Source organism: Henckelia pumila, chromosome 4 (assembly GCF_033568475.1).
Source record: "Henckelia pumila isolate YLH828 chromosome 4, ASM3356847v2, whole genome shotgun sequence".
Taxonomy (NCBI): domain Eukaryota; kingdom Viridiplantae; phylum Streptophyta; class Magnoliopsida; order Lamiales; family Gesneriaceae; genus Henckelia; species Henckelia pumila.
Genome location: NC_133123.1, coordinates 26,462,592 through 26,591,642, shown reverse-complemented (window position 1 = coordinate 26,591,642; position 129,051 = coordinate 26,462,592). Strand labels below are relative to the sequence as shown.

The 129,051-nt window shown below is 36.4% G+C and overlaps 8 protein-coding genes and 1 long non-coding RNA gene across 24 annotated transcripts; 3 read left to right on the top strand and 6 right to left on the bottom strand.

The window, feature by feature from the left end:
• The first annotated feature begins 5,795 nt into the window (after positions 1 to 5,795).
• LOC140860714 (B3 domain-containing transcription factor FUS3) lies at positions 5,796 to 7,053 on the top strand. Its single transcript, XM_073263720.1, has 5 exons — positions 5,796 to 5,897; positions 6,057 to 6,157; positions 6,264 to 6,310; positions 6,419 to 6,495; positions 6,583 to 7,053. Exons 1-5 carry the CDS (start codon positions 5,796 to 5,798, stop codon positions 6,826 to 6,828), a joined length of 573 nt encoding a protein of 190 aa, XP_073119821.1. The 3' UTR covers positions 6,829 to 7,053.
• Positions 7,054 to 9,279: 2,226 nt separating this feature from the next.
• On the bottom strand, positions 9,280 to 12,478 carry LOC140861424 (mitochondrial phosphate carrier protein 3, mitochondrial). Its single transcript, XM_073264443.1, has 6 exons — positions 12,172 to 12,478; positions 11,400 to 11,761; positions 11,267 to 11,310; positions 9,981 to 10,195; positions 9,750 to 9,874; positions 9,280 to 9,634 (listed from the first exon to the last, which is right to left on the bottom strand). The coding sequence occupies exons 1-6, from the start codon at positions 12,406 to 12,408 to the stop codon at positions 9,571 to 9,573; spliced, it is 1,047 nt and encodes a 348-aa protein (XP_073120544.1). The 5' UTR covers positions 12,409 to 12,478; the 3' UTR covers positions 9,280 to 9,570.
• A 2,395-nt stretch (positions 12,479 to 14,873) lies between these two features.
• On the bottom strand, positions 14,874 to 17,536 carry LOC140865146 (uncharacterized). Its single transcript, XM_073269675.1, has 2 exons — positions 16,311 to 17,536; positions 14,874 to 15,782 (listed from the first exon to the last, which is right to left on the bottom strand). Exons 1-2 carry the CDS (start codon positions 16,845 to 16,847, stop codon positions 15,087 to 15,089), a joined length of 1,233 nt encoding a protein of 410 aa, XP_073125776.1. The 5' UTR covers positions 16,848 to 17,536; the 3' UTR covers positions 14,874 to 15,086.
• Positions 17,537 to 18,571: 1,035 nt separating this feature from the next.
• Positions 18,572 to 19,225, bottom strand: LOC140862517 (light-regulated protein 1, chloroplastic). Its single transcript, XM_073265546.1, has 3 exons — positions 19,067 to 19,225; positions 18,834 to 18,989; positions 18,572 to 18,756 (listed from the first exon to the last, which is right to left on the bottom strand). The coding sequence occupies exons 1-3, from the start codon at positions 19,207 to 19,209 to the stop codon at positions 18,681 to 18,683; spliced, it is 375 nt and encodes a 124-aa protein (XP_073121647.1). The 5' UTR covers positions 19,210 to 19,225; the 3' UTR covers positions 18,572 to 18,680.
• Positions 19,226 to 19,372: 147 nt separating this feature from the next.
• LOC140862516 (histone-lysine N-methyltransferase, H3 lysine-9 specific SUVH4) lies at positions 19,373 to 29,719 on the bottom strand. The gene is made up of 14 exons (XM_073265545.1): positions 29,308 to 29,719; positions 29,147 to 29,218; positions 28,990 to 29,058; positions 28,584 to 28,638; positions 28,170 to 28,300; positions 27,880 to 28,056; positions 25,910 to 26,008; positions 25,720 to 25,818; positions 23,988 to 24,037; positions 23,810 to 23,898; positions 22,485 to 22,647; positions 20,476 to 20,581; positions 19,984 to 20,394; positions 19,373 to 19,910 (listed from the first exon to the last, which is right to left on the bottom strand). The coding sequence occupies exons 1-14, from the start codon at positions 29,581 to 29,583 to the stop codon at positions 19,797 to 19,799; spliced, it is 1,911 nt and encodes a 636-aa protein (XP_073121646.1). The 5' UTR covers positions 29,584 to 29,719; the 3' UTR covers positions 19,373 to 19,796.
• A 21,658-nt stretch (positions 29,720 to 51,377) lies between these two features.
• Positions 51,378 to 59,356, top strand: LOC140860066 (uncharacterized). Of its 5 annotated transcripts, none has more exons than XM_073262831.1 (12): positions 51,378 to 51,583; positions 52,106 to 52,497; positions 52,599 to 52,735; positions 55,244 to 55,357; positions 55,459 to 55,542; positions 56,215 to 56,252; positions 56,322 to 56,382; positions 56,496 to 56,948; positions 57,033 to 57,156; positions 57,291 to 57,386; positions 57,497 to 57,583; positions 57,719 to 59,356. In XM_073262831.1, the coding sequence occupies exons 2-12, from the start codon at positions 52,180 to 52,182 to the stop codon at positions 59,054 to 59,056; spliced, it is 2,850 nt and encodes a 949-aa protein (XP_073118932.1). In that variant the 5' UTR covers positions 51,378 to 51,583; positions 52,106 to 52,179; the 3' UTR covers positions 59,057 to 59,356. The 5 variants fall into 5 exon arrangements, with proteins under 5 accessions (XP_073118932.1, XP_073118934.1, XP_073118933.1 ...); XM_073262833.1 differs by having other exon boundaries at positions 56,215 to 56,382; positions 56,496 to 56,631; positions 56,785 to 56,948; XM_073262832.1 differs by having other exon boundaries at positions 52,187 to 52,497; positions 56,215 to 56,382.
• A 2,262-nt stretch (positions 59,357 to 61,618) lies between these two features.
• LOC140865660 (uncharacterized) lies at positions 61,619 to 64,527 on the top strand. 6 transcript variants are annotated; one of them, XR_012144685.1, is made up of 5 exons: positions 61,619 to 61,768; positions 62,286 to 62,314; positions 62,408 to 62,801; positions 62,895 to 63,379; positions 63,485 to 64,527. It is a non-coding gene; the product is annotated as an uncharacterized lncRNA (long non-coding RNA). The 6 variants fall into 6 exon arrangements; XR_012144686.1 differs by lacking the exon at positions 61,619 to 61,768 and having other exon boundaries at positions 61,841 to 62,314; positions 62,408 to 62,429; positions 62,694 to 62,801; XR_012144684.1 differs by lacking the exon at positions 61,619 to 61,768 and having other exon boundaries at positions 61,841 to 62,314; positions 63,485 to 63,604; positions 63,696 to 64,527.
• Positions 64,528 to 70,080: 5,553 nt separating this feature from the next.
• On the bottom strand, positions 70,081 to 74,769 carry LOC140867291 (proline-rich receptor-like protein kinase PERK1). Of its 3 annotated transcripts, XM_073272368.1 has the most exons (9): positions 73,596 to 74,768; positions 73,234 to 73,319; positions 72,829 to 73,041; positions 72,533 to 72,741; positions 71,815 to 71,941; positions 71,202 to 71,273; positions 70,814 to 71,000; positions 70,610 to 70,733; positions 70,081 to 70,534 (listed from the first exon to the last, which is right to left on the bottom strand). In XM_073272368.1, the coding sequence occupies exons 3-9, from the start codon at positions 72,977 to 72,979 to the stop codon at positions 70,271 to 70,273; spliced, it is 1,134 nt and encodes a 377-aa protein (XP_073128469.1). In that variant the 5' UTR covers positions 72,980 to 73,041; positions 73,234 to 73,319; positions 73,596 to 74,768; the 3' UTR covers positions 70,081 to 70,270. The 3 variants fall into 3 exon arrangements, with proteins under 3 accessions (XP_073128469.1, XP_073128470.1, XP_073128468.1); XM_073272369.1 differs by lacking the exon at positions 73,234 to 73,319 and having other exon boundaries at positions 70,081 to 70,519; positions 73,596 to 74,769; XM_073272367.1 differs by lacking the exon at positions 73,234 to 73,319.
• Positions 74,770 to 74,812: 43 nt separating this feature from the next.
• LOC140867290 (transportin MOS14) lies at positions 74,813 to 110,209 on the bottom strand. 5 transcript variants are annotated; one of them, XM_073272364.1, is made up of 25 exons: positions 109,889 to 110,157; positions 107,430 to 107,473; positions 107,073 to 107,171; positions 106,759 to 106,980; positions 106,538 to 106,657; positions 106,062 to 106,145; positions 105,928 to 105,987; positions 102,013 to 102,141; positions 101,802 to 101,863; positions 101,601 to 101,657; positions 101,356 to 101,479; positions 92,785 to 92,919; positions 92,044 to 92,124; positions 91,766 to 91,879; positions 91,527 to 91,606; positions 91,179 to 91,314; positions 90,890 to 91,039; positions 89,263 to 89,348; positions 83,886 to 84,091; positions 83,382 to 83,474; positions 80,088 to 80,275; positions 79,797 to 79,908; positions 78,958 to 79,115; positions 78,461 to 78,577; positions 74,813 to 75,502 (listed from the first exon to the last, which is right to left on the bottom strand). In XM_073272364.1, exons 1-25 carry the CDS (start codon positions 110,019 to 110,021, stop codon positions 75,284 to 75,286), a joined length of 3,009 nt encoding a protein of 1,002 aa, XP_073128465.1. In that variant the 5' UTR covers positions 110,022 to 110,157; the 3' UTR covers positions 74,813 to 75,283. The 5 variants fall into 5 exon arrangements, with proteins under 5 accessions (XP_073128465.1, XP_073128463.1, XP_073128466.1 ...); XM_073272362.1 differs by lacking the exon at positions 107,430 to 107,473 and having other exon boundaries at positions 109,889 to 110,209; XM_073272365.1 differs by lacking the exon at positions 107,430 to 107,473 and having other exon boundaries at positions 79,797 to 79,863; positions 109,889 to 110,209.
• Positions 110,210 to 129,051: the final 18,842 nt, after the last annotated feature.

Genomic DNA, 129,051 nt, shown 5'->3' with positions numbered 1-129,051 from the left:
AATAATATACCAAATTATTTGCTTCCGCAAGCCTATCAATTTCTTCATTCTTCATTGCCGACAAACACAACGAAGAACGATGGGAATTGATTCGTGATTTTAATACCCAAATCTTGTTGATTTCCGAGCAGATATTTGAATAATCATCGTGCTTGTGTAAGGTAATCTTTCTGAAACCTCTTAACATTTTGAAAATGGTTTCGACGATATTGAGCAATCCGATTTACTCACGACTTATCTTGTATCTCATACCTTCCTGAAATCTCATATACAGTACTGCTAACCCAGCCTGGTTGAGTGGTTCTCGGCTGTCCATAATGGAATCCGATGAGCAATCCGATTTTGAATGTTTAAACACAGATTAAATGGGCAAAACAAACTTACCACTACACGTTGAAGGAAGCCACAATGAAATTGATGAAATTCATTCTCGTCTTCTTCTTCGAATCTCGCGGGAGGGCAAATATGAAAGCTACGTACTTGATCTATTTTCTCTTTCCTTTCAACCGTGAAGATGGGATGGGAATATTGTTGTATATTGGTAGTTGGGTCAGAGATTGGAGTTGTAAATGAGGGTATTTTGGTCATTAAATAAAATACATCTTAGTCAATCCTATTTATAAACAACACACCAAACATAATAGTATCTATAAAATCTTCTTTTATCAAACACTTATCAATCAATTTATTAGTCATTTAGTTATCTCATTCTCGTATCAAACGGGGCTTAAAAAGTCAACAATACAGGTTTAACGTATCCGACACATGTACTAATGTGTCGTACCCTTATTGACACTGCAAAAAAAAAAAAAAAAAAATTGTAGGACAACATGATTCTTTATAACCAAATCCGTATGCACATCATCATCGAATAATAATGGTATTAAATCCTTAAATTTCATATCTATGTCGATAAGCAATCCTCTCTAGTCTGACATAGCTGAAAATGGAAACACACACAGAGAGAAGTTTCTGTATTATAGTTTTGTTACTACATTTTGAACTATTTAAGTTTTTTGCTTTCTTGTTGCAGCCATGAAAAAAGTACGAATAGTTTTTCAGGAAAAAAAAAAGGAATCAAGAATTTTGCAGCAGGGTAGGCGGACAAGTACATCGGAGAGATCATTATAGCAACAACGTCCATTTCATTGTGTTCTCTAAGATCACATTTTTCCAACTCTAACATCATGAATATGTTCGCCTTCGTTCAGTCTTGGCATCTTCACCGCCACTCTTGCATGCCCTAAAGATCAAATCACAGGAAGACATGCAAGGGATCACATAGTTTCATACTCTTTGTGTGTACCGCACAACCAAGCCACTCTTGCATGCCCTAAAGTTCATTTCACAGGAAGGCATGCGAGGGATCACATAGTTTTATACTCTTTGAGTGTGCCGCACAACCAAGGAGTATCCCTAATTTCTAACCTTATCAGTTTCTTGCACCCATTCCGAAGAGACAAGAAAGAAACACATCTCATCCTGGACTACATAAATAACTGAAGAACGATAACATGCATTACCTGTAATATGTGAATGCATATATGAATATACATTGTCACACAACACAAAGGAGCCTAAAGCAAGGGTTAAGGAGCAACGAGAAGTTGAAATAAGGGTAATATTCTAGAAATTCTTTCACATTGCAAAAGCGATACAAACTATGAAATAACAATATAAATAAATATTCATTATGCACCGACGTTTAGGGTTCAACTTGGACTGCAAAAAATATTATTCTTAATAAACTTCATCGGCCCAATAAGTAATAAGCTTGCTTGGAAATTTTTGGTTGTGAAAGGAGTAGTTGAAGATAAAAAAAAATAAGTGTATACCATTAGAATGCCAATAGCGATGAATTGTAAAAGAAAATGCGAGATTTGCTTATATGGTTTACAACCTTTCAACAAGAGTGGGAATCATGCTTTGACAACACGACAATCGGATGGCTGAGCAACAGTTCCAGAATAAAATCATACAAAACTTCAACACCCTCTCCACCAGCTTTCTTATCATATAGACAGAAACATATGAACTCATTTAAGAGAAGATACCATGAGCAATTACACTAGATAACCGATAATGTTTGTCTTTTGCAGACCAGACCCACTATATAAATCATCTTAAAATTCTTGTCACTTTAATATGGAGTAATTCAAATAACAGATGGCGTTTAAGCTTGATTACTTGAGGTGACAACACCTAGTGACTCACTCAGAACAGGTTTAAAGGGACCAAATTTCAATGTTTGTTGGATAAGTAGAAATCATCTCTTTCCCAAACTAAATGTCTCCAGAGGGCAGTATAGCTTCTTTACATAGGCAATTTTGAAGTAGGAAACGCTATCACAAAGAAAAATCTGCAAGGAAATACACAACATTGACGATAAGGAAGCATCCTATGCAGGAATCTAATTATAATTATTCCACAAGAGCCTCTTGCACGCGCATTATAATAAATAATAAACTGCAATGACATGGAGAAATACCTAAGAGCATTTTATTGCAAACATTCTAAGACACAATCAAGTAAGGTCCTTGTAAATCAGGTCAAAATGAAGTAGAAAAACTAGATAACCTTTTTTTTTTTTTTTTTTTTCTATTCAGGTAGACAAAGAGAATGAAAAAACTCTGTTGGCTACAATGATCTATGTTGAGAAAGCAATAATGAATAATCGGAAAACATCAGTTACCACAAAACGGCTTAAAGTGTATCCTTATTGTCGCAATTGCTGGAAATGCGGAGGGCGGGTTGAGGTGTACGATTCCGAGTCCTGGATGGCAGAATGTTGTCCAAATCAATCTCGGCGAGGAGATCATCCTCCAAATCTGAGTCTGAATCATCACTAGAATCGGAATCCACGAGAATTTTCCCCTTGCCTTTCTCATTGATCACAATTTCCTTCCCCTTGGGTTCAACAGTTTCAGCTTCCTCATCACCGTCGTAGTCCTCATCGTCTTCTGATTCCGCCATTGTTCCATTGTTTTCTGATAGGATTTCGAGTTTTTGCCTTTTGTTGGAATCCTCTCTTTTCTTCTCTTCTTCAATTTCAATTTCTTCAGGCAGTTCGGGGTCTGTCATGGAGAGGAGAGGAGAGGAGAGCAGAGCAGAGCAGAGCAGAGCAGAGAAAACCTTGTGCTTGTGTTGTGTCGTGGGGTCTGGAGATTAGGGTTCACCCACAACACAATCCCAAAATACAATTATATTTTTATTTTTAAAAAAAAAACAAAAACAAAAACAAAAACAAAAACAAATTCTCACCAATTCATAAAGTCAGAAGACCCCATCGGACTTTCACATATATATTTCATAAAGTCAGAAGACCCCATCGGACTTTCACATATATATTCAAAATAGTATATACTGACATTTCTATGCCCAACCCAACATACCACATGACTAGTGACATTAATACGTGAATCTGTCTTACAAAAAATTAATTTTTAATTTTTAATTTTTTTTTTTATAAGACGCTCGGATCTAAACAAATTAACACAATTAATCTTGTATCTTAAATAATAATAATATATTAATATCGATACGCATGGAGAAACATCAAATATTATACTTGCTTAACAGATAAATGCAGGTAAGTGTATGAAAATTGTAGTTTTGATAACTAAAATAATTATAAAGTTAAAGATTATTGGTGTCTTAGTTTGTGTCTCGCATCGGTTGATTAAATAATCTGAAAGTCCTTTATATAGACAAGGACAACTCTCACCTCTTGAGCTAGCTTTTGAGTTGATTTAGGTCCAAGTCAATTTCTAACATGGTATCAAAACCCGGGTTCCACCGTTATGTGTTGGACGGCTCATAGTTGGCCTCACTCGTCCCATAGTTGGTCGTCACCCGTTAATATCTCCACGCTCCAGTCGTTTCATTCCTAGGCGTGAAAGGGGTGTGTTGGTGTCTTAGTTTGTGTCCCACATCGGTTGGTTAAATAACCTGGGAGTCCTTTATATAAACAAGGGCAACCCTCACCTCTTGAAAAGTTAGGTGCAAATCAATTTCTAACAAAAATTCTTACTAATTTAAAATTTTAATCACAAAATACAAAATTTACAATAAAATGTATTAAGATGCAAACTTGGTACCATGTACGTATTTTCATGGCAAAATTTTAAAAAAGAAGATTAATGTGAAAATGAATGGTGCATATATATACATATATTATATAAAAGAGCTAGCATGTGATATGAGCAACAGCCGACGTGACACCTTATACATTCATTGAGTGATTGTCACGTCAGCTGTTGCTCACGTAATTGCCCATGGTGATTGTCCATGTGATCGAAACTTTATATATATATATATATATATATATATATATGTATTAGAATATATATTGTATGTGAAAGATAATAAAAATTTGGAGTGGACATGTGGCAACAAAGCAGGTGACGGTGGTGCATGGCGGACCACCGGATTCGTTTTCTCAAAATACCGCGCGTTATATAAATTGAATGTGCATGCATGTAATTGGTAATTGGCAATTGGTATTCATGATATAATGGTAATGGTAATTGGAATCACTCCTCCCTAGCTAGCTCACTCGACTCGACTGGTTCAATTTTCAATGCCAATCTGCTAAAAAACAAAACAAAACAAAGCAAACGCCATTGATTTCCAGGCCTCAGAGCTTTTTCAACACCTGGACCATCATCTCCTCTGCAATTACACCACCTCATTTTTCCTTTCACCTAATATATCACTCATTCAAATATTACCTCATCTGCTTAATTCTATTCATCGCTAGCTCTCACTCCCACAAGCGCCCACCGGCATGAATGAGCTTTGCACAAATGTCTAAATGTGGAGGAGACAGACCTCTTACTCTTAGCTTCAATCCTCTTTTTTTTTTTGTTTCTCTCATAATTAAATTCAACGTCGTCTGATCGATCGATCGATCTTCATTCATCCACAAACATAAACAATGGCCACAAACCACGACCAGTACTACTGCATGACTAGTACTGATCATGGCAAAACTCGGGACGCCAGCAACAAGAAATGGGACCTTTTCTCTTCTCCAGGCTTCACCATACAGAGAGGACCCAGGATGCCCAGGTCCAGGCGAACAAGCCTTCATTCCCTCGCTTTTCCGCTCTCCCACGTGCCACCTCTTCATCCCCCACGTGTGAGTAACATTTTCATAAAGAGCTAGCCTCAAATTTAATTTAATTTATTAATATTCCACTCCCACTTAATTAAAACAACATGTATTAATTTTTTTTAATTTTTTTTTCCCTTCTCGCTAGCTTGTTCTGTTTTGCAACAAGATTAAGAAAAATTAATGTTGGAATTGAATTAGAAGAAGAAGAAGAAGAATAAATCATATAATTAAAAACCTCCTATTTTAATTTATTCTTGGGTAAACGTACGAAACGTGTAAGAAAAAGTTTATATATTTGGGCCAAAGAGAAGGATAAAAAATAATAATAATCTATATAATGAAGTATAGACGGAGGGAGTAACATATGTATATATCTAATTCATGATTCTGTTTTATGATGATTTATATATATATATATATCTATGTTATACAGCTAGCGAGCTAGCATTCAATTCATTATTCATTAATGGTATGGTAGAGATGAATGATAGAATATTCATTCATAAATAATATATATATATAGTCATGCCACTCCGACTTAAATTATATATACTCGATCCATATATACGTCGTTAATTAGTTTCTTAATTTATTTTACTTGGATTTAGTAGAGTCTTTTCTAGCTTGTAGCCGGCCGGGTACTTGCAACAAAATTAAAATAATTATACATACACTATATATGCTGTTTCAGGAGATTGATCTTACGAAACTTTGTTATCTTTTCAAGAAACAACTGAAAAACAGTGACGTAAGCGGCCTCAGAAGAATGGTCCTTCCAAAGGTTTGAATACCCCGCTAAGCTAGCTTCAAGACATGCATGTTTTAATTTTTCAATTTCAAAGTACTTACTGATGATGATTAGTTAAAAATCAATTAGTTGATGGGATATATATATATATATATCAAATTGATCGAATTATATATATATATATATTTTTAGAGAGATGCTGAGTCCCATCTTCCTGTGCTTGACGCCAAGGAAGGGATTCCTATCAGCATGCTTGACATGGATGGCATTCATGAGTGGTGGTTCAAGTTCAGGTTTTCTTCCGCCCTTTTTGTCTTCTTTTTATTATTTATACTCCAATCCAGCTCTACTTTTATAAAAAAGGTTTATGTTCTTCTCTCTGTATATATACATATGCAGATACTGGCCGAATAATAGTAGTAGGATGTATGTGCTTGAATCCACCGGTACGTAGTAATCATCTCTCATTTCTCTTTCTTTTTTTCTGCCACGTCTGATGCTTTGGAGCATTTAAACTTCTATGCCAACTTTTAACATATAAACACCATGATCAGGGGATTTCGTCAACACCCATGGTTTACTGTCGGGCGATTACATTCTTGTGTACCAGAACATCCAAGATCAAAGATATGTAAGTTAATGACATATAATTTTGTGTTTTAAAGCAAGAGATCAGGCTGGATACCATGATTATTATTGTTAATAAATATTGTCTTAGGTGATTGAAGCAAGGAAATCAGAAGAATACGAAGAGCATGGGATATACAATGATCTTGAGTTGAGAATCCCTGCAGTCCCAACAACCAGTTTGGATGGAAGCGAGATGTTGTTCGAGTACGACACCACCTTCTTGGATGATTCTCCTCTGGACTATGTAGGAGAATCGATCAATAACTTGGCATGCCTCGGATCACACTTGTCTTTTGAAGCGATTGACAAATATACTGCTGATGATTTCCTTTAACTCTGCAACTTTCAGTTTGTTGGCTTATTTTGGGTTTGGAGGGCGCTTTGTGGGACTGTTGACCATATATATGCATAACTACAATAAAACAGCTCCATCAACATGGTCATCCTAATGCCCTCCAGATTTTTTGCCAGACTTTAATATGTATGCATAATAAGGTATGTTGCGTACTACTTCTGGGGATATATCAGGCTTTATGTACGTGCTGAAATCTGAAGGTCATAATGAACAAAGTGAGTTATTTTCTCGGATAATCAAGTCTTCGCCTTTATATTATGGTGCCCACAAAATATGGTTATGCTTACGTTTAATTTGTTTTCTGTATTGATTCAATGTTATGAGCACTTGCAATGGATCTAGTTATGGGGCGATTCACGGGGAAATTCCAACTAGCTATCGTGTTAGCGTGTTTATGGGATTTTCGCCCTCGTCTCGCTATTTTTGAAAATTGTAGCTTGAGGCTCGTTGAAGAGAGAACCTCACGATCTCCAAACTTTTGATATGAATAAAATTTTTCCTCCTTTAATTTCATTCCCGGACTTCCAATAAATAATACAAAAATGTATTGAGAAACAAGAAATCAAAAGGATTAAAATTCCTATCTGAGCCAAAAGATTTAACTTCCTAATTGATGAGATAAACTCTTATTTTGGAACAAACCAGAATATAAAAATTATGGAAATCCTATCATTACCAAAGTAATCTAATATGCAGCCGTTTTGGTTTCTGTTGGGCCTGGGCTTCTGGAAACTATGGGCTGGAGTGGTCGTGACATTACAGAGATCCGTGATCGTCCTCAATCACGAAAGACGACAATTCAGTGGCTAAGGCGGCCACAGTTTTGGCGACTCGAGTGCCTGAAATGGCATGGATAGAGGCTCCAAATTCATTTGAATCCTCGATGTCAGTGTGCTCCTCCTCTGGAGAAGTGTCTTCCTCGACACCGTCTAGCAGAAACAATCGTTTGCACCGATGCCCTGGTGCATATATCTCATCACAATTGAAGCAGAGTCCTTTTGAGCGTCGATCATCCAACTCTATTCTACTGAGTCGTTTGATGATTGGTGTATTTTGTGGCAGGTTGCCCGCGCGACTCAAGGGCGCATATGTGCGTCATCTTTTGGGTAGTCGGTTCGAGTTGCATACAACCGTGCCAAGTTCAGCAGTAAGAGTGGTTGGTTGATGGATTTGGACTTCGATAGCAACACTCTTACGTAATCCACCAATGAACAACTGGACCTCTTGCTTTGATGTTAAAGAGCAAGAGCGGGCCAGCAACTCCTCAAAACACTCTTGATAGTCGTCCACCGATCCGGTTTGGCGGAGTTTGGCCAGTTCTCCAAATGTATCGCATCGAATCGGCGGCCCAAATCGAAGATCACATTGTTCTGCAAAGGCGTCCCATTGAAGCTCGGGCTGATCTCTCTTTAATTTGCAGAACCACATTTGTGCCTTGCCCTCTAGGTGGAAGGAAGCCAGCCCCACCTTTTCTGCTTCTTGTGTGTGTTGGTGCGCAAAGAAGTGCTCGCAGCGATTTAGCCAAGCCAAGGGGTCCGACTTCCCGTCATAACAAGGGAAATCCAACCTGGTGTATTTGGAAACGAACAGTGAGTTGTTCCGTCCTTCATTTGTGCGTGGCTTTGAAGAGTGGGATTCCTTGCGACTGTCTATGTTGTCATTAATGGTTTCTGTTTTGGATGCGTTGATTTGGAGAGACATCTCCTCAAGTCGGTTGGTCAGTTCTCGCTGTCGATGATCATTCTCTCGCTGCCGCTGTTCATTTGCGATCTTGTCTTCTTTGTACATGGCCATGAAGGCCTCCAGCTTCTTGTGAATTGCGTGCAAATCCCCCATAGCGCCTGTCTCTGATACCAAGTTGTTATGAGCACTTGCAATGGATCTAGTTATGGGGCGATTCACGGGGAAATTCCCACTAGCTATCGTGTTAGCGTGTTTATGGGATTTTTGCCCTCGTCTCGCTATTTTTGAAAATTGTAGCTTAAGGCTCGTTGAAGAGAGAACCTCACGATCTCCAAACTTTTGATATGAATAAAATCTTTCCTCCTTTATTTCATTCCCGGACTTCCAATAAATAATACAAAAATGTCTTGAGAAACAAGAAATCAAAAGGATTAAAATTCCTATCTGAGCCAAAAGATTTAATTAGATAAACTCTTATTTTGGAACAAACCAGAATATAAAAATTATGGAAATCCTATCATTACCAAAGTAATCTAATCTGCAGCCGTTTTGGTTTCTGTTGGGCCTGGGCTTCTGGAAACTATGGGCTGGAGTGGTCGTGACATTCAATGATTCCCACGCACCATAAGTAGCACTTGAGGTGGGCTACGAAAAATGCTAAAGATACCAAAGATTATCCAGAATCAGAAGCATGAGGAACGGGCGTAATGGGAAAAAACAAAAAACAAAATTCCCCACCCTAATTCATAAAAGAAAACACCAATCTTCATAACCAAAAATATATCTCCAGGAAAAACAAGTGGCCGGAATTGTATGAGACCTTGAGTGCCTCTACTCCAACAAAAATCACATTATGGTTCAAATAAATTTGGAGGGTTAAGACTTCCAAAATATCAAATTAGTCGTCCATTAAAAATATCACCCTTCTAAAAACATGATGAATACTCTCCATCTACTGCGGCTGTGTTTATTGACTGAGCCTTCCGAAACCATCCTATATCTCAAATTATGCATTCTGAATCAATTGTACAACTGACTCTACGCCTTCGCAAGTTCAGCGGAAACAGGAGCAGGAAGAGGAGCAACACCGCCAGTTGTAGGCCTGGAATTACATCAGTGAGAACCACAGATGCACAAAATCACACACAAATCAATCATGACATATCATGTGAACATAAATATGTTTTGCTGAAGAAAAGTTGACGGGTTAAACTTACAGGCCCACAAAAACTTTGAAAGCATCATAGAGACCCCACTGGGCTCCTGTGAGGGTTCCAATCATGACTATCCGAAGAGGAAGTCCTCGCGTAAAGAGACCCCAGAGTCCAAGTTTCTTCACAGCCTAGGAAAATAAGAGATAAGAGTAAGAGCAGAGTGCACATATACAAGAAAACAAAACAAAAAGGAAATGTATGATGCTAAAACAGGCTACAAGCATCAACACTGACATCACCAACAGTAGCCCCCTTGGCATTGTTGAGGAAAGAAACGAGGTTGTCAGCAGGATGTGACACGACAGCACAGAAAACACCAGCTACATAACCACCAGCAAAACTCACTCCAAGCTGCAGCGGCTTGCTGAGGTCATCTTTTGGTGTGGGAATGGCATGCTTGTAAATGAGCTCCACAATGGTCTCAAAAGATGCAAACTTCATCATAGTATCTACAAAGGAAACCAACCATTCCTAAGCTGCTATTATACAGGTATTGTTATGACAACAAAATTGGAAATATTTGAACATCTGTTCATCTCAAGAACAGAAGGACAACAAAAAAAGCTGATGTACCGATCACATACATAAAATCATGGAAGAAATGGGCAGATTACATATGAAATGAGAGGCATCTAGATAAAGAGACCGCAAAAGATTCAAAACATCTCATAGTTTAGGAAGGCAGCAACCGAAGGCCCAAAGATTTAGCAATACTTCCAACATAAATAAATTTCTGAAGGGTACCCACCCGAAATACATCACAAGGTACATCAAAATTACCTACTCAAATCAAATACAGGATGAATATCATTTTATCTGATAAAAATGCATTGATAACAATAATGATGATGAAGAAAGAACAAGGGAGCAATAATTTCATTAACATGAAGATCAATAGACCGTCACATAGTTTAAGAAGTCCAAACCCACATGTCTAAGATCTAGCAATACTTGAACATTTACAGTTTACTGAATGAAAACTTTCTGAAGGGTACCACAGATACATCACAAGGTACAGAAAATTTACCTACTCACACAAATACAGCATGAATATCGTTTTATTTTATCAAAATAAAATGATAAAAATGAAGAAAAAAAGAGCAATAATTTCATCAATATGAAGAATATATCTAGATGACGATCTTTAAGCGAAACCACAATCCTACAACCAATTAACAGGTAAGTGGTAACAACGAAATTCATGAGTGTGTAACTCGGGAAATTTTTTATTCTTTAACTGAAGAACAATCTAACAGGATTCAAGAAAATAACATGTATCCTGGTCTTTAGATCACTCTCTAATAACATTAGCAATACTTTCAGAATGAAAACAGCCACTACTTTGAACCACTCAAACAACAATATCAATTGCTACAAAGTAAAAGTTAGGCACATATAGCTCCAAAATGCAGTGGAGTCTTACATAAATAGATGTATTGATTATTGTATGGTAGTTCTGCAATTTTATTATTAAAGGAAATTAATCATATCCTAAAATCTGAATAACATGTCCAACTTACATGGAATCTGACGGCCCCATAGAGGAACCAGGCCCTTGTACAACCTGCAAGCATTGGAAAAAATTGACCCCTGCATAACCATGCACATGCCGTAAAAAGGTCAAATTCAAAAGGAAAAAACTTCAAAACATACCCAAGAGCCCCTTCAGATCTCACAAACTTGGGAAGTCCATCGGACAATCCTCTAGCAAAACCAGGTTGAGTCTGAACGCGAACCTTCACAGCTTCGAAGGGACAAAGAGCAATGTCCGCAATCACCTCCGCAGATGCAGAACCAGCAAGGTAGATTAGAGTTTTGTATTTGGATGCAATTTCTGGACCAGCCAGGTCACTATAGTACTTCTTGAAGTACTCATAGAATCCAAACTTGCAGGCACCTTGAGCACTGTACCCAAGAAGGGTAGGCACCCATCCCCTGAAGAAACCTCTCACTCCCTGCTCCTTTAGTAGGAGCCCAAAACCCGATGAGATGCTCTTGTACTTAGCAGGATCGATCTGACAGTGGAGAAAAACTGAGTTTGCACATAGCTTGAGCCTTGAATATGTGCAGATTGAAAATATCACAAAACATACACAATTTACGCCACTGAAAAGTCACCAACAGTCAAAAGGCGTTGCACTAAATATCATCCTTTCTTGTCTCCCACAGCCCAAACACGGAAATCGAATTCATTGAGATTTTTAATAATAATAAAAAAAAAAGACACCAGATATTGGTGCGGCACCAGATACAGATATAGGCATACAGCAGTTTACGTTTTCACTTTTAAAATTCAGCTAACAAGTAAACATAATCTTAAATCCAGTAACATAAGGTCGAAAACCATATAAACCTGGAATAAACAGGAAAATAGCTAAAACAAAGAGAATGAAACAACAGATCTAAAAGGAGAACAGATCTGGACCTGCATATTACACTTGACGAGGTCGAGTGGAGTGACAGCCATGTGAGTGAGACCGCAGCTGAGAATTCCGCCAGCGGTGCAGGCGGCATAGAACTGTGGAGAGTACATCTGGATCTTGCCTGGCTCGGCGGGAGCTGGAATGACGAAGTTGTTGGGGTTAGGCATCAGGGTTTTGGAGGATGAATAAAGGAAGCTGGGGATGAAAGATTGGCGGCGATCGGAGGAGGAGACAGCCATCGAATAATATGATTGGCCGACCAAAATAATCGAATTCTCTCTCTTTCAACCCAACGCCTCTTCTGTTTGCTTCAATATATATACTCACTCTCACTCTCTCACAAAATAATGATTATTGGCTTTTCTTTTCTTTTTTTTTTTTAGGAGAATGATTGTTGGCTTATTGATGCTGCTTCTTATTCCTTTTATATATTTATTTATAATAAAAATAAATAATTATATATATAATATGTTGTTGCCAATCTATTTTTATAATAATAATAATAATAATCTATATCTATAATATAAAAAACAAAAACGTATTCTAAAAATATAAAACTAGCATTTTTCCTGAATTTTAATTAGTAAAGCTATTTTATAAATTCAAACATGATATGATTTTTTTTTATTCAATGTATCATGATAATTTTTCGATATATTGAATATTTGTATATTGATATTATTATCATTATGAGTAATAAAATATTTACTCTAAAAATTTTAAAATATAAATAAAAATATGATTGTTTTATAAAAAATTTAAAATAATTTTTTCGCTATCAAACAAAATTTAAATTATTTTTTAATAGGGTAGTTATTTTGGTTATATGCTTATATATGTATACGCATCAAATATTCAAAAATAAAAAATAATATTATAAGCAATAAAATATTTAATTTAAAAATTTTAAAATATAAATAAAATATCGTTGCATTTGACAAATTTTAAAATAGTATTTTTCGTGATCAAACAAAATTTAATTTTTGATTTTAATATTGGGTTGTTTTCAAATAATGTCATTATTTTGACTACATTATAAATTTGATAAAATGAGATTTTATGATATTTTTAATGATTTGTAAATTCCAGTTGGTATTAGAAAGTCGAACATATAAAAAGTTTCGTATCACATGTATATACAGTAGATATATTATAATGGTTTTTCATTATCATAATATTTTGGTTTGTTTATTAAATTTTATATACTTTGCATATTAATTTTTAAGAACATTTTATATTAGCAGTATGAAATTTAGTGTAACCTCGTCTTATCAAATTGTTGAACAGTCTATATTACATTATCATTTTTCATATTTTATTTTTATATCTTTCTATTTCAATTTTAAAAATTAACAAATTTTATTTTAACATTTAAAAAATTTCTCCTTTGTTTCTTTATAGAATACAAGTATTGCATGAGTCAAAGTTATAATTATTGGATAAAAAATACCTTAGAAAAATAAACAAAATTTATAATATTTGAAATAAGATTTAATTTTTTATTTTATTTTTTTTGCAACAAATCAAAACAAAAAATCTGCATTTTTTTTAGATTTTAGTAATTAATATGCAGAAAAAAAAATCCAAAAGAAAGAAGATTCATCAAAATATAATGATTTTTCTCATGAATATGTGTACACAATTAAAATAAATAAATAGTTAAAAGCAGTATGAAAAAAATTATATAAAAAAATCTACACAGTCGTGACTATATACCATATTAAAAAATAAAATATTAAAAAGGAATTTAAAAAAAACATATTTTCATGATTTTTTTATTCAATATGACATGGTGAGTTTTTGTTACATTGAATATTTGTATATTGAATTATTGATATTATTATTATTATTATTATTATTATTATTATTATTATTATTATTATTATTATTATTATTATTATTATTATTATGTATTTTTAATTAAAACGTTGTGCAAATATTTATTCCAACAAAAATATTATTTTTTGATGAGAGAGCTAATCATTATCTCATGTATGACTTATTTTGAAGAGCATGATGTTTTGTCACGATCAGTTATATTAAGAGTTACGAATCACAAGTGTCTGAAAAATGTTGAATATTAGGAATCTCAAAACTTCGATATATACAAGAGTTACGAATCACAAGTGTCTGAAAAATGTTGAATATTAGAAATTTTAAAACTTCGATATGTGGTATAGCAATTAGAAAAAAAAAATTCAACAAGTGTAGTAGTATGAAGTTTTTCATTATTTTTAAATTATTTAATTTTTTTTTTCTAAATTTACAGTCTATAATCAAATTTAGGTTGCATTTGGATTGATTCGAAATCCATTATGATTAACTCAATTATAGTGTAAATAAATATAAAGATGTATATTTTGTCAAAAAAATATAAAGATGATTATGAATTTTTTTAAAAAAGTTATCTAAAATAAATTTAAATCCATGGATTTCAAATCTTTTTATCCAAACTCAACCTTCTACATCGGAAGGGTGGAATACTAGTAATAATAATAAATCTCCAATGTTGCTCCATTTTTCAGGTCCTGCCGCTCGTGCACATCCCTCGAATTAACATGTGCATGAGCCAATGGCCTCTGACTCATGTGAAATAGATGGGGTCAACCCTTTTGTAAATAATAATAAATCTCAGCTCAAATAGTACTCATCCATCCAAAACATAAATGAACATTGTATTGTTATCGAAGAAGAGCAAATGGTCTATGCACGAGCTGTGTTTGTTGCTAAGGGGTCAGTCAGTCCATTGAGTTTTTAAAAACCTAGGCAGACAGATTGATACCTCAATAATAGAAACGAATATTAAAAGCAGAAAAGGAAAGCTACAAATCATATTTATGTGACTATGCGAAAGAATCAAGACTCAAACAACTGGCTTATAACTAAAGATCAATGCTGGAAACATATACGGATGGAATCAAAGAAGCCTAAGATGCGAAGTATCGTTCAATCTCTTTATCTGCCAACCCAGTTTCCATGAATGTTGCAGCACCGTGACCGAAGAGTCATCTATGCAAATCTTATCCATCGTTACTGGACTACACCCAAGCACCCCCATCACCAGACATTTGATTGGAATCGAGTGACTGAAAATCCCAATACAAGAATATCTCGTGCTAGTGCTAGTGCTAGTGCTAGTGCTAGTGCTCCTCACATGACTTAGGTCACCCACGAGCCCTCCTTGATTAATGGGGGGTTCTCTTGGGGACATCTCATCATCAGCCTCGTGATCTCCACTGGAACTCACAATTTGAAGCCTGCTTTTACCAGATTTCTTCCTTGGGAACCCCACTTGACGAAGGTGCCTGTGCTGAAGTGATTCCCAATGTGCTGGATCGTGGTTGTCGATATTGTGATCTGGTTGGGAGAAATCAGATCCAAATTTGTAGTCCGGAAATGACATGATCCTACCATTTAGGAACTGAACCATCCGGAATTCTACTTGTCTCAACGATTCTCCCGAGGGTGCTGAAAAATCAGGCTGAGTTCTCTCCATCAAGCTCACCATTTCAGGTGTGAAAATTTCTGACTTTTGGCATCCTTCCCAGTGGCCTTGACTCATCTCCACAAGTGCATCAGCGAGCTGTATCTGTTCCTCTGAGAAATTCAACTCCTGCATATATTATTTTGTTCACCGATTAATATGCTTGATTAACAAAAATTTAGTGACCTGAATCAAGAAGCAATGGTTGGTTGCAGTTTGAGCATTAAGTGAGTTAACGTTACTGTAAAACCCAAAAGCATTTATTTCACCCACTAAACAGGGACTTGGTAAATTGGCGATCCAACATTACATTGCCATGATAAGAAACAATCTTTATGTCTTTGAACAAATTGTAGACAACAAAAAGCACAATGACGAGGAATAGATGTTCTAATGTCCTCCCTCTATTATTGCAAGAAAGATTGCATCAGTTGTTCCTAGAAACATGTCTTTTAGTGCACGCACAGTCGTAGACTCATGAATACCATTTCACAGTGGCCAAACCATTAAAAAGATCCAGAAAATACAGCTAATTAACACTTGGAATAGCTCAGCCTGAGATATTTTCCTAGGTGGGGTAATAATATCTGGTGATAGAAAACAGTGGTTACAAAGATTTCTCCAAGAAAACAAAGATCCCAGGAAAGCAATTGGTACCTGGCAAACGGATAGCGCCGTGGCACGCACCCGATCCAGAGGGGAGGTATAAACGGCATTGAATCTAACTCCTTGGGATTTCAAAAATACGGCGAGAGCTCTGGCCTGGCGTTTGCCGTTGGGGGTGAGGGCGGCATCAGGGCATCTCCCGGCGACCAAATCGGGCCTCAAAGTCATGTGGCACTCGCCATGGCAGATGAAATAGACGTCGGTGGCGAGATCGGAGCGGTGGAAGTTAGGGAGGCGAGGAGCGAGGACATTGTAAGGGTCCCAAACCTTGATGGAAGGAGCAATACGAGGAGTGTTGTGAGTGGAGAGCTGAGGGGAAAGAGGGGAGGCGGAGGCGTGGAAGGGGAGAATTTCAGGCTCCTGTTGAAGGATTTTCTTGACAAGAGCTTCGTGGTCGATGGGTATTCTTCTTGATATTCTCGAGTCTGAGTCGTTTTCTTCTTCTTCTTCTTCTTCTTCTTCTTCTTCTTCATCTTCAGAGGGCAATTGATGTAGGTGGGGAGGAGGAGTAGACTGCGATGAGCCCATGTGCTGCTGCTTCTTGATTGTAATTGTTCCATTCACCTTTCATGACAAAACGAGACAAGCTGGATGGATCTCCCCTCCCCTCATTTCCTACACACCCGACCCGAATTCCCCATACCTACCCATATATTATTGCCTTCTCTTTTTTTCTTTTTTATTATTATGTTGTCTGCCGTAGAGGTAGAGGTAGAGTATACATATCTATTTTTTACTAGTTACAACAAATTACACCAGACCAATTTTCTAATCATCAATTTATCATTCAACAGATCAACTATAATATCCGACTTTTAGCTCAAAGCTATTAGGCTTTTGAAAATGTAGCACTGATTGGATTTTGTGATTACATGCTAAACTTTTTATTTTATTGGCTCATCTATAGGGCATACACCAACACATACTTCACAACCACTGCATTTATCAAATTCAAAGTGTATTCAACTTCAAAAACGTTATGAGTTGATCGATTTTTCATTTGAGACAAGATAATCATGAAACCTTGATCAATATACTTGGCAGATTGTAGCATATGTTGAGCAGATTCAATCAAATGTTTGGTTGCAATTTTGTGTATTGATACTACATCAATCAAATTATTGAATTAAAATTTCAATATTATCTTTTATATAATTTTTTTTATATTCATCAACTACAATATTGTAATTTATCATCTTATCTAGGGGTGTTCACGGTTTGGTTAACCGTCCGAACCGAGCCGAAACAGAAAATTCGGTTTGTAATTTTTTTTCGCCCGGTTCACCGAACCGAACTGAAAATCGATTTTTTGAATTTTTTTAATTGTTTTTTAATATCTTAATTCAATTTTTATTTGTTTTTATTTATAAATAAAATAAAATAAATAAAAATTCGGTTAAACCAAAAACCGAACCGTGAAATTCGGTTCGATACGGTCCGAATGAACACCCTAAATCTTATCTTATCAAACCAAATATTTACTAGTTTATCGGTGCACGCATTACATGCTTATATAATATTTTTTTAATTATTTGATTTATGTTCAAATATGATTATAATTATAAAAATCACCGAAAGACTAAACTACCATGTCGAAATTAAAAAAACAAAACAAAACAAAAATGTATTATCTAAGGATAATTTTGAAAAAAAAAAAATAGTGTCTAATAGAGTGATTCTTTATATACAGTATAGATACATTGAATATTATTCCACGTTATACTCCAATAATCATAACAATACTTATTTATAAAATCTCATCAACTCAACTAAAAAGGACTCCATATGTAGATATTGTTCTTTCTTCGTCTTCGCCCGTTGCGTTAGGGGATTGAATTTAAAATCTTCCACCGAGTATCATGTTCATCAATGTGTTTATAATATGTTGATCTTTTAATTTTCAAATATCATGATAATATGTGATTAACTCATCGCTGATGTTACTACGTACTATCCAACCACAGCAAACAAACAAGTACAACCACCACCACCTCTTCTCAATTCATCAACCACCAATCATCTGTTTTACTGAACATGGATTAAATCTTACTCGTAACAAAAGTTTGTCTTGAACACGTCATAAGAGCCAGAGCAATTGGAATCAGTGCTGCTGGATTTTTCTGGGATTCATGGAATATAAAATTGGTTGTTTCGATTCAAAATCAACTTGATTATCGACCCAGGTAAGTGTGTGTGGATGGAGTGGTAGTTGAGTGAGAGATAAAAATGGACGAACCCGCAGATTCTTTGGGTGGTCTAACAAGAAACTTGTATATATTTACCCGTACAGCTAAAGAGAGAGGATACAAGAAAGAGCCATATGTATAAAAAGATGTACACCATCCAAAACTAGTAGATAAGTCAGCAGATGCCCATCTGGTAAGCAGGCTCGCAGAATTCTCCCCCAAGAACATCACAAGCCTCACCTAGCAGCACCCTGTAATCGTAAAAAATGCATCAGTACATGTATGTATACATAAACTTTAAATGGACGATAGACGTTAATCTTATTACGTCTTCGGATCAGTGGTGTAATCAAGATACTCCCTATCAACTGCCTCGCGACCAATATTATGCGGCGTTTTGGTTGCTTCCAGTTTGATTTCTGGATATACGTCCACAACACAGGTATCTCCACCAATTGTTTCGCAGGCTTCCGCAGGAAAGACCCTTCATATTATGCAAGAAAGATTTGAAGAGACAACAAACAAACAAACAAACAAACAAACAAAAGTTAATAATCTTACGAGATCGGAGAGCTGTAGTTGACCGCCAGAGCATTCAATGGTTTGATCGACGCAAAGAGTGTTGGCTTGGGGAAGTGATTGGGGGTTTGCATTCTAGGAACAGGGAAAGGTGACGATAGGGTTAAAGCTGCTGCTTGCTGCATTTTCGTTGCTTGAATGAACAGCTTAACTGGGTCTCCAATTTATAATCAAGAAGATATTTTTGGATAAGAAGAGAGTGGCTGTGTGAAACACAATACACATCACTCAATTGCCCCACCACTACTAGATATTTTATCTTCTATCTTGTTATCATCGAGCAATCCAAAAGCTATGGCGGCGACGTATTCTCTTTCTTAGTGACTAGATGTACGTATTCACACGAAATGAACTCTTGGGATGGAAGAGAATAAAATTGGAAAGGAAAATAACAATGAACAAAATGTGCACGATGGGAGAAAAATTGTAAACAAAAGTGTTTAAAAATTATATCAATTGAGGTTTCAAAAACAGGCAACATAATCTCTTGGGAGAAGGGTAATAGTGGGTAGTCACCATGTTGAAGAATGTTGTCGCACAACAGATCACCTAATTTCCCAATAGGTGCGATTAGTAATTAATTGATGGCGAGGTGCAAAGAAGTTTTAGCACAATAATTGCAATTCGAATGCCAGGAAAAAAATATCATCATTACAAAGTTACAAAAAAATAGGCAGTGGTTGAATAATAATGATAATGATAATAATATTGATTAATAGAGGCGCTTCCTGCAGTCTTGTGCGCCACAGAAGCATGGCATCTGCCTTATCTTCCCGTCCGGACCCATCACGCTATCAATTCCATACCCATAATCATAGGCAAGTTCCTGTTATCATATGGTACTGATATCATATCTGTCACATAATAACGGCAAGGAAAAGAAGAGACATTACAATCACCTTAAGCGGTGGTATATTGTCTGCAGCAATGAGCATGAGCCTCGCAAGTTTGATATCATGGTGACAGCTCAACACACACTGAATAAACAAATTGGGTTGGCAACTATGATTGATAAACCTAGCCACATTACCAGTCTTTCCGGCATCTATGCAGAATGGCACACTTTCTGATGCCTCTTCACCGAGCTTCTTCAGGTACCACGGCAAACACACATCCCTCAGTCGACTCTCTCTTCCATTCAGTCCAATCATCGTCTGCAAGCAATCTATGTCAATAACATAACTGTTGTCACCGGCAGGGTCTAAATCATCAGTTCTCCTCACGAGCCCAATATATTCACACACTGCAGACCCTGAAGGTATGTAGTCCCAACATCTCACACCCCACCCCTTCTTTGGGGTACGAAACACCTGTCAATGATTCATTACCACCATCATTCCTTCCATCTAGCAGAACATCATTATCATTACAAAATATACTGTTGTACGGACCTCCAGACGAAACTTAAGCCCATTCTGAGAGGTTTTGTTGACACACATGGGTCCGCAACCACAGTTTGGACCACATTCGAATACCACTGCCTTTGGTTCAACTAGTCTGGCAAATCAAATGAAATGACATGGTCAAACGTGCAAGTGTCGCCTTATAAAATATGCCTCTTTTATTAATAATACATGGTTGGTCCTTTCTGAGTTGCCAGATGCATAAATTTCATTGTTTGATATCATCAAAGTAAAAAATCACTGAAGCATCCAAGAAGTAGTTCATCAATAGGATTGATTGGTAGACTTGAGGAATTACTACTAGAATACAGTAAAAAACTGCATTTGTGGGATTGATATAAAAACAAATCAAAAGAGGCATTTTATTGAGGAACTATATCAGAAAATTCATAACTGTTTCACTTTTTCCAACTTTATCTGACGATAGACGTCAAACTTACTCAGTCCATACTCAGTAAGTGCCAAATAGTAAAAGAACTAAAAATAAAGTGAAAACCAATACAAACCCAAAACTGTAAAACCATAACAGATTATAAAACGTCCTACATGATTTCAAAAAAATCAAAAGATACTCACAATAGCAAATCAAAGTAAAGGAAAAACAAAATGAATTAGCTTTTCCTTCAATCAGGGTATAAGTATAACTGAACCTGACCTGACGGGAAAAGTACCGTTTTAGTCCTTAATACTTTCACATCAAAATGTTTTTGGTCCTTCAACATTTCAAAGCAACACTTTTAGTTCTTAAACTTTACAAAAACACTTTTAGTCCTTAAACTTTACAAATTGCAACACAATTAGTACTTAAAGTTTTTTTTATGGTTAATATATTTTTAGGGACTAATTTATTATATTTTTAAATTATAGGGACCTAAATAAATATTAAAAAACATGAAAAATAAAGATCATAAATAATCACATATCTACAACATAAACATTTTTTTTTGAGTAACATATTTATTCTTTTTTATAATGTCATTATATATAAATAAAATTTATTACGGTTTTTTTATTTAAACAAAAAATATCTACTTTAGAATCTGGAGTTTTTGAATAAAATTAATCGAATATGTTTTTAAAATTAAAATATCCTATAAATATTTTAATAAGCACATTTCTTAATGTGTTTTCTAATAATTTTTTTAAATAAAATTTATTCAATATCTTTGATACTAAATAACTGATTTGATATTCTTAATGTGTTTTCTAATAATTTTTTTAAATAAAATTTATTCAATATCATTGATACTAAATAACTGATTTGATATCAAATCTGATTAATTATTTACTATTTTTATGTTTATCTTTTCACAATATTTTATTATTAATTTTATTCATTTTTAATCCTTAAAATTTAATAATATCATAAATTAGTCCTCACAAATATATTTATTTAACTATAAAATAAATGACAAGGACTAATTTTGTTACAATTTTTAAAGTTTAAGGACTAAAAGTGTTGTGTTGAAATGTTTAGGGACCAAAAGTGTTTTGATATGAAAGTATGAGAACTAAAATGTATTTTTCCCGAACCTGACCGACACTGGATTCCCATGGTACCCCACATAGAAATCAAACAGAAGAGAGGGGGGGGGGGGGGGGGGGTTAAGATCTCAACTCAACAAATAACAGATCTAATCCACAAAATATCACACAAGGGGTACAATATTGCAGCATGGATCGACACTTCATTGTTATGAAAGGTCCATAGGTAAATGGGAGCATACCAACAGGGGCGGACCCAACAAACGGGGCAAGGAGAGGCAAAGATCAACAGGGGCGGGCCCAATAAAAAATAAATAAATAAATTCCGTGTGCAATTTTTCGAAGATCAAGTGTGACCCCTTGAATTCCATTAAATCAAGCCCGCTCTAAGAAAACATCAACAATCAGGCTTTTACTCCACTAAGTGGAATCTGCTAAAATATATATTAAACAGCAAACAAAATCTTCTGGAACTGAATTCTTAGAAAGAATATTTGGATTTAACTTGTTACCTTCCACCGTCACGGTGTACATATGGAAAATCCCCTCCGTTGAGTTTTGCACACGCACAGCTTCTAGGATCCATACAGGTTCCTCGACAATTGCATCCTATGGAAGCAATTGCTGGGAAGCTGATGTTTTTGGAAAATTTCATAGCTTTCGTATAGACAAAATCTAATTTTCCAAAAACAAAAAATAAGTGCTGAACTAAAGAGGGTGACATAAAATAGAGAGGATGTATTTTGTACAAATAGTTTAAAGTAAGAAAGAACTTGAAACAACTTAGATGCAATCCAATTCATAGATCATGCATGTATAACTACTATTACATTTTTAAGATTTAACACAAAAATTAGCTAGGCCACCGAGAGAAACCATAAATAACAAGTTCCATGATTCTGGTCCTAAGGATTAGCTACACTCAAATGGCAGGGGGTAAAAAAATCAATATAATTTTACATCTTACAAAGTTCGATCATAAATTCTTAGTCCACAAACAAAAAACCAAAGACCTAAAAATCTTGATATTCGCACTTAATTCTGAATATGATCACCATTCTTTACGATCATCTTTACTCTCTAACTACTCTTAACATGAAAACATGAAAATATGAAAAAATATGAACTGAAAAGTTGAACTTAAAAAGGTCGTGAAGAAAAAGAGATCAAAATGTTACACCTAATCCTAGAGAGCAACAAACATTCTCCATAACCAAGCTCACATGTGGATACACCACCATCAACCAGAAAACAAACAATCACTTGAGGATCAATTTGTTCACATGAACTATTATTTAATAGTATTGATATATAATATAAAATACATTGATTAAGATTTGATTCTCCAATAAGATGTTGAGGTTAATATATAGACTATAACGCGAGGAGAGAAACAATATTGAGTAGGAGTTACATGGTTTGGGGAGGACACCTATATTCTAAGACTGATACCCAAAGTAACAAAACCCTAACAAGCAAAACTCTTATAATCATCTTTTATGGTTGAATACAATCATCATCTTCTCATTCATGCCATAAAAATTCCTATTTATAAACACTATGGTGCAAAAATCTTTCGAAGTAAATAAAATAAAGTTATATCAAAAATTTTTCAAAACATTGAGACATTAAATTTGATTTATGAATATCAGATCTAACAATGTTTATTGGATAAGAAGTAAATAGAGGAACCCCACTGAAGAACTAGGTAAACTAGTGGTACAAACACAATTTGAAACTAGAAGTCTAGAACGTCAAATAATCTGCAAGAAACTTTACTCCATCCAACATTTGTCCACTTAAACAGCCAAATTTAACAGTTTATCTCAATTCTCACCCGGTGGTGAAATGGGAGGTTCATCTACCAAATTGGTAACTAGAATGGGAATATCCTCTAAGCCTTCGGTAATGTCATCACACACCAACCTTCACTTAGAAAAAAGTAACACATTACAAATAGGCATGAGAATACAAAAGATGGACAGTAAGAAATGGTAAGTTTACGAAAACTATACCCTCGTATTTCCGACAATGATTTCGGAATACGACCCCGAGTAAAATAGACCTGAAAAAACATGAGATATTGAGAATAATGATAACAAAGATGATCACATACAAATCTCACAAACTTAAGGGTATCTATTGCAATAAGACATACTAAAAGCTCACTACAACTCAGACAAACCAATACATATTGCCAAAGGTGTACAGGAATAAAACGAAAATATAATAATAATTACCAAAAGCACGAAAACCCAAAATAATTGCCAGAAGCACGAAAATTCAAAACTTAAAACCGCATGACTTGATGTTGGTTACTATACTACATGGTGAACAAAACCAAGCAAGCTTTTCCACTATCTACCATGATTTTCCCTTTGTGTGTACTTATGTGTGTTTATTGGATGTGTCCCTATTTATCATGATTAAGCATGATATGCATAATCTAAATGTAATTGAGGATTAATGGGAGATAGAGCACAATAAAGTTCATATGGCCGATTCCACTTAGAGGGATAAAGGTTGCATGTTGTTGATGTCGTATTGAATTAAACAGAATGGAGTTCAATCTGGACTCTGGTAATGTACCTTCTTATAAAAACAAAATTTCGAAAAAAAAAAAGGAAATGCTGGAAAATTTGTAGTAGTTTAAGTTGTTTAAACGGTACCCAAATCACAATGTTCATTGCAGTTTTGAAATGCATGCGTCAAATTCAACAGTTTCAATGTCTACAAAACCAAAACTACCCAAACAAAACCCATGCACACCCATAGGTATGGCCAGATCACTGTATGCCAGCCTGTGTTGCACGGATACGGGTACGGGTATCGTATCGGATACGACACGAATTCGGCGATACGGCAAATTTTGAAAATATAAGACACGATACGGCTAGGATACGATAATTATTAAAATATATATAAATATTATATATAAATTTAGTATTAAAAATAAAATTGTAGAGATAGAAAACCATATTTAATAATCTTTCCAGAAACTGGCTGAGCAGGAAAGAACAGAAACTGACTATTAATTATTTAATTTAGGGCTTTTAAGCCCAATTCATTTTTATTTATTTATTAATTAGTCCTCAGAAATTTAATTTTTTTCAATTTAACCAGTAAAAATTTTAATAATTTGCAATTTTGCCAAAAACGTATCCGGAAACATGTCCTTGCCGTATCCTAGCCGTGTCCATGCCGTATCCTAGCCGTGTCCAAAACGTATCCGACTGGTCAAACATAAAAAAGTCAACGACACGGATTTTGCCGTATCCAACACGCGTATCGGCGTGTCGTGTCCGTATCCGTGTCCGATACTTCGGAAAAAAAAAATTTGCAGTATCCGTGCTACACAGATGCCAGCATACCTTTACACCTCCTTAGAGGTTCTCAACTCGATTATCATCTCAAAGATTTAGAAATTCATGTTCTAAGTGAAATTAAAGTTAAAACTCCAAACAAAACCCATGCACACCCATAGGTATGGCCAGATCACTGTATGCCAGCATACCATTACACCTTAGAGGTTCTCAACTCAATTATCATCTCAAACATTTAGAAATTCATGTTCTAAGTGAAATTAAATTTAAAACTTTCAAAGTCACTAGAGAAGTCTGACAACTAATCTAATTTTCTCATTTTTCAAATCAAATTATTGTTTGCATAAATACAGAACATACAACCACACATAAATATAGGTAGCTTCTCAACTTTCTATAATGTACAAGCAAGTCTAAAAGATACCTGATTTGTTGTCAAAGGTGGTTGTCCATCAAGCCGCTTCAATCGAAATTTATAGACAGTGAATCCAGAAACACCCTTTTCAGCCCAATAATCATTAACCTAAATTAAGAGAACACGCATCAGAAGCTTATTAGAGTATGCGATGAAAGAGAAAAGTAAAGTAAACAATCGAATCCAGGAATATAATCACCATATACAAGCCATCGTATGTATAAACCTTCCCTACGTAGCTGTTGGTACATTTATGTCCTCGAACCACTCTAACGGGCAAGTTGTTATGCATACAGTTCTGCAGAAGACAATGATTGGAAATTGGCATTTGGTAATTTCACAAATTCCAGTTAAACATACAAAAATCGAGTCTTCCCAAAGTTATTTACTCAGATCAAGATATTGCAAACAAAATATGAGTTAGGCATAAGCCCAAACCCAAAAATCCAGCCTTCTAGCAGCGGACTCCCGTCAAGATTACTAACCACTCCATTATTTGCTGAACAATGTGGACATAACATTGCGCCATTGCCCACACCTTGAGTAGTCAAGGCCCATTCCGGACAACTTTTATTCATCATTCGACGGACACATCTTAATCCAACATGTAATATAAACATGTGCCACATTATGACACCAACCTGGTTGTAGCTATTTTTGGGGTCACTCATTCCGTTGTGTCAACCCTCAACAAATGCTACAGAGTTAGGACATAAACCCAACCCAAGAAAAGAGCCCAAATCTAAAAGACTGGGCCTTCTAGATAGGATAGTCTCAAGCTAAATAGTCACCACAACATTTTATTGTGGGGCTGAAGTGGGACGCATTACTATGCCAAACCAAAGTAATAGCACGAAGCAAGTTGCATCTATCTCAGAGACTACTATATTTAGCTTTCTGAAGACGTTTAGTAGCCAGATTTATAAATAATTCATGGACTACACAAGTTAATTGATCACCAATCAGTACACAACGAATAAACAGATTGAACTGAACCACTTACATAGGAAAACAAACTCATTTGTAGGGGGTGTATATGAGTTTAAAAGTCAACAGGTATTCAATCTAAACATTATAAACCCTGTGGAAATTTATTGGTATCCAAAATAAACTTTCATGGAGTGTTAAAAAGTCATGTGGTAGTCAAATTCGACTTTTAAAAACTCTACATAAGTTTAAAAGTATTTAATTTTTCTATGGACGTGTAATGACTCCATGAAAGTACAAAGTCATTAATGTACACACATAAAAGCATAGATTAGAATAATGCAATGTTCAAAATTATCTTTGGTTGAACCCAAAGACTTGTATGAAATTCTAATTAATTTATCTCCCTCTCCTCTCTCCTTCAAATTATGCCTCAACACATATCTCTCTTCCTCTCTTCAAATGACATTCTATATACAAATCTTTCTTTTCCTCTTCATTTTTTGCTGATTTGTAGAAACATTTTCTAAATTGCTGGTTGACTAACTTTTACAATTTAAATTGAAAGCAAAATTTGAAAAACCATTGATTTCGAATTTTTTGAATTTTTGGTAGTTGGAATTTTTGAAATAGATTTTATTACTTTATCTATTTATACCATTAATTGAAGCATTAAATATAATAAAGATATCCCAAAAACCTACAGCATCGTATAATTTTTAAACAATTGAACACTACACCACAAAAATGATTTAATAATAATACTAATAATAATAACCAACACGGCTACAGATTTTTTTAAAAAAATTTAATATTTCATGATTTCATCATATAAATTGATAAAAAGAACTTGTTAAAATATATTGAATATTATTCTCTTTATTTTATAACTTCTAATATTGAAATTCTATTGGGTCTAATTAAGCAATCAACAATGCTAAAAATTCAACTCTACCCAGAATGATATAATAATGTTCTACTTCTAGTGAACATCAATATCATTAAACATGCCAAATGGTAGTCTTGAGCACCATTACACTATAAACAATGCTAAAATTTCATGTCTACCAAAAATGAAAAATGAGATCATAATGATTAAATAACAGTAGTCTGAAAGTGTACAAAAGGTAAGTGCTTTGTTTCCAACATCTAAAGGAGGAAAGAAAACAAAAATTTTAGTTGGAATATGATTCGTGAAAACAAACATAGCATTTCGTAAAACATGAGGACATAAATACTTGCCTTGAGTCCCGAATTCCCTCGTTTCATTTCCTGGTCCCTGATTTGACGCTTATCACCGAGCAAATTGTTTCCCCCCTGACCGGTATACACAATTTCCTCACAATTGTCTAAATCATCCTCATACTGGCCAGACAAGACTATGGACACAGTAATTGGAAAATTATTACCGGTCAAACCCTGTAAAAACCAAATGGAAAGAAAATGAAAAGAGAACCATAAAATCTTCACTTGCTAATAATGTAAAGAATACACAAGGATATATGTGAAACTAAATTAGATATATAATTTACCAAGTCTTTTCCTGATTTGCAAGCTGCACCACCAGTTCGACCAATATAGTCAATTCCATTCAGCCAATGTTGGTGAAATCCCACCACAACCATTTCCGCACGTGAAAAAAATTGATGTCCGACATCAATACCTACACCATCATGAATGGATAAAAAATCCCAAGGAGCTGAGAACAAATTCGAAAGACCATCCCAAGAAAATAAGTTGATTCGATTATACTGCATTAGTCATTAACAAGTAATCTTTTAAAGGACCAAGTACACATTAAACGGATTTCAAAATTCTAAGTCACATATATATGAGTAACTAATCTAGACACGTTGAAATTTCCATTACGAGATTTCGCTGATTGTTTAGAGCTAGTTAGAGTTAGAAATTAGTAGGATACAAGCCCACAATTTAAAGTTACTAACCTGGAATTGGACCAACTCTCTTCTCGGTGTTTAAAGTGGCATGGATCCTCATCATCTGATAATTCAATAGCCATGGTTTTTTAATAGAGCATAAAGAGGAAGCATATGAGAGAACAGCAAAGCAGAAAACTATGACTCAAAACAATTCCATACAAGTCAGGGTGAGAGTACTAGACAAGGATTATCTATAACATGTAGCTACACATAACACCTTTCACTTTCATTTTCTAGAGTGACTAGAGACTATTTTTTATGATGTTGATGTGGTTATGCATTTTACATATAACAGTTGTTCATAACGATTAGAACAATTAACCTCCCCCTTCATAGATTGTTTCATTCGCTACACACGGAACAGGGGTGCTATCGCATCCAATTCAGGATATGAAAATTACAAATGACATGCCTCGGAAATGGCCTTTAAATCAGGACGCTTGGCAGGTTTTTTAGAGTAGTCTTCAGCAATATTCTCTGCCTGTACATGTTTAGCATCATAAGTTAAAAAATTCATTCATTAAGCAGTTAATTAAATATTCAAGATATATATTATTTTATATATAAACCTTGGATTGCGAAACTCTTTTTGCGCTTCCCTTCTCCTCAGCTTCTTGCCTCGCACACCTCTTCTCTTCTTCCTATAATTTGAATGTAAATACGAGAAAATACAAGAATCTCATAGCAGAATGAGTGAGAGTTTGAGGTAGTGTAATAAGAAGTGATTTGCCTGGATGCATTGCAAGTAGAGTTTATTGAAAGTCCGCAGAGTTTCGGTGACCATCGAGTAGGCGCTCTTTTCGACAGCGGTGGAGTCGGCGATGACATTGAGAACCACATCGGCAGGGTCTGGCATTTCGACCTTTCTTTTCTTAGGGATCTTGCTCATTTTGTTCGGTGGAGATTCCACCTTTTCAACGACTCGCGCAATGGTTTTTCTCAAAGGATACCTTCTGGAACTGGCAGAGGCTGGGTCGGAAAGTTCATCGTTGCAGAGGAGCACCATGGGGGCGGAGCGGAGCGGAGCGGAGCGGAGGGAACCGGAGAGTCGTTTGAAATTTCTGAAGCTTCTAGATTTGTCACTCTCTCTCCCACTCTGTTGTATTGTTATATAAATATAAATAAATAAATGCTTTGCTATCTTTCCATCAACAAATAAATGAATGCTTTGCCTTCCCTTCTTTCTCGGGAGTGATTATCTATTCCTCTTACAAATACAAACATAAATCTTGACCTAATTTTTCGTAATAACAATATTATTTTGTCACAAATCGTATTGTCTCCCAAAAATATATTTTTTATTATTTAATAAAAGGATAGCCAAATAATTTTCCTTAAATTTAACACATATTTTCTTTAATTTATATCTCAAATGACTAATATGTCCCCATTTTTCTTTAATAGCATTATCTTATTTTATATTTATCTTATTTTTCAAATTACGTTATCCGTTTTTATTAAATTATTCAAATACATTTTTACAAATTCTCTTTATTTTTTAACAACTCACATGTTTTTTTCTTTATTATAATTTTTTACGTTTTTTCTCAGATAATTAAATTGTCGAGCACGTGAAAATTAGGTGTCATTGTTGCTCAATTTTTATTTTTATTTTTTTACGAAAGTCATTGTTGCTCAATTATTGATGAATGAGATGTTATTTTGAATTTATTCGGTTAAATTTCCTTAAAATCAAGTAAAAACAAATGTCGATCAAATACCAAAAATAATAATAATAATTTACATATCAAAATCACGGCCATACTTTAAATATGAGTCAATTATGAATAAATCCCCAAACTCAAACCTTTCTTTCTCCCAACTCCCTCTCTTAAAGATTCTTTCTTTGCACTCCCTAAGGACCACAAAACTTGATTATTTTAATATTTAATTTTTGTACTCAATATGGGTTATTTTGTGCTTAAATCTGAAGGTTTTATACTTATATCTAAAGATCTATGTGCTTATATCTCATGTTTTAATGCTTATTTTGGAACAAAAAATTATGTGCAAAAAATGGTATCAGAGCTTTAGGTTAAATATTCAGACTTAATATTATTCGTTAACTCATACTTTTCTTTGTTGAGGAGAAGATTTTTTTACAAAATATGACTTCAAACGAAGATTTGAATCAAGAGGATTTTATTTATATGAAATCCTATAAACAAGTTAATCTGTTCACAATAGATTACTTACGACAGAAAGATGATTTCTAACTCTCAATTTTTAGAAATTACCCCAGATTCTTCTAAACTCTCCGGAGATCTTAGAGAAATTCAAAAGACGGTACAATATTACAGCAATCAGCTGTATGAAATACCTCGGCAGATTGAAGGAATCCTTAAGAAACAAGAAGAAATTCTTGTAACCCTAAAGGATCTTCAAACTAAAATCACAAATCTAGAACAAACTTCAGGTTCTAGAAAAGGAAATACAGGAGGAAGGTTACCACTCTCGTTTGGTACCGAACCGTTGTTACATCAGAAAGGTAAAACCAAAATGGTTCAAAAACCTTTAACTAATGATGAAAGGATGATTAATCTTATAAAAGCAGTATCAGAGAAAAACACTAGCTGATGACTACATTAGAGAGATTAAATCTCGAGGATCTACAAGATCTCGCGGATTCTTTTGCGAATCTCAAAGTAGTAGATCTAAAAATGAACTCCCCTGAGGGTGAACAACCCATAGGGAATCCCCCAAGATATGCGGTTAAAACAGAAGAACCACATAGTGAGTTTCAGGTTGGAAAAAATTCACATCCAGCAGGAACCAGATCAAGAAGGAGTAAAATCTCACTCCATCAAACTCCTTACGGAAAAACTGTTTTAGATCCAATACATCCTTACGGGGTTATGTTAAACTTTGATGTTTTGGACTTCAAAAATAGAGAAGATCTTATAGATGATTGGACGTCAGCTATGAGAATTGCAGCAGGGACATTAGATCTCAATAAAGAAGGATTCATTAAACTTCTAGAAATGAGTCTAATGGGATCTGTCAAGATTGCTTGGGATATGACTATGCCAGATACGAAGAAATCAATCTTAGCAGGAGAATCCCTCAGCGAAATTGGAGAAAAAATGGCCACCCTATTTAAAGCACAATTCATAGGGGTAGACTATTTCAACAATCAAGATACAGAGAAAAAGAGAAGATATACTCAAGCTCTGTATAGCCTCGAGTTACATGATATCTGTTTAGTTGATGAATACATTATGTTATTCACTAAATACAGATGGAATTCAGGAGTCAAGGAAAATGTAGCTATTCAGCTATTTTTCGCAAAAATGCCAAGTCCCTGGAGAGAAATGCTGATTAAAGAATACGTTTCAGGTCATCTTGACACTTTGGCAAGACGCGCGTCCTTTTTGAAAGGAAAATTGGCAGAATGGTGTCATATGGCAGCATTACATAAGAACTACAAGAAAATAAGGGGTATAAATAAACGTACACCTTTATGTTGTAAAGATAATGATCTTCCAACGATCATTGGAAACAGATCACAGGGATTTAAAAGGAAGAAATTTAGAAGTAATCCCTACAATAAAAGAATGAGAAGTTCTTGAAAACCAAGAACATTTTGGGTCCAAACAAAAGGCCAGATCTTATAGGTCAGGAAGAAGAAGTGGACCTACAAGAACATCCCCAGTAACAAGCTCATCACAAAGCAGGGGAAGAACACTGTAGTAACCCAGATACTATTTTAAGATAATAATATGTTAAACATGATTAAGGGTTGGTATTTAATCAATTTCGGAGTGTTATTGGACTTCAGAAGTAAAATTTGGGCTTTTTAATTTTGGGCCGGATAGTAAGCTCCGATCCTGGATAGTAAGCTCCGATCGAAACGGAAGCTCCGATCCTGGAACGGAAGTTCCGATCCCCAGCTGCCAGAAATGATCGATGACTCAGTCGCGAGTTTTGACAAGTGTCGATCATAGAGCAGATCGGAAGCTCCGATTGTAGATCGGAAGTTCCGATCCTGGCGTGGCAGACATGCACGCAATGAGCTGGATCGGAAGCTCCGATCCCGAAATCGGAAGTTCCGATCCTGGCCGATAAATTTGCCTATAAATAGGGCTTCTCAGATTCATTTCTGAATTACGAATTCCCGAGTTTCCTTCTTCAGTTATATAGTGTGAGATATACACTTGAGGGCCCTATTGGTTATACTAGAGGTTCTGGAATAACCAAGGTGTGGTTATAGTCATCCGGGACTAGCGACTCCAAAGGGCTAACTACGGACGAAGGTATGGTTCGGGAATCTATTTAAGTTTTGGGAGTACTTATTAGCTTAGTTAAGGCTTATAGAATTTATGTAGTGATACGGTGAACTTTTGAATATAGGCTTGGAACCTAGGATCCTATTATACTTGAACTAGCCTAGAGGTACGTACACATTGACTGAGATTGCCAGCGAGTATACATGTTTATATGTTGCATTTATTTGGCATTACTATATGGCATGATGTATGATTTACCATTTTCTATACTCATATGTCATGTGCATATACACGTTGAGCCTATTCCTTGTTATACCTGATTATAGAGCCGCTCATCTCTATACTCGATAGTCTGTCACTGAGGGTACCGCGACGGCGGGGGCATTTATGTCTGTCTACTCTGGTGTACTAGACGAGTGTGGTTGCACCCAGAGGTTGATCCGTGCGGTGGCAGCACTCATATGGTGCCGGTTCTGAGCATGACTTTTCAGATGATCTTTTACCAGACATCATGTTGCATGCATTATATACATATGTTTACTCATGTCTATGTACTGAGCGTAGCGCTCACGTCCTAGTTGTTATCTTGGACACCCTATTCCATGGGGCAGGTCGCAGGATGGACGGAGCTGGTAGTTCAAGGCAGGACTAGAGAGCAGGAGCCTTGAAGATTTTATTATACAGCAGGATTCGATATAGCTGTATAATGTTTACTGTTTAAGATTTCGATTTGGTTGTATCACTACAGATTTAAGTCTGGATTATGTTACTAAGCTGATATGTATATTATGGTTTTGTTTCCGCATGTCTTACTCTGTTAAGTTATTTTGCTGTATTAAGTTTAATGCATGCTATTAGTTGCCAGTTAGCTATTAGTTGCCAGTTAGTAGGTGATACCATGTAGGGTCACTACATTTTTGGTATCAGAGCATGCATAGATTTTGGGATTGGTACTTGGGATTTAGTTTAGTCTTGAGTAATTCTTGCGCATTTGGGATTTTAATGTGCAATTCTTTTCAGGATATGGCTGACGAGAGTCATGGTAGTGTTGGCCAGGGAGGTGGTCATCATCATCGTCACCATCATCATCAGGATGATCAACATCGTCCTCATGAGGGTCGACGTCGCTATACTATTAATAAGTTTATGCAGGTAGGACCGAAACCCTTAGTGGGAGGCGAGAATCCTGAACAAGCTAGAAGCTGGATGTCTAAACTTGAGAGCACGTTCCGAGCTTTCGAGTGTACTGAGGAGCAGAAACTGGAAGTTCTAGAATTCGTTCTAGAGGATAGAGCACGTTTTTGGTGGGATGCCAAGGTTGCTCAGGCACGTACTGAGAGAGGACATGTGACTTGGGGGGATTTTTGTCGGGAGTTTCAGAAATTATATTTCCTCCGGCTGTTCGCCAAGCACGATCTATGGAGTTGCTTACTTTGAGGCAAGGATCAATGACTATTGATCAGTATCAACAGCGATTTCTTGATCTGCTACCTTTCAGTCCCCATATTAATGCGAGTGATGCGTCGAAGTATGATATCTTTCTGCAAGGCCTGAACCAAGATATCTACTCTCAGGTTGTCGTCTGTGATGACCCGGTGTCTTATAAGACTTTGGTGAACCGTTGCCGTCTTGTGGAGACCAGCAACAGGCGTGGACAGTTGATGATGCCAGCACAGCCTAGTGGATTTGTTGAGCCTCGAGCTCAATCTGTTGTGCCATCTGTACCTACGTCTTCTTCTACTCCTACTACTTCGTCTGGTTCTCGTGGTTCACGAGGTACATTCCGCTTTGGGAAGAAGAAGAAGAAGGAGGAGTTTTGTAGCCATTGTGGTGGGAAGCATCCTGCAGCTTCATGTCGGAGAGCTACTGGGGCGTGTTATATTTGTGGTCAGTAGGGACATCTGCGGAGAGATTGTCCTCATCGTATGGGTTCTGCTAGTGGATCGGGATCCCAGGTTGGATCTCAGGCTTCTACTTTTCCACGTCAGCATCCAGCACCACAGAGTTCTTCTGGTTTTCGTCCCCAGACTCAAGGGCAGGTGTTTGATCTGTCTCAGGAGCAGGCTACTGAGGGAAGCGATCGCATGTTGGCAGGTAACTTCTTGTTATGTGGTATTCCTGCACTTGTATTAATTGATACTGGAGCATCGCATTCCTTTATTTCTAGTCGCTTCGTTAAGAGACATAGATTACCTTACGTATCATTAGATATGGATTTAGTTGTATCTACTCCGTTGGAGCAGGAGGTAGTAACTAAGCGTCTAGTGATGGGTTGCCTTCTGGAATTTGAGGGTAATGTGTTATCGACTAATTTGATGATATTAGCGATGACGGATTTTGATTGTATTTTGGGAATAGATATGCTGACTTTGTATCACGCTACTGTGGATTGTTATCAGCATCTGGTACAGTTTTATCCCGTTGAGGGTGATAGCTGGTACTTTTATGGTGAGGGTGCGCGACCTCCGATGCCACTTGTTTCGGCTCTGAAGGCATGTCATGTCTTGGAGTCAGGTGGGGAGGGCTATCTCATCTATGCGGTTGATATGTCTGCGAGTAGTCCAGGTATTGATCAGCTACCGATTGTCAGTGAGTTTCCTGACGTATTCCCTGATGAGATTCCTGGTTTTCCTCCGGTTCGAGAGGTTGAATTTGGTATTGATCTAGTACCAGGAACTACGCCTATATCCCGAGCACCTTATCGTCTGGCACCGTCAGAGATGAGGGAATTGAAACAGCAGTTGCAAGATCTGCTTGATAAGGGATATATTCGTCTGAGTGTTTCTCCGTGGGGAGCACCTGTTTTGTTTGTCAAGAAGAAGGATGGATCGATGCGATTATATATTGATTACAGATAGTTGAATCGTGTCACCATCAAGAATAAGTATCCTTTGCCGCGGATTGATGATCTGTTCGATCAACTACAGGGTACTTCTGTTTATTCGAAGATAGATCTGAGATCTGGATACCATCAGATGAGGATACGAGACTCAAATATATCTACGACTGCTTTCAGGACCAGATACGGGCATTATGAATTTCTGGTGATGCCATTCGGTTTGACAAATGCACCGGCAGTCTTTATGAATCTGATGAATCAGGTATTTCGAGATTATCTGGATAGATTTGCCATCGTCTTCATAGATGATATTCTTGTCTATTCTCATGACAAGGATGAGCATGCACAGCATTTGAGGATTGTTCTACAGACGTTACGAGATAAGCAGCTATATGCAAAATTGAGCAAGTGTGAATTCTGGCTTGATCGGGTAGTATTTCTCGGTCATGTGATTTCTAGTGAAGGGATATCTGTTGATCCTAGTAAGATAGAGGCAGTGCTGAACTGGTCTCGTCCGACAACGGTTGCTGAGATTCGTAGTTTCTTGGGTCTAGCGGGATATTACCGTCGGTTCATCGAGAATTTTTCACAGTTGGCCAGGCCTTTGACTCAGCTTACTCGGAAAGATGTTACCTTTATTTGGTCCTCGGATTGTGAGGAGTCGTTTCACGAGCTGCGTAGACGTCTTACTACTGCACCTGTGCTAGCTCTACCTTCTGGATCAGGAGGTTATGTTGTTTATACTGATGCCTCTGGTCAGGGGTTAGGATGTGTGTTGACACAGCATGGACATGTTATTGCCTATGCTTCTCGACAGTTGAAGACGCATGAGAATAACTATCCAGTGCATGATCTCGAGTTAGCCGCCATTGTATTTGCGCTCAAGATTTGGAGACATTATCTTTATGGCGAGAAATTTGAGATATTTACGGATCACAAGAGTTTGAAGTATTTATTCACTCAGGCAGAGTTGAATATGCGACAGAGACGCTGGATGGATCTCCTGAAGGATTATGATTGTGAAATCAAATATCATCCAGGTTCTGCTAATCTTACTGCTGATGCCTTGAGTCGGCAGGTGAGACTATCTGCACTTCAGACTAATGAAATATCTCATATGATTCAAGAGTGCTGTTCATTGAGTTTTACGCTCAAGCACAAGAAAGGGAGGAATGAGATTCGTTTGTATACTATTTTATCTGAGCCAGTATTGTATTCTCGGATCAGAGATGCTCAGATATCTGATGTTAAGACTCAGCGATTGGCACGTCTAGCCAATGGAGTTAATACATCTGAATTCCATTTTCAGGCAGATGGTTTATTGTGCCTATCCAATAGAGTGGTTGTACCTAATGTTGCGGAGCTCAGGAATGATATTCTATCTCAAGCACACAGGAGTCGATTATCAGTTCATCCTGGAAGTATGAAAATGTATAAGGACTTGCGAACTAGATTCTGGTGAAAGGGAATGAAGCGAATTGTTTATCAGTTTGTTTCGAGATGTTTGGTTTGTCAACAGGTCAAGCCTGAACATCGACGACCAGGTGGATTACTGCAGAATCTTGAGATTCCCGAATGGAAGTGGGAGCACGTGACTATGGATTTTGTTACCCACTTGCCTATGACTTCACGTCAGTGTGATGCTATCTGGGTTGTCGTTGACCATTTGACAAAATCAGCACATTTCATTCCTTATAACCGGGAGTATTCTTATGATCGCATGACACGCTTATATATCCAGGAGATTGTGCGATTACATGGGATTCCAGTGAGTATTGTCAGTGATAGAGATCCGCGATTTACTTCACGTTTTTTGGGGTAGTTTTCAGCAAGCGTTGGGTACCACTCTGAGTTTGAGCACGGCGTATCATCCGGAGACTGACGGGCAGTCAGAGCGCACTATTCGTACGCTGGAGGATATGCTACGTTCTTCTGTCATGGACTTTGGTTTATCTTGGCAGGATCAGTTACCTTTGATTGAATTTGCCTACAATAACAGTTATCATCGTAGTATTGATATGGCACCTTTCGAGGCATTGTATGGTCGACGGTGTCGTACTCTGTTATTCTGGGATGAAGTCGGGGAACGGCAAGTCGAGGGTCCTGAATTGGTGCAGCAGATTGTAGACAAGGTAGATTTGATCAAGCATAGGATCAAAGTTGCTCAAGATAGACAAGCCAGTTATGCGAATATTCGCCGCAGGCCACTTCAGTTTGAGCCTGGTGAATATGTTTTTCTGCGAGTATCACCTTTCAGGAAGGTAATGAGATTCGGTGTGAAAGGCAAGTTGTCTCCTCGTTACATTGGGCCTTTTCAGATACTGGAGAAGATCGGTGATGTTGCTTATCGTTTGGCTTTACCGCCATCTCTTTCCAGTATACACAATGTTTTTCATGTGTCGTTGCTTCGACAGTACATAGCTGATGAATCTCATGTGATTCAGTCTACTGATATTCAGCTAGAGCCAGATCTGTCTTTTTTTGAACGACCAATCTGTATCCTAGACAGGAAGGAGAAAGTTCTTCGAAACAAGACTATACCACTTGTGATGGTACAGTGGCAGCGCCGAGGCGTTGAAGAAGCAACTTGGGAAACAGAGTCGTATGCGAGCAGAATATCCTCAGTTGTTTGCTTTGTATTTTTGATTACCATGTAAGATGTAATTACCGTTGTTGTAATAAGACATGGTTTGATGTTCATATTGTTATCTTTATTGTCTTTAGATGTTATTTCGCGGACGAAATATCTAAAGGTGGGGAGAATGTAGTAACCCAGATACTATTTTAAGATAATAATATGTTAAACATGATTAAGGGTTGGTATTTAATCAATTTCGGAGTGTTATTGGACTTCAGAAGTAAAATTTGGGCTTTTTAATTTTGGGCCGGATAGTAAGCTCCGATCCTGGATAGTAAGCTCCGATCGGAACGGAAGCTCCGATCCTGGAACGGAAGTTCCGATCCCCAGCTGCCAGAAATGATCGATGACTCAGTCGCGAGTTTTGACAAGTGTCGATCATAGAGCAGATCGGAAGCTCCGATCGTAGATCGGAAGTTCCGATCCTGGCGTGGCAGACATGCACGCAATGAGCTGGATCGGAAGCTCCGATCCCGAAATCGGAAGTTCCGATCCTGGCCGATAAATTTGCCTATAAATAGGGCTTCTCAGATTCATTTCTGAATTACGAATTCCCGAGTTTCCTTCTTCAGTTATATAGTGTGAGATATACACTTGAGGGCCCTATCGTTATAATAGAGGTTCTGGAATAACCAAGGTGTGGTTATGGTCATCCGGGACTAGCGACTCCAAAGGGCTAACTACGGACGAATGTATGGTTCGGGAATCTATTTAAGTTTTGGGAGTACTTATTAGCTTAGTTAAGGCTTATAGAATTTATGTAGTGATACGGTGAACTTTTGAATATAGGCTTGGAACCTAGGATCCTATTATACTTGAACTAGCCTAGAGGTACGTACACATTGACTGAGATTGCCAGCGAGTATACATGTTTATATGTTGCATTTATTTGGCATTACTATATGGCATGATGTATGATTTACCGTTTTCTATACTCATATGTCATGTGCATATACACGTTGAGCCTATTCCTTGTTATACCTGATTATAGAGCCGCTCATCTTTATACTCGATAGTCTGTCACTGAGGGTACTGCGACGGCGGGGGCATTTATGTCTGTCTACTCTGGTGTACTAGACGAGTGTGGTTGCACCCAGAGGTTGATCCGTGCGGTGGCAGCACTCATATGGTGCCGGTTCTGAGCATGACTTTTCAGATGATCTTTTACCAGACATCATGTTGCATGCATTATATACATATGTTTACTCATGTCTATGTACTGAGCGTAACGCTCACGTCCTAGTTGTTATCTTGGACACCCTATTCCATGGGGCAGGTCGCAGGATGGACGGAGCTGGTAGTTCAAGGCAGGACTAGATAGCAGGAGCCTTGAAGATTTTATTATACAGCAGGATTCGATATAGCTGTATAATGTTTACTGTTTAAGATTTCGATTTGGTTGTATCACTACAGATTTAAGTCTGGATTATGTTACTAAGCTGATATGTATATTATGGTTTTGTTTCCGCATGTCTTACTCTGTTAAGTTATTTTGCTGTATTAAGTTTAATGCATGCTATTAGTTGCCAGTTAGCTATTAGTTTCCAGTTAGTAGGTGATACCATGTAGGGTCACTACAAACACCATCAAAAAGAACTTTCAGAAGAACTCATACAAGAGCAAGTGAAAGTTTCAAGGATTGCAACTGCTGGACATGTGGAGCAAGAGGACATATATCTACAAATTTTCCAGAAAACGAGAAAAAAGGAGTTATACTCTTTGAAGCAACACCAGATATGGATGATGCGATCTTCTTTCAAGATCTAGTCCAAGTATATCAATTTGAGGATATCCACTCAGATGAAAGCATATATGAAGAAGAGATATTGTTTAGTCAAGAAGATTCTGATGATGGATCAGAATCAGAATCAGAATAAAGAAAAAGTGTTTCGGCATGAAACACATGAAAGTTTGGTTGGATTCTTTAGCCAAACCACGATATCTCATAATATGGTCCAAAGGATTATGAGAGAAAATCCAACGTTACAAAAGCACCAGGGATTTTTGGCAGGACAAGTAGAAAGAGTCTTAGGCAACCTAGGGCTTAGACAAAAAAGACATAATTTGATTTACAAAGTATCCAGAAGGGAAATGGCAATCCCCATGGAGTTAACAAGTAATCAAATAGAGATGCAGTTAATTCCTTTTGAAGAAATAAGAGAGGAATTGCAAAAGTTGAAAGGTGAGGTAGCAAGAACGATGTCTTGGATTCATATTGGAGCAATCCAAATAATGATCAAGGCAACTTTTAAAGAAGGAATAGATTCACCCATAGATATCGTAGTATGCGATAAAAGAATGGGGAATATTCAAGATGTTGTCCTGGGTACTATCTCAGGAAATCTTTGTGCAGAAAAAATTGTAGGAGTTATCTATCCAAGAATAGCATACAATTTAGCTGACAGGAACTTTAGTCGAGCCTTGACGTTGCATCAAAACTTCAAGGAAAAGAGACTAATGAAGGAAGGTAATAGACCATATTCTATTACATATCAAATTTCATATGCTCTTTCTAATACTCATCATTCTGAATTATTTATTAGAAATGAGTTCATTGAAATTCCAGAGATCTTTGGGAAAGTTGCTCATGCAATATACCCAGAAAAAATCGAGTTTCCTTTAATTCAGGAAACAGACATTCAAATCCAAGACAGACCTGTTCTATACAGAGACCTTAAAACAGAACCTCGAAGGTTATCTTTTCAAGGAAACCGAATGACAAGTAGGAGATGGGACAAATCTCCTATTCAAAAAATTCCACCAGAAGAAAAAGAGTTTTCTATAATAGGAAAACTTAGATCTCCAGAAGGATGGAAAGAAGTGAAAATAGTATTCGATATTACAAGTCATCGGAACCAGTTCCCTTGTAACTCGATTTACTATTTGGAACAACATGAAAAAGAAACTTACCAAGGATTGATAAATATTGGAGAATTGGAAGTTCAAATATGTGGAATTCCAGGAAAAAAAGTGGATCAACTCATTCTTGGCCTAGAGTTTCTGGAGGACCATAAACCATGAAAACGCCTTGAAAAAGGAATAAAGTTCATGGAAAAAGAAAAGACTTGGAGGATTCAATAAGAATTCTACGAAATGGAAAACCAAGAGAATTGGATAAGGGACAATCCCTTAATCAGATTCGAGAACTCTGTTTACAAACAGAGGAAGAAGCAGCTGTTGAAATTAGTAAGTCATGAACATGATTTACTAGATTGCATTGAAGAGGTAGAAAGGAGTAACCATACTCTAACTTCTGAAGTCTTAGGAAGACTAAAGGTGAATAGTCTTAATCGAATTACTGAGTTACAACACAGTCTGTTAAAAATGACAGGGCCATTTAGTAACCCCTTTAAAAAATGACAACAAGTCCTTTCTCCATATACATTCCGATAGGGATGTTGTATGAACAATATAAGGCTGAATACTTTGAAGCTTATATTGATTCGGGAGCAGAAATTTGTACAGCAAAAAGATGAGTCTTTCCTGAAAAATGTGAAGAAGATTTGCCAAAAATTGCTGGGCGAGATTTCTCTCGAAGAATTTTAATTCTTTGCAAAGGAATAAAACAAGCAGAGATCCTTATAGAAGGAGCAAGTCAGACACCTTGGTACAAGGTAAAGACACCACCAATCTATTTCCATGATACAAGAGCTGATATCCTGTTAGGAAATAACTTCTTACAAATGTTTAAGAAGTACACACAAGACAATGAGTCAAGAAGACTTATGTTCACTACAATTTGTGATCATAAAATTATCGTTCAAAGACTCAAAGTTGCTTTTTATCGACAATTGCCGATAATATTTCGCAGCCAGCATGGTGATAAGGGACAACTTTTTCACCCAAAAATGAAAGATCCAAGAAGGTTTAGAGAAACCATGTTGAAAATAACAACAGAACAAGAACTCCAAACAGAGGATATGGAGCTTCTCAAGGTAACTCTAAATCATAGGGATATAGAGTTAGAAAATAAGGTATCCCTTGAAGATGTCAAAAAAGGCTAAAAAAAAGTTATAATGAGCATCCTTTGGCATGGTGGGATAGAAATCAACTCAAAACCAGTCTTACTCTAAAGGAAGACAAAGAGTATGAATTCGTCAGATATAAGCCTATCCCGATGAACATAACAGATCAAAGGGATATGAGAATGATTATCAAGGAACATTTGGACCTTGGTCTAATCAAAGAAGGAGTTTCACCATATAGTAGCCCAGGTTTTCTGGTCAGAAATCATGGTGAAATAAAAAGAGGAAAACCCAGGTTAGTTATTAACTACCAAGGTATTAATAAAATCATAGAGTTTGACGGGTACTTCATACCTAGTAGAAAACATCTAATTAGCTGTGTACGAAATGCTAGAGTGTTCTCAAAATTTGATTGTAAGTCTGGATTCTACCAGATAAGAATGGAAGAAGGCAGTAAGAAATTTACAGCCTTCTCTACTCCACAAGGACACTATATTTGGGAAGTTATGCCTATGGGATTGGCTAATGCACCCCAGATATTTCAAAGAAAGATGGATAACCTTTTTAAAGATTATTTCAACTTTATGTTTGTTTATATTGATGATATTCTTATAGCATCAAAAAAATATAGACGAATACGTTAAACACTTAGAGATTTTCTCTAAAATTTGTAAACAAGAAGAACTGTTGTTATCTGAAAAGAAAGCAGTCATAGCAACAAGAAAAATTGAATTCCTCGGTATTGAGATTGATGAAACTGGAATAATTCTACAACCCCATATTGTGGAAAAGGTAAAGAATTTTCCAGATAAACTCAAAGATGTAAAACAACTCCAGAGTTTTCTTGGAGTAGTTAATTTTGCAGGGATGTTCATTAACAATCTAGCAATGTACAGAAATGTGTTCAGTCCTTTGTTAAAAAGGGATGCTAGGTTTATATGGACCGATGACCATACTAAAGGGGTAAACCAATTAAAAGAGATATGTAAGAATCTCCCAAAAATGGCTATACCCGTAGATGAAGATGATCTGGTATTATTTACGGATGCCAGCGATGATTGGTGGGCGGCAGTCCTTACCTCCAGATGGGGAAATACCATGCAGATACTGTAGCGGTCTTTTTCAGAATCTGAGGCCATTAGATGACATATCAACGAGAAAGAATTTTATGCGGTTAAAAGGGCTTTTGAAAAATAGCCATTATTTTTACTTGCTAAAAAATTCAATCTGAAGGTTGATAATACCCAGGTAAAAGCTTTCCTAAAGAATAAGATTGAATCTAAACCTGAGAAAGCTAGGTTATTAAGATGGCAAGCATTATGTCAAAATTATATTTTTGATATTGTTATTATTAAATCTCATGAAAATATTCTTGCAGATTTTTTAACAAGAGATGAAAGGCAGTGACGTGGATTCCATCCTGAAAATGTAGAGGCATCTCAGGGAACACCTTGGGTTGCTTCAAAACGAGTTCAACCAGTTAGCCATTAATGCTGAAATGGTCGGCAGGTTACAACAAGCTGATCGGATCAAAGTATCTAATCGAATTACAGGATGTATGCAAGCTCAAACACAACTATGGGCTGCTATTCAAGGGCCAATTGTGAAGGCTATAGAGAAACCATTGGTTTCTCATAAACAAGATATACTAAAGCCATTGGTTTTACAAGAACAAAAAATACAACCACCGGTTGTGAAACAAGATGTTGAGGAATCTAAAACTCAAGAAACAAGAGCTAATCTATCATCAACCTTTGATGATCTGGATGAAGCAACAATTGATGAGGATAACTCATCAAGTCAACCCTCCGCCTCTGGGGTAAAAGAGGAAGAGATCAATCTTAGGCCCAACACTGACAAGGGCAAATCTAAGATTGATACTAATCCATCTATTATTTATCCATTCCAGGTTTATCAACAGAAGTGGGAGAAATTGAATACAAGGAATGAAATCAACCCGAACACTTGCAGGGTTGATGTTGCAGGAATATATCCAAGGGTTTGGCTAAAAAACAATGTCAATCCTAAAGATGTAAAACTCTGGTATGAATTTGGGGCTTTGGCCTCAGTTTATACAACGTCACCAAGCTTTCTGGAGATATCACAGTTACCAAAATGGATTCAGGAAGCAGTCCAAGAAACATGGGCAAATAATGATCATTTGTCCAGAGGAGATGTGCTTGAGTTATATTTTTTCAGTGCAGCTCCAGAACCAACAGTGAAAGGATCACACGAACCCTTTCATTTTATCAAGCTGAGGAGACCTGATATAAACAGTCATAAATTTATTAAGGATCCTAAAACTGAAGAAATACCTTTGGTGTCTACTTTCGGGGAAAATGAGATCTCAACCAGAAGGGCATGAGGTATTTGGGTCTGTCTTACTGAGATGGACAAAGTCAAGTTTCCATTCAAATTTTATCAGAATTCTGTGAACGGATCATTTCTGTTGAACACAATGACAGGAAAAACTACAGCATTTGTGGAAGAACTCTTCAAAAAGAAGAGAAATCTTTTGTGGAACAACAAGCTGCCGGGGAGTAAAGAAACTCGCCGAAAATTTTGTAACATGGCTCATATTGGACGATGGTCAGAGAATATCTGCCCAGAATGCCCAAATCAGAAGGAGCCAGAATTTGAAAAAACCTTTAGACCCCGAACGGATCGAAAGGATTTTTTCGAGACAAGCAAAGGTGGACAAGGACCACCAAAGATGCGTTTTCACAGGGGTCTACTTCAAAAGCAAAAGATGCTCCGACAACAATAAAACAGACATGTGAGGAGAATAAAGCCAAAAAAAAGTGGCAGGCAAGTGATTCCTCCACTAGTAAAAGATTCCATCAATAATGGCATAAAAAATTCAAGACAGCTGCCTCCTCCACTAGTAAAAGATTCCATCAATAATGACATAAAGAAATACAAGACAACTGTAAGATTCCCTGAAATTTCTGGGTGAAACGAGTGGAACTACAGCTATAAATACAGGCATTTGAGGAAGCTGAAGATATCGATCATTCCCTTCAGTTTTCTTACGAATAAAATTGTTGTAATATTTCTCTTTCTATTGTAATAAGTTTTCGCTTATGTATTTCAAGAACGAGGCTACTATGAGTAGCTAAACAAGTTGTCTTCTCCTCTTCAAAGAAGTTGATTTATGTAATAATATCATGCCTGAATAATTTTTCTAAAGTCTCTTGTTCTTTCATGTTCATATTTTATAATTAAATTTATATACCATACACCTTAAGGTAGAAAACGAATTAAAGCTGTGCTGGGTGTCGTTGAAGGAGCTTGTGCAGAAACTATCTGTTGCGACTGCGTGGTTGAGTGTGAGGAGCACTTCGTAAAACTCGGCAGGTATGACCCGACGACATTATGGTCAAAGAGGTATTTAAATTTGATTTACTTTACGGAAGCATGTTGGACCCTAATCTAAAGTATATAGGCTGGAAACTTTGCGCAACCAATAGTTCTTCACGACATGAACTGGTTCTATAGGTAAAACAACGCCAAAGTATAAAAGATTAGTTGAATACTTGTTTAATCAAAATTGGGGACCACTAGGGAGTGCAAACTAAAAAATTTGAATGTAGGGAGTTAGGAAAAATTTATGTTTAGGTTTAGGGATTTTAAAATAATTACCTCTTTAAATATTCTGTTGATTCCAGTTGTTTGGGGAATTTTTAAACATGAAATATAATATTTGTTTTTAAACAAAGATTGATGTTATCATACCCTTCCTTAAATAATAAAGTTTTGATTTATCTTTAAAAAAATCAAAAACAATATTTTTTTTTACTGTCAACTACAGTACTTAAGTTTTTTTATTAAAGATGAATTCAAAAAAATTGTTTTTTATTAAAGAAAACAATAAAAACTTAATTTTTTATATCTTTACAAAATCGCCACAAATTTTTTTATCATATTTTAAATATATATAAAATAATAACTAAAATGTTATAAAATAAATTAAAAACTAACCAAATAATATTGCAAATAAAAAAAAAATTAATCTATCAAAAATCTTACATAGATGACCTAGGTACAAGAAATTATGGCATATGGAAAGTACTATATATAAGGAATTAATATGATCACAATTTCTACCATATCTTAAGTATTTGGTACGAGGTTTCAAAAAAAAAAAAGTATTTGATACGATTTTCTCCGATCACTCAAATTTATAACATCCATAATATTGTAACACTCTCCATTGTATGTCATTCGACGGATCTGTCTCGTTAAAACCTTGGTACGAAAAACTCAATGAAATAAAAACCTTGCAAAGGAAAAAAAGTATAACATCTCGTTCGTGGCTTTGTCTATGCTAGCACATGGGCACTGTCCATGTGCTAGATCCAAGGGCCATTTTTTTTCATTTGAGATGATCTCTTTTAAAATAATATCATATCAAATGCTAAAAAAAATGGACCGTTGGATCTCATTTGGGCGCTACCCCAATGGGGTAGCATAGACAAGACCCTCGTTGTTGCTCAACAGTCTCGTTAAAAACCTTTTCATAAAAACTCACGTGGAAAAATCATGGACGAGGGAAAAAAATTGTTGTTTGGATTAACCCCTATGTTACGAGCATCGTTAGAAATCTCTTAGCCGTCGCATTCCGGTCTAGTACAAAGTGGACAATGATTTTGTGAGAAGATCGGTCAGATAATCACTTTAGCAAATCTGTTGAATTTTAATATCACATTTATTCTGCAAAGCATGAATGAAAAAAAAAATTTGAGGAATATATGCTTCGTACGCACGGTTCTAGGGGAGCCACCCTAAGTGATAAGTCATAGGCATCTCCTTTGGTGGGGCATCATACAAAACATCCTTTTATTTTTTTCGATTTAAAATTTTGGATGAATCTCTCAATTATTTTGTTAAAAATTTAGAATTGTTGCCAATTTTTATACTTTTGTTCCTTCTCTTTTCTTAGGTTAAAAAAATGTTTTTTTCGTTAAATTGTTCTGCTCGGGTGAGCTAAGTTACTCGAATTAGGTCAATTTGTCGTTTTTCAATTGAACGTAATTTTTCTTTTATGTTTGTGTTGTGGTTTGTATTTTTTTTTTTTTATTATTTGGTTTCTGAAGTTTGATCTCCTGATTTCTAGAATCTTGTAATCGGTCACATTTTCTATTGGAAAACATATGGTACCTAAGTTCTATTACGATGATTTATTTGACAAGTTTTCACAACAAAAAAGCGTGTAAAGTATGAATATTTTGTTATTAGATTTAGTTATAAATTTCATTTCTTATTATTTAATTATCAGCTTGTATGTAATATTTTTATTTAATAAAACATTATATAGAACAATCCCCTAACAATTAGCCTAGGGCCTCCAAATTTCTAGAGAGGTATAGTGACCCGCACCGTGATCACCTACTAATCAAGAGCTTATGCATGCAATTAACTTAATAAAATATAATCATAGTAAACCAGCGAAAACTTAAATAATTTAAACAACCCAAGAGAAAGAGATATGAAATTATTATACAACTATATCGAAAGATTATATCAACAACTCAAACAAAATACTTAAAAATCTCACTAGAACATATATCCACCACTGCTGCCATTCTGCAACTACAGTCTCCCTGAGCTTCATGCTGCATCAAGTCTGAGACCTGCCTCATGGATATACATGTCAGAACGGGCCGAAGGGGAGGGCCAGCTCGCAACACGCCATTAGGCGGGGCGGGGGCGGGGGCGGGCTGGGAATTTCTCAACCCAGCCCAACCCACTCTGGACCGCGGGTCAGGCGGGCCAACCCACAAAAATATTAAAAAAAATAAAAAAATTTCAAAAACTAAATTATTATTTAATATTGAAAAAATATATATTAATAATGTTACACAATAAAAAATATAAAATGTCATAATTAAATAAAGCATATAAATTTTTTATGTTAAATGTTATATTTTGAATAAAAAATACATTTTTAAATAACATTAATAATATCAATATATATTTAATCATAAAAAAATAATAATGTAAGATATTAATAATATTACAAATATTAGTTTTAAAATTTTAAAATCACATTTTTAATAATAAGTGTTTTAATGCCTAAAATTTTTTTTTTTAAAAAAACTTTTAAAAAAAATCTTGCGGGCTGGCTCGCCGGCTCGCCCCGCCTCAACCCGCGGTTCGTTTGGGTTGGCCCGTTTAGGCCCGCTTCCAAACGGGCCTGTAAAACGGTAACCCAACCCGCCAATTTTTCATGGTGGGGCGGGCTGGCCTGGCGGGCACAACCCATTTTGACGACTCTACCCATGGAATAGGGTGTCTAAAACAGTACGAGGACGTGAACATAAAACGCTCATCACAAAAATATGAGTATACAAATACTATATGAGCATGAATGCAATGGTATGCGTTACCAAGATTCAAGGTCAAGAATCTCTTATCAATAACATGCTTGAGCTCTAGTATATAGCACTCTGAACCGTCGCACAAGAAGGTGGTCAAATATCCGACAGTGGAATTGTAATGACCCAACCCGGAATCACTAACTAATCATAGAGTAAGCATGCAATTAACTTACAGTACGATAATTAAAATAAACAGCAGAAACTAGAACTAAAATATAAAATCACCTGCAGAACAATCGGGTCAAAATCGAATAATATAATACAACCCCATCGAAGTTCATAATTCTAAAATCCAAACATCAACTTGATACAAGGAAAAAATAAAACCCACGGAACCACTGCAGCTCACCGACTGCTACCTCCGGGTCCGTCCAACCTAAGTCTTGCCCCATAGAATAGGGTGTCCAACACAAAACACTAAGGCCGTGAGCATAAAACGCTCAGTAAAGAAGTACGAATATACATATACCATGCGTGCACATGCAATATGAAGGGTGGTACTGGAAAACCTATCCAGAAGACTGCTCAATCAAGGTGTCATGGTATGTAGCACGCTGGACCGTCGTATCAGAAAGTGGCTCCCATACCATATAGGCTATGCAAATCAAGACATAAAACTCAACATATACATGCATGCCGCATAATATCAATGCACATAATAGTGACACAGAAAACATGCAATCATAATAAATGTATATTCAACTTGATATCTCGGATAATATGTTCGTAACTTAATCTCGGAATAAGAGCAAACTAGCAAATCATGCTCTTTAGTCCAAGCCTATAATCACATAGACACTATATCACTTATAGTGCTATAAAAGCCTTAATTAGACTAATAGCTACTCACACAAATTAATCGGAGTTTAGATTTATGAAGGTTTTTCAATTATATTAACAAACCTAGATGAGTTCATTCGAAAAATATTTTATGTTTGAAAAAAAATGTATATTTAAAACATATTGTCATCATTAATATTTATTTCATTTTGATTTTTGTTAACAAATATTTATTTATTTTCACTAAGTATACTTTAAATTTTTAAAATTAAACTTTCACATTTTAATTATATATATACACGACTTTTTATTATGTATTTAAATTTTAAAAAATAATATTAATATGGTATGTGTGAATTCTTATAAAATATTTTTATTTAGTTAAACAATATTTTTATAAATATAACTGATAAAAAAAATCATTTAGTCAAAAGTAATGCTAGAATGAGGGGATAATTCCCAATTTGGTCCCACATTTTAGACCTTATTCCTGATTTGGTCCTCCATTCTTACATCGACCTAATTTAGTCCCTCGGCTTAGCAGGTCATTCCGTTCGTTTTGACGTTTAATTAAACGGATGGACCAATTGCGGAAAAACGACGAAAATCGAAGGACTAAATTGAGTCGATGTAAGAACGGAGGACCAAATCAGGAACGAGGTCTAAAACAAGGGATCAAATTGGGAATTATCCCTAAAAATATTATAAATAGTTTTTTCTCGACACTACTAAAAAAATAAATATTTAATCATTTATAAAAATTTTACGCAAAAATCTAATTATTAGAATATAATATAATGTTTTCGATTAAATTTAAGGACTAGTCATATTTGATATAATTTTTTCTAACATCATTAATGAGATTGACATTAAAAAATTATAATTTAAAACATAGAAACTAAAAAATAAAGATAAACGGTATCTTAACACATCAGTTTTTTTATCATTGATTTTCTTCGTGTAAAATCCAACTACTTGAAAAAAATATTGGGTCTGCCCTTATATGATGGCAAAACATTTGTGTAAGTATAATAAATAAATAAAAAAAAAACAAAGAGAAGAAATATTGAATCAAAGTTAGACTTGATATATCATTTTGAATGACGGCAAAACATTTGTGTAGGTATAATAAAGAAAAAAACAAAGAGAAGAAGCATTGAATCAAAGTTAGAATTGATATATCATTTGTCCCGAATTTGACTCCTTTGATATAATTATGCATATGAGGATTTGCTGTCTTGCCATCTTTATTGCTTCTAATAATGGTATCGTTCTTATTTCCATGAGAGATGCCCTCATCATGCTCTAATTGTGGAGCTGATTGTGTTTGAAAGTTGATAATTAGCACATTGAACAAATTTTCACCTACATATTAGCTTCATGCCTCACCCGTCGTATTACACAGCCCATCTCCATCATTGCTGTCTATATAGGCTATAATTGACGCAACTTTTTTTACTTTATTCATCCTACAGATCCTAACTCCGTACTACACATCCTAGTAATTCGGCACACCTTCAGACCCTTAGCACACTTACCATGACTCACCTCAACTTCCCGCCTTAGTGGACCGATCCACCGACTTGGAGATGAGCTAGACCATGCTAGATAGACTCGAGTAGGGCTCAAACATGTAATGATCACACTTGTACGATATCAAATATGATTAAACTAAAATTGATAAAATATTATAGATATATTAGTTGAAAATGATAGATGAAGCTTTATTAATAAAAAAAATTATAAAAAAGATTCTTAATTTTTTCAAGTTTCATATATGACATTGGTGATCGTCAATTCGCCAAGGTATAAAAATCATAAATCGAGGATTGATTTAAGGATAGTTCGAATTGACGAAGCACATAAGATATTGACAAATGACAAAAAAAATTTGCTCGGTCAGCATTTTATCTATCTACTTATATATATAAATAAAAATATAAAAAAATAAAATTATGGGCCGTGGCGAAAGGATAGATCCTTGAACCGGCAACACACACACACGTTTACATTGGACGTGTATTAGGCGCTTGAGTCCTCTGACTCTCCTCTCCCGCTTCGCCAATCGGATAACATACTCTTCTTTCCCGGCCCTTGTTTCTTCGCTGCGCACGCCAAGTTATCATTTTCCCGCGGCGTCGGGCTCCCTTTTTCTCTCTGTCGTTCACTACGTTTCAGGTATTCCGACCATCTTTCTAGGGTTTATTTCATGTTCTCAATTGACCGTGCGTCTGCCTTGTTAATTTTTCATCTTTTCTTTGCCAATTGTCTTTTGGATTCAATTAATTGTGGTTTGCCTTTTGCTGTTGGGGTTTCTGTATATCTCTGATTTCCCATTTTGTTTGCGATTTTTTGCTCTCCCGTTTTCTTCGTCGTCAAATGTCATTCTAACTCAGTCGCTTGTCTGTTCACTATTTAACTTCGCAATAATCAGGTGGCTGGGCGTTGAATGCTGCCTCATCCCATCTCTTTTTCTGAAGAATGGTTGAGTTTCATAACGCATGGTTTCGACTATATTTGCTGAACTTTTTCAGAATCACAAATGTTATATAAGGACGCTTATGGGACAAATATAGTTAACTTGGTTGAATTTTGGTGTTTTCAAGGAACAAAGTTATCGCTCTGAGTTTGTATATTTTAATCGGGGTGCATGCTTAACTGTTGATGTGATTATTTTTGTTATGGTTTTTCATGTTGAAGGTTTAGATTTGCTTGCTGAGGGCAAAATAGCCAATGTTCCATTGGGGACTCTTGTGATATATCTTTTTTGGAATATGACAGCCAATCAGCGGAAAAAAAAGGTGAATGCTGCCAGTTTGGTTGGCTGCAAATCTTATGAACAATATATGGTAAAAAGGAAGAAGTTGAAACCACCGCAGCCAGCCCTGAATATGGCACCTACTATCTCTCTAGAGTGGGATAACAAGAAGAAGAGTGTTGTCTCAAAGAGGGATCAGATTGGTATTTCTCAGAGGCACTGGATTCCATTTATTGAGCCTGGGCCTCACAGCCATAATATATTGGCTGATGTTTTTTCTGTTCCTCAGGAGATATTTGAACTAGAAAACTTATCTGGGGTTCTGTCTTATGAGGTAACTATGGATACATGGTTCCAGAAGTAACACCCCCCTCTCTCTTTTTTTCCCCTTTTCTGTAGGAGTTTTTTCTGTTCAATGAATCTCGTTATGTATAGGTATGGCAGAGTTTGTTGTCCGAAAATGAAAGAAGTCTTCTATCTCAATTTCTACCCCAAGAAGCTGAGCCTGATGGTCTTGTTCAAGAATTGCTCGCTGGGGATAATTTCCATTTCAGAAATCCTTTCCTCATATGGCAAGTCTTAATATGAATTCTTTTCCTTTATTCTATCTTTGTTTCTGTACAATTTGTTGAACAACTCTCGGCCTCTCTATCAAATTGATTTTCTTATTTTGTTTTGATAGAATTTAACACTTTTCCGGGTATAATATTTTTTGGTTTTGTGTTTGTATCTTGTTTAATTAGTCTCATTTATTTTTTCTTAAACTTATTTGGTGGTATCCTTTCATCAGCTATTCCGCTGTCATGGTTTGAACCTACTTTTGTGAGGCCTTAAAGTTGTGTCTCTTGGTTTCATTTAATTCGAAGAAAACATCTTATCCGGTGAGGGGTGAGTCCAATCCAAGAAATTGTTGCATTTTGTCAAACTTACAATGAGTCAGGGAATGCATCAAAAGTACATTGTGCATAGTTGTTAAAATCCCTCGATGTGTGTGCCTATGCTCGAATTTAAGTGAGGCTCAGCTCTTGCTCCCCGACACATGCCAAAACTTAGTTTTTTGATGAAGTGTGCATCGTAAGTCTGTAAAACCAAAGTCTCAGCCTTGGTGTATGCTAAACGTTTCAGGTGTTTTTAATTACGTGTTAATTGTATGGATAGTAAATTAGGTGTAACACGAGATAATAATACATCTTGTTCATAGATTCATGAATATTTATTTATTGTTATTCAACAGTTTTTAAGGTGTGATGAATTAGTCTTCAAATGATAAGCTTTACAGTGTTACCCCTCAGGGTATTTCACTTTAATAATGTATGTGCCACACCTTGTTTGTTGAGCCTAGGCTTATGATACCAATGCGCCTTAATATACATCGCATTTCTTATAACTGTGATATTATATCTTATGAGGATCTGCTAGTGTATTTAATATGTTTAGCACATTACTCGTGGCTTTTTTTTATTCGTTGTTTTCCCAATGCTCTCAGCATTACATGGATGCTTCCCTTTGCTTATCATTGAGTGAATTCTGAATTCTCTTTTTCCTAATTCAAGGGGTATTACTTTTCATGAGTTGATCGTTATATTTTCGTACAAATCAATTGGTGTCACTAAGTCGGACCACTAAGAGCCTCAACCTTTAGATATACTATAGAGTGTCACAAAGTCGGACCACAAAGAGCCTCATCCTTTATCTATAGTATAAATAGATAGTATGGATACCGATAATAGCCCTAGTTCAGTTACGTAATACTAATTCTATTGCGATTAAGTTTCTAGTTTTTATGCTATTAGGCAGTTTAAAAAATAATTTACAAAATACATCAGGGAATTAAAAATAGAAAAATTATTAAACCGTGTTGCATCAATCTTCAACTCTTTGAAGGAAACTTATCCTGGAGTTTTGCCGTGCAAAGATAGAAAGTACTAAAAGATGCTTGAGGCCTTGGAACTATTGGAGATGTTCACGCACTTGTAAATCAATTTTATAAGCATTATCTGAATCTTCTTGAGAACTTGGAAATTACCAGTTTTTTGTCCTTGAGCTCGCTGTAAGTGTGACTAGAGATTTGTTCTTCAGGAAATGTACAATTACCTCCCTCAGTAAAAATCCTTTCATGAGTCACGACTAAGCTTGTCTGCATCCAACTTGTACAGAGAGTTAGCCTCCTTGAGATTTTTCCGCTCTTCATTGTGAATCTGTTGTATGCATTACAAAATTTACAAAATCCTCCGTATCATAATTAATGAGGAAGACAAATCAAATCCGTAGTATGCTTTGGAACACTAGTATGGGCAACTTCAAAAGATGTTTTTTTGGTAGGGTGTTTGTCACATTGTTTAAGGTGGATTAAATCTATGGAAGGGTAGCGGTCCATTGCTCTGGTTTGTCACCACTAGGTAGTATCATGTTGTCAACAGTATGATTGGGCACTTCGATTTGTCTGTATTATTGTTCTTCAAGGAATGTCGAGCAACTCCACAATGTCCTTCAAAAGTGATTTAGGAATTCTACATCCATATTAGAAGTTAGGGAATGTTGAACACCATGTAGATGCACAATTTCTTGGAAAAATAAATGAGCTAGAGTTGCATGCGGAGCTTTATAGCAGCGCAGAAATCCTGGTTCCTTTTTTTTTCAGCTGTGAAGGCTACTAGACCTGTAATATTGGTGAATTCCAATTTATCTTTCTTAGTAACCAAATTGCAGTTGGATAGTTGGGACCGTGACATTAATGCGATTTTCTTTTTGAACCACTAAAAGATTAAGGTATTATCACAATTTGTACAAATGACATCAACATCGTAGTGCGACAGTTTTCCAAATATGATATGGCAGTCGTCTATATCCGCCACATTGTACAAAATCTCATCTTTGTAATTTCTTAAGTAACAAACAAACTCCACAAATTTTCTAGCTCTTGAACTTCATGTCCTTCTTAATCCATGTGATTTTGTGAGAGAGGGATGCTCTTCATATCTGAAGAGAATCGATGTATCCAATTTGAATGGCTTGGATGTGTTTGTCAGTTCCTTGAATAAGTTTTAACTGTCCAGTGATTTTCAGTTTTGTTGCCGCAGGGGTGCTTCTCTCTGTTTTGGAGAGCTCCATCCTGATAATGTTCTTCACGAGGAGCAGTCCCTCAAAGCTTGCAAGAAGGCCTACTACTCACATTTACGAAAGTATCATAACGAGTATGGAGTTTTGTCAACTCTTTACAGTTCTGTTTGATGAATGGCTTGGATTTGTTTTTACTTTAAGTTGTTTGTCTCATGATGTGTCCTTCGTTTGCCAGCATGATTGGGAATCTGCAACTGTGGAAGGAAAAATGGGCGGGTTGTATGGATCCTGAAGTGGATATTGTGCATAAAGTATGGAGGTTGTTCTCTTCCTATGCCTGTGTTTTCATGATTGTCACATTCTATTTGCAAACTAAATAACCCGACTTGGGCGTTGTGTGTCTGGTTCTGTGTTTTAGTATGCTTGTTGGGTCATTGAATCTTTGGGCTTTTCCACTATTCTCTTGGCATAATTTGGAAGTAATTGAGGTCAATAAATATATTTGGAATCATATTACTTTGATAGTAAAAGTCTTTATGATGGTGTCACTTTGGAATTGTTTATTGACGCTTGGAAGTGTTATACTTATTCTTGTTATGTGACTTTAAATTCTTGTGGCATTTGGATTCCTGTACCGTAAGCTGTTGCCGGCTCTGAACCTGGCTGAGTTTTTGTATGCACCTAAATTTCTAAACATAGTTTATCCTGTACATGTTTGTTTTAAAGATGGCCCCTGCTTCCAAATAGCTATGCTATTTACGTGTAACTTTTATAGAATTTTTTTCCACATATTACGCTATAGCCTTCCTTTGTCTTTTTAAGTCAGAAAAAACGGCATCTTAATTTTAAATTAGCAAAATTACCTCGTTATTAATGCATGTGATTTTTTTAATATTAATTTTTTGTATACGAGACATTATACTTGATCATGTTGCCTTGTTTCTTTTCCTGAGGTAGGCTTTTCTGATTCTGAAATAAATGTTATGAGCAGGACTAGGAATTATGCTGAGAAAAATGTGCCTCTATCAGGTACTGGAATATATGATGCTGAAGAGAACCTTGTTGCGACACCTGACTCTTGTTCTTGGGCTAATTCAGAGAAAGAGTATGGCAGTGATAACCAGAATCGGGAAATGGTGCATGGGGATTTTGAAAGAAGGTTATTCATTTTTACTTCCTCCAACTTACCTTTGTGCCCCCTACTCTGCAACCCCACACGAAAGATTTAAGCAGATCTTGTTATCTGATTCTTTCATCTAATCAAATGCACAGAAAAGTCTGCTTGAACAAACCAGGTGATTGTGAGTTCAGTCTGCAAGAGGTGGCTGCAGTATCTAGACAAGGAGGAAAGCTACACAAACACAATATCCAGCATGAAGATGGAGCCAAATACATGTCTTATGTCAAGGTGGTTTGGTGCAACTTTAGTTTTTTGGTGAAAAATTTTGGCAGCCTTTCTTGGTTGGCATTGCACAATAGCATTATACTCTCCTGTCTCATTTTTGGTGCCTTTTTAAATATCATTAACGATTATGAGGAAGTTTTACTTGAGGTTTCTCAGGTTAGCAAGCAACAGCATGAACGAGTTAAAAGTAGCATGAAACATGCTGGCATTAGCATTCAGCCCAGGTCTCTGAATAATGTTTTGGGTACCATCGACACACTTAATGTGCAACCATTTGAGAAATTCGAGGAGGAAGAAGAGAAGAAGTTGCATGATTACTGGTTTGTTATTGATGTTATTTTGTTTTTGAGCTTAAAATTTAACTTCTTTAACATCCTCTTTGCATGACGATATTCTCGTTACAGGCTAAAGTTGGTAAAACATGACATCCCTGATGGTTTCGTGTACTGGAGAAAGAGTCGATTGTCGAGGCAGCAGTTAATACAGTTGCTATGTGAAGAGATGGGAAAAAAAGTAAAGCCTGAGGAGGTTTGTTGTCTTTTTTTTCCTTACTGGAAAATTTTGACTGTGATGGGATGGACCGTTCATCTATTCAAATACCTCCTTTTACAAAATTCAGAAAACATCCAGTACTGCATTTTTTTCTCGATACATTTTTGTAGGTTACTCTGGATAGGAACAGAGAAGGTTCTCCTAATAAGCTAATGGAGCCCTCAGATGATAGCAACTATGAATTTCTCCCTGCAATTACTATTGAGGTTTATTAGCTTCGTTCTTTTCTTATTTTTTATGATTTTCCTGTTGCCGACTCTTTTGAAAGTGTAGTTTTTTGTTCAATGAAACCTTTAGTTCATATTTTTATGGTCAGGTTGTGGAGAAAGATCAATATGATGACATGCTTTCAGAGCAGAGGGATAATGAGCTGGCAATCGATGAAGTTGTAACAGTACAGCAGGTTGATTTGGCTGCTTTTCTGTTTCTGTGTTGGTCCGAATATCAGCTTTTGGAAATAGATATACTAAGTTATGTGGCAGTTGGATGAACTTTTCATGCAGTGTTCACTTTTTTTTGTTTCTTGTGTGACGATCAGGCTGAAAAGATTAGAAAGATGGATTATGTACTTGAGGAGCAAGTGCAGGATACAGTTAAGATCAAGCATGGTGATATGCTTGATCATGTTTGCATTAAGAATCACCATCAGCAGCAGGTTGCTTCAATGGATAAAAGCTCTATGCATAGTGCTAAGTTGATAGAATCATGCGACCCTGTTGTTCCTCAGGATAGGCATCAACAGCAAAATGGTTCAGTTAATGGCAATCTTCAGATCAAATCCCCGGAGATGGAATCCCTTGTCAACAGTGCTAGTGCAGAAATAGATGATACTCCGTCTTTTTCAACGTACACGGGAAATGTAAGCCGTGCAAATATTCCCGTCGACCAGCGGGTTCCTCCTACATCTGCGAGCGATGTTTGGCCAACAGGTGATGCTCGTGGTTCTTACTTTCAATCTGCTGCCTATTCTTCTTCTCAAGAGTTGAAGCTTGGGAGAGCACAGTTAATACAGGAGCAATCATTGCGAATACTTGATATGGAAACAGACAGGCAAGATAAAGATGCTGGGAAGGATATGCTTCCCAGGCGATCTGACCATACGTCATTCTTCAATTCCTACTCTAACCAAGATCAAAGTGAATCACTCTCGTTCTTCAAGGGCCATAATAGTTTATCATACCATCACGAGCAAAAGCACTTGGGTGTAGATTTCCAGCGTGCTAATGATCTGATGGACGCAGGTCAATTTGATGGGCATTTGACGGAACAAGTTCACCCATCACTTCATTTGTATCCAAAGCCGAAGAGATTGAATGATTTTTACATGCATCAGACCCTTCAGGACAGTATGTATTCTGATGGAAGTCGGTTTAACATGCCAAGGCAGGAGCAGGTTCCGGTCAATATTCATGATTGGGCCGCTGTTAACTCGGTAAGCATGACAGCTACTTCTCAACCTCACTTGAACAGTGTAGAGGTGAATCAGAACTGGTATTCAGGTGAGAGTGGTGCCCAAGATGTCTGGGCTCCCTATGAAAGTGGTGTCCATAGCTTTAGCGGTGGACGTAATTCAGATCAAAGCCTATTCAGTGTACTTACTGAATGTAATGAACTACGACCTGCTGCCAATTATGTTCCAATGAGCTCATCGGAGAGATTCATCCAGGCTGGAAATTTCAGTGGGATGGGTGAGGGAATTCCACCGAGCAGCCTGGCACAAGAAGCACCTAATGCATTTAACTACTTGAGTGGTCACGAGGCAGGCACTGCTGGTGTTAAAATCAGTAGCTTGGGGTGGATGGGAATCCCACAGCAGAATCCTGGGATACATGAGTCGTCCATGGGTAAACCTTTTTTAAGGTCTTGGAATCAGTAAGGAGTAAGGACCTTGTTTGTTCGGTGCAAACGTTAATCAGGAGAGAGTTTCTGAAATATATAATAGCACACACAAGTTGTTCAGTTCAGCGCACCTGGATTTTGTTTTCTTTTTTCTTTTTTCTTTTTTCTTTTTTCCCTAGTTCTATCATTGAAGTTGAAGCTGCCCTAACGTGGCGCAGAGTACACACGTAGAGCCAGTCTGATGCCATGATGCATGTATGTATGTACATATCTATACTTCTAATTAAGAATGGAGTGAGTGCCAGCCATTGAATGAATAAGTACATTGGTCAACAAAGTATGTCCTTTTTGTCAGATATTGCATTGTTTTATTTCCTAAATAAATACGTTGAAAGTCTATTTATTATTTATATAAAAATGATAAAGAAAAATTGTAAACATCTTACAACAACTACTTTACAATCATATCCATGTCCTATATCAAAGTCTTGGGTATATATATCGAAAATCCAACACGTAGCTTAATGCTAAAGAATAATCTACCAATATTCACATCAGCAGCTCCTTCAAATGTCCACTTTCCTGGCTGTCCAAATCTGAGAAAGCCAAAGTTCTAGTCTTTGTGATCTTCTTCTAAGTTCTTCAAAAGGATTTCTTGAACCACTCGAAAACACATCTGAAAGTTTGTCACATTATGCTTCATTCCCAATCATTCACGAACTTGAGACCATACCAAATGGCTGAACTGACGCTAGAAGAAAAAAAGATGATCTAAGCTGTCCAAGCCTGTGTTACACAGGCTGCAACCCTTATCTAGAACATCGTAGTCGATCATTGGTGGGAAGATGACCACGAGCACCAATCCAAAGTGTGAAACCATGTATGGAAGTAAATAAGATCTCCAAACAACTGTGGAACAAGGGACAGCCGGCATGCAAGGTGCACGGTTGGAGCCCATCAAGTACCAAGACTTTAGAGAGCAGTGATTTATTCCAACTCCGTAAATCACGTAAACCAATACCACCTTCTTCTTTAGGACAAAACATAGAAGGCTAAGAAACTGGAGGATGATTAGAACTCCAAACAAAAGATTTGCAGAGGCTAGAAATGATGCCATCCACGAGGATGTCAAAATCCGAAGATCTGAGTCGCTCAGCCGCTAGAGGAATCGAATGAGAATTATCCCTTACAGAACCAATGATACCTAAGAGGGATGAGTGTGTAGAGTGTGAAGATACTAGATTTAAGGTCGAACAAGACAGATCCAAGCAAACCAACTCTTCATATAGTTATCTCAGGGCTAATTGCACCGAGTCTCTCTATGCAAACGCAAAATAATGTTAACAAAATAGATCTGTCTAAGATTTGATGGCAGAAGTTCATCAGGAGGTAATTCAATTGAGCACCGGAAGGTCTCTTGGGCCATGAGATTGCCATGGACCTTAACAGAGTTGAATCACGGATAAAATTTAATTTATATTTGACGGCATCATAATCCCTTGATGGACGAAGAGACACATTAGTTTTTAGTATGTAGCACATATTAGCTGAAAAAGAGACTACGCAGAAAGATGAATAGGTGAGCATGAGCTAATTAAGGGCCATGTATGTAGGTACGTAGTCAAACTCTACTATTTCCATAATATATGCGACAAACGCCACATTTTCTTCCATAAATATGTCATCAGAATCCACAAGGATAACAATTACAACAACCTGAAAAGATGATCCCAACGATTCATAGGTTTTGATGCCAGTGATGCCTCACATTTCCTCTACATACTATCACATTCCCCATGATCATGCCTATTAAATAGATATCATGCTTTGTAGCTAGAGACTAAAAACATTGTTAAGGTGTCAATCTAATTCGATTTAATCGACTCAGCCAAATTCGAAGAACAGCCCAGAGAATTCCCAGACACAAATCACAGAGATTTCTCAATCAAGAAGATTAACAAATTCAATACAGAAAACAGAAAACTTAAAGCATAAGAACCAAGAACACCATTTACGTGGTTCAGCTATAATCAGCCTACATACACGGGAGATCGCCACTTCTTATTAATGAACAATCCAAGATTTGTTACACTTCACCAATCGAATAACAAAGAAAATAAGATTGATACAGATTTACAGAATTACAGATTGAGCTTTCAACCCCTCAATCACAGCTGCAATCTTGCTTCTTTCTTTCCTTCGATTCCCAGTGAGTGTTACCCTTGTTGATCTTCAAGTTTCTGGAAAATTGATTCTTTATCGTCTCTCGATCGCTTTCCCTGATCTCAGCTTGTATACGTTGTATCCCCCAAAGAAGAAAACTGAATCCGTTATAAGGCATACTCCCAACTCCACAACGGCTAGCACATTGATGGGCTTCCCTTTAATAACAAACCATGTTTAGGCCCAAAGAATTAAATCATAGCCAGTGACTTACTATGATTTAATTCTTGCATTAGGCCCGACAATATTATTTCCCTCCCGAGGCCCATACATAATCAGCTGGTTTGAAAGACACACCTCTACAAACATTATTATTTAAAAAAAAAACGAAAAGAAAATGATTTTTTGTTGACAACCTCAGCACAATACCACAGGCCCTTTTTCCAACAGAACATCGAATATCAATTCCCAAATCAGCTCCAGTCCCCCACAGAACAGAAGGAAGTAAGAAGACCACGATTGCCCCGAGAGGAACTTCACGTGTTACATTTTCCAGCATAACGACCTGTTCATTAGTTCAAATAAGGTGAGAATACTCTCTCTTTTTTTTTTTTTTTTTATAATTATTTTGAGTTATGTTCAAATCCTTTTGGAAGAAGTACAAACTCACTCCTTCCCTACTCCAACACATTTTGGATGATTGGGCATAATTCACTCGTATGATGTCCAAAGCGAGTTGCTTTTTTCATATTGATTAAACATTTTTTTATAAAATTCTATCCTCATTTATTTTATATATATATATATATATATATATAAATAAGGGAGTTTGAATTGTGAAATACTTTATTTACCCTTTCAAACTAAAGGTTAAGTAAACTAAAGGTTACATTCCTCTGATTCCTCGCATACCCTTCAAATACACGGTCCTCATTTCCTTTTTAATATTTGCTCTTCTTTAACTTCTTCATAACACGTTAATCATTATTGCCCATAAATACAAGGTCTCATTTACTGCATTCAGTTTCTTTCATCATCAATTCTTTGTGTTTAACTGATTATGTTGCTGCCATCGTTATTCTGCTTCTCATGCCACGGAGTAGGAGCTCGGCTGCGATCTCGGGTTTGCAAGGTTTGTTTTCCTTCCTTCCATCCGTGTCCTTCTTCATGTAATTTTTTTTTCTTTCGATGATTGATTTACAAGATGCTTTTTTTATTTTCGCAGCGCGGTTTCTAAATCTTCCCACGTTGGTGTTTCTCTTTCCTCCGCTTTGAATGGTTATATATTGTTATTAATACTTTATTTACCCCTTCAAATGAATTGTGAAATACTTTATTTACCCTTTCAAACTAAAGGTTAAGTAAACTAAATGTTACATTCCTCTGATTCCTCGCATACCCTTCAAATACACGGTCCTCATTTCCTTCTTAATATTTGCTCTTCTTTAACTTCTTCATAACACGTTAATCATTATTGCCCATTAATACAAGGTCTCATTTACTGCATTCAGTTTCTTTCATCGTCAATTCTTTGTGTTTAACCGATTATGTTGCTGCCATCGTTATTCTGCTTCTCATGCCACGGAGTAGGAGCTCGGCTGCGATCTCGGGTTTGCAAGGTTTGTTTTCCTTCCTTCCATCCGTGCCCTTTTTCATGTAATTTTTTTTTCTTTCGATGATTGATTTACAAGGTGCTTTTTTTATTTTCGCAGCGCGGTTTCTAAATTTTCACACGTTGGTGTTTCTCTTTCCTCCGCTTTGAATGGTTATATATTGTTATTTGCACATACATAGGATTTATCCAGTCTTTTAGTGATATATTTTCATGCCACAGCGCAATTTTTGGAAAGTATGGGCAAAACTTGTGATGCATACGATCTCTCTAGATTGCCAAATTCGTCTGCAAAATCTATGTCTGTTGTCACCTGATTGTAGAGAAATAACAGATGAGTTGTCCATTTCAATTTCTCCAGATGACTTGGTGGCACATCTTCAACTTAATGATAGCCAGCGCTTGGCATACAATATGATTATTGAATGTCTGGGAACGAGAAATGGTGCTGTCTTTTTATAAATGGTCTAGGTGAGACAGGCAAAACATTTCTGTACCATTCTTTGCTTGCAACCATTAGATCCCAAGGTCTTATTGCTTTGGCAACAGCTACTTCTGGTGTCGCGGCTTCAATTTTACCTGGAGGTCGAACAACGCACTTGAGATTCAAAATCCCTATAGATTTACATGCAAATAGTTACTGCTCAATTTCTGAGCAAAGTTGTTTGACTAAATTGTTGCGGCGTGCAGCTGTTATTATTTGGGATGAGGCACTTATGTGCAAGCGGTTTGCTATCGAGGCAGTGGACCGCACTTTGCAGGACCTTCTTGGAAACAAAAATCCATTTGGTGGGAAAGTGGTTGTGTTAGGTGGAGTTTTCAGGCAAATTCTACCTGTTATACCCAAGGCTACTATGCATCAAACTATAGATAGTTGTCTGATTAAATCTCATTTGTACAGATGCATGAAGAGGAATTGAACGAACTGATGACAATGGAAACATCAAACTCCCAGCAGAGATGCTTATTAAGTTCAGCGACAATGATACCGAAGAATCTGAACGTAAGCTGCTCGATTATGTATACCAAGATCTAGGAAAGAATTATCACTCATCAACCTATATGACAGAAAGAACAATTTTTTTGACAAAAAATGTTCATGTCGACAAACTGAATGATGATATTGTGTCATTGTTTCCTGGAAATTCAAGAGTTTACTTGAGCTTTGATGAGGCGATTGACGACACGCAAAATTCATATCCTTAGGAATTTTTAATCATCTTGGCCCCTAATGGATTGCCTCCCAATCGTTTGGTTTTGAAGAAACATTGCCCAGTTATGCTGTTACGGAACCTCGACCCATCGGATGGTTTATGTAATGGTACGAGGATGATTTGTAAAGATTTTACAGATAATGTCATTCACGTAGAAATCGCTGTTGGGCATCACACAGGGAAAAAATTTTTTATTCTTCGTTTACCTTTATCTCCGGCTGAGAATGAAGGCTACCCATTTCGGTTCAAGCGGAAGCAGTTTCCCATCAGGTTGTGTTTTGCAATGACCATTAAAAAATCGCAAGGCCAGACAATCCCGATAATTGGAGAGTATTTACCCGATCCCGTCTTCTCCCATGGGCAACTCTATGTTGCTATGTCCAGAGGTGTTTCCATGAAAATTTATTAGATTTTTAATTAAGCCTGATGTTAGCAATAATTATGACACTTCGCTTACCAAAAATCTTCGTTTGATCTTATCAAGTTCATCAAAGTGCACATTTGACATTTCAACTTCAATATAATTCTGCTATTTTCGTTAGAGCATCTGTACGTGGTTGAATTTTATTTTTCTTAAAAACAAAACTAACAGGTAACTTATTACGAATACATCTAATTCACTTAAAAATTTAAAATGTTTTAATATTTTCTAATGTTTTTGAAATAAATATTTGAAAATATAATTTCCTAAAAAAATATCTCTTCTCTTTGTCTTTTATATTTTATTGAACTTCCATTATTAAATACTCATTGAAATTATGGTTACTTTTTAACTTCAAAATATATAATTAAATTTAAAAAAAAAAATTACCGTCGTAAATATTTTCAAATTAAACGATTTCTTTTCAAAAAATGATGTCGTAAATATATCATATATATCTAATTTTTCAATAACAAGAACTATGAAAATAACTTTTAAACTTCAAAGATACGATGATAATTAAAAAATAACTGTTGGTCTATATTAATCTTCTTTGTTTTATTTCTTTCGACAAAATATATTGAAACATATATGATTTTGAAATTATGAATTTCATGTCTTTTCAAACATTGTGAATGTGAGTTTTCTCTATATTTTTTAACTCAAACTTCATTTTTCATTTAATCTTTACCACAACTAATATATGACATTATATATCTTATCTGTATAACTGTATTTTTGCCTTAAATATTTCCAAGTTGACCAATTTATTTATTTTTTATTACTTTGATATTTGCTCAGAACTTGAGAATACATAGCAATTTTCCAATAACAAGGATTATGAAGATAACTTTTAAATTTCAAAATATATTATGACAATCTAAAATAATCGTTGTATAAAGATTTTTTTTTTAAATTTGAAAACTCTTAGTATGTGCATATAGTTTTAAACTTTTTACATTAATAATATTTTACAATAATTGATGAAAAAATATTTTTATATTACAATTCATTTATTTTAAAAAAACATTAAATTTACATTCAATTACTTTAAAAAAATCTTTTATCAAAGTTTTCGTCCAAGACATAATTTTGCTAACGCATGAATGAATAATTTTTAAAAAGTAACCCGCAGTTTGTTACATGAGAAATTATGAGTACATCTTATTCTGGACTAAGCGTTGTAAAATATTTACACCAATATATTTACAAAGGCCTTGACAAAATAAGTATTCATTTGTCAACCCATGATTCTCACTCATTTATAGATGAAATACGGAAATTTGAGGATGCTCGCTGGGTGTTTCCTCCAGATGCTTTGTAGAGAATTTTAAAAAATGGCTGTCCAAATATTTTGAAATTAATATATTTTACTTTTTTATTACTTTACTGCTCATAGCTTCAGCACATATAACGAATTTTTCAGTAACAATGACTTTGAATATAACTTTTTTAATTTCAAAAGATCATATAACAATTCAAAAATAATCGTTAGTCTAAAGAAATACAAATTCATATATTATTTCTTTTTTTAACTTCTTTCCGACAATATATATGAGGACAAATATGATTTTGAAATTATGAATTGTGCTTTTTTTTTGAACAATGCATATGTCAATTTTCTTTATCTTTCTCAACTCATACTTCATTTTCGATTCCAACTCGCCAAAACTAATACATGGTTCCACTATCTTTTTCGTATAACTGTATTTAAATATTACACTCCAATTTTTTATTTAATGAAATCATTTAAATTACACTCAAATTTTTTTTGAAAAAAAAAATAATATTTCACACGAGAATACTAATATAACTTTATACCTTCAAAATATATCAAGTTTATCGAATAATTAATTAACAATCTTTTTTTTTTATTATCAAAAGCTTAAGTTTTCATCTAGAACATTACTTTATTGACACATGCATAAATAATTTTTTTTAAAAAAGTAATACATAATTTGTTACATGACAAATTAAGCATACATATTAATAACTTTAAAAATTTAAAATATTTTAATATTTGCTAATGTTTTTTAAATAAATATCTGAAAATATACTTTTCTAAAAAATTACCGTATTTTTATTTGTCTTTTATATTTTATTCACTTTCCATCAGTGAATACTTATTGAAGTTATTGTTACGTTTTAACTTCAAAATATATCATTAAAATTTTAAAAAAAATTACTCGTATATATTTCATAATTAAACTATTTTTTTTTTCAAAAATTGATGTAGTAAATATATTATATATATCTAATTTTTCAATAACAAGGACTATGAAAATAACTTTTAAACTTCAAAAGATTACTATGATAATTAAAAAATAACTGTTGGTCTAAAGAAATTCAAATTAGTATATTATCTTCTTAGTTTTAATTCTTTCGACAAAATATATTGAAACAAATATGATTTTGAAAGTATGAATTCCACGTCTTTTCAAACATTGTGCATGTGAATTTTCTCTATATTTTTCAACTCAAACATCATTTTTCATTTAATCTTTACCAAAACTAATATATGGTTACGTTATCTTATTATCCATAAAACTGTATTTTTATCTTAAATATTTCCAAGTTGACCTATTTCTTTTGTTTATTACTTTGATATTTGCTCATAGCTTGAGAATACATAGCTATTTTTTCAATATTAAGGATTATGAATATAATTTTTTAATTTAAAAAGATATGATGACAATCTAAAATAGTCGTTGCATAAAGAATTTTTTTTAATTTGAATACTCTTAGTATGTGCATATAGTTTTTAAATTTTTTACATTATTAATATTTTACAATGATTGATGAAAAAATATTTTTATATCACAATTACTTTTTTAAAAATAAAACATTAAATTTACACTTAATTACTTTTTAAAAAAATCTTTTATCAAAGTTTTCGTCCAAGACATAACTTTACTGACGCATGAATGAATAATTTTAAAAAAATAACACATAGTTTGTTACACTACAAATTACAAGTACATCTTATTCGCCTAAAAATTTAAGATATTTTAATATTTTCTAATATTTTTGAAATAAATATCTTAAAATATAATTTCCTGAAAAAAAAACCACTTCTTTTTTTCTTATATATTTTATTGAGCTTCCATTAGTAATAAATACACATTGAACTTATGGTTACTTTTATCTTCAAAATATAAAATTATTTGCATCAAATACCCCTGTGAAATATTAAAATATGCACACTTCTACCCTATGAAATGTTAATAGACATCTTCAACCCTAAACTTTTATAAAATTAGCTCAGTCACCCCTTCAGATTAGTTATTATTGCGTACGCACCCCTCATGCGACTTGACAAAAATTTTGATATGTTTTTTTGCACCAAATACCTTTGTAAAATATTAAAAATGCATATTTAACTCTTTGAGAGTAATGAGGACAAATATGTTTATAGAATCTACAAATTGCGCGTTCTCTATATTTCTCAACTCAAACTTGATTTAGCATTTCATCTTTGAAATACTCAAATGTGGTTTCACTATGAATAACAATATTTTTTTTATTTTACTCCAATTTTTTTATTTAAATATATCATTACATTTACCTCAAATTCTTTTTTTAAAAAAAACCATTTCATACAAAATTAAGAACAAAACTTTATAACTTCTAAATATATTAGGTACATTTAAAATTATATGTTGTTATAAAGCATTTCAAAATGATATATACATATATTTTGTACTTTCAAACTCTTAGCGTCAGCATACTATTTTCATTGGAACATCTGTGGTAGTGTTTTCTCTACAAAGACACAAAATACACATGATTGCAATATATCATGTGACACGTGATTATTCCCAACTATTCCTTACTCTTGCTGAGTTTTTTTGTGTGCTCCATCTCATTAATTAGGGACATGTCAATGTTAAAACAATCATGAATACTAAGTTTAGTCCATTTTTCGACCCTCCATCATCAAAAAAAATTTCCTCTTCGTTTGTTAATTTCTCTGTTTAACGATTATACTTTTCCTAATTAAATAATATCTACACGAGTGACATTTTGTCCTTTACCATTGTTACGCAACAAAATTTCGGAAATTACCTTTCTAATCAATTTATGTTTAGCCGGCAATTGCGCTCCTTCGAAAAAAGAAAAATACGGCGGGAGTCATTGGTTCAAATTCAATAGTAGGTAGGACTTATTAGATACCGAAGTAAATGGTATCTAATAAGTTTTTTGACCCACCCTCCCTAAATATTGATTTTGTATTTCATTTTTTAATTCCGTTGTATCAAAATTGGATTCTGCTTGATTGGATTCACTCGACTTTGTTTTATGATGCCTGCAATAATTGCTACACGACTGCCATAAAAACAACTAATGGAATGTCTTGTCCAAACTGTACAGATATACCAACTGAGATCATTCCGAGGTTTATTATTAATTCTACTTCCAAATTATTTTTCATAAATCGTTATATCCACAAATGATGATACACTTATTTAATGCATTCTCAGGTATAAACCTAATGTTTTGATTGAAGATGGAACTGGGGTTGCAAGAGTGACTATGTTTGGTAAAACTGTCACATTATTCATTGGTATTCCTGTTGAAAAATACATACAAAATTGTGATCAGGTAAGATCAACAAATTAGTGATCATTAGGAAACTAAAATATTTCTTTCATCTCATATCATTTACAACTATATGATCTAATATAATAAATCTCACATGTATTGCAGCAAAATAGTGACATTATCAGCTATCACAAAGAAATCCACAAGTTTCTGCTCAAGTTAGACCACAATGTGAAAAATTATGAAGACAAGGTTTCGATAATTGTTGAGAGCATCCAAAAACCACATTCTAAAAAAAAAGAGATCATTGAACAAAGGAAAGACAAAGTATGCTGACAATGTAAGACCAAACATATCCGCATCCACATTTTCAAAGACAAAGATTCCCAAGGAAAGCGAAACACATCACACTACAATGAACTTACAAGATGACTAGATTCTTGGAGAATATACAAAACGCATCAAGACACGTGCTGCACATAACAAAAAAAAAACAATGTTTCAAAAAGGGGGAAAAATAGAAACGTTGTCAGATTATCCTATCAACATTTGATTAACTGCTTTTATAACCGACTTTGTTTCGCTATTTTACGATTACTACCTCGTTTTTTGCACTAAATTAGACATTTAATCGAGTAATTATTTTATTGTCAAATATATTAGTTACAAGTTTTTCCTTTTATGACATTCACAAGAATAGATTATTCTGCTCCATCAATTTACAACATATTTTCGAATCTTTTGCTTTAACAATAAAACATAAAATAATATTTTCACAAAAAATAAATATATGTGTGTTCTACATAATCATTATGCATTTTCACGTGCAACGCACGTGCCACTTACCTAGTTAAATATAAATATTTGACTATATATTTAGGACATATGAAAAAACAAATATAACCTATATATTTGGATCATCTGTATCACGATTATAGCGTTTAGGAATCATGTTAACTAAAAACTTTAAGTCGTTAACCAGAGTCTCACACATGCACATGATAACATCGGAAAGAAAATGTCACAATCCATTGCAAGCTAATCCACTTTCACCATAAAACAAAAAAGACAAATATGTCTGCAGTCTGCACAAAGATTCTTAAACACAATTACGGGTAAAGAATTAAATTTTTAAAAAATTACATTTGTTTTTATACATTTATCAAACACGGGATCAGCTCTTGCTCTTGGTGTTACACAACACACACACACACACACACACACAAATAAACAATATGGTAATATCGCAAAGCATGACGGAAAAAAAACAAGCAGAAATTTTGTTTATATATAAATATACTATTTGGAAGCCCTAAAGAGCTGGCTCCCGAGGGTGACAACAGGGGTCCCTTCCCCCATGATTGTTGTCAGGCTCATTTCTTTCTCAAGAATTCGATCAAGTTCTGTGACCACATAGCTCATTGCAGGACGCCTCTCACTAGAAGGATTCACACAGTTCACTATCAAATTTATGAACTCTTCCGCTCCTTCCGTCGTAAAGCTATTTCCCAATCGATGATCAATCATGGTCGATATGGTTCCACAATCCTGATGATTTTGCACCTGCCAAATAAATAACATATCGTTCCTTGCATAACTAAGATATCATTTTTTTAAGAAAATCCAAAAGAAACACACCCATTCGACCATGACATCCGAAGTTAGCAAGTCCCTGGCCTCCTGCCCACTCAATAACTCCAAAAGAAAAACCCCAAAACTGTAAACATCACTTTTCTCAGAAAATCGACCGAACTCCTTAACCCTGTACAAGTAAATTAAATTATGGCTAATTACTTACTGCGGCATTATACAAAAAAAAATCACTAAATGCAAGTGCATTACTCAGGAGCAAGGAAAATCTCATCAGATGCGACTTCAGATGATGGGCCTGCACTATCAATTCGTCCAAGAAAATTGAGTAACCCAGCATCTGCTACTTTAGCAACGAAATTCTCATCCACAAGTACATTAAGTGTTTTGAAATCCTTGTGTATTAATCTAGGACTGAGAGAGTGGAGATGAGCTAAACCTGCATACGGTTTTAAATGATGTGTGAGGTGCACGTTCTAAAGCATTAACGTGCAATGCTACAGAGACCAATTAAAGTTTTATAGAACCTTGCCCAAATATTTGTTGGTGCTCATCATTGATATCAATACATTTCTATAGTAAAACAAATTATAAGCTACAAGGAAAGCCAAAAATGCTCACTGATTTTGCAGAGGATCACCTTTAGCTGCCCCCAGAGCTATTGATAGCCTGTGCTTGAACTCAAGCTTCTCCTGCGAAACCTGGCCAGCACCTGTGAAAGAAGAGATGAGGAATCCAAGATACAAAACAAATTGTGTGGTAAAGAAGTAAAAGCAATCAGATAAGGGAAACGAAAGAGCACAGCTGAATAAATGAATGGAGAAAGAAAAGCAAGAGGATACAAGTTTCTGAAAGTATCAAGGGAATAAAATAGTTGAAAGGAAATCAGGAAAGATAACGAAAAAATGGTGGGATTTAAAATAAAATAGCAAGCAAAGCAGCAGCGCAGTCAGGGTTCAATCAAGCAAATAGCTAATACCAAGGAGAAACAATGACGAAGTATGAAAAAGTAAAAAAAAAGATGACCAGAGGACACGAAAATGATAATAATAAACGGATGGATGGACCAAATGACGGCGAATGATTTTATGGTTATTCGCAGAGACACGAACTCTGTGTAGAAAAAGTAGCTGGATTATTAAAGTTAAATTTACTTGCACATTTATATGTGTGCGGACACCCCAATACTTAGAGAAAGGGGGAGGGGGGAGGTGGAAGGGGGATGGGGGAGGTGGGAGGATGAGGTTAATTACCGTACAGGTGAATAGATACACTTCCATTGGGTATGTACTCATAGATAAGAATCTGTAGATTACTTTCCTGGCAATAGCCCAACAAAGTGACAAGATTTCGGTGTTGAATAGATGCTAGATATCGGACCTGATAAGAAAATGAATCCCATACTTAAATCATCAACGGATGGAATCTCAGAAAAATGTCTTAGTAATGAATGGAATTTTTATGTATGACGCAAGAAATCCAGCTTAAAAAAATACATATGTCAGTAATAGAGTTTTGATATGTTGTTCAACAAGCTACCAACAGTATGTATGTTTGTGTGTCTATATGTATGTATAATTCTGGGAATAAGCGTTATTGTTTTCAAAGAAGGGAAAATGCTAAAACTGCAACAAAAGGACATATATAAAATAATATTGAAAGAAAAATCACAAAAATCTTGATGAAGATCAAGGTGAGAAAATAATAAAACTCTCGGATAATCACCAATGTTTTGAAAATGAGTAAGATAATTTGAAATCTTAAATTTATGAACAGCATTTTCACCAATATGAGGTGGGAAGAAAGTAAAAGGATCTCTCATATCAACTACATGGCAATCCGAAAGCCAAAAGAAGTGAAAAAGGCTGAGAATCTCGAAAATAAGATTCCTCTTCCAGGTTGTATATTAAGCATGTCTATTAAATGTATAGCACTGAATTAATTCACACTATTTGAAAATAAAAAAGATACCTCATCAATGAACTCCTGAGTAGGGCGTCCAGGTCGTCTTTTTATTGCAACAAGCATTCCATCATGGAGCAAGCCTTTATAAACCTCCCCAAATTTGCCTTGTCCTATCAAACTTTTGTCACTGAAGTTTCTTGTTGCCAATAACAATTCCTCAATCTCGAAGCGCCTAGCATCTCGCAAAGTGAATTCAATTCCAGTAGCTCTTCCAACTGTATGGCATTTAGGATTTTATTGTCTGATCATTTATAATGAACCTGAAATTGCCTTGAACAGAGGGATCAGAATGCAAAAGTTACCTTGAACAGATGGATCAGAAGAACCTGTCTCAGACGTTCTTGAAATGCCACTACCATGTAACAAGCAGTACCACAAAATTATTAGCAGTATTCCCACCAATGCCACGGCTCCTGCAGCGCCTCCTAAAATTGCTGCAAGAGTCCTTGACATTTAATCTGGGATCCAGCTCAGTGTTGGGCGGTTTTATTGAGATTATAATCTGTTCATGGAACCTGAAATTAAGATATACATATAAAAGATTTAAGATAAAGAATTCTAATCCGGAGATAATGTGAATCAGGTTGCACTGAGGCAATCAGAAGGTTTTCTTTGCTTCTGGTCGGGGTTTTACCTAGATACAATTGCAAGAATATAGACAATCAAGGAATGCATGTACTAGAATAAGAAGGAAGATGATATTATACCTTCATAACATCAGGCAGGCAGAGATGGTAGGGCATCATTATCATCTCTCTCTCTTTTAAACGATTGTTTAAAAGATAAGAAGAGGCTGTAAAACGGATTAACTAGGCCGTTTAAATTAAACATAAGGAAACTACCCAGAAGCATAGAGTACTCCCAATATTATTTATGCAAATCAAGTCAAGATTGTTGACTAACGATCGTGGTAATGGGAATGGAAACAAGATTAGGCGTTCAGAAATGAAATGGCAAGCAAAGCAGCAGCAGAATCAGCGTTCAGTCAACCAAGTAAGCTATATTGAGGAGAAACAACCAGCAAGTAGGAAGAAGTAAAAAAAGACCAGAGGATGTGGGAAACCCATACCTGGTTTTGCAGAGGAAAGATCCCTTGGAACCCAGTTCAGTTGTAAGTAAACGGCGAAAGAGAGACAGTTTTCAGATCAGGAGAGATCATACACATTCCCATCCACATTGTATTTGCCGGTCCAAGAAAAGATCAGACCAGCTTGAAAAATTAATAATAAACTCACGGATGGTGATTAAATCATGAATCTTGAAACGCAATATGATTGGAACATTGAAGCATGGTTCGAGTCGTGAATGACTGACAAGTTCAAGAAGGTTATGTAATAAAATCACGGTCGTGGCATAATTAGAGTTGGATTAAGAAAGAGACAGCGGGCGGACACGGAAAGCGACCTGCCGCCGACAAGACAGCAAACTTCACCAAACCACTCACAAACGAAATAGAGGTAGAAGAAGGTTATTATAAGCTGTGCTTCGCTGTGTTGCTTTTTTATTAGTTTTTGGGTTGTAAAGTAGTATTGGGCAGTACCGCAGTAGAAGAAGAAGATTATGAAGAATTGTCTGTTACTGCCAACTTGCCTTGATGATTCCCGCACTTGCTTGCTTGTTTCCAGCAAAGAAATGTAAAAGTTTAATCTTGCCATTCAGGTGTGTAGAAAATGTAGATTTTGTATTAAACAACCAACCACTTCGTATAAACTGCGGTATGTTGATCTCATTGTGATAAACAAAAGCGTGATAGATTTATTACATCGGAGTTTAAAATAAAATAATAATAAAAAAGGTATTGGAAGAAAAGAGTCGAAATAAAGAGAGAACTTTCTTTGATTTCATATAGAAGCGTCTGATTTAACTATGTATATGCCAAAATTGACAGTATAAATAAATAATAAAAAATGTATATACAGTAAAATTGCTCGTACTCATTCATATTTCTTACTTGATTGCTGGTAATAAGCATGCTGCAGTTGGTTTGGCTTATTTCTTGTCCAATATCGAAGTCATCTGATTCTCGTTTGTACCACAGATTCTCGCTCTATTAATAATGCTCCCAGTTGCTAAGTGTTTAATCATTATTATATTCTTTATCAATTATTATGGTTATCAATAATAGCACGAAGCATAATTATTTCATAATTTGGCCAGTCCGACTGCACATCGTTTTTTTCAATAATATACCAAGAATAGACTGGGGACAGCCTCTCTCTCTCTCTCTCTTTTTCTGTGTGTGTGTGTGTGTGTGTGTGTGTGTGTGTGTATATATATATATATATATATATATATATAAATATATATATATTAATTTAGTTTAATTAACCAGATCCCATTCTGAATCTCTTCCAATATCATTATTCTTCAACTCTACTTCTCCCTTCTCTACATTAACACAACGTGTCTTGCATATCTTTCTCCATTTACCAACAGTCAATCCACGTTCTAGCATGTCATCCATATTTTCCACGTTAAAGATCCTTGACACTCAACTTCCTATCTGTATTTCCGTCCTTGTTTAGTGTACACACTGACCATATCATAATACAAAATTGGTGAACTTGGGCTACAACCGTGATTATTTACAAAGCTGCGCAAGCTTTTAGCCAGTTTGCGGTGAGGCTCACCCTCAATAAATTGACCCAGGCTGAGAGATTGCAGCTCCACCAGACCTAGCATAAATCAAACCTGATGGCAGAAGCCCAGTCATGCTGCTGATTAAATGCAGTGCTTGGTGTCAAATAAGTAAAAATATCAAGTCAAATTTGGAATATGACGATGATTATCAGCGAATTCTCGTATCAATCGCTTTAAAAGTCTGCCTCCTTTCCCTTGCATGTGCCCATGACTAATTTCTCCACTTCGTCTACTCACAAGATAATCTGATGCCGCAGCCTGGAAGGCCTTCATCCAAATCGGAAGCAAAGATTCAAGTTCACCCTGTTTCAGGTACTCAGCCGGCACCGTCTGCAACTAAAATGCCAAAACGGATCAAAACTAGCAACTAAAATGCCAAAACGGATCAAAACTAGCAACAAAAAATGCAACTGGTTCTAAACTACTAGCAACATCTTAAAATGGTTCAAAATGAGCAACAAAAAAGTCATTTACGAAAAGAACGATGAAAACAACCCCCCTATGATGATTACCAAATTCCATGGAATCATCAATCAGAAATGACCAAGGATGTCGGGGATGCTGTGCATGACACATACTCAGACTGGAGAACTCCTCTCAAATCTATGACTCATTACTAAGTTGCGGAGGTTTTATCAAAGACCAAGAGAGAAGAGGATGACACAGGGTAACCACGATATACCAATCTTAGCCTACTGCTGAAGAGCTCGTGTGTACAATCCCAATGATCCAGTGTACCCCTAGCTCTAGTAATGATGACATTATATTGTGTCACCGTAGATTAAAATATATTCCTATTTTCTACACTCCCCCAGGGACACGTGTCGAGAAAGGAAGATATGAGCATCTTTGGTAAGCTCATGTATCTCACACAAGAACTAATATTACACTTGTCGGTTTATGCACCCAAATTTTAAGGAACATATGGATTCAGTCTATAGAATACCGAGATACCAAAAAACTCGCCTGGAAAAGGCTTATTATTTAAGAAAAGTGCTCAGAGAAACATTGAGATTAATATATGCAGACTGGGCAGGCTAAATTTGGTCTGAAAATCTACTGCAGGTTGTCCTATTATTCTCAGCTGGAGAGGTAAGAAACAAACTGTAGTAGTGCGATGCAAGAAGGCAAAGCTAATGGAGAGTGTGGTTAAAATTGGTACTTGAGGAGTTAAAGATGGAATCGATGGTTCCAAATTCCAATGAGACTTTTTTGTGATAATAAAGGCGATCATTATTGTGAACAACCAGTACAACATGATCACACAAAACACATTAAAATCGATAGACATTTCATCAAGGAAATGCTGGAAAGTGGAATTTTCTGTATGTCGTTCATCACATGAGAGCACCAAATTGTTAATGCGTTAACCAAAAAGTCACTTTAAAAAAAAGTTTGAAGACTTCACTAACAAGTTGAGTGCATTAAATATCTATGCAACAACTTTAAGGGGAACATATATCTATATCTATATCTATTATAAAACTATGAATGATGGACAAAGTTTTTGCTTTGTGTATTTACTATATTGCCCAAAAAATATGAATTATATGTATTAATTGCATCGGCTTTGGGTGAAAAAATGGTGTAAAATTTAGGGTCAAATTTGGGATATTGAATTTGTGAAAAATCAATGTGTTTCTTTTTCATTTAATTGGTGCATTTATTTTTTGACCCATTGAATGCAACATGTTGATTGATGTTCATCGTATTCTTAAAATTTATTCTAAAGAAAACATGAGAAAAAATTATAGATGTAAAATATTTCTACCATCTATTTTTTACAATAATTTATTGCTGAATTTTCTAATCATTCTTATTTTATTAGTTATGAGTATTATTGATGATTATTTTTCGTCTTGAAAAATGTAAAAGTACAAGATAAATTAAGAGATAAAAAAACTCTAATAATTGTGTTTTTGGTTTTATAATCATTCTTATTTTATTAGTTATGAGTATTATTGATGATTATTTTTCGTCTTGAAAAATGTAAAAGTACAAGATAAATTAAGAGATAAAAAAACTCTAATAATTGTGTTCTTGGTTTTATAAACATCATATTACATTCTAAAAAAAACATGAGAAGAAAATTATAGACGTAAAATATTTCTACCATCTATTTTTTTAAAATAACTTATTGCTGAATTTTCAAATCATTCGTATTGTTATTAGTAATATTGGTGGTTATTTTTGGTCATGAAAAATGTAGAATTAAAAGATAAATTTATTGGTGATTATTTTTTGTCTTGAAAAATGTAGAATTACAAGATAAATTTATTGGTGATTATTTTTTGTCTTGAAAAATATAGAAGTACAACATAAATTAAGAGACAAAAAAAACTCTTATAATTGTGCTCTTGGTTTTATAAACATCATATTGCATTTATAAAATTAACCCTATAATTGTAATATAAATGCAATCAATGAATAAATTATTTCGATATACTTTCTTTATCGTTGTGAAAATTATTCACCGCATTCCGCACTACCACAATAAAAATAACTAATCATTTAAAACTTTAAGAAATATTTAGACATCTACAAATGTTGTCTTTAAGATAATATAAAGAGCATAACAATATATGTTATTAAGAATGAGTTTCACAATTTATTATCTATTACCTATCTAAAAGTATGAATCTATTACCTATCTAAAAGTATGAATAATCTATTATTACCAATCTAAAATATGAATAAAAAGGAAAATTTTTACAATTGTGAATCTACAACTTTGCCTTTTTACTCTACACAAATTTATGTAAAAATAAAAACATATAAGGATATAAATGTAAAAGTTAAATATTGGCTAAGACATAAAAGTAATATATTATATTACTTATCTATACCAATTATAAAAGTGTAAACCAAAGTCAAAATTTTTCATTGCGTATTTTTAACTTTGTCCTTGGTTAGTACACACTTGATATACTTTTGTAAAATCAATTATCATGATAAGGTTAAAATTGACAATGTGTGCATATTAGATAAGATTTCAGTTTCCAAAAAGATTGAAAAACCAAAATACTTTAGTTTTTATTTTCTTGTAGATAAAGTGAACATATTTTTTCCACAAAAATTTATTTGGGCCCTCCAACGTACTGGAGAAAGTCCCATTAACTAAAACACCTTGACTCAGCTAGCAACTTGAATGAGAACATTGCAACTAAGAAAGAATTCAATGAGGAAAGTATTTAAGTTGATTGACATGCATACTACATTCTCAAAGCAGTTTCAAAACTTTATCCAGCACACCAAAAATACAGCAACACAATGTTAGAGAGAGAGAAAACTAACGGCAGAGTGTAGCCATCCCTGAAAATATTTCCAGTGAAGAATTGAATTCCACTTTGTTCTTTCACTTAAACTGCACATTGCTGCAAATTGCTGGAGGATTGTTGTTGATTTATGAACCTGCAACAAGTTGAACACACAAAATCGGCCCAACACATTATATAATTTCTCAGTTCAGCCATATCTTTTCAGAGAATTAAGCTGTAAGTTGTGGGCATCCTAAACATGCTTTGGTGACAACAGTGGTGCCTCAAAACAAAAAGGCATCGGAATGAAAGCTACGGTTTTTATGATACATGCAAGATAGCCTACTTGTTAACGTAGCAAAGTTGCTAATAAGGTCCACGGTTTTCTCTAGATGTTCTAGTGACACATAATAATCAATTTGAATCTAGTATTATCGATATGAACAAGAGATCACGAGAGTTTAGGTGGGTAACTCTAAACAATGAACCCAGAACCGCACGTATCAACATCAAGATTTAGGATGTCGTGTTTACCCTTGACATTGCAGAAACACCAAGTAGAGCATACACCAGATTTGAGACGAGACTCTCTCCATTGATTGATATGACCCTTACCACCATATCTTGCACGGATCTTTCTGGCTCAAGAGCCATAGGTTCCAGCAAATACATAAGTCCAACCTCCAAGAAGCCTAAAATGCTCACAAATAAGTTAGGGATTTAGTATACAATAGCATAATAGCATCATTTAAGTCAATTTATGTAAAGCCAAAGAACACGAGGACGATAAAGTTCAATAAATGAATTTTGGGGGTCTGGCGCCTTCACTTTGGCACATTATGAGAATGGAATTGCTCTTATCCCAGAACCATATATTTGAAGGATTGAGCTGCTGAAAATGATCCACAATGAATCTACTAAACTTAAAGGTACGACCCAATGTATACATAGAGTGGAAAAAAATTAGAGTAAACGGGTTTTTACATAGAAGACAGTGATGGTTGCAGCTTCTGATCTATCTTGAGTCTTGACTGAGGGTACAGGTACTTTTTATGGCTTTCTTCAGTCAAGACACCACGAAGAAACAAAAGAAACATAATTAGACACTATTGCCTTGACGCACGTGTTGCATGCTTATACGGTCTTTTACTTTTTGAAATATTTTTTGGAGCTTAATCATTTTTTTTATTAATTTGATTTATATTAAAATCAAGGTAATATCATTAATCATATTTACAAAAATTGACTAGGAACCATACTGCAATTTGATGAGGGGCCAAATCGCAATATCCATACAATCCACCAATTTGGCTGGTCTCCTATGCCCGGTCTAAACTAGTAATTTAGATAAGATAGAAAAAATGAGGCCTTACAGGATATGTATGACATTGCTGATAGTGCTGCACCACGATGCACAGCTGTACAACATATTCCAGCCTTCTGCAATGACATCTCAAAAAGAGAACCAGAGGCAATTAAGACTTCCTGAAATGCACATTAAAGTTCGCATAAGTCGTTCACACACAGATTAAATGGGAAAAGCGGTAAGTAGGAAATTTTTTTACAAATTCTACACATGTCTAGTGCAGCAGGACATGGAAAATGATTGTTATGTGGCAGTGATTGATGATAGAAAACATCCAGGGAGCAGGATGAAATGCCACCTTCGGACAGCAACGCAGAAACGAAGATGCGAAATTTGCGTAAGCTTCAACCAGATCAGGCTCTTGATCACATATGTATGAAGAAGTAAAAGCCATTATTGACGTTGAACCAGTAAATCTTTCAAAAGTACGAACGAACAAGGGTCCATATTCTTCCTTACTGCCAAATTCTTCAACAACAGCAGCAGCTGAAAAACAATAAAAATGATGTGTGTGTGTGTGTGAGAGAGAGAGAGAGAGAGAGAGAGAGAGAGAGAGAGAAAGAGAGAGAGAGAGAGCAATAGATGACTAAGAAAGGCGATTGAAACAAAGGCAGTTGGCAATATCCTACAAGACCATGTATGGGGTAGGAACTAAATGCTCCAACAGCTAAAACAATGAAGAAATATTAATTAAACAGCGAGAAGCCTGTAATACTTCTACGACAGATTAAGCACCATTTCTATTTTACTATATACAGAAAGAGAACAAAAAACTGACACTTAATTTTATAAGTGCTGTACATGGAGAATCAAGAAAGCATAACTCAACATTATATATTTTATTACTTTCTCGAACGAGTTGAGATACAAGGGCTGTAATCATACATACTGTCTCCTTCAGTGTCCTTAAATTTTAGGAAACAGATAGTAGAAAATAATAGAAGATAATAACATATCCTTATTCTCTAAATATTTAGATCCTATTTGTATATACTCGCCCTCAAGTTGATGAATAGATGTTTATCATGCACAACGTTGTAGTAAAATCTTCAAACTTGGTTTTAAAAAAACCCTTTGTCAATGCATTGGCTATTTGTTGTTCAGATGTGATGAACGACATTCACATGATCCCACTTTAGTTTGTTTGTTTGTTTGTTTTTTTTTAATGAAATGCCTGTCAACCTCAATATGTTTGTGCGATCATATTGTAATACTAATTGCCGATTTACATCAAAGAACAGTCTCATTGGAACTTCCAAGTTCACCTGTACCTCTTCAAGCACTATCTCTTGCCGCAAACACACCTCATTAGTTACAACCCTCTGTTCCACCTGAGCACCCGCTTCAAGCTGCTAAACTAGAATTTTTTACATCTCTAAAACAATATCCTGGGGTAGAATTTCTAATCCAAACTTTTATTCAGTCCTATTAGGAAGATGTACACCTTCTCATTCTCCATTCTTTCCAAGTATTTTATGTTGCCATTTCTACATTCCGATTATCCTCGTAACATAGATCCCATTTTTGCCACGAGAGCCATCTTATTGTAGCATTCGATGACTTCCGCTTCTTGTTTAAAATGCCACAATTTGGCTTTCGTCTCAAATTTGATACGAATTTTCAAATTAGGATATGTATCGTGAACCACATCCTACACATCTTTGGTGGTGCTAAGACAAAGGAAAGTCTTTCCAAGGGCTCCATTGAGCTAACAAGCCACGTTGTACCAAGGAGTTTTCTGACTTCCCTATTGTCCAAGCATGGCCATTTTCTGTTGGCTCCTTGGTTTTTACAATTAGGCGAGTCTTCCCTTCCTATTGATAACTAGTTTAGTCAATTAGGCCTATTCAAGTAATATTTACCTTTCAATAGATGGATAGAAGTATTCTTGAGCACATTAGGGTAGTCCGAGTAAACGTGGTATGTATTCATGCGTACTTTCCTGATGAAGGATGCCACACTATGATTTGAAGAGGACTCAACCATTTGCGATGAAAGGAAATATGATCCATTGAAGATTATCTCTATTTGAGCCAATAATTATGAAGCCCGGAAAAGACGGTGAACATACACTTAGCCCAAGAAAAGAGTGAAAAAATCCCAAAGAGAAAAGTGAATAATGCTTGTGACGTTTGGATTACAAAACCTAAGTACCGAACAACCCTTGCAACTTTTGAGTTACAAACCCCAAGGAACAGAGATTGCTAGCAATATCTACGTTCAATGGTGTACAATTCATGTCAGGGTTGTTGATAACTTCTTTTTTTGATAGAAGAAGATATTATATTAGATTATAAACAATTATTAATTACAAAAAGAGGACCGGCAGTCCGCACACTAGGTAACTATTACTCGGGAAATATCAACAAAATATATAACTCCAATCCCTTGATAAATTTGAAAGCGAAAATTCCCTAAACTCGATATGCTTCCTAATCCATGTTGATTACAAGGTCCTAAGGGACGAACAATACCTAGGTTCTCAAAGCCTAGACTCTGATACAATGTGCAAAGACCTCAAAAAGCATATGAAATAGAGTAAAAAAACTCTACTTTTCGGATTATATTTATACACACTTAGACTCCTTAGGTACCGTTTGGTTACATATATTATTAACCTATGTATAACTTATTTTATCCAATCTCATGTTCTTTATGTCATATTATTTATCTATCTACTAATTATTTATCTGACATCAATCAAATCATTAATTATTTATCTTACATCAATCAAATCATTGAATTTAAATTACTTTATTACCATTTATAAATAATATTATTCATATTTTATTAATTTTTAAAAGGATAAAATGAAAATTTATCATTTTATCTAAAATTTAATCAATCAAATCAATATAATCTATCAATTAAAACAAATACTATATTAACTATCATTTCTTATTTATTTTTTTTATTACAATATATTACTTATCTCTATATTATTTATCTTATCATCCAAACCAAACAGTACCTTAAAGTGATAATTATCCATCCGTTTAATTTTAGATAGCAAATAATACAACATAATATTAAATTCCCTAAATATTAGCATCTACCAATTAATCTACTAGGACATCATAATCTTGTGAGCAAATAGTTTTAAATTTCTAATTAGCTATAAAACAAAATTACCAAATGTGTACACCATTATAGAAATAATTCATGTAAAAAATAAGGAAAATGGTGCATAATAAATAAAAAAAGAAAAAGAAACAGTTCTAGGTTCATAAAAGCTATATACTTAAAAATGAGCACAACCTAAAATTGTTACCAACAGTTCTAGGTTCATAAAAGCTATATACTTAAAAATGAGCACAACCTAAAATTGTTACCAACTTTCAGCTTAAACCAGGCTTAAAACATCTTAACAAATTAATTTGAGTATATTATTTTCTTCCTAGGTGATACTTGCCAAAGTTGGACATGGAAATCTGATTCAAGACACTATATTAGCACCAAGGAATTTTCAACAAAATAACTTAATCTCCACAGAATTCAGTCAGCTGAACACATATTTCAAAGAAGAAAAAAATGTTTCATTGATTCCATTTTGATAATTGAAAACACCAAGACAATTACTGTAAAATTGCACCTGTTCTCAAGTAGCATTCATGACCTTGGAATGACATGAAATTTGTTGATAAACAATCAAGGACCTTTGGCAAAAGTGCCACAAAGTGTTGACCTGCGAAGAACCAAGTCTTGGGTGATCAAGCAAGCAATAGTACGGTCAGATGGCAGATTATGAAGTGAGTAAAACACAAGCAAGGAAAATGAAGGGCTGCCTGGTATGAAATGGCTCTCCAAGGAAAAACAGAGCCATTAACTACTAAAGGCAATGAAAAGCGAGGATATTTGAGGGATCGAAAACCTCAATCTTTCCCTCCAATATTTTATTTTCTATTTTCTTAAAAAAACTATCTTTTCATATTCTATACATCAGTACATTTCTATCTTAAACACAAAAAGTTGCAAATAGGAATTTCATGATGCATGTAGTGCAATAGGAAATCAATTGTGGACTAGGATTTCCTAAGCAATGATCATCATGAGGTTGAGAGTCACAAAAGGCTTTTAGTTTGACACCTGGTTCTACCAGGATAAATCATGGAACCTGATGCCTGAATTGCAAGTGCAAGGGCCCTGCAGGCAGCTGCAGACAAACTCGCATTCTCAATGTGTTCTGACACAAAGATCTTCTCAAGCATCGGCCAGAACACTTCAAGTAAAGCAACGAGAGAACCATCTGGACCAAGATCAGTAGATAACCGTGTTCCAAGATGTTTAAATACAGTTCCAATCCTGTGTAAAAATGATTAAGGTAAGAGGAACATAACATATTCCAAAATCTCTACAAGGACTCAACACAACTCCAGGCAACAAAACAAGGTCGTGAAACCCCAAAACAGAAGCACAACAAACAACAAAAATGAACTAGTAGCGGACGGCGCCAATCACGAAATTGTAACGAATGAGTGGAATATCTAACCAGAGTAGTTGACCCATATTGAGGAACCCAACAAGTCTCCAAATTATTGCGGCAATTTTTGAAGTTTAATTGTGATCAGTCCACATTTGATGCGCTGCTCTAGTGTTTTTCGTCATCTTTCTTACAGATACTAGATCTAAAGGGTACCTTTGCAGTTCCCCCTTCACTAGTGGCATTAACATGGCCCTATAGCATTAGAACGATATCTACTTGTTGGAAATCCATCAATCAATGGTTTTCCAATCTGGTTGCAATCCTGGAGATATTATCGGATCTTTTCCTTTGTATTTTTAGATGGTAAATATTGTAAATAGAGTAGTAGAAATCTGTCACATATTCGACCTTAATTTGTTACCTTTTATATTGTACATGTTAAGAACATCAAATGCTGGATAATTCAAGTTCCTCTCCAAATCAAACCCAGTTTGTCCTGTTACACCAGTAAAGTTGGTTGCCATAAGAATTTGGACAACTCAGGGCCTTGATAAAAGATTTGGACGCATGTTGAATGGAGGACACTGTCATTTGTGTGAGGCAATCTTGGAACATCAGAAAAACTTATAGTTCCACCACTTTTCAAGAAAACATCGAGTGCTCGGGCTAATAACCACAAAGAATCATAGGCATACAGAGCATAGGAATTAAACTTTGAGGAACGTTCTGACCAGTCCAATCTGTTCACTGAGTATTTGGGCCAGCCTTAATTCCATACAGTGTTCGTTGCAATTTTTGGTCCTTTACAGTCAATTTTTTCTGCAGCTATGAGCGAAGTTACATCCATTAAGAAGTCCACTCCTGCCGCTACGATTCCAATTAAAAAATCTGAGCCACAATTTGTCAGACTCACGACCATCCGATTAAACGGCGACAACTTCCTCCGTTGGTCCCAATCTGTCCGGATCTCTCTGTGGGCAAGGAAAAATCAGGTATATCACAGCTGTTGATGATCCATTATATACCACTTGAGATGCTGAAAATTCTATGGTTATGACACGACTGGTCAATTCCATGGAAGAAGATATAAGCTCCAATCACGTGTTATTCCACTGCAAAAGAATTGTGGGACAACCTGATTTTGATGTATTCTAATTTGGGCAACCAATCTCAAGTTTCTGAATTGACTCAGAAATTAGGTGAGATCTGTCAGAGAGCTGATCCAGTAACCAAACACTTCAATTCATTGAAGAGACTGTGACAAGATCTCGACCTTTTCAACACTTAGAAGTGGAAATCTGTTGATGATTGCAACCACCACAAAAATTGGTGGAGGACTGAATCTACAAGTTTCTTGCGGGTCTCAATGTTGAGTTTGATGAAGTTTGAGGAAGAATTATTGGCAGATCTCCTCTCCCATCCATTAGTGAAGTTTTTTCGAAAGTGGGAAGGGAAGAAAGCCGAAGGAACGTCATGCTTGGAAAAAAGAACACGGATGAAACAACTGAATTTCTGGATTTGTTGGCGATAGTACAGCCTACAAGGCTACAAATTATCAACCCCAAACAGATGAGAAGGCACGAATTTATTTCGATGCTTGCAACAAGCCCTACCACACAAGTGAGACATGTTGGAAAATCCATGGAAAACCTGTCAATTGGAAAAGTCGAAAGCAAAGGGAGCATAATAAGCGCGGACCTCCTGATGGTGTGTTAATTGTGTCCCACATCGGTTGAGTAAATATCCTCAGAGTTTAATATATAGACAAAGACAAAACTCCTTCATTGAGCTAGCTTTTGGGGGTCGAGTTAGGTCCAAGTCAATTTCATAACATAGTATCAGAGCTCAGGTTCCATTGGACTGCCCATAGTTGGGTTACCCATCCTATAGTTGGGCCACCCGATAATGTCTACACGCTCCAGTAAAGAGGTCTCTGGAGCCCAGTAAAAAGGTCTCTCATGTAGGGGGAGGAAAAGTACTGCAACTTGATTCTGAGCTTCAGGTTTGTAACAAAAAGAAATTTCATTCACGGAGTAAAGACTTGACTATCAATCCTGCAAAACAACAATATGAAAATCCGAGCTATGGCACCAAAAATTCAGGTAAGCCTACTTCAACTCCAATTCCAGATTTGACTCCCTCTATTGTACCCAACACTTGACAATTATTTCTGATCTTGATGTTCCTATAACAATTATAAAAGGTGTTCGAAGTTGCACTGAATATCCTATTTCTAACTCTCTGTCCTATCATTGACTCTCAAAAAACCATAAAGTGTTTACATCTAGGATTTCACATTTGTTTGTCCCGAGGAATATACAGGAAGCACTAGATGATCCGAATTGGAGATATGCAGTCATGGAGGAGATGAACGCTCTAAGGAAAAGTGGTACCCGGAAGATAGTTGATCAATGAAGAGGCAAGAAGGTAGTCAAATGTAAATGGCTCTTTACGACAAAATGCAAGACTAATGGGAGCATTGAGAAGTACAAGGCTAGACTGGTGGCTGAAGGGTACTTGGACTTATGGAATTGACTACCAGGAGACATTTGCCCCCATTGCTAAAATAAAGTCTGAGCCTTGGGCTAAAGGGTACTCAGACTCATGGAATTGACCACCAGGAGACATTTGCCCCCATTGCTAAATAAAGTCTAAGCCTTGAAATGAATTTAAATTGGCCTTTCCATCAACTTGATGTTAAAAATGTGTTTCTCAATGGCGATCTTGAGGAGGAGGTATTTATGAACTTTAAATAAGTCCTTGTATGGACACAAACAGTCACCAAGAGCGTGGTTTGAACGCTTTGGAAAGACAATTATTAGTTATGGCTTTGTGCAGAGTCAAGCAGATCACACTATATTTTATAAACATTCAAGACACGATAAAGTTGCGGTCTTGATATTTTATGTTGAAGACATAATCATAACTAGTGATGATAAAACATAATTAGTAGATCTCAAGTTAAGACTTTTTTTTTTGATAAGAAACGTAAGATATTATATAAATAATATAAGATTGATTACAAAGGTGAACCAGTGGTCCACAGCTAATACTAATCTAAGACGAGAAAACAAACTACTTCAATACTAAACTCCAATCTCTATACAAATCTGAAATCATAAACGATCGGAATTCTGATAAATTATGTAACCAAGCTGCTACTGATAACTTAACCCTGTCCCAAACTTCTCCAACCGAAACTTCTTTATCCTCGAAGATCCTGCTATTCCTTTCCAACCAAACTGACCAACAAACGCAATGAGTTATAGCTGCCCACAGAAATCTGCCCTTGCTACCCAGGGAGTCCCCCAAATCTGCCTTGAACAGATCCCTGGTGGACTTTGGTGTCACCCACGACAATCCTAACTCCTTAACTCCTCAAGTTAAGACTTGCTAACAAGTTCCAAATAAAGGATTTGAGAGTTCTTAAATATTTCCTTGGAATGGAGTTTGCAAGATCCAAAGAAGATATATTTGTTAATCAAATAAAATATGCACTTGATCTTCTTGGAGAAACATGTTTACTAGCTGTAAGATGGTTGAGACCCCAATTGATCCTAATTTGAAGTTACAAGATGCCAAGGCCGAAGAATTTATAATAGAAAACAATATCAAAGATTTGTGGGGAAGTTAATTTATTTAACTCACACACGTGTTGCTGTTAGTATGGTGATTCAATTCATGCACTCACCAGGAAGAGAACATTTTGAGGCTGTCTGAAGGATTCTAAAATATTTGAAAGAGACTTCAGGGAGAGGGCTGATATTCAAGAAATATGGACATCTTCAAGTTGAAATTTACATAGATGCAGATTGGAAAGAAAGTGTTATAGATAGGAGATCTACATCTGATTACTGTTCATTTGTTGGTGGAAAATTGTAACATGGCGGAGTAAAAAACAAAATGTGGTAGCTAGATGTAGTGTTGAAGCGGAATTCAGAGCTATTGCACATGGAATTTGCGAGGCACTGTGGATAAAAAGAATTCTTGAAGAATTGAAGATTTCTCTCTCATTCAGCTCCTATTAAGGTCTATTGTGACAATAAAGCTGCTATTTCTATAGCTCATAATCCAGTACTACATGATTGGACAATGCATATAGAAGTAGATACGCATAACATCAAGGACAAACTCAATGCTGGAATAATAAGTGTCGTATCTTACAATAAGAAGCAATTTGTTATCTTCAAACCAGCTTGAGGGGGAGTGTTGGAAATCCATCAATCAACGGTTTTCCAATCTAGTTTCAATCTTGGAGATATTATAGGATCTTTTCCTTTGTATTTTTAGATAGTGAGTACCGTAAATATAGTAGTAGAAATCTGTCAAATATTCAACCTTAATTTGTTACCTTTTATATGTAATTGCTCTTAATACAAAAGCCCCTTTTGACTCATTCACAGAAATAAGAGAGCATTTTTTCTCCTCGTGTATTTTCCAAAACTATTCATTTTAAATAACTTCCTTTATTTGCACCAATAGAATGAGATCTTACAGTCAGTTTTTTTTTTTGGAAAGTGGAAACATCATTCCCTTAAGGATTCAACTCGTTTTAGTAGTTCTCTTTATTTATGCGGACATAATGAACCCCATTCCAGAAAAGCAGCAACAAAGTACTGTCCAAAAGTAGAAACAATACTTATTCAACAAATTCAGCACGTTATGCTTTACATGCTTATTGCCGTGAAAGCCCACCAGTTTCTTCCTCCACACAACACCCAGAACAGTGAAGGAATACCATACTGATTCAACCATACTTTTACAATAAAAATACAACCTGTATCACGTCTCAACTGAATTATTCTTTTATGAGGTAAGTATAAGTATTGCACCATAAGGACTGAACTATCTTGGATGACTCCACAGATGACAAAAAGCACACAAAGTCAGTCCAGCTCTTTCCCCGACAAAATAGTCCCCAACCAAAAACTTATACATTCCAAATATTGAAATCACCACCACACAATAACTCATAAGGTAAGCATATACAACCTTCATATAAAGCCATTCAATGCAAACCCAAGAACACTATAAACAAAGGAGATCAAACCTATATAGTCCTCTTCTGGCAGAGCTGATTAATTCAGTATAAGTAGATGGATTTTTCCTCGAGAACGATCCATGGCCTTCATCAATCTGAATCAAATTTAAATTGTTCAGAAAATTTATATTTACGAGCATTGTAAAAAAAAAATGAGAATCACTAAACGAGAATAATTCAGTCAAAGTAACAAAATTTCTTATATTCTCTACCATCCCTCACTCCCCCGTTTTATTCCTTCCTGTTCTCTTGTGTAACTAACCACTGCCCTTAATTTTCCAAGTGAACCCTGGGTCATCTCTCTTAAAATTTGTAGATTGGGCCTTTCTCTGGGGCTGGAGGTTATTCCAACCGTTCATGGACCTGGCTTGGATCCTAACTCTTTTTCTGTAACAATAGCTCCCCCCTCAACTTAAGCCTTGTCCCAATTGCTAAATTCTAGAAATTTCATGACAATTTCACTCTCATCTTCCCAGGCGGCTTCTTCTTTAGGTGAATCTCCAACTGAATCATAACTTGGTTGAATTCTGTCCAAAGTGGCCAATAAAAGTCAAATTTCTATCACTTATTATCTATTTTGGAACTCCATCATTAAATGCCATATTTTAACATCAAAGCCCTCAGATTTGGATAGCCCTGTAATGAAATCCATTGCAATATCTTCTTGAACCGCATTTGGAGTGGAAGGGGCTATAATAATCCACCAGCAATATTGCTTGGAATTTATGGCTCTGAAATTACACACATTGTGCCACAAAACCTGTATTTATCATGTTTCATCCCCTTCCAACATAAGCTTGAAGCGAAACATCTCCGTTTACAAAAAGTCCCTAACTGTCCACCCATCACAGTACAATGGTATTCTAGCAACCGAAACAAATAGCCATCACCTGTGTCTAGTAATTACCTAGGTTCACCCTCAGTCTTTTGCACATCCCCTGGGCAGATCCACGGTGACCATCCCCAAACACATCTTGAATTCTAAAGTCTCACTAATAGGTAAATTCAACCTCTGTGTTGATAAGAAATTATGGCTTCGTAGACTGAGCTTTTATCTTGGGCTCCTGGAGTTATCCCAACAGTTCCTGGAACTGGGCTCCAACTCTTTTTCTTTAACATATTGTGTGACAAACCCTCCGCAGTCGGCTGGGTTTCAACCATTTTTAATTACTGATTTTTAATTCTGTCATTTCCTTTCTTGTGCAGAGATTTTGAGCCACCATGAGACTTTGATATCAGGAAAAAAGAATATATGAGCAGATTGAAATCTCATTTATCATGCCAACTCATCAATGCAACAAATCCCAATTAAATCGATAGGAAAAGAATAAAAATCACAGCTAGAATTTCCATGCAAAACAAAAACCGAATAATTGATACTCATAAAATTTACATCAATTCATGAGTTAGCTAAACCCACCAGTAAACATGGGAGACAAATAAGAAAATCGAAAGACACCTAAAATGTTTGAGATATAATTCTATCAACGCTCAGTTGTTGAGAAAATAGATAGCAAAAGTTGTAAAACTAATTGCCTATGAAGTTCCAGGGGCTCCTGATATATGCCCAGAAAGAAAATTACAAGATCTCAATTAAAAAAAAAAAAAAAAAAAAACTCGAAAACAACAGGCTTACAAGTTTTCCAACAGCTAAATGAAAAGGAGAAACCAATTTAGCCAATAAATTATTCATCAGCTTCTTGTCAGGGACAGAACAAAATATCAGTGCAACAGCACTCACTACTTCATCCTCGTCCTCCAAAGGCAATTGCTTCTCTTCCAATCCCTATTGCCCATATTGCGTGAACAGTTAGGACAAAAAAAAGTCACATACGCGGCGGCTCACATGAGAGGGGTCGGGCAAAGACAACCTTAATATGGATAAGGTAATTCCATTGGGTGCGTTATATATTAAGTAAACTAACCTCTGTTATCCAAATTAAGAGGTCCAAATTGGAAGGTTCACACATCATGACAGTCGCTTCTTCACAGAATTTGCGCAAAGCATAAACACAAGCACTTGAACAAAATGATTGTGAAATTCCAGTAGCAAGAAACGATCTGAAATTAGCAAGTAAACCAGAGATATTTTGTGAACGCAAAGCCAAATGAATAATGGCAAATCAAAGCCAATGTTGTGATAATGCATATTGAAATCATTAATTTTCTTCTGTATAAGAATACTCTATTTCTCGAAAACAGGCTTACTTCTACAACCATGTAGGACAAAATTCTATATTTCTGCGGAATAGAGCAGGAAAGGAATAGCTTACATCAATAATCTGCTGTTTGTTTGAGATGCCGTGAACCACTTGGCATAAGAACCAATAACATCTGCAAGTGATTTGTATATCTACAAAAGAAAGCATTAAAGGGAAACAGTAGTAAGACGATAAATTATGCCATTAATGTTGCCTTTAAAATTGCCTCAAGAAGAGTTGATATTTAATTCTTTCCAGTCACTTATCTCAGACATTCATAAACAATATCAAAACAAGAATAGAAAGCATACAAGGAACATCAATCCCTTGAGGTCAGCAGATGTCTTGTTAGACAAAATCGTCACTAACTGCACGATAACGGACGTATCAAAATGCTGTCCCTCATTAAGAACAACCTCAGAAACCTGAAAGTAAAAGATTAAAAAAAGAGCTCATTAAATTTGGACAGGAAAACATTAGAGCGGAAGAACTTAAAAGAAACAGAAACATCTGGTCGCGCAAAACCAGGTAGGAGGTGCTTAGAGAAGAATAAACAATGAAATCTGAAAAGAACAACGAAAGCACTCACCACATTGAGGATGAATAACTTGGTTTCTACCTCTTTCCAAGAAATATACAAGCTCGGAGGTCTCAAACTTCCAGAAAAGATCTATATATCATGTTTCAAGGAAAGGCATAAGATATAAACATGAGTAGAAAAGCTAACTGTAAAGTGAATGTGAATTAGGCCCTAAACTTAGGCGGTCAGTTTGCTTCATACTCAGGATAAAGAAAAGAGCATATGTTTTCAGATATGATTTGATTTCCGGCATAGCATCTTACAAAGTAAGCGTGATATTGCTACAATTTTCAACAAATTTAACAAACCACAAACAAGAGAAAATAGCTGACAAAGAAAAATAAAATAGAAATGTTGTAAATATTGCACCGAGAGAAAATGAAAGAGAAGAACTGAAATCTTTATTTTCTCATATATCAAACCATACTCAATACACGGTTAAATAGAAGAAAGAGTATAAGGTCAAAGCTCACAAAATAAGCAAATATCCTAATCCTAATAATTACCTTCCTAAATTTACTGTAAACAAATAAAATCCTAACATATTTAATCAAATCAAATCAGGCCTAATATATCGGCACTCCCCCTCAAGTTGGTGCAAATATGTTCATCATGAACAACTTGCTAATTTGTGTTTCAAAGAGTTGTCTTGAAAGACCCTTTGTCAAAACATCTTCAACTTGTAGCGTGGTTGGAACAAACGGAGTACTATTGGATACAAATATTTCAGAATGAATCATCCAACATCACCTTCTCAATAAATGAAGCAGATCCCAAAAGCTGAAAAATTTCGGCCAAAAGTTCCACCAGGTTCATCCTCAATTGCTCAAGGCCATTTGGCAGTGTAAGGGTACTTCCGTAGTCATTATATGTGGAGTCATCAACCTAGATAACAACATGAATCAATTTTCTGAAAAAGGAAAGTAAAGGTCTAAATGAAATACATGCATGGTATAGTTGGTGTGATGGCCCATAACATTTTTCTGACAATGGTATCAATAGTTTGTCCAATGATGATCATTTTCATCATTTCGCTCATAGTCCATGTTTTTTGTTTTTCTCCATGCATGGCTTGCTAATTTTTCTGACAATGCTAATTTTTCTGAGTACATGCAGGGTAAAGGAAATTGTGACAAGCTAAGTAGACATTAAGATGGTATAGCTAAAAAATATTCAGAACTAAAGCATTCAGCATAAAGACACAACATAATAGATTTCAAAGTTGAAATATTATTTCAGGACAGCATGTAGTGCACAATAAATGCCAATAAAAGCATGGTTGTACACAATTCAACGAACTTTCGGAAAACAAACAAGGAACCAAGAATGCAGGGGAAGCTGATTTCCCCGTGCCTGTTACGGGCCCAAATATGTCTAGAGGTTCTAAGATACTAGGCCTAACCAAATCAAGCCCATTAATAGAAACGTTTATTCTAGAAACAATAACTTGAGGAAGGGGAAAGAGTATTATAAAGGGAAGAAGTACATTTGAGGGAAAGCATTCTGTTAATTTGTTTGAAGGTTAATACTAGCGTTTGCTAGGGACTAGCGTGAGGTAGGGTTGTACAGAGACATTTCTCTGGGAGTTCCTTTTATCTCATCTAAATACATTCAGCTTATATTCTATTTCTATCTCTTTGTCCAATTCTTGTGTGGTTGTAACAATTGGTCCGACCTGCCGGATCTTAGTCGGAAAGGAAACGGCAACCACAATTTGAGTAGAGTGTCAAAGATGAAACTGCCGATTTCAGATGTGGAGCTGGAAAAACAACTCACAAAAGCTGGGAAAGCTCTTCATCGGCCTCCATCCTCGGACAAACTCCTCCGTCTCCTTGATCGAGCTGAGAAGCTTCTATCGAAAGTCGAGCAGTCACCGTGTAAGTTTATGCTATCTGTTCTTTCACCACTAATGGATGTATTGGGGATGACAGAATTCCTCAAGCATTCTGATGTTGATGTAAAGGTAGGAGCAGCTTCTTGCATTAGTGAGATTATTAGAATTATGGCACCGGAGGCTCCTTACGATGATGACAAAATGAAAGAGGTTTTCTATTTGATAGTATCGGCTTTTGAGGATTTCATGGGCATTGCTAGCAGATCTAATTTCAAAAGGGTAACCATTCTCGAAACCATGGCTAAGGTAAGGTACCGTCTGATCATGTTGGATTTAGAAATGGCTGAGACGATTATTGAGATGCTTCAATACTTCCTTAGATCTATAAATGTTCATCATTCAGAAATTATTTTTAAGGCAATGGAGACAGTGATGACTCCTTTTTGAAGAAAGTGAGGATAAGGATATAACGTTAGTTTTACCCACCATTATGGCTGCCATGAAAAGGAGTAATGAAGGGGTTCTGTCAAATGCAAGAAAATTGGTAGAGAAGGTTGTCCAGAACTGTGCAGAGAAACTTAAACCTTATTTACCCCAAGCACTGAAAACGATAGAGCAAGATGGAGTTGAGGAGCTAGAAGAGTTTTCAGATTGTCTTGGGAATCTGAAACTTTCTGGAGGAGGGAATCCATTGGAGTACGAAGAGCAAGATCAGATGGGATGGATGCTAAAGATCGAACGTTACCCAAAAGCCATGGAGTTAATCGGACGATGGGCGAAAAGCGGTGGAACCATACGAGTATTGTGCGTTGTGGCTGCAGAGAGGGAGACTAGAAGACGTCCGCACCATCTGGTTTGAAGTTTTGTGGGACCAATTGGATTGGACTGGGCAACACGCAGAAAATTATGAATTTCAGGCCTTTGGGAAGGAAGTTTGGGCTGATCAGGAGTGGGCTAGGGTTGAAGAAGGTTATTTGGGCTTTATCATCCATTGGGCCCAAATAAGTGTCGCAGGACCCAAATCAATGCGCGTTGCATTATCCGCCACGATCCACAAGTCACGGGAAAGAAAAACTTGTTGGAAGCCATGGCGATGAGATCCATCGGAGAGGGATGGCCGGATGGTCGCTAGTGGCCGGTCATGGTGTTGGCGACATGAGTGGTTGTCAAGATTCCCCTCAAAGAGGGAGAAAAGCGATTGAAGGAGTGGTTGAAAAAACATCCCATAAATACCACATCGGAAGAAGTAAGGGTTAAAAGAATATTCCTTCTCAACCTTTGGCTCAAGAGGGATTTCCTGACTCTAAGGAGGATTCGGTAAGCATTCCTTCCAACCCTTATATTCATTTGCTTTCTTCCTTTCCTTCTTCTTTCCTGGGGGTGGGCAGGGAGGGCGTAGGGGAGGATCCAACCTCACTGGTGAATTCTAAGCCGGATGATCAGTTAGAGAATCTTGTTATCGGTGATGGGATCAGCCTACTTCCGCAGGGGGATAAGGAGGTAATCGGTGTTTTGGGATGCATAGTTGTTATCAACGACTGCCTTACTCGTTTGGAGGTCAGCAGAGTGTATTTAGACTCGGATGGTTCAGAGCACTTGGATAACGCGAGATTCAATACCTCAGGGGCATACTCAGCAGCTAGAATTCCGGATGGGAATGAGATAAGTTTGGGTGTCGGAGTGGTATTATGAAGATTCTATCTTGGAACATCAGAGGAGGAGGGTCCAGCAGGAGGAGGAGTTTGATTCGAATGATTCTTCGTAGGGAGAAACCTGATTTAGTGATCTTTCAAGAAACTAAGCAAGCCAGGGTGGACAGGAAATTCATAGCTAGTTTGTGGAAATCGAGATTCGTAGAATGGTTGGAGTTGCCTGCATTTGGTAGATCAGGGGGAATTTTAATGGCTTGGGATTCTAAGTCGGTGACAGTGACGGATAATTTGATTGGAGAATTCTCAGTTTCGATTAAGGTAGATAAGGGCAGTAGTTTGGAGTGGTGGTTCTCGGCGGTGTACGGTCCATGCTCTCCTAAGGATCGCCAAAACTTCTGGGATGAGTTAGCAGGTTTGAAGGTTATATGTGGTCCTAATTGGTGCGTAGGAAGGGACTTTAACGTGGTGAGATCTTTGAGTGAAAAATTGAACAGTAGTACTTTGACCAGAAGCATGAGAAGTTTTGACTCTTTAATCACAGAGTTAGAATTGTGAGATCCTCGCTTTTGAACGGTAATTTCACTTGGTCCAGCATGCGAGCATCCCCTATTTGTTGTAGGTTGGATAGATTTCTTTTCTCTGGAGGATGGAGAGATTTGTTCAAGTTTAGTAGACAGACGATTTTGCCAAGATTAACTTCGGATCATAACCCCTTGATTCTGGACACAACTCAGGGGGAGTGGGGCCCAACGCCTTTCAGGTTCGAAAACATGTGGTTAAAACACAAGAATTTCAGAGACGAATTCTCTAAGTGGTGGGCGAATTCACAGATGCGGGGTTGGGAGGGATACAAATTTATGAGAAAGCTGAAGGTCATAAAATCGGACATTAGAAAGTGGAATTCAGAGAGGTTCGGGAACCTTGATGCGAGGAAAAAGGAGCTGGAGAATAAGATTCTTGAGTTGGACGTTCAGGAGAGTGAGGGTCGGTGGGTAGAAAGCATGGTGCTTGAGAGAAGGGCTATTAGAAGCGAGCTAGAAGAGATAGTATGCAGAAACGCTCAAAAAGAGCAACAGAAAGCAAATGTTAAGTGGTTGAAGGAGGGGGATTGTAATACGAAATTCTTCCACGCGTTACTTAGCCAAAGAAGGAGTAGATCGAGGATTGAGAAGTTGGAAATGGAAGACGGGAGTTTTTGCACGGACAGCGAGCTTATTAAGGCGCAATTGATTGAATTTTACCGTAAGCTTTTCAGCAAATCGGGCAGTCGGGCCTTTGGCATAGAAGGTGTGGAATGGAGTCCTATTGGCCGTGACGAAATGGTTCAGCTTGAGCTTCCTTTTTCGGAGAATGAAATCAAAAAAGCAGTGTTTGAGTGTGACGGATCCAAATCTCTGGGAGCTGATGGGTTTTCGTTACAAGTTTACCAGGAGTGTTAGCACGTCATTAAAGGGGATTTGGTGAAGGTTTTTGCGGAATTTTATGAAAAAGGGATTATTAACGGAGTGACTAACGAAACATATATTTGTTTGATTCCGAAAAAGAAAGATTGATTGCGTATTAAGGATTTTAGGCCTATTAGTTTGGTTACCAGCTTGTACAAGATTTTGGCTAAAGTTTTGGCCTCGCGTTTGAAGAAAGTAATAGGTACTACGATTGCGGATTCGCAAAGAGCTTTCATTGAAGGACGACAGATCCTCGATTGTAGCCTCATAGCCAATGAGATGGTAGAAGATTTTAGATTGAAGAAGAAGAAAGGTTGGGTATTCAAGGCAGATTTTGAGAAAGCTTACGATAACGTGGATTTCCGATTTTTGGACTTTGTTCTCATGAAGAAGGGCTTCGGAGACAGATGGAGGAGATGGATCAGGGGCTGTCTCGACAATGTTAGTTACTCGATTATAATTAATGGCAGGCCGTGTGGAAAAATCAAAGGTGAAAAGGGTGAAAAGGGTTGAGGCAGGGTGACTCTTTATCTCCTTTCCTTTTTAATTTGGTGGCGGATGTTTTGGCTAGGTTGGTGGATAAGGCTAAGTCCATGAACTTTATTCAAGGGTGGGTCATAGGAAAAGATAGTGTAGAGGTTTCTCATTTACAATTTGCAGACGACTCTATATTTTTTGTGAAGGATGAAGATCACTTGAGATTTTTGAAAGACGTTCTTAATACTTTTTGTGACATGTCAGGGCTAAAGATCAATTTAGAAAAGAGTTAGCGAAAAGGGCTTGAGGCAGGGTGACTCTTTATCTCCTTTCCTTTTTAATTTGGTGGCGGATGTTTTGGCTAGGTTGGTGGATAAGGCTAAGTCCATGAACTTTATTCAAGGGTCATAGGAAAAGATAGTGTAGAGGTTTCTCATTTACAATTTGCAGACGACTCTATATTTTTTGTGAAGGATGAAGATCACTTGAGATTTTTGAAGGACGTTCTGAATACTTTTTGTGACATGTCTTTTGGGAACCGGTGTTATTTAGGATGTCAAAAAGTTAGCGAGTTGGAAGAAATTTTTCCTTTCGAGAGGGGGTAGACTTACGCTGATCTCGGCAGTTATGAACGCCATTCCGTTGTATTATTTGTCGCTTTTCAGAATACCTAGGGGAGTGGTGGCGTCCATGGAGAAGTTGATGAGGAATTTTTTGTGGGACGGGCCGGATGGGGATAAGCACTGTCATTGGGCAGCTTGGGATAAGGTTATCATTCCAAAGAATAGGGGAGGTTTGGGGATTGGAAATATCGGTTTGCGGAACAAGGCCTTGTTGGGCAAATGGTGGTGGCGTTTCTCTAAGGAGGGGAACACGTTGTGAAGGAGAATTGTTATTAGTAAATACGGCATGCAAGAGAACGGCTGAGACGCGGGTTTGGCCAGGAATAACACGTTTCGTAGCCCTTGGAAGTTCATCTCTAGGATTTATCCGGCTTTTTTACAATCAGTGAGGTTTGTGGTCAAGAGGGGAGATAGAGTTAGATTTTGGGAGGATTCTTGGGTGGGGATCAGCTCTTTTAAAACTCTTTTCCCGGTGCTGTTCCGAATTTCTAAAGCTCATAATAAGCCTATCTCACACTTCATTTCTAGAGAAGCTTCTTCACCCATTAATTCGTCCTCTTGGAATTTGCATTTTCGTCGCGATCTCAGAGATGAGGAGATGGGTGACCTAATCAATTTGTTGGAAGTTTTGGGCAGGGTTAGTCTTAGGGAGGGAGGAGAGGATATTAGGTGTTGGATATGGGATGTCTCAGGTGAGTTTTCAGTGAAATCTTTCTTTCATTCTTTTTTTCCGGAATCTCGGTTCCCAAAATTTGATCTTCTCCAATCGATATGGAAAGCTCCGATTCCTTCAAAGGTTAAGGTGTTCTCTTGGGCCGCAATTCTGGGAAGGATACCGACCTGTGATTCGATCCAAAAGAGGTTCCCAAAATGTTTTCTTAATCCGAATTGGTGTGTGCTTTGCAAGCAAGAGGGTGAGAGTCAGGATCATATGTTGGTACATTGTCCATTCGCATCATCCTTATGGTGGTTAGCGTTGAAGGATTTGGGATTGTCATGGGTGACTCCGAAGACTACGAAGGATTTGTTCGCAGCAGATTTGGGGAGCTATCTGGGCAAAAGGGGGAGAATTCTTTGGGCAGCCATAACTCATTGCACTTGCTGGTTCGTTTGGCTAGAAAGAAATAGGAGGATTTTTGAGGAAGAAGAGGCTTCGAGGGAAGAGATTTGGGATAGGATTAAGTTGAGAGTTGCATCTTGGTTACATAATTCATCTCTCTTCGAATCGTTTTCAGTTTCAGAGTTGTATAGGGATTGGAGTTTGGTTCTCATGTAGTACTTTCCTAGATCTTGTATAGTGATTTTGTGGACCACTGGTCCACCTTCCTATGTAACTATTACTAAGTCTTAATATTATATATGTTTATATCAAAAAAAAAAAGAATATGGGGGTTCGAATTCAAACTTTTAGAGCTTACGATGCACAATGTGGAGAGGCTGACAAGTGCGAGAGTCATTACGCAGGCAGACGGTGTTATAAGGTTGCTGGAGATTGCATCTGCTAGTCTGCAGTTTGCATGCGTGGTTGGAGATCTACTAATTTCAGCGGTTCTTGATGCTGCGAAAGATATATGCAGCAAATATTCTGGACAATTGTACAACATTAAAGCTGCTTCAAGGAACACAGGATTTGAGAACGAGAGGTATGTCTTTCCGGGGGTATTGATGGATGGGGAAAAGGAATGGGCACCATTGGAGAAAACACTATACTGCTCAACATCATCGTTTGTTGCTGCTGTTTCTCGCTTTCATGGAATCGTGGCTTCTCTTCAGTCCTCGAATATTATGAAACTATTTGATAAGCTTGTTGGAGCCCTTGTATTGGTGTTGGCGCTCAGCGTTCTCAACCATGATTATATTCCTAAACTGGTTTTGACGAAAAGAGGGTTGGGCATGGATGGAAGAATCGTGGTTGAAGTATGGGATGGTGATGGGTATCAAATATTGATGGGTGAGAAAGGTCATGGTTCAGAGATAGGAGTAGTATCATGGGTGAACATTGTAGCCAGGTGCGTGTGTGGGATAAAAGGGGTGGCTCTTGTGCTGGTAGTTGCTTGCAGCCATGAGGTGATGGCAGATTGGGTATACTTAGAGAATGACTTGACGAGTTAATATGGACTTGAACAGAAATCGGATCGAAGGATCAAGCAACGATTGATAATGGCGGAAGAGATTGGCATTTATTTGATGAAGCCGCTGAAGCTATGTGATTTATCTGGTAGTGTAATTTTCTTGGAAACACTGTTGGGAAAGAACATGACTCTCAATTCTCATTTGAAATTGCAAAAATTTAACAAGGCAGTCAACTTTTCTGCTATAATTAATGCTTGGACTGAAGATTGTCCTCTTGATTTTGAGATCATTGTATTCGACGTTGGTTGGAAGGATGACGAATTCGTAGAAGATCAAGTTGTGGCTACACAATTACGTTCTGTGGGGGGAGATGGAAGGGGTCTGTTTGCTTTTATCGTTGTGACCGGGGTGCTTGAAGCCAAACATCCTTTGGAATTTTTTTATTTTGGTAACGAGTTCTTCGATCTTGGTTTTGAGTTAATTGTCTTCGATGTTGGCTGGAGCCTGGGGAAAGCAGAATCATCAAGTTCAAGACTCAGCCTTGAGGACAAGGCTGATTTGAAGAGGGCGGTATTGTTACGGGCCCAAATATGGCTAGAGGTTCTAAGATACCGGGCCTAACCAAATCAAGCCCATTAATAAAAACGTTTATTCTAAAAACAATAACTTGAGGAAGGGGAAATAGTAGCGTTTGCTAGGGACTAGCGTGAGCTAGGGTTGTATAGAGACATTTCTCCGGGAGTTCCTTTTATCTCGTCTAAATACATTCAGCTTATTTTCTATTTCTATCTCTTTGTCCAATTCTTGTGTGGTTGTAACAATGCCAACAGTAAATTTCTTCTGAGAGGTTGTCTCTCAGCAAAGAAGTACTGTTGAATTATCTAAGACTGCAGGCCCACAATGAATTCATAAATCTCTTTGACTACAGGACAATGAATAACAAAAAATTATCAGTAATTGGAAACGAAATATTGACTCTGTGGTATTAGTCTATTAGAATATTTATTTCTTGTGTGTCCCCATCAGGAGCGTTTTGAGATCATCATTAATAAGATTTCCAGATGGATTAGAGGAGGAAAAAAACTCAGAATCAGTTTGCATATAAAAGGCAGTAAATAGCTAATAAATGAGAGTACCAAAACAAACCAAGAAAATATATTACTGTTCTAATAAACATAGAAATTAATCGAGTGAAAGCAATGATAGAGAAGACAAACCTGAGCACGCAGCAAAAGAGTATCGAATAATGCTGAGAAAAGAGGAACAGAATATTTCTCTAAATTCTGATAGTTTCCAGCACTATCCACCTTGAGCCCAATAATGTAGCTGGCAAGGCTACTCCTGGTACATAAAATTGTACCAAGTCCGAGTTATATAATTTTAAGGCATCACATCATCAAGCAAAAACTTAAGTTCCGATTTATTTTGTGTAACAGAGAGCACACAGAATTAAAGAAGATACCAAAACTGCAAAGTTGAGTCTGCGATCTCCCAGTCTTCACTTGGAAATGCCACACAACTATCAGCATTAAAAAAATGCTCAATAAATTTCAAAATCAAGCCCAATAAGGACTTCAAAATATTTATCCACTCTGAATAGGCATTCATGTAATGAAACATTCTCCCACTGGACTTCCATTAAAAACACCACATGAAATCTGACCTTAAGAGAGCATCAGCCATCACAAGTGCTTCGGTGGTAGCTCTCACAATTAAAAATGGTGCCTAGAAAGCAATTGAGAGGTTATCAGGATAAAAAAAATATGTAAAAGGGACTGATTTGCTTGGTTTCAAAATGGAAAAGGTGTTAAATTATAAGAAAATAACTGAAAGTGTACAATTAATAAATTCTCAATATAAATTTAGACTCTTACAGCTTGACCAATTTCTGACATCAAGCATGCAAGTCCTCCTATCACTTTCTCATCACCACTTTTAAGAGCAGGAAGTAGAAGTGATTCCTTAAAAAATCCAATTCGATGCAGTAAAAACTCCGGAATCCCCTAAAAAATTAAAATAATTGAAGTTAGTTATGCTCGAAAGATGTTGAGTTGGGAATCAGCTCCAAATCTGAATCAGAACGTTAAAAAAACGTGTTTGAGCAAAAACAGTTTTAAGTTAGAGGTAATTAAGGTAGTGTTTGGAAATGCTTTTACAAAAAGTGATTATAAACTTTTTTTTACAAAATTTTGATTTAAAAGGTAGTATTTGGAAATGCTTTTAAAAAAGTGATCATGAACTTTTTTTTACAAAATTTTGATTTAAACATTTCCAAACACTACCTAAGTGTTGCAATAATGTGGGTGATAGGATTCCACTTGTCAGTTCAGCACAGTTCAAACTCCGCACACCCTTTCCAACCAAACCGATCAACATAAACAGTTAACACCTATATCCTAAAAAAATTCTACCCCTCCTCCCCAAGCCCCGCCAAAGATCCGCTACAAATAAATCCCAAGTTCATCTCAGAAGTACCCAAACCAAATTCATCTCCTCCAAAGCTTTAGACCAAAGATCGTACGTAAATGGGCAATGAAAAAGTAAGTGATCCTGAGTCTCCACCTATCGTCGGCATAGCACACGCCAACTTGGACATAGAGAATATAAAGGGTTTTTCGTTTGCATCAAATCGCAGAAATTGTTGAATATTTTATTTTTTAGTAATTAGTAATTAGTAACCAGATTCTCAATCTTGTATCATGGGTATATTATCAAGTTAAATTAGGAGTATATTATTTTCCATAAACTCGCAGTAATTTCAAACTTATAAATTAGGAGGTACTCTTCATTCTTGAATCAAGAAGAATAATATTTTTCTCAGTAAACACTTTCTTTCTATATTTTCCTTCTATATTTTCCACAAGGTATCAGAAGAACTAGGCAAACCCTAGCCATGATCTCGTTCGGCGGTATGGCGCCTTCCGGTGATGATCCGCCGCCCAACCCCACCGCGTCACCTTTTCCCGACGCCATACCTTTCTCCTCCATCACGTGCCATGAATTAACAGGCCACAACTATCTCCAATGGTCTCAGTCCATCAAGATGTTCATCTGCGGCAAGGGAAAGGAGGATTATCTCTCAGGTGCCTCGAAGTGTCCAGCTGCCGGTGACGAAAAAATAAAGATTTGGAATGCTAAGAACAACATGATCATGTCATGGCTCATTAATTCTATGACACCTGAGATCGGTGAGGTTTTTTTACTCTACATTACGGCCAAGGAAATCTGGGACGCTGTTCGTGATACGTATTCATCTAATGAGAATACGTCCAAGTTATTTCGCATCGAGGGCCTGCTCTATGGTCTGCGTCAAGGCGATGACAGTGTCACCGCTTATTTATCGCTCTCACGCCTGTGGCAGCAACTGGATTTATTCGAGTCTCATGCCTGGAGATGTTCCCTGACGAAGCTATCTTCCGCTCTATCTTGAAAACAAAGCGAGTTTTCCTATTTCTATTGGGCTTGAAACAATCTCTCGATGATGTGCACGGCCGTATTTTGGGGACCAAGCCACTACCTGGCCTTCGAGATGCGCCATGAAGAAAGTAGGCGCCAATTGACGTTGGGCTCTCTTGGTTCGTCCCCTTCTGTCGATGGGTCTGCCCTTGCCTCTCAAAGACCCTCTCTCAATACTAGCACATGCCCTACTGCCCAGCCGCCGCCGTCCTCTGTCTCACTAGGGGATAACCACACCTGCAATGATCGACCACGGTGTCCAAACTCCAAAGTGTAAGCAGCCGAATCACAGCCTCGAAACTTGCTGGCGCATCCACGTGAAGATGCTGGTGAGATATCTATTCAATATCCTAACTTTAGCCTTGTTGACAAGGCTACTATGGAGAGCGAGGGCATTGTTAGGGGCCCGGAACACCACACCAAGCCCAGTATCAAATTTGTATATTCTAGAAGGCCCAAGAGGCGTAATTAGAAGGAGATGGAGGAAGAGAATCGGTTGTTCTGTTCATTCTTGTTAATTGTGGTTGTACTAGCTCTGACAGGGATTACGGAGATATCTCCGGGAATAAACTGTCAATTCTATTTATATATTTCATCTTGTTGATCGGTCTTTACTCATAATACTTCTGTCTGTTGCTTTTCGTGTTATTTGAATCCAAAGAACCAGCTAACAGTATTTGTTCCATTTTCAAAAAGACTACACGCACAAAGTGTCTATTAGAATTAGATCAACGTAATTTTAGATTTTTAAATGAAAGTTTAATTTTTCAAATGCCATATATATTCATGAGAAGACTTTTTACATTAAGAAATTTGTTGTACAACTACAAACATGAAAACGGTATTGCAGAATTGTTGTGTAAACACTTGATTATATGGATGAATTATCAATGACAAAATACTTAATGATTGAACCCGTCGATAGAAACTTACAAGAAATAACTGAAATTCTAAAATCATTTTTTTAAATAAGAAACGGCTATTGAAATTAATATTCATAGTTACAAAAAAATGGGCAAGAACTCCGCTGCAGACAAAAAGGTAAACAAAAGCCTTATCACATCAACAACAAATAAACCTTCAATCCCTCAAATATCTGAGATCGAAAAGCTTCTAAACTCTAAGTGGACTACAAAAATCATTTGGTTGGAAAACTTACACGATGTAACTGGAATTCAAACCTCATGTAAGTTTTACCGGTTGTTCTAAAAGCAAACATTCAGGAGATGATTAATACGAGTTGAATGAAATTATATTCATGCTAATAGATGCATCATTTAATTTTATCTAAAAACATGAGAGTGAAGTTTGAATTAAGGTGATTAGAACAAACATTTTATCAAATTACTTTTGTATTAGAAGATCATTAACATATGATTGCTATGATTGCAATATTTATTTTTGTTTGATGTTATGATTGAGAAATTTATAGTGTAACCTAAATCAATAGCTCGAAACTCAAGACAACAAGATAATAATATACAAGGAGATGATAATAACAAATACAATATTTAGTTATAACAGTATTTAAATTGTTCAACTTCTTGCAATCTTGTTTTGGTTGGAAAAATGGTAACCAGTATTATGTCATACTTGTCTTATGATTATCTATTTTATTTGTTTTCAGTTGTTTTGGTTGAAACCAGTATGACGTATTAGAACTACTATTTTGGTCATCATCTCATCAAGAGATGCAAAAACGTGTGCCAGAAGACTGTTCAACTGAAACACAAGGTGACTCCAATTAAATAACCATCTATGTTTATATAAGAATGTCTTCTATATGAAACTCAAGTCATTTTCCAAGTGATAATAATAATAAGAAAGAAATACTTTAGTAATAAAGAAAAGTCACAAATTTACTAAAATAGTTTCTTAGGTTATTTAAGGCTAAATGAGAGAGAGATTATCTATCAAAGTTAATAGGGCATTGTTATAACATTTAATTTGCGTCACAATGTCAGACAACCATGGATCTCATAATTAGTATGTAGTATACATTATTAGATCATGCATTAGAATTTAGTAATATATTTTTAACTCCTATTCCTTTACAGAATTAAAATTAAATATAGTCATCTCTTAAATCCCTCTAGCATCAGCATCACTAGATCAACACAAAAAGTGAGGTACTTTCAACCTTGGTTTCATATAGAGGGAATGATTACACATCTGAATCGACTTTCTTTATCCTTACATTGCAGCCTTGATAAGGTCACATGTAGCATTGAAGCATTATGTAAGTAAATAAGATGGATCGCACTAGGACTAAGAAATTTAACAAGTCAAACGAATGATTAGAAAAGGGATCTAAATTTAGCCCATGATTGTACCTCATGTCGACTCACAAGCTCAACAAGAACCTCAATAGCTAGATCAAATGACGATGCAACCTATAAAATCAGAAAAATAAAGTCATGGAACAGCTTCAAAACCATGATATACAATTTGAAGTAGAAGACATTACCTGCAAGGAACTAAAGACAAAGTTAAAAAGCGAGTTAGCAGGCAATGAGCTTGGAAGAATCTCTAGAAAGCACCCAGCTCGTACCTAAGCACATGGTAGTGGAGTGGAAAAGGATAGTAAAAATATTTCCACAGGACAAGTATGCATTAACCAGACCACAAAACATAGAAGGATTCATGAGACTTGCATATCGAAGAACCAAACGCTAATAATGATACATGATCATCCATAAATGTTTAAAGTTTAGCAGATAAGTTATAATTTATACGTGTAAAATTTCTTAGAACCTACGTCACTTAACAGCTGTGATCTTAGATAGGCTACAGAGAAACTTAGCTTCGGTAAACCAAAGCATACTTGGCAAGCAATCATTCCTTCCTCTTATAGATAAAGTCTAGAAACTGAATGTTGCAATACGCTACATGGTTACCCATGGTGACAAAAATGCCTTTCAAAATTTTATACCATCCTCTTACCCAACTTAACAAGCAGCGCAATATCTTCCTTTTACTATCACCGTTTTGAACATGGCTAACAAAGCCCTCCTCAGATTGCTGTATTAAAAACTCCAGTACCAAAGGAGCATGTGCAAGAAGCTGCACCAGCAGAAGCAAACCATATGTGAGGAGAGAACCCAACAATGAGCATAAGCTAAAATTAGTAAAGATTAGAAGTTGCATTGATCAAAATGGAAAACCTCTTGCCCATACTCATATCGCTGAGCTGAAGTCATACTACTATCACCATTTTGATCCTCGATAATTTCTGGCAAGACTGTCAGAACTTCTAGGGCAGCAGGACTTCCATTATGCTGGCTCTGTAGATTCTGCAGACAGTACCAAAGATTCCCAATCGGTTGTCCGTGCTCTGCTGCATGAAGCACAAGCGTAGAGAGGGCAAGACAAATTTGTGTTAAGAGCTGCTTAAAAAAAAATAAGAACTTCAGCGAATACTGTTAGTGCACACCAAGAGGAACTGAACCAATTCAACGAAGCAAATACAAAATGACACCTGAGGAGGGCCTGAACTAAATCTTTTAGCAGCTAAGAGGAGAGCACTCAGCAGAGCATCCTTTGCTCCTGACTGGAGGCTCTGCCCTTCATTACAAATCTGCAAGGAGATAAAGAGGTTAGATAATTGCCCCTTCACCCCAAAATATAGTCAGAACACAGAAAGGCATGACATAACGTCATGTGGGTCAACTGGATTGATAATCGATGGCTATAACAGAATCAGTAAAAGTTATGGGAATGGTGTTATGAGCCCGGGTATACAGTTGGAAAAACAGATAGCGTTGGAATTTGGATCAAGCAAAGTGATTGATGGTGCAGGTTGATAAGTTGGACTCTGAAGAAAAGATTGTTGTACCAAAATAAATCGCCACAGCAATTTGAGAGGGCTCCCTTCAATACCTGAAGCACACAAGTCATCAAGAATCCAAATGAAGCCGGTATAGAGAAGAATTACGTTTGCAGATGAACTATGGTGTGAGAAACAGGAACAGCAGAAAGAGAGAACACAACAGCCGCCAGATATTGAAATGTATTTGCATGAATGTTCTTTGTTTCGATGACAAATAAAAGATAATAACTAGAAAGAGTGGACCAAAGGTCCACAAAAACAAAAAAAACAAAAAAAAAAAGAGAAAAACCGGAGTCAACTTAGCATAAAATAAAACTCCAATCCTTATACAAATCTGGAACCGAACGTCTTTGAAATCCAAAACGGGACTGTAAATTTTATCTTATCCCAGCATTCAGAACCAGTTCTTCCCCCATTTTTCAATCCATAAAAACAATATCAGCTGGCAGTTTGTATCCTTACACTTCGATTGTCCAGAGCCTATCAGTTATTCAGTTCAACTGGATACATATCAATAATCTACTTATTCATAAGTATCATTTACCTACGAAGGTAGGTAATCACTTTAAAAAGTGTTTGAGGGACTTCCCACACAGACTTAAAATTTACCAGAATATTTAATACTCTATGTCTTTATTTTGAGGTTTAAGCCAGCAATCAAACTTTCCGCCGTTAATGAACTTGTATGCTTTACCCTCCTCTATAAAGATCACTTTTGTCTTCATCAAGGAGAGGTTGAGTCATTAGCGGCCAGCCAAGGTAGTCAGAGCTTGCACCAAATTATGGTATCATGTCTCCGATGACCTGATCCCCATCCTCGTCTACTTCTGCAACCATCTCATCCAACACCTTTATTGCCGAATCCACCCACACCACCAACTATACCGATCAAACAATTAATGACTGCTAAATACAGCTCGACACAGAGAAAATCTCTATATTGGTGATTATACCTAGTTATTTTGTAAATTCAAATGCCCACAGGTCTTTTTCCAGCTCCTGTGGCATCATTACTTGATCGATTACTGCCTTACGTGTTAAGGGGCCTCATCTCGTTCTTGGAGTCGAGTAGTTGGAAGAGTTGGGTAGGTACATAACAACTACAATGAAGAGACCACAAGGTGATAGCCTTTGAATTTGATGGTGTTATACAGGGTGATCAAAGGAGAGTCACAAGGAACAGTATCTCAATAATCCTTTACCGGTGTAACCTTATCATTGGACATGTGGCCAACAGCTAACTTTCCTATTCCAAGTCCTGATGAATTATAGGATGAATAAGCCAAGTTTTTCGCAGAGCTGCTTCCTGGTAACATCAAATATAAGTCACCTTTGCGCGATTCAGAAAACTTCCCTCGCACATTTTCAAACGGTATCACAGATTACTCTTCATACCTGATGCTCTCACTAATGCCCCCATCCGCGTTCCAGCCGCCACAAACCAAAATTTTAAAACCTTATCTTCATAATTTTCTTTTTTATGATGTCCTCGTTCGCAACACCAATTTTCTCAATCACCAGAGCCTTCAGCCAGAACAAAAAAAAACTTTCTGCTAATGAGTTTAATATTAAGCTGTCCAAATTTATTTTCAGCTCAACACCATTGAGTATCAGGATCACTTTGTAACTACAATGGGGTACGAGCCAATCCGAAAAATTGAAGTTATTGCCAAGTAAACTAATTGGGATTCGAATTTCATGTAACTGATCGGCCAAATCCAGCTTGGCAACAGATATCATGTCACGAAGTCATGAAAAACCTACTATAATGGATTATTTGAGGAAGTGGCAAGCATTGTCAGAAATTTTTGGCTCCGTGCCAGATTTTGGATTTTTCAGGTTAAGTAAAACTGGGAGAACGCTGAATGATTGGAAGTACCTCTCAAATATTGGCTATGGCAGCATGAATCGCCTAATGCAGAGAGACAGCATATGGCTTGAGAAGCATGAACAGTGAGGAAAGCGAATATGTCATATCATGTGAAGCAAGTGAAAATGGCAGGTTGCTTAACTTCTATGAACTCCTTGTTAAAGAATATTTGTGTAGTAGGTCATTTGTCTAAGTCCTGGTGTTTTAATTAGTGAGTTTGAGTATGTTGTTTTCTGGATTTTAGGTAATCATCTAGTGGGTCAACATGGTTGTAGTGAAATATAGACGTGGTATTTGAAGTTATGGTTTCTTGTAGTTTCAGGCCTATTTATGGACGATCTTCTCAGAATAGCAAAGCAGATTTGCTCTTCTTTTGTTTGTTTTAGTTTTCTATATTCTACCATTTGTAAGGCTGCTGGTAGCTTCTCATGGATAAATGATCATCCAACAGATGTTTCAATTTTACGATATGATAAGAAAGAAAATGAAAAATCGCTACAAGTGAAACATTGAACTTACTCCTAGGTGAAAAAAACAGCCTTCAAGTAAATTATCGAATACAATATAACTAGGGTTAAGTTCAAGATGGTAAAACCTTTCGCTTCAGAATCTGGGCGGCGAAAAACTGGACTTCGTAGTCGGAAATGAATGGATGATGAAGATCTGAGGTGAGGAAGGAGGCGGCGATTTCCCAAGCAGCATCGGTCTGCTGAAATTGAATGAGCCATTGATTTGCAGCGAAGCGGTTACTCGATTGGGTGTCGTGGTTGAGGACGTGGATGGCATGGGCTACCTTAACATGGAGTTGTTCCATACAACCAGCCAGACAGACCACTCCCCTCTTTGTTTCTGCTTTGGAGGAGCTCCACCAATCTCTGTTGATAATCGTATCTGATGGTTATCACACTTCCAGGTGTTGACATCCTATCTGCTGCCGCTCACATTGTATATACTTTATAGAATCCATTGGTATGCAAAATATTGGTTTTAGGAATTGTATAATTAATATATAGATAAGTAATATAATGTAATGAAAAATAAATATGAATGATAGTTAAAATAGTATTGGATTTGATTGATAGATTATGATTTATTTGATTTGATTGATTAAATTTTATATAAAAATGTTAGATTACTATTTTGTCCTTTTAACAATAAATAAAATAAAAATTATATTATTTATAAGGGATAATATAGTAATTTGAATTCAATGATTTGATTGTTATGAGATAAATAATTAATGATTTGATTGATGTAAAATAAATAGTTAATATATGGATAAATAATATGATGAGAAGAACGTGAGATGTGATGGGATTAATTATACATATATTAGTAATATGGTGAACAGAACGGTGCCTTAGTGTTTTAAAAGTTAAAGGATATTCATCTTTGATTTTTAAAATCTCCACAAAAGTATAGTCAATTGATTTTTAATAACTCCATGAAAATTATTGACATACAAATATTAATGCTTAAGAAATAACTATAATTTATAAAAAAAAATGTCTTTGGTCTAACCCAAAAAATTTGGATGGATTTTTAAAATTAAAACTCATAATTTCTCTCTCTTTCTCACAGTGTCGTCACTCTTCTCTATCTCACTCTCTCATATTCAAAAGACACATATATATATATATATTGTTTATTTATTTATCTTCATGTATTTTTTCGTTCTTTTCTTAAACTTTTTGGGATAGTTTAAAATCAAAATAAAAAATATTATTCAAAAATTTAAAAATTTTGAACTATTTTGTGCTTTTTAATTTATGATTTATACCAATAATTATAATATTTAATGATAATAATATATGATTCAAAAAATTATAACATCATTTAATTCAAAATTTTGAATAGTCGGATAACAGACATGATAAAAAATAAAAATTGACAAATAGATTTTTATGATATAATTGATAAAATAATTTATAAGTTATCATATGTTTTTTTAAAAAAAATTAACTTTACACAATCGCAAATTTTTTAGTTTTTAATTTTGTTACATTAATATACATATACACATTTAAAATAAATGAAATTTATTTTCATCAATAAATTTAAAAAATTCAAATAAAGTTATTATTTATGTCAAATAATTATTACTTCAAAGAAAAAAATGAAAAATAATAAGATATATTAAAGATACAAATTCTTGTAATAGTATGAAAAGTTTACAAATCTCTATAAAAGTTATGAGACCTCGGTTCTAAACAACTAATTTTGGATTAAACAATAATTAAGCATACAAGATCCAAGATTAAAAGCATAAAAGAAATTTTTTTTTAAAATAAACAGTTCCTCGCTCGATCGGTAGAACCCAACCGATCGAGCGAGCAAAAATTTTAAACTTACTGCCCGGAAGAAAAATCCAGCGCCGCTCGATCGATAAGATTCAACCGATCGAGCGGGCAAGCTTTTGCAGAAACAGAAACTTTGCCACAAGTCCATCGCTCGATCGGTCAATCTCTACCGATCGAGCGAAGACAGCTCTGAGCAGAAAAACAGCAGAAATTCACCAAAACTCAAGTCCAAAACATTCAATACATACAAAGGTACATATTACATGCAACGACAACATTCAACCCACGATATTTGAATATTAGAAACTACAAACGTCAACCAAGTTCGAGTTCTAAACATGCTTCAAAATATAAACTAGATTGACTTGCTAATTCGACTTTTAAACCGAGTCCCACTTCTATCTCTCACTCTTGATGCTAACCAGGTCTTCACTGACTTGATCATGCCCCATCTGTTGCCAAGTACACATACAAAACAAATCAACAGCCGGATAACATCGGTGAGAATGATATTCCCAGTAAAAGCAACATAACATGCAATAACAAGTAATATATCAATAACATGATATCAAGACAACATATTCAATGTTAAGACGAATGGAATGCATGTCTTTAAAATCGGGATATCAACTCTGATAAACAAGGGATTGCTGCTATGCTTTTGGGATCCCGAGGATGAGATCACGTAACGACTCACCGACTCTCTCAATCGAGGTGGTGTCACGTATCCCAATCCCCTAGACTTTGGTGCGACTATAAGAAGTATGCTGACACTAGTGAACTTCTACAACCTGGGCCACTCGCAGTATAGCCCCCAAAACGTCTAAACAAAAAAGGTCGTTCTGCCCGCTGAAATCAAAGGTTTGGCTCAAGATGAGCGCATAAGAAAACATAAAGCATTAAGCCATATAACACAAGCTCAAACAACAAAATACAAGTCCCACATTCTGAACAAGTATTGATGCAAGTATGTGATTTTAAGAAAAACTCAAGAACCAACTGTCTCGAGTGTGCTATCCCGCTAAACGATGACTGCTTGTACCTTTCGATACGAATAGCTCCAACTCTGGATAAACTACAATAAAAGGGTATATTAAAAAATTATACAACCTAACAACAACGAACGAACGCTCAAGGTAAACTCTTTACCGCTCTTCATCCAACTCTTCGACGATCGACTTCTGCTATCCATGGGCTCGACAAAATTCAAACGAATCTGTGCATAGGCAAAAGATGATCAACAACGACAAACAAACCCATTTGCCAAAGTTCTACGATTCAAACGGTTCAAAATCCCAAAACTAAAACCGGCGGCATAAAGACTATAAACTGATCAAACCAAAAACGCAGACAGCAGTATAGCATTGCAAACAACTCAAACCAATGCTAAAACATCAACCACAAAACAAATCCAACACATCTCAAAATCTCTATTTTCGAAATAGGCTTCCAAAAATCATAACAATTCCGAACGACGCTCTATTTCAAAACCGACTGAGAATAATCGATAAGAACTATCTCAAGAACGACATAACTGAAACTCAATCGATTCTAAAAACATCCAAAAATAGAAGTATAATTGATCGGAGAAAAACTTACTATAGAACAAAGCTCTCGCTGTCGTTATCGCTAATCTGCCTTCAAAAATAAATTCTAACGGACGGATCGAGCAAAAACCGAAATCACAAAGCTTGGAGAAGCTTGGAGGCGTCTCTAATGGAGGAATCGGCCAAGGGGAGGAAGATAGAATGGACAAGACAAGTCAAAGCCCTTTAAATATCTAATAAACTTGATATTTGCATTTTAGTCTCCGAAAAATTCAAATTTTGCAAAATAAACCCTGATAAAAAAATAAATCGGCTCTTGAACTCTGTAATATCCTATTATCTCAAATAAACTCAATTAAGATAAATTTGGGGCGTTACAAAAGTCCTGCGAAAAGTCTACAAATAATCCATGGAAATTTTTTTGTAAATCCGTGAGATTCATAAAAGTCAATAAAAAAATCCATCAACTCCACAAAAGTCTATCGTTTTAAAAAGTCAATAAAAGTCATTAAAACTCTGGATTGAATACACCCTTATAAATCTTTTGTTGATCCCTCATTTTCAGCTTTACTTCAGTTTCATCCTTGACTTTTTGGATTACACCTATAGTCACAAATTTCTCACTTTTATATTAAAAATATGATTTTTCATTGCAATTTAGATTGTATAGACCCATATCACAAGCGACATATTTCATAATACAAAAACCCGTGTAAAAAAGTATTTTTGATCATATAAACAAGTATTTTTTCGTGATATTATCTTACAATAAATCTACTATCATCAATAATGGGTGTTGTGATTAATTATCACTCCTATTTTGTGAGATGCAATACTCTCCAAACAATTTTTACGACCTAATGGTTATCGATGGACCCAAAAAAAATCCAAACAAACAAGAGATGGAGATAGATTACTCAGCAATCCAACCTTTATCGTGTCTACCAAACACAATACATGTAAATAATCAAGGTTGAAGAGTTTAACTGATAAGATTTTGTCATATAGATAGTTGATAAGTGTGTTTAGTATGCATTTTTTGTGTCAATTTATATTTATTTCGCATGCATTTATTTTATTTTCGTGAGTTTTGTTAGTATTTTATTTTATGTGCATGTATTTTACTCTCCTGGATGAATTTTGTTGGAAATTGGAGTTTTGAAGAAGCAACTGTGCGGACAAGGCACGCGCGCGAGGGCTCCTCCTCGCCCGTGCGCCGTGTAACAATCCAGAGAGTCTTCAAAGAAAAGGTGCACGCGGGCGAGTTTATACCCCGAGCGTGCAGAAGGAATAGACAAAGACGCCTGAAGGGAAGTCGCGCGCGCGCGCGCGTGTTAGGGAATGTGTTATGGTCAAAAATTATAGGTCAACGAGGATTCCAATTGGTGCGGACACTATAAATATAAGTTGGATGATATTTTTGAGATTTTTTTGTCTTTTTGAGTACGCACGAAGCTTACGGCGGCTGCTGAACAATTCTTCAGTTTTTCTTCTACTCTAGTACTTTTTATTTTATGATTTTTAAACTTGGTTTAATTAATTATGTTTATTAGTGAGTAGTAGTTTTTCTTCGATCAAGGCCACGTGATTGGACCAGACAATTTATGTAGAAAACTTGATTTGTTTATTTGAGATTTTCAGACTTGATTTGATTTTATTGATTGTTGAATTTATATTTGTCTTGTGAATTTCTTGGCCAGTTATTTACTTGCATGTTAATTGATTCCAATTCGACAGAGGAGGTTTCGATTTTGATCACTTCAATAATCAACATAGTGTAAAACTGACTAGAAATAGAATTCGGTTTCATTATGCGGTTTGGGTGTAAACTGAATTTTCGCAGTTATTCTTGCATTCAAATTTGATTAGAATTACTAAAGATTAATCCGTCAAATTTGAATAGGTTTGATTGTTCTAGAAATAGTCCTTTGAACAAATTAGAAATATTCCCGTGAATTAAGATTAAGTCTAATATCTTAGATCGACTGCTTGTTACATGAATTGTCTGGTACCTACGTGTGTCCTTGATCGAACTTTTTCCATATTTGAATTAAACCAAATTTCTGCTGCGTTTTAATTAATTTAATTGTATTTGCAATTTTAATTATTATTTTAAAATCTAAATCACCTTTATTCATTGGTCTAGATTAAATATGAATAAATATATTTTGGTATTCATTTTTATACAGTCCCTATGGGTTCGACATCTGGACCTTTGTCCACTATATTATAACTTGACCTGGTACGCTTGCCAGTTGATTTTTTATCATACCGATTTAGCCGGTCAAGTTTTTGGCGCCGTTGCCGGGGACTGTTTGATATCAGAATTTTTATTTTGCTTGAGATTAGACATTATTTATTTTCTTAAATTCTGACTATAATTTCTTGGTGATTTTCAGGTATCTTTTGTTGTGCATGCATAGCATTCAATCTCGGGAATTACTACCACTTGATTTGGAGATCGAACGCACGCTTAGCAGGATCCGAAAAGCCAAGAAATCTATCAATCTTGAATTAGAGTCAGAATCTGAATCCGAAGTAGAGATTACGGACAACCGTACTGTTTGGGATATGATTAGGCCGCCAGTTGAAGGTTATGGATCTAGCATAGTTCGCCCAGCTGTTGAGGCGAACAATTTTGAGCTGAAACCCTCTACTATTCAGCTGATCCAACTGCAAGCTAGATTTGGGGGCACATCTGTGGAAGACCCCTATGCTCATCTGGAGCGATTCTTGTCGATCTGCGACACGTTCAAAGTTAATGGGGGTAACATCTGATGCAGTGCGACTGCGGTTATTCCCATTCTCTCTTCAAGGAGAAGCTGTTGAGTTGCTAGATGATTTGCCTACTGGTTCGATCACTACATGGGACCAACTTGTTCATACTTTTGTGAACAAGTATTTTCCTCCCACGAAGATGACAAAACTATTTTCTAACATCATCTCATTTAGGCAGAAGGAAACTGAATCTCTACATGCGGCTTGGACCCGATTCAAAAAGATGTTGAGGATGTGTCCTCAACATAATCTTACTCAGAGCCAGCAGACTCAGTCCTTCTACAATGGGGCGGATCAATCTGTTCGATCCATGTTGGACGTTGCTGCTAACGGAAGCCTATTCAGGAAGACACCGGCGGAGGCATGGGAAATCATTGGAAATATGGCTGAAAGCAACATTAGATGGTCAGATGCTAAAAAGGAGAAAAAGGCTGGAGTCCTAGAAGTCGATGCATTGACAACACTGAATGCCAAAATTGATGCTCTTACTCATCAGATGGCAGTTATGCAGACAACTTCAGCCAATCAAGTGCAAACTCAACAGTCCGAGGAACAGCAAGTGTTTGAGGTTGATTCGGCGAATTTCATGGGAAATCAAGGGAGACAACCATACAATCCCTACAACAATACTTACAATCCTGGCTGGAAGAATCATCCAAACTTCTCGTGGAAAGCTGCAGATCCCACAGCCAACATATCAAAGCCGGTCGAGAAGAAGCCTTCTTTTGAAGAAATCATTTCTTTGTGTTGAAATGATATTTCAGAAGTATCCGACATCGGATCAGATGTGATTGGAAATACACAGAGAATATAAATATGAATCTGTACGAAATGAGAACAGAGAAGAAGAAGCAGAGTTAGTAAATGAATGATAGATATAGCTTTTGAAGTTGTTACTGATTTGTCAACAATAAAGTTATTTTTGAATTAACATCATTCGATTCAGAATAGAGAACGAGCAGTATATGAATTACAGATTCAGAATATGAATATTGAATACAGAAATGAAAGCTATGAAGAGAATGACGATGTAGATTTGATATATGTTCGGAATAGAACATAGAATGATATAGAAAAACTGAATTTCACTGAATGAGATGTTAGACAGAATTGATGATTTCATTGAAATATTTATTCTTTCTAGTTCGATATGATGGATCAGATTTGTTCCACATATCTAGTATAAGGAAATGTCAGTTAGATTCTTCCTATGTACTTTAATCAAATGAGATAGATATTGAAAAGATTCTGATTTAAGTCAATTATTTGACAGATCCTTGATTGGGGAAAAAGACAACTCCGAAAGATTTATTTTCAGTTAATTGAATTACAATAGAAGAATTACAGAATTGATGTAGAAGAGAAAAATAATCTGATAAGAGATGAAGAGATGAGATACGAAGATCAGAGTTATATGATTGAAATGAGAATCACTTCAGATAATCATTCAGTCTATCAGTTTTGATACTCCGAATGAATACGATTTCGAGGACGAAATTATTCCTTAGAGGGGAGGAATTGTAAGACACGAAAATATTAAGTTATTAATTATGGAATTTGAGAATTAAATTCCGTATTTTGGGCACATATGGATTTGAGAAGTTATGGAAATTAGAGATTTAATTTCCGAGCCGAAAATATTTAATTTGAGAATTTATGGATTTTGAGAATTAAATTTCGGGAATTATTAAATTAAAAGAATAAATATTCGATTTGAATATTTATGGAATTTAAGATTAAATTCCAAGTTTTGGGAATTAATATGATTTAATTCGAAAGTGAAACACAATCAAGGGTTGATTTGAAAATATCGAAGTTGCAAGGGTTAAAGTGTAAAAGGCCGGGATTATTTAATTTAATCCGAACTTATTTAATTTTAATCCGAGTATATTTAATTTGGGAATATTTAGAGTTTTGATTTAAATTCTAATATTCTTAAATTATTTAGGATTGAAATTGAATTAAAAAGAGGGCCGAGGACTGAATTGCAATTTATGAAGTTTTAGGGACTAAATTGTAATTTATGCAATACATATCCGATTTTAATTGAATTATCAGCATGTCAACGTGTAAAAGGCATATGGAATTGAGAAATTCTGAACAGAAAAGCCGAGACCCTCTATTTTCTTTTGCTTTCCGATTTCAAAACCCCGTAACTTTTGATCCTATCGTCTGATTCCGATTCCGATTCCGAAAATAGTTATGGAATCCTTGCGACGAGGACTTCCATTTGATGTAAGTCTTGAATTATTTCGGCATTTTTTGAAGATCAAAATCTGGTAGATATCAGAAATTGATGTTGTGTATGTGTTCTTCGACGTTTATACATTTCGATATCGAAACCGAATCAACGAACGACTATCGTTTGTGTTGTTATGATTTTCAGCTTGTAGTTCGATGATTATAGCTGTTGATATGAGGATTATGATTAGGGGTGCAAACGAACCGAACCTGTTCGTGAGCTTTACGAGCCCGCTTGATAAATATTTGATTCGTATTCGAGCTTATCGAACTCGAGCCGAATTCGAACATGTTCGAACTTTTTTTCGAGCCGAGCTCGAGCTGAAATTACTCTGTTCGATAGTTCGCGAATAGTTCGCGAATCTTAATATTTAATTAATATAATATAATTATATAATAATATATATAAATTTCGAGCTTTCGAACCATAATATCCGAATTGTTCACGAATAGGTTCGAATATTTCGAACCGAACACGAACTCGAACTTCATTTCGAGCCGAACTCGAGCCAAAATATTTGAAATTATCGAACTTCGAATCGAGCTCGAACTTGAATATACTCTTATTGAGCCGAATTCGAAACTTAAAATTTTACCATTATTCGGCTCGATTCGGTTCGTTTGCACCCCTAATTATGATGATGTTTTGATGATTTGAATATGTAGTAACCCGCATTTCTAATTAGTGATTAATGAGTAATTAATCACGTGATCATGTCTAGATTAAGTAAAACATGATTAAGTAAGTTCCTCTTGGGATAACGGACTTCAGAAATGGATTCAGAACACTCGAATTAGTTGAATTGGTTCAGCAAGTTCGGACGCTCCGAACTGGAGTTCGGAGGATCCGAAGAGGATCGGAGGCTCCGTCGGTGGGATCGGAGGACCCGAACAGGGTAGGGCTTACGTCATCAACTAAGTCAGCAAGGTGATGTCATGGATGACATCACTGATGGGACTTCGAAGGACCCGAAGTAAAGATCGGACGGTCCGATCGTGTTCGGACGATCCGAAGTCATGATCGAAGGATCCGAACCAGTTCGGAGGGCCCGAAGTCGAGTTCGGACGGCCCGAACGTCGTCTATAAATAGAGGAGCCGAGGCTCATTTGTGACTCACACATTTCCTCTCTTCTCTCTCAATTCCTAAGCCTTCTAACTCAGATCTAGGGAGATCTAGGCATCCTACGGGGAATCCGAAAGTGGCTTACTGATCTAGACGTCGTCGCGGAGCTACGAACTAGTTTTGAGGCTATCGTCAGCAAAGGACTAACGACGGACGCAGGTATAGCTTTGGCATCCTAAAAATATTTAGGAGTATGCAATAGCTTAATTAAGGCTTTTAGAGCTTAATTGTTGATACATGGATATTTGCATTGTAGTAGCTAGTAGACTGGACTAGTAGGCTTGGAGTCTAGACCAGCAGAGCTAGGTTTGACCAGCAGTGTTAGAGGTACGTAAGTACTAACCGAGATAGCCGGCATGATATATTTGCTTATATGTTGCATGAGTATGTGCTATATGTTTTATCATGTTTTAGCATGTTTTACCGTCTTAGCACATACATAATTTTACGTGTGACTGCATCCGGAGAGATGTGAGTCATTGACAGTCTCCATAGGGAACGATGATCTCATTTTGGACTCGAGTCAGGTATGACAGTTTTATTATGGGACTTGTATTCTGTTTTGGATTCGGGTCAGGATGGGGTTGGCTCAGCCCTAATATGGAATATACGAGTACCCCGCAGAGTAGCTCTCTAGCCGGTACTGTATATTCTCAGCGCCATGAGCAAGTGTTTTCACTTGAGTTTTAAATCATCTGTGTGCGCATATTTGTATTTATATCATTGCTTCTTATTGAGCGTTCTAGCTCACGCCCCTGTGTTTGGGTATTGTGTACCTTGTGGCGGGGCAGGTTTGAGGCTGGACGGTCCAGGCGGCTCTCAGCAGGATTGAGCTTGGGGAGTGCGAGGTTATAGAGGGTAGGGATTTATTTACCCTGAACCTTCGATTTGGTTGTATAACAGTATTTATACACTTGTGATAGCGTCGGTTGTATTCTGTCGATTGGATTTGTTGTATTTTTATTATCCGCACTTTACGCTTAAAGCTTTTATAGCGTGCGCTTTTACTATAACTCTGATTAGGTAGTGGATCCGGGTTGGGTCACTACATTTTTGGTATCAGAGAGACGCATTGCACTGGGAATTTTGTAAAGCGGATTAAGTAATTATCTGTTCTTATGTAACAGATGGCAGATTATGACGAGAGTCACGGTAGCGTAGACGGCGGTCGTTGGGGCGATCCGGATGATCGTAGATGGCGGGGACAGCCCGAGAGCGCAGGCGAGTGAGCATGCGTAGATTTAAGGAAGTTAGCCCGAGTCCTTTGACGGGTGGTGAGACAGCTGAAGAGGCAGAGGATTGGATGGAGAGGATGGAGCAGTGCTTCCAGGAGTTCCGTTGCACGACTGAGGATAGGATGGAGATTCTTGCCTTTTTGCTTGAGGGCAGAGCAAGGAAGTGGTGGAGATCTACTTTCACACCGTTCATAGCAGCTAGAGGTGCAGCTACTTGGGTCAAGTTCCGTACTGTTTATCAGAGATTTTATTTTCCTCCAGCTCTTCTCAGGCGAAGCCAGTGAGTTGTTGAGTTTGCGACAGGGGATGATGACGATCGAGGAGTACCAGCAGAAGTTCTTTGATCTGCTACCCTTTTGTCCTCATATTGCTGATAGTTCTATGGCGAAGTTTGATCATTTCCTTCAGGGTTTGAACTCTGACATTCATCGTATGGTTGCTGTGGGCGGCGATGGGACTTACGAGGATTTGGTGGACCGTTGTCGCCAGGCCGAGGATAGTATTCGGAGGAACATGGGACTTTACTCTTCTTCTTCCAGGCCAGCAAGCTCTAGTCCTTTGGGTCCGAGAGGACAGTCCTTCAAGAAGCCAGGAGGTACTTCTTCTTCTTCCTCTGGATCTGGTGAAGTGCATCGTTTTGGTGGACAGAGACCGAACCGATGTACTCAGTGCCGACGCAGACATCCTTCATGGCAGTGTGGTCGATCGACCACTGCATGTTCCCAGTGTGGCCAGGAGGGTCACATGAAGAGAGATTGCCCTATGCTGATTGGGGCAGCGAGAGGTTCCGGAGGTTCTCAGGCATCTGTTCAGCCACCTCAGTACCAGCAGCCACCTTTCCAGTAGCAGTATTTGCAGCAGCGCTAGCATCCGCAGCAGTCTCAGAGACAGCCTACTCAGACTCCTTCTCGGGGTCATTCTTCGTTGAGGCCACGTACCCAGGGTCAGGTCTTTGCGCTTAACCAGGAGCAGGCAGAGGCTGACAGCGATCGGATGATTGCAGGTATCTGTAGTTTATGTGGTTTTTCTGCATATGTTTTGATTGATACCGGTGCATTGCATTCTTTTGTCTCAGCACGTTTTGCTAAGAAGTATAGATTGCCGTTTATTCCTTTAGACGTGTTGCTAGTGGTTTCTACTCCTATGGGGAGCGAGGTTTTCGCCAAGCGTCTAGTTGTGGGTTGTGTTTTGGATTTTGAGGGACATCAGCTTAGTCCTAACCTAATGATTCTAGCGATGGAGGATTTTGATTGCATCATTGGGATATATCTATTGACTACCTACCGAGAGATAGTGGATTGCTATAAGAGGTTTGTTCAGTTTCGTCCAAAGGATGACGAGTCATGGTATTTCTATGGAGAGGGAGCGCGACCCCCGATGCCAGTGGTTTCAGCTCTGATGGCCCGGCGTGCTTTAGAGTCTGGCGGGGAAGGCTACCTTATCTATGCCATTGACGCATCCTTAGGAGAGCCAGATATCCGAGAGATATCAGTTGTTCATGACTTTCCAGATATGTTTCCGGAGGAGATTCCAGGTTTGCCACCAGTAAGGGAGATTGAGTTTGGCATTGAGTTAGTGCCAGGGACTGCACCGATTTCCAGAACTCCTTACCGATTGGCACCGTCAGAAATGAAAGAGCTGCAGAAGCAATTGCAAGATCTTCTTGATAAGGGTTATATTCGACCTAGTGTTTCGCCATGGGGAGCCCCAGTACTGTTTGTCAAGAAGAAGGATGGTTCGATGCGGTTATGTATTGACTACCGTCAGTTGAATCAGGTGACAGTGAAGAATAAGTATCCTCTTCCGTGGATAGATGATCTCTTTGATCAGTTGCAGGGTACTTCTGTCTATTCGAAGATTGATCTTCGGTCTGGGTATCATCAGTTGCGAGTTCGACAGGAGGATGTTCCTAAGACAGCATTTCGTACGCGGTATGGACACTATGAGTTTCTAGTAATGCCGTTTGGTTTGACGAATGCTCCAGCTGTTTTTATGGATCTGATGAACAGAGTTTTCCGCGACTTTCTGGATAAGTTCGTGGTGGTGTTCATCGATGACATTCTGGTGTATTCTCGCAGCATGGATGAGCATGCCTACCATCTCTATACTGTACTGCAGGTCTTGAGGGAAAGACAGTTGTACGCGAAGCTGAGTAAGTGTGACTTCTGGATTGACCGAGTTGTGTTCCTTGGTCATGTCATTTCTCAGGAGGGCGTATCTGTTGATCCTAGCAAGACAGAGGCTATTTTGAATTGGTCACGACCGACTACAGCTTCTGAGATTCGTAGTTTCCTTGGTTTAGCAGGATACTATCGTCGTTTTGTGGAGAATTTCTCTCAGATAGCTAAGCCTTTGACTCAGTTGACGAAGAAAGACGTTTCTTTCGTTTGGTCTGATGCTTGTGAAGACAGTTTTCGTGAGTTGAGACGTCGTATGACGACAGCTCCAGTTCTTGCTTTACCGTCTGGATCAGGTGGTTTTGTAGTCTTTACTGATGCTTCTCTCCAGGGTTTGGGGTGTGTTTTGACTCAGAATGGCCACGTGATCGCTTATGCTTCCAGACATCTGAAGAATCATGAGGAGAACTATCCCGTACATGCACTACAAGAAAAAAGGTTATAGACAACACTTAAAAGACAACGCTTTTTACAAAAAGCGTTGTTGTTTTTAAATAGACAACGCTTTTAGTGAAAAGTGTTGTCTATATTTTTTTTAATTTAATATAGACAACGCTTATGTTCTCAAAGACAACGCTTTTTGAAAAGCGTTGTCAATGAGCGTTTTTTTATCTATATACAACCACGCTTTTTGAAAAATGTTGTCTATGAGCGTTTTTTTGTTATATACAACAACACTTTTTAAAAAGTGTTGCGGATAATATTTTTTTAAATAATTAAAACTACGCTTTTAACAAGCGTTGTGGCTAACCCCCAATTAACCCTAAAACCAACCTATAGCCTCATTCTTCCTCCCAGCTGCAATGCTGCCGCGAGATCTCGCTGATGAGCTCACCCTCTTCGACGCCAAAAAAGACAAGCGCAGCGGGATGCTCGACCTCCAGCATGCCGCTGCTTTCCTTCCACGCACAAAGATACGCGCCTCCATTGACTACTCTGTCACTGCGGACTCCGAACTCTGCATCACCACCAGCGCACCGGGAGAAAGAAGGCTCAATCTACTGCAGAGAATGGGTCTTGTTCGGTGATTTTATTTTACCATTTTCATTTTTCCCATGATTATCCATATTTGACTTTGATATCAAGCTATTGCCTTGCGATTTGAGTCACGATTTAGGCCAAAATGCTTCGATTTTTTTGTTCTTTGATTTCTCATCTGCTCTTTCTCAAAATTTTAAGCCATTCTCGGAGGTAGAATCCACAGATTTGCTTTGTCCCTGTTTCGATTTTTGCAGTTGGCGATGTCTAGAAGCTCCGATGAGCTGTGGTACCTGGAAGGTTTTCATTAACAAAAATGTAGGTGCTACGACCAGTTGCTTGCTTGTTTTCGGTTATCATGCTTTGCTCTTCGGCGGCGTTGGTTGGTGCGCAGAGATCTAGATGGCAAACTCTCAATGGTGTGGGATCCCTGTTGTGCGTTTTTTGTTCTTGGCATATTTTAAGATATGTATATTATTTATTTTGTTTCTTGCTTCAAGATCATATTCCGTGGTGAATTTATTGCCATGGGATAGGAACCATGACAGTGCATCATCCATGCTCATCAATGCTGCAGACTTGATGGGAAAATTTCCGTATTTGCACACACCCATCGCGGGTCAAGTGGTGTGAATTTTGAAAGTTTTTGTGTGGTATTTCAGTTCCATTTGATCTTTGTAACTTCATCCTTTGAAGAGTAATAAATCGTAGATTCGTGTGTATTAGATATATTATGTATGAAATATGATGTCACATTGAAACAATAGTGTTTTTTTTTTGTTGTGATACTTATGAGCAATCACACCAGTATGCATTAATGAAGGTGCATTATTATGCATATGTGTGAATAGAGCAATTGAAACTTGTTTGGCAGGAGCACTAGGAGTTGGGGTTCATTGGATTGCTAGTCAGTCTGGAGAGAGATTTGAACCCATAATCCTCAAATTCTCAGTTTTTCTCTTAGGTACATTTACCTTTTACAGATAACACATATACATGGATATCAAAATAAATTTGTTAGGAGGACTCAACTGATTACAATCACACGTTTTTGGACTTCATAGATCAGGATCCTGTTGCCTATATGTGATCGGTGTTTTCATATTCAGTTATATTTAATTGTTCTTACTAACCTTGTATGGATGCCGCAAGGTTTAAAAGATTGAGTTCCAAAATTATGGTCAGTTATATCATTTGGTACAATGGCAGACGATTGTTCCTTCATGTATTGTTGATTGGTGAAACTTTTGCAGGGATTGAAGATGTGAACACTGCGTGCTGTGGATTAGGCAAATATGGTGGCGTGAGCGGATGCATCTCCATAGACATGGCCTGCCAATGGGCTTCAACTCATATCTCGTGGGACTTATACAACCCGACAACCACCATCAACTCGTTGATAGTTGATTCAGCCTGGTCCGGCCATCCATTATCTGCCATTAGCCGCCCCATTACAGTCCAAGAACTCATCTCAAACGGTGAAAAACCTTAAAACTCTGTACTTGATAGGTGTCTTTTTTTATTTGAAAAAAAATAGTGTGAGTAGAAAAGTGCTAATTTCATATGACATGTTGAAGATAGATAATCATAATGTAAACCAAATTTGCCTTTTGGAAACATTATTGAAGCCTTGAATGAGGCATATAATCAAAGCATAAAAATTGTACGGTAACAGTAGACAGAACATGAAGAGAATATAGATAAATGATAGGTGAAGAAATCGGTCACCATGAATACATTCCGCGTTTAAAATTTAGAAGAAATATTTTAATAAAAGTATTACTAGTCCGACAAGGAAATGTAGTTTTGGACCTCCGTTATTCTTATTTCCAGGAGCTGAGTTTCCTGGCGAAGGGCCTTTCGCAGGTGTAGGAACTGATACAGGTTCACCAAAAGCTACACAAAATAATAATAATGTGTGGATATATATCTGAAATTAATATCCAGGATGTACATATCCATGTTGTCAAGTTTCAGGAAATATATTTTAAAAAAATAAGCATCTAAAATCACTTTAATGAAGTAATAGAGTTGGGCACTAGGAGTTTTGAACTCTTGAACTTCTGGCTCAGTTCAATGTTAAATATCACTTATCTTAGAAGATTTGAGCTTATAGGAGGAAGCTGAACGATAGTTTAATATTTTAACAGTTACCTTACTTCAAAAACCTGTGACATTCTCTCTTCGAATTCTGCTAGGACATGTTGAATATTTAAAAACATGTACAAAGTCGGTATTTATTTTAAATTTTATTTTTCATTTTGATCTATTCATATTTATTTTATGTTTGTTTGTTTTTATTTTTTATAATTTACAGAATGAAGATAAAAATTAAAAGAAAAGAGATTGTTGTGGTTTTTATGAATTCTATTCTCCGGAGCACATTTTCAGTATGCGGATTATGTATTTGTTTCCATTTTACTTTTCTTCTTTGATGTTTGATTTATTGTGACATTCATAACCATGACTTTGAAATGTTATTCTTGTTTGCTGCTATTGTTCAGCACATTTCCAGTCCTCCAAATGGATTTAGCATTCTGAGAGTTGGTATGATCGCCGACTCCGGTTTGAGGTTGAAAGCATAGCGCAAATGGCCGAGATGAACATGAAGAATTCGATTATTTGTTATATTTGAATGATTTTTGTTATATTTGAATTATTTATAATATTGAAATATTGTATATTATATTTAATTTTCAAAAAATTTGAATATTGAGTGATAATATTGAAAATTTGTGAATTATATTTTTTTTTGTTTTTTATTTGAGAAAAGACAACGCTTTTTAAACGTTGTCGTAGGTGGAAAAAGCGTTGTTGTTACTAAAAAAACAACGCTTAAAAAGCTTTTGAACTACGACAACGCTTTTTTGTGACAAAGACAACGCGAAAAAAGTGTTGTCATTTTTAGATACGACAATGCTTTAAAAAGCGTTGTATTTTCCAGAAACGACAACGCTTTTTCCGCGTTGTCTTTGAGCGTGGTCTTTTACAACACTGGCTACGACAATGCTTTTTCGGGGGCATTAACAACGCGGAAAAAGCGTTGTCTTTGGCCATTTTTCTTGTAGTGATGATTTAGAGCATGCAGCCATTGTCTTTGCTCTTAAGATATTGCATCACTATTTGTACGGAGAACGATTTGAGATCTTCACCGATCATAAGAGTTTGAAATATCTGTTTACTCAGGCTGAGTTGAACATGCGGCAGCGTCGTTGGATGGATCTGTTGAAGGATTACGATTGCGAGATCAAGTATCATCCAGGTTCTTCAAATCCCATTGCTGATGCGCTTAGTCGCAAAGTTTATGTGAGTTCCCTTCGTACCAGTTCGGTTTCGAAGGCAGTTGAGGAGTGTTGTTCTTTGGGATTCACGTTCCGTCACAAGAAAGAACAACAAGGGATTCGTGTCTCTTCTGTGCTTGCAGAGCCAGCGATATACAGACGAATCCGAGAAGCTCAGAATTCTGATCTGAAGACTCAGAAGTTGGACCGGCTAGCTGAGGGTGATAACACTTCTGGTTTCCATTTGCAGGGAGACGGCTTGTTGTGTCTTTTTGGTCGAGTTGTGGTACCCAAGGATCCTACTCTGAGGGATGAGATCTTATCGCAAGCTCACCACAGTCGATTCTCTGTACATCTAGGCAGCATGAAGATGTATAAGGACCTTCGCTCTCGATTTTGGTGGAAAGGGATGAAGCGCAGTGTCTATCAGTTTGTGTCCCGATGCCTTGTGTGTCAACAAGTCAAGGCAGAGTTTAGACAACTCGGAGGGTTACTTCACAGCCTAGAGATTCCTGAATGGAAGTGGGAGCATGTGACGATGGACTTTGTCACCCACTTGCCTATGTCTTCCAGGAATTGTGATGCTATTTGGGTTGTCGTGGATCGGTTGTCGAAGTCAGCGCATTTTCTTCCCTATAACCGCGATTACACCTTTGATAGGATGGCGCAATTGTATGTGCGGGAGATTGTTCGATTGCATGGGATTCCGTTGAGCATTGTCAGCGATAGAGATCCGAGGTTCACCTCGAGATTTTGGGGTAGTTTCCAGCGAGCCCTTGGTACTACTTTGAGCTTGAGTACGGCTTATCATCCAAAGATGGATGGACAGTCGGAGCGTACTATTCGCACTCTAGAGGATATGCTTCGCGCAGCGGTGATGGATTTTGGTCCAGCGTGGCATGATCATTTACCCTTGGTGGAGTTCGCCTACAACAATAGTTTCCATCGCAGCATTGGCATGGCACCATTTGAGGCTCTTTATGGACGTCGTTGTCGTACACCCTTGTTTTGGGACGAGGTTGGCGAGCGACAGGTTAAGGGTCCTCAGATGATTCAGCAGATGATTAGTGCAGTGGAGTTGATCCGACACAGGATCAAGGCAGCCCAGGATCGACAGGCTAGCTACGCGAACACCTACCGCAGGCCACTTCATTTTGAGGTAGGAGAGTATGTTTTCTTGCGTGTGTCACCTTTTCGGAAGGTGATGAGGTTTGGTCGCAAGGGTAAGCTGACACCTAGATTTATTGGTCCTTTCGAGATTCTCGAGAAGGTTGGGGATGTGGATTATCTGTTGGAGAACGCGGCGATCAGATCAATCAGAATTGATACCCGGTGCAGCGAAAGTTTAAAATTTTTATATGGAACGATTTCATAATGGGTATCAAAACTTAACGATTAAATTGTGTGTGTAAAAATTAAATAACAATTATAAATTTTTACCTCCAATCTCGAATCGAGATTATGGACACCAACAGATTGCTCTGCTCTTGTTGTATATCCCTCGAACTGATGGACGAACTGTTCTTCAATCAGGTCCACGAACGGATAATTAATCCCTCTGATAGATTGCACTAGAAAATCTATCAGAAGTTTCTACGAAGAGAATTAACGAATTTGATCCGTTAAACCAGACTGTAATTCAAAATTCACAGACTGGATTTTCCGAGCAGAGGGGAGGGGGGCGGCCACTGTCAGAGAAAAATACTAGGTTTTTCGAAAATTTGTGACCTGTTGTGTGTAATTTCTGTACTGCAATAACTTATTTATAATGTAGGCCGCTAACAGCTTAGGGCCCATTAGTCATAAGTTCAAGCCCGACAAGCAAAGCCCGCATGTTCAGAAATTAATATAAAATTCATCATGACTCCGATTGATAAACCGATTTCACCAATGTGCACAGAAACCATTTCTGCACCTTTTAAAGTCAAGATAAATTTTTCTGAATCCGAATTCAGTGATTTCCAAAAATGTCCATCCCTATGTCATTTTAGGAAATCTTACTCCTCTACTCTTAAATAAGAAGTCCAACTTCTTTGTTCATTAAATTTAACTATCTCAACGGGGATTAAAAATCCATTACTCTGTGTGACCCTCAAT

Coding starts and splice junctions, on each gene's coding strand:
- LOC140860714 (XM_073263720.1), top strand. CDS start 5,796: ATGCTGTTTCAGGAGATTGATCTTACGAAACTTTGTTATCTTTTCAAG. Junction 5,898..6,056: donor GAAGAATGGTCCTTCCAAAG/GTTTGAATACCC, acceptor ATATATTTTTAG/AGAGATGCTGAGTCCCATCT. Junction 6,158..6,263: donor GAGTGGTGGTTCAAGTTCAG/GTTTTCTTCCGC, acceptor ATACATATGCAG/ATACTGGCCGAATAATAGTA.
- LOC140862517 (XM_073265546.1), bottom strand. CDS start 19,209: ATGCAGCAAGCAGCAGCTTTAACCCTATCGTCACCTTTCCCTGTTCCT. Junction 18,990..19,066: donor AACTACAGCTCTCCGATCTC/GTAAGATTATTA, acceptor CATAATATGAAG/GGTCTTTCCTGCGGAAGCCT. Junction 18,757..18,833: donor TACACCACTGATCCGAAGAC/GTAATAAGATTA, acceptor TTACGATTACAG/GGTGCTGCTAGGTGAGGCTT.
- LOC140862516 (XM_073265545.1), bottom strand. CDS start 29,583: ATGGTGCTCCTCTGCAACGATGAACTTTCCGACCCAGCCTCTGCCAGT. Junction 28,057..28,169: donor GCAAATCAGGAAAAGACTTG/GTAAATTATATA, acceptor TGGTTTTTACAG/GGTTTGACCGGTAATAATTT. Junction 22,648..23,809: donor ACCTCCCATTTCACCACCGG/GTGAGAATTGAG, acceptor TTGGAAAATTAG/ATTTTGTCTATACGAAAGCT.
- LOC140860066 (XM_073262830.1), top strand. CDS start 52,180: ATGACAGCCAATCAGCGGAAAAAAAAGGTGAATGCTGCCAGTTTGGTT. Junction 52,736..55,243: donor AGAAATCCTTTCCTCATATG/GCAAGTCTTAAT, acceptor TTGTTGCCGCAG/GGGTGCTTCTCTCTGTTTTG. Junction 55,358..55,458: donor TTACGAAAGTATCATAACGA/GTATGGAGTTTT, acceptor TTCGTTTGCCAG/CATGATTGGGAATCTGCAAC.
- LOC140865146 (XM_073269675.1), bottom strand. CDS start 16,847: ATGGGCTCATCGCAGTCTACTCCTCCTCCCCACCTACATCAATTGCCC. Junction 15,783..16,310: donor CGGCGCTATCCGTTTGCCAG/GTACCAATTGCT, acceptor TAATATATGCAG/GAGTTGAATTTCTCAGAGGA.
- LOC140867290 (XM_073272362.1), bottom strand. CDS start 110,107: ATGGAACAACTCCATGTTAAGGTAGCCCATGCCATCCACGTCCTCAAC. Junction 106,658..106,758: donor GATATGAGTATGGGCAAGAG/GTTTTCCATTTT, acceptor CTGCTGGTGCAG/CTTCTTGCACATGCTCCTTT. Junction 79,909..80,087: donor TTCTGCGTTGCTGTCCGAAG/GTGGCATTTCAT, acceptor TGTGCATTTCAG/GAAGTCTTAATTGCCTCTGG.
- LOC140861424 (XM_073264443.1), bottom strand. CDS start 12,408: ATGGCTGTCTCCTCCTCCGATCGCCGCCAATCTTTCATCCCCAGCTTC. Junction 11,762..12,171: donor TCGTCAAGTGTAATATGCAG/GTCCAGATCTGT, acceptor CTCCACTGTCAG/ATCGATCCTGCTAAGTACAA. Junction 9,635..9,749: donor TTCAAAGTTTTTGTGGGCCT/GTAAGTTTAACC, acceptor ATGTAATTCCAG/GCCTACAACTGGCGGTGTTG.
- LOC140867291 (XM_073272368.1), bottom strand. CDS start 72,979: ATGTCAAGGACTCTTGCAGCAATTTTAGGAGGCGCTGCAGGAGCCGTG. Junction 72,742..72,828: donor TTCTGATCCATCTGTTCAAG/GTAACTTTTGCA, acceptor AATGCCATACAG/TTGGAAGAGCTACTGGAATT. Junction 71,942..72,532: donor CTCAGGAGTTCATTGATGAG/GTATCTTTTTTA, acceptor TTTTCTTATCAG/GTCCGATATCTAGCATCTAT.